The sequence below is a fragment of the Rattus norvegicus genome, chromosome 15 (assembly GCF_021556685.1).
Source record: "Rattus norvegicus strain SHRSP/BbbUtx chromosome 15, alternate assembly SHRSP_T2T, whole genome shotgun sequence".
Classification (NCBI taxonomy): domain Eukaryota; kingdom Metazoa; phylum Chordata; class Mammalia; order Rodentia; family Muridae; genus Rattus; species Rattus norvegicus.
This window is the reverse complement of record NC_141548.1, coordinates 10,701,250-10,805,000: the sequence shown is the minus strand read 5'-3', so window position 1 is coordinate 10,805,000 and position 103,751 is coordinate 10,701,250. Positions and strand designations below refer to the sequence as shown.

The 103,751-nt window shown below is 45.7% G+C and overlaps 4 protein-coding genes across 8 annotated transcripts; 2 read left to right on the top strand and 2 right to left on the bottom strand.

The window, feature by feature from the left end:
- Positions 1-3,038: 3,038 nt before the first annotated feature.
- Positions 3,039-6,312, bottom strand: Rpl15 (ribosomal protein L15). Its single transcript, NM_139114.3, is given in 4 exon segments — positions 3,039-4,583; positions 5,215-5,351; positions 5,593-5,774; positions 6,244-6,312. Coding segments are annotated over 3 exon segments (615 nt in total). The 5' UTR covers positions 5,765-5,774; positions 6,244-6,312; the 3' UTR covers positions 3,039-4,277.
- A 124-nt stretch (positions 6,313-6,436) lies between these two features.
- Nkiras1 (NFKB inhibitor interacting Ras-like 1) lies at positions 6,437-16,625 on the top strand. 3 transcript variants are annotated; one of them, NM_001400975.1, is given in 5 exon segments: positions 6,437-6,609; positions 9,990-10,025; positions 11,340-11,450; positions 12,835-13,076; positions 13,995-16,625. In NM_001400975.1, coding segments are annotated over 3 exon segments (579 nt in total). In that variant the 5' UTR covers positions 6,437-6,609; positions 9,990-10,025; positions 11,340-11,356; the 3' UTR covers positions 14,238-16,625.
- Positions 16,626-16,747: 122 nt separating this feature from the next.
- On the bottom strand, positions 16,748-69,006 carry Ube2e1 (ubiquitin-conjugating enzyme E2E 1). Of its 3 annotated transcripts, none has more exon segments than NM_001399579.1 (6): positions 16,748-17,515; positions 18,402-18,549; positions 19,193-19,325; positions 63,908-63,958; positions 68,100-68,284; positions 68,823-69,006. In NM_001399579.1, coding segments are annotated over 5 exon segments (582 nt in total). In that variant the 5' UTR covers positions 68,252-68,284; positions 68,823-69,006; the 3' UTR covers positions 16,748-17,417.
- LOC134482080 (uncharacterized protein DDB_G0290685-like) lies at positions 40,067-41,867 on the top strand. The gene is given in 2 exon segments (XM_087586736.1): positions 40,067-41,680; positions 41,683-41,867. Coding segments are annotated over 2 exon segments (1,668 nt in total). The 5' UTR covers positions 40,067-40,197.
- Positions 69,007-103,751: the final 34,745 nt, after the last annotated feature.

The window sequence follows — 103,751 nt, the reverse complement described above, 5'->3', positions numbered from 1 at the left end:
GCAGTGGGGATATAGAGAGCTGAGTTGAGCACCTCCTGTAGCCAGGCAGGATTTCCAGTGGAGGGAGAGGGACGCTAATCCACCCACAAAATCTTGGACACAGAATGTGTTCTGCCCACAAGATATGCAGGGATAAAGATAAGAGCAAAGATGGAGGGACTGGCCAACCAATGTCTGGCCCAACTTGAGACCCATCCCATGGGAGAGTCAACTCCCGACACTATTAATGATAGTCTTCTATGTTTGCCCACAGGAACCTAGCATAACTATCATCTGGGAGGCTTCATTCAGAAACTTACAGAAACAGATGCAGGGACCGACATTCAAACATTAGGCAGAATTCAGGGAGTCTGGTGGAAGAGAGGGGAGAAAGACTGAGGAAACTTGAGGCATCAACGATACCACAAGAAGACCTACAGAGTCAACCTGGGTTCATGGAGGCTCACGGAGACTGAACCACCAACCAAAGAGCATGCTTGGACTGGACCTAGGCCCCTTACACATATGTAGTAGATGTGCATCTTGGTCGTCATGTAGATCCCCTAATAGGAATAGATGTCTCTGACTCAGATTCTGTTGTCTGTCTCTGGACCCCTTTCCCATTGCTAGGCTGCCTTGTCTAGTCTCAGTGTGAGAGGATTTGTTTAGTTCTGAAGCAACTTGATGTGCCAGGGAGGGTTGGTACTTGAGTGTGTGTGTGGGGTTCCTCTCCTCTATGTTGAAAGGGAGGGAAGTCGGGGAAGGAGAGTGAAAGGGTGGGACTGGGAAGAGGGGAGCTTCAGTCATGATATAGAATTTTATTTTTACAAGAATGGAAGTCTTGGGCCAGCAGGTGGCTCAGCGGGTAAAGGGTTCAGCTGGCCACCAAGGTTGACCACTTGACTTTGGTCCCCAGAACCCATGTGGTGGAGAGCACCACAAGTTTTCTTCCGAGCTTCTTGCAACCCATGTAAACATTATTTAAAAAAAAAAACAAAACATAAAAGAATGCTTTTGTTGAAGGAGGAAAACCACTCTAAAGGTTTTATTTTTCTCAGGAAGATAGGCAAACTCTGAATCATCATCATCATGATTAAAACTAAGTCTTGGAATACTGTTCCTTGTAGGCCCACCACATCCCTTTTTTGCTTTATAAATTGAGTTGAAACTGTCCCTGCTGACCCGGAAGTGCCCCCCCCCCCCCGTAAATGCTCAACACGTGCAAAGGGATGAACTCAGCACAAATTAAAGTTTGAGATGGAACTTAAATCGTTAAGACATTTGCAGTAAAAACAAAACAGCCAAGGGAGTAACAATGCACTGACATCACTCAAGTAACCAGGCCATTCTTTTAATTCACAGCTGCATAAACTGCCATTGGCCTTCACCATTAGAGCATCAGGGTTCGATCTGCTTCACATTCGGCTTCAGCTTGTTGGGGACGGTGTTCGAGGGGGAGGAAAATCAGTCTAGTTTTCAGTGTGAGAAAATAACACACATACATATGTAGCTGTTTCTACATACAGATGACGAAAGGTTCCCCACACAGTATTATTAGTACTTACTAGTATTAGGTGTGTGTGTTAAGATGTTTGCAACTTTTTCTTGTCTAACAGGATGTCGTTATGTAGCCCAGCCTGGCCTGGAACTTGGGACCCTCCTGCTTCAGCCTCCTGATTTGCTAGGATTACAGGGCTGTACCACTGGATCAGAAGCATTTCAGGGTGTTTGACAGCTCCTACTCATTGGACTTTAGGAGCAAAACATCCATCCAGAGTGACAGACAAAAATATCTGCAAATATTGCCAAATGTCCGAGTGGCATATGCCAACTACTGGATTGTACACACACACACCAGGAATTTTTGAAGGAAGCAGGGTTTCCTACTAACCCTCTATTTGCAGTGTACTTCTATGCAGAAATTGCTCATGTCAGAGCTTACTGCTAGAAAGTCTTCTAACTGGCCAGCCTTCCCAACACTGGACTTCTTCTAAAAATAAGCAAAAAATTTAGTATGTATAATACCTTACCATTTGAATACGAACAATACATTTTATTATCTCCTGAGTCAGTGTGATGACGGTATATGCATGTAATCCCACCACTCACAGGAGATCCTCAACTGCTGCTAATTTGAGACCAGCAAAGGTTTGAGGGACCTACAGGAAGGCGGTGTCAACAGCAAAGTGATTCTTAAAGGTGGTAGTTTGCCCAGCACACACAGGATTCCATCCCTAGGATCATGTATGCTTGGTAAGGTAGCACTTTACTAAGCAAAAACACTTCAGTTTTTATACTCAGAAGGTGGAATGAATGTCAATTTAAGGTCTGTTGCTATCTCAAAAATCTAAAACAAGAATCCAAGAAATTGATTACCCCAACTGCCTTCAGGACAATAATCTGGGAGGCACATTCCTTTCTGCGAGTTGTTAAGAGCACTGACTGCTCTTCCAGAGGTCCTGAGTTCAAATCCCAGCAACCATATGGTGGCTTATAACCATCTGTAATGGGATCAGATGACCTCTTTTGGTATGTCTTAAGAGAGCGACAGTGTACTCACATAAAATAAATCTTAAACCAAAGATCCTTCTTCCTGTCAGTGTTGATGGATGCCTGCTATGATCCCTGAACCTACAAGGTGAAGGAAGAAGTTAAAATGACAGGCTCAGCTATATGAAACTGAAATAAACCCAGAAATTATTAGCAGTGGTCACAGAACATTTAATAGATTCCAGCTATCCGGGAAAACATCTACAAGGGTTGAGGAACGGGGGCCAGCAGGCACAGATCATTTGCTATTAACTTTCCAGAACAAAAAGGCCAGGATCAATTTAACAAGACCCCTCTAAGCTGCTGTGTAGACTGATCTGAAAGGTGGCAAGGACAAAAAGACAAGCTTGTGTAACCACTGACCGGCTTTAGCAGAAAATCTTTCCAGTGCCAGTCCCAAGCAGTTTAATTCTTAGGATTCTATTATATATTCTCTCAAATTATGTTTGCCATTTCTACCATCAGCTATCTTTTACAAGTTCTTCATTTAACATAAAAGATAACATAGGTCCACTTGTTTAACAGACATTTATTATTCTAGTTGAACAACCTCTACACACAGTGACTTGTTTTGCTGAGAATTTTAGGTCTCAAGTATTTTCTGGAAATCAAATCTTCCTTTAAAAATCTCCAAGGAAAAATCAGTTTAATAAAAGCATCACTTAGACTTGGATACCAAGCTAGCTGCTGTCCAAAAGAGCAAACCCAGATGTAATAGGGACGATTTCTGCTTTTTCCACTCAAATCACTTTGGGAAACTACAAGGCATGGCACAAACAGAAATAAAACATAGTGGCATGTGTGGCCTTTATGAGTGTAGAATGTCCAGGCAATGCCAGGAGACAGCAACCTGAGCATCTACCCACGGGCAGACTGTAAACAATGAAATCAAACTACCAATGGACGTTCCTTACCCAAGACGAATTGATTGGAAGCCCCCAATTTTTGGTTTTGCTCTATTATGGACGGGAATAGAGACATTTTCTCTATACTGTAGGCAGTCCTGGAATTGGAGATCCACCTGCCTCTTCACACACCAGCTGCTACTAAAGCTTAATGTTTGTAAGCCTGACACCACTTACTGTGTTTGCTTGGTTGACAGGAACTTGCAACCACATGGTTACTAGCTTATAAATCCTAATGGAAATAATCTGCCCTTCCCTATCCACTGTTCAATCTTCACTAGCTTCAAAATCCACACATGTCAAACCTATGCTCTAGATCCAACAGAAGTGAAACCTCTTCCAACAAATTTACCCAGTGTTCTGAAAATGGAACACGGATTCAATTCTCAAAATGTGAGCTATAGTTGATCTCTCTTCTATGAATAGTCACAAAACAGGTTTGAAGCCCTCTCTTCCTACATATTTCTAAGCAAAATCCAACTCCCTGTCTGTACTCATCCAGCTTCCAAGCAGCCAGCCACTTCAGTGAACAGAGACCCCACTGTAAAGCTGTAGGTTCTCTCTCATGCATCTAGGCTAGTTTCAGGACTTTAAGTCTTACACACAGGATACCACTTGGCACAAACACTACACACTTAATCCCCTAAGCAAAAATTGCAAACAGAGTACATCAGAAACAAGACGCGCCGCCACTCGCCGTTTCCTACTACTGCACTTTAGCTCCCATCCCCCACAGAGCACTCACGACCCGCAGGCTAGTTCTAACAGACAAATAACACCTGTGAGCAGAGAGGACTGTCCTAAGTTGTTTATTGGATATGAATTTTACAAATATTACGTCAATTAGCGGTAACGGTGGAGCTGAAGAGTGTTGCGCCTTCTCCAGGCTGCACGGCGAGACCCACCAATGGTGTGGTGGAACTTGTGGCCCTTTCCAAGGCCACGGCTCTTGCGGCCAGCAGATGTCAGCCCACGCATCTCCCTGTGCTTGTGGACTGGTTTGGTAATCCATTGGGTGTCGGGATTTCTTCTGATAGCTTTATGGAATGGATCAATGAGGATAACCTCAAAAAATTTATATGTGGAATCTTCACCAACCCAGTAGGAATTCAGGACTCTCAAAGCTCCACAATGGCGCCCAGCTCTCTCCTAAAATGGGGGGAAGGTAAGATACCAGTCAGTTTCTGATGCTACGTGTAGCAGTAAATTAGACCAAAAAAAAAATCAACAACAACAACAACAACAACAAAATCCTTCCCACTCTGGGCTGTCAGCTGAGACTAAAGCAGGCCAGGTCCCCACAGACCTTAAGAATTAAAGACTAGTGGGCACGTAGACAGAAGTACACCATTCCTTCTTATTCTCCCTAACCCCAGGCACGAAACTGAGTGCTGTCCCAATCCCCTTCAGTAATGGGGATCAAGCCCACAACCCTATACATAATTTAATGAACGAAAAAATGTAAAAAGTTCTAGCTCGCGGAGTCTCCTATAACAGAACAGAGCTTAGCAACCTAAGAGTAACCACCACAGAACATTAGCAATGTAAATAAGTAGATAAAACAGGAGAATGGCTCAGAATTCTGCTCCCCCAAAACAAGACCCGTCCAGTACATATTTAAGCACTAGAACGGTAGTAAAGAGTTGATAGTGATTACTCTTTGCCAAGATTTAACTACAAAACCCCTCCAGCCCCACCTCATACCCAGTGTCCCCCCATTTCTTCTTGCCCACCATCCCTAATGGGTTGTCAAAGACAACTGCTGCTTCGAAGCGCTTACCTCAGCAACAGACTGAAGGCTTCGGGCAAACTTCAGCTGGTTAACACCGTGGTGGACAGGCTTGCCGTAGGTTGCACCCTTAGGAACTGGGCGCTTGCGACCACCGCGGCGGACACGGATCCTGTAAATGACATAACCTACACAAACAAAAAAAGCCCAGCCACCAATGTTAGACTCAATCAAGACTTCCCAATGCTTCCCCTTAGTTACAAAGGTAGGTAGACTGTGCACACTAAAGTGTGTCTAACCCTTATCACATTTGGCATGGCTAAATTAACCAGGTCTTTTTGGGTGTGTGTGGGGGAGGTTCCAAACTGATGCTCACAGGCTTTTCCGGGATAGTGTCGTATCGATCACCCACAATGTGATCTCACCCACCTTGCTTAGCCTTGTATCCCAGCCTTCGCGCCTTATCAGGCCGGGTGGGGCGGGGAGCCCTGTGCAGCGCAGAGAGCTGGCGGTACTGCCAGCAGCGGACCCTTAGAAGGAAGCGCATCACGTCGGACTGCTTCTTCCTCCACAGCTCCTGGATGTATTTGTATGCACCCATCTTGGCTCACCTTTGAAAGGAAGAAGCAAATCGAAAGAGTGATCGTCGTGACAGTGACTAGGGCCGGTCCATGCGTCCTGACGCCCCACCGTCCACCGGGAATGAGGAGGCTTCTGTACTAGCAGCAGGGCGCAGGGCCGGCTAGGCGGGACTGACTGCCCCAGGCTCCGGGAAGCCGCCAGGATTGTAACCGCCACCGCGAGTAAGACCGGGAGAGCTTCGTCCCACCCGGGCGGCCTGAGCAGCGGCAGCTTCCACCCCACGCCTCCTTCAGTCCCGGGCCCAGCTCGGATCTTGCCGCCATGGCGTCTCTCAAGCCTCCCGGATGGCTGCGTATCCGCGCCCCCTCCACCCCGTATCCTGACTAGACGCTCGTGCGAGGCAGAAGCTCCAAGGCCGCAGGGTCGCCGAGGCCGGATGGCTGAAGAACAGCGCGATTCGCGACGGATAGAAATGCAAACACCACACAGCCTGCCTACCTGATGGCTGCCACTAGAGGAAAGGAAGAAGCCTTTCTCCCACAATCCCTTTTGTGGCTCCTCCCCCACCCCGGCGACCCTTCTTCCGGTGGGGCGGGGTAGCCGCACCGTGCCTCTTGGGACATGTAGTCCGGACATCCAACCTGATGGGCGGAGTCAGGCAGAAACAGCCCGCCGCTTCCGGATGCTCTCCGCTAGCTCTCAGCAGCGCTCCTGAGCCGCTGAGGCTGCGGAAAGTGAGAGGCGGTGAGCTCGCGTGTGCCATCGGCGCGGGGCCGGAGGAAGCAGATCGGGGACGGGCTCCAGAGGGGCGTCTTCGGACCGCGCTGACCCGCGTGCCACTATCTCACTACCCTGCTGTGTCAGGTTGGTGTCTCCGCCGGCGCCTCGCTCTGTGGTTCGGGAGCACCTTGACCTCAGGACCGCTGTGGCGTGGGTGTATGCGAAGTGGCTGCACGCGTGAACCTCATGCGTGCACCTCACTCGTGTCCTTGAGACCCGCTGGGGACTCGTGCGAGCCAGGCTAGTGGGTGGACTGTGGCGCCCGTCCCCCTCCTGCTTTTCCTGCGGTGGATGGGAACCCCGAGGTGCTAATGTCAGAGTCCGGGGGCGTTATTTTATAGACGTTTTTAAGAATAGCAACTTGTTCATTTGCCAAGACCTGTTCCAGGGGTAAATGCTCAGATTTCTGGCATTCTGCATTGCGTTCTTTGTTGGGAAATAATGGTGTTTTGGAGTTTTTTCAGCTCCAGGGTTTTCTTTTTTCAGTCATGCGGTTTTAATAAAGTATGCTTTTTTTGTGGCCAAGGTTTGGGGATCATATTTACTTACCATTTACATCAATCTGTGGCACTGCTCATCTTTTAGAATAAATGGCAGCTTCAGCATTTTAAGAGTTCTCACCTGTCCTACTTAAAAATTCATATATGTCGCTTAATATGTGCGGAGCTCAGTCTCAGCTGTTGGTGATGCAGCACAAACAACGCACAAGGCTTATGTATTGCGTTTGATGCCAAGTGTAAAGGACACACACACACACTGAGGGAGTGGAGGGGTATTGACAGTTGTCCCAGCGTCCTGTCCTGTCGGAGGGAGGATGTAGCCAGTGGGGCGTGGGGACGGGGGGGGGGGGGGGGCGGGGCGGGGGGCGGGAGGGAGACCTGGACCAGATGGGGGCGGGACTTGCAAGTTAGGATGGAGTGTAGGATATGATTTCTCTTTTAGGACAGTTTAGAAAAAAATTGTAAGATTTATTTTTAGTTTGTGTGTTTATGTGTTTACTTGGATGTATGGATATACACCGCCTGTATACCTGGGGCCCACTGAGGTAGGTGGACATGGTTGAAAACTTCCATGTATGAGCTGGGAACTGAACGGGGTGGGGGTGGGGCGGTGTTGGGCAAGAGCAGCAAGTATTCTAACTGCTGAGCCCAGGATACGTTTTCTTCAGAAGGTAACGCAGAAGAATAAACTACAGGTCTGAGTGTAGTTCAGTGGCAGAACATGTGTGTCTTAGGGTTTCAATGATGTGAAGAGACATCATGACCAGAGCAACTTTTTTTTTTTTTCCGGAGCTGGGGACCGAACCCAGGGCCTTGCGCTTCCTAGGCAAGCGCTCTACCACTGAGCTAAATCCCCAACCCCCCAGGGCAACTTTTTATAAAGGAAAACATTTCATTTGGGGTTGGCTTACAATTTTATCATCAGAGCAGGAAGCATGGCAGTGTCAGGCAGACGTGGTGCTGGAGAAGGAGCTGAGAGCTCTACATCTTGATCTGTGAGCAGCAGAGAGAGATGTGTGGCATAGGAGATCTCAGAGCCCACCCCCACCCCACTGTGACACATTTCCGGAATCCAACAAGGCCATACCTCCTAATAGTACCACTCTCTTTGGGTAAAGGATTGAAACACATGAGTCAGTGGGGGCCAACCACGACGTACTTAGCATTTAGGAATCAGAAACCAAGTTGGGATAGGATAGCTGAGACTAAGGGTTAAGTGACAAGACAGAAGAATACAAGGACTGAAGGGACTCTGGTCAGCTTGAATGTGGCAATGGAAGAATGGCTTACTTGTCTCCCTCATTCCCTCTGCCTTTCTAAGAACCATTAGATCACCCTCCTAAAGCTAGCCACCAAGGTCTATTCTCTTCTGTGGCCACTTCCTCCTCCTGAGGCTGACTACCAAGGCCTAGCTATCAAAGTATGGAAGTCAAAAGCCCACTTTGGCTCACCTGATTAAGATCAAACACCTCATTTTAATGCTGGCTTACCCTTGTACCTTGAGAACCACCGTTTGCCAAAGAGGTCTGCTGTCTCCTCTCTATCCAGAGGCAGTCCTTTGCCCCTCAGGACAAATACCCAGCCTCCCTCTCCTTTGTTCCCTCCTCTCTCATCCAGCCTCTGTCTCATTCCCTACCCTCTGTCCCCCTGGGGCAAATGAAGCTCCTTTGTGTGAAAGCATTGTTTTAGGGGTCCTGAGCAATACTTTTTATTTCAAGGACCAACAGACAAAAAAAGAGGAAAAAAAACCAAACAAAACAAAACAAAACCAAACCCAGCAAGCAGTGTTCTGGAATGAAATCCAAGGAGCTAGGAAACCACTGAATGATTCTGAGAATGAAAGTTAGATTTTAAAAACTTAGATGGTTTGAGGCTAAAAGGAAAGAGAAAAGTGGAATAGAGATCAATGAGCTTATGTTAGTTTCCCCAACAGCAATTACATATTTTTAAATGGGCATTGATGTTTTGCCTTCATGCATGTCTGACTGAGAGTGCCCAATCCCCTGGAACCCAAGCTACAGGTATTGTGTGTCCTCCGAAAGAGCAGCTGGTGCTCTAACTGCTGAGCCATCTTTCCAGCCCTAGCAACGACGTTAAAATTTATTTTTCAGAGATAAAGTTTTCTTTCTCTTTCATTTTTGCTACGTAGCTTTAACTGTCCGGGAAACATCATGTGTAGACCAGGCTAGCCTCAAACCTGCAGAGACTTTCTGAGTTTTTTCAAGTGACGTTATGTTCACCCCACCTGGCCTCCATTACAGGCTCAAATAAAACACTTATCATTTTATAGTTTGTAGATCAGAAGCATCACTAGGTTAAAAATCATGGGGGCTGGGGATTTAGCTCAGTGGTAGAGTGCTTACCTAGGAAGCGCAAGGCCCTGGGTTCGGTCCCCAGCTCCGAAAAGAAGAACCAAAAAAAAAAAAAAAAAAAAAATCATGGTGGTAGGAAGAAGGCTCCCCCATGTTTTAGTCTCAGTCCCTCTCCTCTAAAACTTGTCTCATACATGTCCGTGTGCCTCATACATGTCCGTGTGCTCAGATCCCCGCCCCGTGTTGAACTCTGTGTCTCCAGGTGAACTCAGCCACACATCCTGTGATGACATTACCAGTTATCAGCTTGTCTATATCAACTACAGCCCAGAAATGGAGGACACAGCTATGATCCAGATTTTAAGACTGGAAGACACAGGCTTTTGATCTGGATCTTGGGGCATAGTGGCCATGAAAAGCTTAGGCTAAAGCAAGGTGTATACACCTTTAATTCCAAGAGACTGAGGCAAGCAGATCTCTGAGTTCAAGTCCAGCCTGGGATAGAGCAAGTTCCAAACAAAGAACAGTTTAGGTTCAGGCGTGGTGGTGGCCCTTTAACCTGGGCCATACATACCTTCTGTTGGAGACCTACATAGGGACATTGGAAGAAGGAAGACTCACTCCTCTTCACCTGCCTGCACTTGCTTACCAGCTCATCTGTTGGAGTCCAGCTCATGCAGAAGACCAGGTGAAACACCCCCCCTCGTGGAACTAAGTAACTACCGGATTCTTGCCCACTGTTGGGTTAGTTGGACTGCAGACTGTAAGTCATTCCTGTAATTTCCTTTAACACATAGAGACCGTCCGTAAGTTCTGACTCTAGAGAACACTGACTAATATACATGCAAAACTCCTTTGAAAGTGAGTTCTCAAAGACGTCTCCAGGGTTACGATGAGAGTATCTTTGAAAGACCATTTCTATGAGTGTAGAGGTGGGGAACTGGAGAGGTGGACCATTGGTTTAGAGCACTGGCTACTCTTCCAGAGGACCCTGCTTCTAGTACCCATATAGCAGTTCACAACTCTCTGTAACTCCAGTTCCAGGGGCACCAGTGTAGGTGCTGGGAATCGAACTCAGGTCCTCTGCAAGAGCAGCCAGTGCTCTTAACCATGGTGCTGTTTCTATGTTTTTGTGTCTCAAGTGCTGGAATTAAAGGTTGTGCTATCAGGCCTGTTTCCATTTTCATATGTGTGTGTGTGTGTGTGTGTGTGTGTGTGTGTGTGTGTGTGTGTGCGCGCGTGCACGCCCTTGTATATATTAGCATTTGCCTGTATATCTGTGTAAGGGTGTTGGTAACCCTGGAACAGACAGTTGTCACCCACCATGTGGGTGCTAGGAATTGAACCTGGGTCCTCTATCAGTGTTCTTAACCCCTGAACCATCTCTCCAGACCCACCATTTGACACTCTTCCATACAGGCTTTTTTTTTTTGTATCAGCCCTAGGTGTCCTTTGTAGACCAGGCTGGCCTCAAATTTACAGAGATCTTTCTGCCTCTGCTCCCCTGAGTGCTGGATTAAAGGCATTTTAATGTTTTTGTTGTCTTTAATGAACCATTTTTCTTTTTACCTTAGCTGTTGATATCTTGTCTTCTGGAAAAACAAAAGCCTTGAGGAAAATTTTTGTTACCTTATTCATGGTAATCCTCCTGTCTCAGCACTTTGCTATTCTAGAGTGCTGGGATGTAGGTGGGAGCAAGCCATGCTTAGAGATGAACAAGTCTCTAACCCACTGTGCACAGAGCTGAGGCAGATCCTTCTCTGCATCTCAAGTACTGTGGTTACACACACGTCGAGGCATTTGGGTGTTTTACAGTCCATCCAGATATCTCTGTGGCAATATATAAGAAAGCTGACAGTGACCTCTCTAAGGGAGCAAATAGCTTGGGGGAGCTGACTGTGGTCTGACAACCTTATTCTGTATCTGGAGTTCCCTCTGTATTACTGGTTCAACTTAAACTTTGGGAAAGGACTTACTTTAAAGCCACGCCTTCTCCCCACAGTGCTGTCCCAGGAGAAGATGGGAAAAGGTTGCAAGGTTGTCGTTTGTGGGCTGTTGTCCGTTGGGAAAACTGCAATTTTGGAGCAACTCCTTTATGGGAATCACACTATTGGTAAGATTATCTTTCCTAGTTTCTAGAGTCTGACACTGGTGGGAGATGCTTGTTGCTGGTGCTAATCGGTGTAAAGAGTAAGGAGAAGGAAGTTGGGTTCTGTTGACATTCAGCAGTGCTCATTCAGCAGTCCTCGCTACATGTCCTATAGTAGGTCAGAAATAAAGGGTAAGTAAACGTGTCATACAAAAATGGGGTCCTGTGCACCTGTGTCAAACCAGGGTCTAGGAATCGTAGGATCTCTGCGTAGGCTTAAAAATGAGGAAATGGCTGTTTGCTACAGTATGACCTAGTTTGTACATTGGGATCATCTCATTCCCTTATTCCTTCAATGAGTAAGCTATCCCATCTTCTCAGTATCACACTGCATGTGATGGTGCTTTGCTGAGGCCAGAGGAAGACGATGGCCTTTCTGCCTTTAATGAGGTCATGATTTTCATAAAGAAGATAGACAGGTTAAGATGAACTGGAGTTACAGAGATTAGTAAATACAGATCTTCAGAGCATTTCTTTCTGGCAGGTACACATTTTATCTTTTATTAATCATTTTGGTGACCTTTCTTTCTGTAGACTAAGCTGACCTGGAACTCAGAGATCATTTGCCTCTGCCTCCCCGACGCCCCCCACCCCCGAGTGCTGGAAATAAAGGCGTTTACCACCTCCACCGCTGACACCACCTGGCTAAGAAATAATTTTTTAAAATTAAAAAAAAATATTGCATGCTTGGGTAGGGAGGGGCTGTGTGTAAAGATTAAAGGGTAGGGGCTGGAGAGATGGCTCAGCGGTTAAGAGCACTGGCTGCTCTTCCAGAGGTCCTGAGTTCAATTCCCAGCAACCGCATGGTGGATTGCAACCATCTGTAATGGGCTCTGATGCCTTCTTCTAGTGTGTCTGAAGACAGCGACAGTAAGTTCAGACTTTCTTAGAAAGAAAGAAAGAAAAAGAAAGAAAGAAAGAAAGAAAGAAAGGAAGGAAGGAAAGAAAGTTAGTTAAAGGGTGACCATTTGGAACTAGTTCTCACCTACCTTTCAGCAGGCCCCAGGAATTGAACTCAAAATACACCAATCTTGAGAGCCATCTTGATGGTCCACAAAACATTTTTAGAAGAACAAGATACTTTTGGATGAATAACTACTTTGCATTTTGAAGAAATCAGTAGACGTGTGGTCATTGCACGGGGTGCAGGGGAAACCTTGTAAGGCAGCCTCGGATGCACAGGGAGCTGGTGAATACCTGACAGTAGTTCCCTTTTTGAGATTCCGTCTCACTCTGTAGCCAAGGCCTGCCTGGAGTTTATAGGATTCTGCCTGCCTCTGCCTCTGAGTGCCGGGATTAAAGATGCGGGCCGCCGGGCCAAGCTGAGCCTGGCTCCTTTCTCCTGCAGGCATGGAAGACTGTGAAACGCTGGAAGACGTGTACATGGCATCTGTGGAGACAGACCGTGGGGTGAAGGAGCAGCTGCACTTGTACGACACCCGAGGCCTGCAGGAAGGCGTGGAGCTGCCTAAGCACTATTTCTCATTTGCCGACGGCTTCGTTCTCGTGTACAGCGTGAATAACCTCGAGTCCTTCCAGAGAGTGGAGCTTCTGAAGAAAGAGATCGATAAGTTCAAAGACAAAAAGGAGGTCAGTGGCTGTTTAGATCCCGGGTGTGGAGTCTGACGCAGTTGGATGGTAATGTGCGTCCCGTGTGGTTTACACATTTAAAGCTGTTCAGTTATTACTGGCAGTGTCTGCAAACACCGTGCACGACTGGATGACGCAGAGCGCTCGCTTCCTGCCTCTTGTTCGGCCTTACTCTCTACGCGGTGTGCTTTCCTAGCTCCCTCGGTTTTACTCTCTACACCATGTGCTTTCCTAGCTCCCTCGCTCGCTCGGGTACTGCAGAGTTCAGTAGTGTGGGGATCGTCTGTCTCCAACTTCAAAAAAAAAAAACACACAGAAGCTTATTCAGTCAGCACCAGCTCTTCTCTGTTTGCCATTTTCCTTCTGCTTGGAATTCCTTAACCTCAGATCTTCTCTACACATCAGCTCAGAGCCAAACAGCACCCCGGTTAATAGTCTGCTAGATGGTCTTAGTTCAGATTCTTATATTTCTTTCATTCATTCATTCATTCATTCATTCATTCATTCACTCATTTTTGAGACAGAATTTTTCTATCTGTGTAGACCAGGCTGGCCTCAAACTCAGAGATCAGCCTGCCTCTCCCTCCTAAGTACTGGGATTAAAGGTGTACACCACCATGCCTGGCTGATTGGCCATCTTGTTAAATGTTAAAGACTTATGTACTAGGGTGTCAGACTTGCTAGGTAAGTTCTCTACTTCCCCAACTTATTTTTGGACAAGGTTCAGCTAACTTGCCTAGACTGGCCTTGAACTTACAACTCTCCTGCCTTAACTCCAGAGCAGGTGAGGTTACTGCTTTCGTTGCCTCAGTATCATTTAAGTAAAGCAGTTTGCAAAATGGAAGAGCAGTAATTACGCAGTTTGTCTGTGAACCGTTATCCGTGGTTACCATCGTGGTCTTTTATCATTTTCTCCAGGTGGCAATCGTTGTGTTAGGAAACAAACTGGACCTTTCTGAGCAGAGGCAAGTGGACGCTGACGCAGCACAACAGTGGGCCAGAAGTGAGAAGGTGAAGCTCTGGGAGGTGACGGTGACGGACCGCAGGACGCTGATTGAGCCCTTCACACTACTGGCCAGCAAGCTTTCCCAGCCCCAGAGCAAATCTAGCTTCCCTCTGCCAGGGAGGAAAAACAAAGGGAACTCCAATTCCGAAAACTGAGTCAAGCCTTGAAATGTCTCTAGCATGACACAGGGTTCCGATTTAATGTGGCTCTTCACAAACCTCCTCTGGGCCTTAGGGAACCCCTAAGTGGTAACTTAATGCACTTTAATGCAAGCTACTGGTTTGCTGCTGTTGGACATTATTTTGTCTTTATTTGAAACCTGCTCTTAAAATCGAGTTTTGTTATTCTGCACCTGTCAGTAATAATAAACGTTAGAGTATGCAGTGTACCATGGGAAGGAACCCTTCCAGCTTGTCAGGGACTCTCATACTCATTGTAGTTTTATGCACATGCCTTGGCGTGACCATAAGTCATTACTGTGTGTGTGGAGTTGGCTTTCTCCTTCCATCTACGCATGAATTTCAGGGCTGTAACTCAGGTGGCCTGGCTCGCCTGGCAAAGCACCTTCTCCACTGAGTCATCTTAACAGGCCCAGAATTCCGTTTTAAAAACGTTGACTACTCAGGGCTGGGGAGATTGCTCAGTAGCTAAGATTGAAGCTCTCACAGAAGAGCCAGGTCCAGTTTATAGCACCTACATGGTGGCTCATAACCACCTATAAGAGAGTCCAAAGGATTCAGTGTCTTCCCTTGGTTTCTTCAGACATTGCATGCAGTTAGTGCTCATGTACAGATGCAGGGAAAACCATACACACGTAGAATGATAGCTAAACTTTTTTAAAGGTTAATTATCTAATATCTCAGATTATAAAGCTTGGCAGTGGCTTTCTTTGTGCAGCTAAATTGTGCCAATGACGACAATCTGGACCTCTGAGTTAAACTCTCATTTCACGGAGGCTTTGCTGACAGACCACATGTGGTTTTGCGTCGCTCGCTCTGTTAAGTATAATCGATCGTAGGTTAGCATGAGTAGCTTCTGTATTCAGAGCCCTGTCTTTATAAGCTAGGCCTGTGCTGACGATAAAGTGAAATACTAGAGGGTCTTCAGAAAACGGTTAGGCTGAAGAATGAGGAAGCATCCCTTTCTTCTAATAACCTCATCGTATACAATAAAATGTCAGAAATACAGAGTTACCACTAGTTTTACATATTAATCTGAGTTTGTAATTTAGTTTATGGAAAATCTTACCAAGATCCGAGCAGTTTTGGTCACTGTATTGAACAAGATTGCCAGACCTATGCAAAGAACTAGGAAATGAACTGCCTGGTGGTTCCAACTGTAAATCAACTTTAGCCATTTACCTGAAAAGCAAAGTGTGAAACAAGGTGTAGTAAACACAGGAAGGCAAGTAAAGTATGGACTCTTCAGTGCAATGCTTTCAACTGTGGCTGGCTCAGTCCAGTGAGTTCAAGCCAAGGACCGCCGTGTATAATGTAAACCATTAGCACTATTGCCACTTGCTTTTCTGTTGGTGGCACTGCAGTCTGAACCCAAGGGTTCACACACATGCATCATTAACCGTTTTACTTTGTGAGAAAGGGTCTTAATAAACAACCCAAGCTTTGAAGTTGGAATCCTTGTGCCCTGAATACTGGGGTTATAGCCACCAGGCTTGTCCCTCATCCCCCTAAAGACAAGGTTACTGTATAACCCTGGCTGGTTGGAATTATGTAGACTAGGCTAGCCTTGACCTCCAAGTCCTGCTCAGCTGGGATTAGAAGTGTGTACCACCATGCTGTCTTGGCCAATTCTTTAAAAAAAAAACAACAAAAACCAAAAACTTTTCCGGTTATCCCTCAGGTTAAGTCAGTCCTCTAGCCTGCCCTTCCAAGTACTTACTTTCAGCTTTTTTTCTGAGGTATTTTATTTCAATCCCTGCCTGGAGTTTCCGTTTTTCCTTTTGACTACATTTAGATCTTGTGCTTTAATATACATGGAATTACTTATGTTTCTAAAATTGTAGAGTGAACATGTCCTGGGTCAATTTTTTCCCTCCCTCGGCCCCTTTGAGACAGGGTCTCATGTAGCCTAGGCTAGTCTGAAGCCCGGCGTGTAGCTGAGGATGACCTTGAGCTCTAATCCCTGGCCTCCATCCGCCCTGGGAAGAAGGCCTGTGTATACTACTGTTCTCAGCTTTCACCTGCATGAGTCTGGAGGCTTCCCATGGGCTTGTTTCTCATGTGTCTGCTGCCACTTCCTCTGCAGATCAGAAAATGCTTTGAGAAAAAGGCATTGCAGTGCATCTTTGAAGCTCACCTGGCTTACACAGTTTATTGTTTTTAAGATATCTCCAGGGGGCTGAAGCGATGGCTCAGTGGTTTAAGAGCATGGACTGCTCTTCCAGAGGTCCTGAGTTCAATTCCCAGCAGCCACATGGTGGTTCACATCCATCTGTAATGGGATCTGATGCCCTCTTTTGGTGCGTCTGAAGACAGCTACAGTGTACTTATATGTAATAAATAAAGAATTCTTTAAAAAAAAAAAGACATCTCCAAAATGTGCTGTGTGTAAATATTAGTTCTGGTTTACGTAAATAATAAGCATTCTCTAACCTGCTTCAGAAGCAAAGATTGCAGAGAGGAAATGAACACAGCAGGGTCAGTAGTTGTTCTTAATATGGTTTATTAGCACAGTAACAAATGCAGACATAAGAAGTCTAAATCAACCAATCGACTGAGCAGTTCCTACTCCGCACTTACACTTAACAGCTTAAGGTATTTCACTACAGCTTTCCACAAAGCCTGATCTAACTCTTGAAGTAATTTGCATATAAAATAAAATACATTAACTAGTGGTTTCCTACATGGTGTCTTGTAGTCAGCTGTCCATTTTACATATACGAGGTAACAAACTCATCTTTGCAAACTTGTTAAATACCATTGTTTCCTTCTAAGAAGGAAAAACAAATTCCAACTTTTTTAAAAAAGAAAATAGGACTTTACATAAATGGCCGTGTGTGACCTATACAAATTGAAACTGGTTTTGAAAGTACAGTAGACTACAATCAATGGAACACAAGTGTCTACACATGCATTCTTTCCTGTTGTACTAAAAGTCAGCTAATCTTGCAAAGTGACAGCTCTAAAAGTCGCTATTACCACTGTGTCTACTGTAGCAAGATACCTTAAGTTACAACAAAATCCTGGGAAGTAAGACTGAATAATATCTGTTATAGAAATACCCTACTCTTTACCAACTCCCACCCCCACCCTTTCAAAATCATAAGCAGCTCTCTTCTGTGACAGACAATCATGTAAGAACTGTGAAAACCCAGTTTATGTAGCGTATCTCTTGGTCCACTGTCTGGCCATTCTGTCGTGCTCTGCTCTGTTGGTCATATACTGAGTGGCAATGCTTCCCACCAAAGGGTCGGCTGGGAGAGAAACACGGAGATTACTTTGGAGAAAGGAAATCAGACACTGGATACAAACACACAGCAGTCATCACCATGCACATGTCTGAAATGCGGTCAGAGGTGTTTTCTTATCTTTAAAAACAGTTTTTAAACAGGTTTATTCCATGTGTATGGATACTCTGTCTGCAGGTTATGGATGTGGGCCCCTGGGTGCTGGGAGCTGAACCTGCATCCTCTGCAAGAACAATTGTTCTAACAGCTGGGCCATTGTTCCAGCTCCTCCTCTAATCTTAATTAGAACGTTGGAAGGAGTGGCCTGGCTTTATTTTCTTATGCTACTTCTCTCCCAACAAGTGACACTCTGTTCTTCATGTGTATGACCAAACTCTTGAGTCTGGGATAGTCAAGGTTCCAGGACCAACTCTTTTCAACCAATCAGAGCTGTGGGATGTTGGGAAGTCTCTGTGGCTGGTTTAACTGGCAATATCTACTGTCTATATACCTAGAAAAGGCAAAACCCAAACCTCCAACTTCTCTGAAAATGCAATGCCTAATTAAATTTGTATGTTTAAGCAGAAAAGTCATTTAAAAATCCTTTTTCTTTCTTAAAACGACTAATTCCAATAAGATTACAATTCTGAAATCACCAAGCATTTGGCAGAAAAATACCTCTTTCTAAAGTGAGCACTGGCTGTGGGTCAGGGCTCAGCGAACCCCATCAGAACTGCAGCTGAGCTGCGCCCAGCCTTAGTGATGAGCCCAGAGTAGTAAAGTGGCTGCGTTTCCCACCAGTGCGCTAAACTCTTGATCACAATGTCCTTTGAGAACCTGGGTCTTAGCTTGTGTTGAAAACAAGTACTTTGTCATTTACTAAGAAATACAGTGCAGGTGACTACAGTCTTACCAGGATTGCAGTCTGTAAGGAGTGAGCAGATAGAGAGGAGGACTTTCGAGATGGTTAGTGCTGGGCTCCAGTTGTCTTTCAATATGTCCAAGCAGATAACTCCTTGGCTATTAATATTACAGTGATAAATTCTTGTACGAAACGTAACCTAAAAGTAAGGCAGTTGTTAAGCAGCATCAGGTAGGGGCATTAGGACACTTCAGGCTAACCCCTCCATCTCACTCTACAGCAGTGACCACTGCTCGAGGCGAACAGTCCACACTTCCTCCCTTCTCCATCAGGCCATCCTGGTGCCGTGTACCCCACACTAGCTGCAAACTTTTGATCCTCCCCTCTGCTTCTGCTTCCAGACTGTAGGATGACATATGTGTGACTAGTAGCATCTGGCTTAGTTTTAATGTTTAGACATCAATAGGTCTAAGTTGTTGGTTGTCTGCTGGCCTCTTGTGTTAGCTGGAAGGAACACACTGCTCCGGAGTCATTAAGTCTAAGAAGCTATAAACAGCAATCTTAAGTACTTACCCCGGAAATGCCTATGACCAATCACCAGTCATCACACTCACTTACACTAGCAAACACTGCACAGCAGGAAGCTAAGCTCTTCCGACCTACACAGCAGATCTAGACTGCACCGCAGTCCACACAGCTCTTCCAACATGGAGGGACTGGGTAAGGAGGCGTCAGTGGCCAGCAGCACACACGTGGAAGAAATCTGGCTTTTGTGAGTACATTGAAAACTTTAATCTTTCTCAAGGACAGTTAAATGTGAGAAGACACAGGAGACTCCTTACCTTTGGAGGCTTGAAGGGATACTCTGGTGTAAAAGTGATGTCGAGGAAGAAGACTCCACCTTCATACACAGACCCTGGAGGCCCCAGAATGGTTGATCTCCACTCATAGATGTTGTCACCTTTGGGACCAGCACTGTGAAATAACACACGAGCAGATAGATAAAGACATGGTGATGCTGGACCAGAAAAGGAAAAAACCCCTTCCCCTCATCCTTTGAGTTTAATGTCTGGTTCTCTTCATAAGGAGATTTTGGTATAAAGACATTGTCCACCAGTCAAGTAAGCCATGACAGAACACCAGGTCCACTCTAAACACACTAGCTACAGCTGGACACACTTTCCTCAACTCTCAGACGTAGTACGGGAAACAACAATAAAGATCCGTGTCTCGGAAGCTAAGCTGCTGGCTACTCTGCTCTGAAGAAACTCAGGACAAGTCTCACTCAGTAACCGGCTCCTGCCAGCGCTTCTCACCAGGCCCCATGCTAACCACCTCCCCCGTCTTCTCGCCATTGCTCAGCTATCTTGGCTATGGCTCCTTTGGTCCACACCTCCGGTTTCCCTCTTGGTCAGCTCGCCCCACCTCCCTTCTTTTCTTCCTCCCCATCCAGTCTGCTAGTTAGGTTCAGTCTGGACTTCCCAGATGTCTCTGCCTGTTCTCACCTCTTATCTACAATAAGACCTCCTCCTCAACCATACCTAGGAGTGATCATGTCCTCATTTTTGACTCAGTGACAAGTTTTCTCATGGCTACATCATTTCTTAGAACCTTTTAAGTAACCAGAATCTTTTCCTTAATTAAAGTGCTTAGCAAAGTTTGGACCCTGGTGATGCTGATAAATTCTACACAAAGACGTACAGCATTGATTTCCAGCCTCCTCGTGTACACATGTGGACACAGACACACACACTCAAAACTGCTTTAGCTATAGATCACGTTACCTCCTCCACTTCTGGCCCCCTGAGACAGAGTAGCTCGGACTGTCTTGAAAGTCACAGTCCTCATTCAGCTCCCATGAATGCTGGGTCATGGGTCATTCCAAGTTGGTGACTATACTTCTTACCTTATAAAAACTGAGTGAGAGGGGAATGTCAAGTCCGTAATCCGTTCTCACTCAGTGTTAGACATGGACTCTTACTAGCCATTAACCAAACCCGTTCTTGTTAAACATACTTGGTTGTACCTTCATTTGGCTACATCATCCTTCTAAAACATGGCATTGGCTTCCACTGCTCTGTATTCAAGCACCTTAGCAACAGAGTGAAAAAGCTTACCCTCCGATTCTGAGACCTAGAGAGTATAATGCTTTCTTTATAATCACAAGGTGTAGTACAGGGAAAGATTAAAAGATGATTTACTTCTATTTATGTAGTGAGAGAGTGAGTAAGTGAGTGAGAGTGTGTGTGTGTGCACTCATGCATGCCCCCCGCCCCCCAGCACACACTGCCTGATCTTAGAAGTTAGAAGAGGGCATGAGATCCCCTGGAGCTGGAGTGACATGTGGTTGCGAGTAGCTTGACACAGATGCTGGAAACTGACTGAATCCTCTGCAGGAGAATCGGGTGCTCTTAAGTGCTGAGCTATCTCTCCAGCCTCCAACAATATCTTAACCAGCCCTATCCTAGGAATAGACTCTGACTCCTCTGGAAAAAGATGTTACCTTTACTGCTTCATTTACTAAGAACAGAATGGGTTCTCAATTATCAAAGGTTAGCTTGTTTGTGTCCCCTGCTTAACCTACAGTAGGATGGTGACTAGAAGGGAGATTGGGCCCTTGGGGACAGTTACGTCAAGAAGTCATATATGAGCTTAGTGTCTTAAAACAGACCTCACCACCAGAATGTTAGCTTCTTACCTGCCCCCTGAGGATAGTGAAACAAGACATCTGTCTGGAAATTAAGAAATGTTCCTCACTACACTAATACTGTTAGCACTTAGGTCTTGGATGCCTCATCCCAAACTGATAGAGGAAAGCTAAGCCCTTTAAAATGCAGTCAACACCATTCCAAACTGCCATCTAGAACTATTCTTTGTCAGGCTGGCAAGACTGAAGAGTCAATGTGGTGGACAGAACCCACTTTCCATGCACATGCGGACCAAGCTGTCCTTGAACTTGGAGACCCATCTATCTCTACCTCCAGAGCGCTGGGACTGAAGTCAGGAGCCACCGCACCCAACATTACACTTAAAAAAAATCAAGAACACAATTATCTGTTTAAGAAAAACACTGAGCTCCTAGGGTTGAAAAAAGGACTGTGAAAGTAGACAGGTAGACATCAGCAGGAAGTGAGAGTAGAGAAAAGGGCCCTGATATCCATGTTTCAAAACAGAGCCCAAGCAATTTCTGACATTCGTGATCTGATTGCTACTCCATAAAAGTGAAGACTCAGTCCCCCAAGAGCAAGACTGCGAAGACTGCCAGGGCCAGAGGCCAGCCTCAGACCTTCCCCAGCTCTGAGGTCACTTCTGGATTGTTACAGCTGGGATGGAGGGCACTCTAGTGCCTGGCAGGTAGAGGTCAGGGATGCACTAACCACCCTGAAGTGCACTTGACAAAGCACAACGCATAGTAAACCAGCCGCAGATCCCAGCAGTCCTGAGGCTGGGAAGCCCTGCCTTGGATTCTTGAATAATGTTGGTCAGGGAGTAGAGACAATTGTGAGCACAGCTCAAGTCAAGCTTAGAAAGGATAAATGGTTTTAGCTGACTACAAAACAGCTACCGCTTTACCCCTCAAGTGTGCTGTAGAAAAAGAAATGCATATGGCAGGATTCCTGCCATCAGTGTGGTCCCTAAGCAAGTAACATCCCACAGCTTGGTTAGAAATGCACACACTAGACTCTATCCTAGAGCCTATCCACTTACTTTTTAACTAGATCCCTGTATGATTCTTGAACACACTCAAGTTTAAAGGTCAGCTATAGAGGACAATAACTGGCGATAAGAATTGTCTGTTTTCTAGTGTTTTACTTTTAATCATCATTTTATTGTAGCTTTCTCCGCCCTCACCTATAACGCTGCAGGAAGACCAATCCTGGCAGTACTTGGTTCTGTTAGATGGCAAAATCCAGTTCACAATTGTCTACTCCCTGACCAACATTATTCAAGAATCCCTGTCCTTCACACCCCCCCCCCCCCTTGAGATAGTTCCCTGGCTGTCCTAGACCTTGCTAGAACAGGGTCACTTCAAACTCACATAGCTCTACCTGTCAGCAGACAGATACGGTAAGAAATGAATTTTGGAGCTTGGTGTAGTGGTGCAGCCTTTAGTCCCCCCAGCAGGACTAAATTCATTTCTTGTCTTGTCTTCTTTTGCTAGGGAACTCGGAGACCATGATCAGCTCTGCTGGCAGCAGAGGGCAGACCCTTTCCTCCAACACTGCCCTCTCCATAAGACCTACCCACTCAGCATACCTAGGACTTCCGTGATGTGGGGGCCCACATCCATAACTTGAGTATGTGAGAAGCTGAGGCAGAAAGCCAAACTACAGTTAAGTTTAACAGTCTGATGTAGAAACTAGGGGGAGAGACGTTTTCGTGAGCATCTGTGTAAAAGTCTATACAAGAAGAGGAGATGGAGACGCTGGGATGCAGTGAGGTCACCGACTCTGGGAAACCTGGGCAGGTTCTAGAAGACGTGGCTCCCACACACATGTCACTGGCGTCAGGGATCTAGACATCTTTACTGGAACAGGGTGGAACCCCAGGAGTTTTATCTTCCTTGATAAAGGGAAGGAGACTGGCTTAAGCACCCAGTCAAGAATGGCATCCCATTCTCATTACACCAACACGCTAGAGTGTCCATAGGAAGTAAAAATCTCAAATGGGCCCAAATTCCGGGTCTCCCGCATTTCATGGTAGCTCAGCAAGAACTCAACATCAGCCACGCCTCAGCCTTCTCTAAGGAATCCAAGCAAACCTTCATTATTATTCTTATGTGTATAGGTGCTGTCCCTGCATGCACTCAGTGCCTGCAGAGATCAGAAGAGGGCATCCGATCCCTGAGAACTGGAGTTAAAACAGTGGTGAGCTGTAATGTGGGTACCGGGAACTGAACCTAGGTCCTCTGGAAGAGCAGCCCCGGCTCAGCACTCAGGCTCATCCAAGAAATTACAAACACATCTATGTATAACAGACTGACTTTGGACTTCGTCCTGCCTCCACCTTCTAAGTGCACAAGGAATTTTTAATGTAACATTTTATAAAGCAGAAGGGACTTGTCACCTACAGATCTGTAGAATCTTGAGATTTTGCAATATATTACAAGGTAGAAAGAAAACCATTCTATCTGGGCTCTCACACAGGTACGACACCAGCCAGTTATCTGGCTACACATCTGTCTTATGTTGTCTCTGGAGAATGAGAATTTCTTCACATACACACATACTAGTGTTTAACAATACTTAATCTAAGGTCAGAAGCTGCACCACTGTTTAGGATTATAGGGCAGTGTTCAAATCAGGGGGGACAATGACATCCCTTTTCTAGTCTTATCTGATCAGTCCTTCAACTGCACTTTATTACATATACTGTGTAATGCATAGTAATGACAACCTAATGCATCTGGACATTTACACTCAATACTGGAATAAAGTGTGTGCGTGTGTGTGTGTGACTGTGACTGTGTGTGTGACTCTGTGTGTGTGTGACTGTGTGTGTGTGACTGTGTGTGTGTGACTGTGACTGTGACTCTGTGTGTGTGTGACTGTGACTGTGTGTGTGACTGTGTGTGTGACTGTGTGTGTGTGTGACTGTGTGTGTGACTGTGTGTGTGACTGTGACTGTGTGTATGACTCTGTGTGTGTGTGACTGTGTGTGTGTGACTGTGTGACTGTGACTGTGTGTGTGTGTGTGACTGTGACTGTGTGTGTGACTCTGTGTGTGACTCTGTGTGTGTGTGACTGTGTGTGTGACTGTGACTGTGTGTGTGTGTGACTGTGTGTGTGTGACTGTGTGTGTGTGTGTGACTCTGTGTGGGTGACTGTGTGTGTGTGACTGTGACTGTGTGTGTGACTGTGACTGTGTGTGTGACTCTGTGTGTGTGTGACTGTGTGTGACTCTGTGTGTGTGACTGTGTGTGTGTGTGACTGTGTGTGTGTGACTCTGTGTGTGTGTGACTGTGTGTGTGTGACTGTGACTGTGTGACTGTGACTGTGTGTGTGTGTGACTGTGACTGTGTGTGTGACTCTGTGTGTGTGACTGTGTGTGTGACTGTGACTGTGTGTGTGTGTGACTGTGTGTGTGTGACTGTGTGTGTGTGTGACTGTGTGTGTGACTGTGTGTGTGTGTGACTGTGACTGTGTGTGTGACTGTGACTGTGTGTGTGACTCTGTGTGTGTGTGTGACTGTGTGTGTGTGTGTGACTGTGTGTGTGTGACTCTGTGTGTGTGTGACTGTGTGTGTGACTGTGACTCTGTGTGTGTGTGTGACTGTGACTGTGTGTGTGACTCTGTGTGTGTGACTCTGTGTGTATGACTGTGTGTGTGTGTGACTGTGTGTGTGTGTGACTCTGTGTGTGTGTGACTGTGTGTGTGTGACTGTGACTGTGTGTGTGACTGTGACTGTGTGACTGTGACTGTGTGACTGTGTGTGTGTGACTGTGACTGTGTGTGTGTGACTGTGTGTGTGTGACTGTGTGTGTGACTGTGTGTGTGTGACTGTGTGTGACTGTGTGTGTGTGTGACTCTGTGTGTGTGTGACTGTGTGTGTGTGACTGTGACTGTGTGTGTGACTGTGTGTGTGTGACTCTGTGTGTGTGTGACTCTGTGTGTGACTGTGACTGTGTGTGTGACTCTGTGTGTGTGTGACTGTGTGTGTGTGACTGTGACTGTGTGTGACTCTGTGTGTGTGTGTGACTGTGTGTGTGTTTGACTGTGTGTGTGTGTGTGACTGTGTGTGTGTGTGACTGTGTGTGTGTGTGTGTGTTTGTGGTCAGCGGACAACCTTCAGGAGTTGCTTATCTCCTTCCAACAAGTGGATTTCAGGAATAGAGCTCAGGTTGTCAGCTTGGCAACAAGAACCATTACCTGGTAAGTCACCTCACTGGTCTCATCAGATTTTAAAAAGAAAACGGAAAAGCAATATGCTTTTATTTCTGGTCTAGCAGCACAGTGGTGTTCTGTACCATTAGAACTGTAAGACCATCTTCTTAATGAAGCTATTAGGATAATAGTTCATCTAAAGTACTGTGGATTAAGTGGGAGGCAGCGGTGGAGCGTGGGTCCTGTTTTGAGAGGTCTTTATTATGTAGTACAGGATTGTCTGGGTCCTCCTGCTTCAGCCTCCCGGGGTGTTAGAGTCGCTGGTGTGTGGCCCCACGCCCAGTCTTAGTCAGACATTTTCAGTGTACACGTGTCTGGGTGTCTTCCTCTATTGTGTCCACCTTTAGTGGCAGACTGGCTGCCCAGCAAGGCCTGGGATCCGTCTGTCTCTGCTACCCAACACAGGGATTAAAGGAACACATGGGCGAGTGGGGACTTGAACTTAGGCCCCTCTGCTTTTACAGCAAGAGCTCTTACTAACTCTTCCAACTTTCTGACCACAGAACAAATGGATGTGTAGTCAGTGCTGAACCCTGAAGGCAATACCACCACCTAGAGAGATTCCAAAGACTTCTAAAATTCTCACAAAGGAGCCTACCAATGCACAGTTCTAAGGGGTTCACAACTGAGGGATTCACAACTGCTGTGACGCCCTTTCCCACTGCCTCTGCAGCCTCCATGCTGCCGCTGCCGCCACTCTCAGGGTGCACGTGGGGGCTGAGGCCAGGGCTGGAAATGTTGGAACCTTGTTTCAGTAATGTTTTGGTCACTTACTGTTGACATGAAACTGGTTTTTATTGTTTGGTAAGGTTTTTATTATTATTAGTAGTAACAATTTTAAGTATTTTTGTAGCCCCCTGTTGCTCTAAAAATGTCATTTATATGAAATTTTCTGCTTATGGCGGGGGGTGGGGTGGGATGGGGGTGTCTTGAGAACACTTGCAAACTTTACAACCAACCAAGCCTGGAACTTTCTTGCCTCTCCTCCAACCCACACAGCATCCTCCTGGAGGCACGAAGCTCCTCCGTGGAATACCTACCCTCAGTCCTGGCTCATGAGGATTCCTCTGGACAACAGACGTTCTTCCAGAGAAAGCTAGCTTTTGTGGCCAGGGAGAGAAAGGCCAAGTGGGGCCCCTACCAACCCTTTCTAGAAACCCATAAGCTCAAGGTTTCTCACGGTGCCAAGTGCCACTCTCACAGTGGCTGCAGCTGTGCTGGGGAGGGCTAAGCAGATGAAACCCCAGCTGTGCTCTATCATGTGAGACATTAAAGCAACTCACAGATATGGAAATAGCGCTGCTCCTCTAAGGTTTTTAATTTTGGAAAATAGCTATTTTCATTTAGAATGCTGTTTATATTGTTAGCTTAAAATTAGATTTTTAATGTTTGTTTTAATTTAGAATAGACCAAAGCTCCATAAATATTAGCCATATAATCCCATTACTAGGTCTAATGGGATGGTCTAAAGGTATAATGGGATTTTTGTTTTAGTGGTGCTGGAGACTGAGCCCTGGGACTTGGCACTGATGCTGCACAGCCCAGCTTCTAAGAATGCTATTTGGCTTGCGGCATGATGTTGTTCTATAGCTCAGGCTGGCCTGGGACTCCAGCACAGTTCTGTGCAATCAAGTCTAGCTCTTGTCGGCCTGTAACCAAAACACTGGAGGACCCACTAAGTGATCATTTTAAAAATTAGTAAAATGAGTGGCATCAAACATGATAGTGACAACCTATAATTCCAGCCCTCAAAATATAGGCAGGCATGATGATCTATCTCAAATTTAGGCCAGTCTGAGCTATACAGTGAGTCTGATCTCAAAACCCAAAGACTAAGGACAAAGCTCAGAGGTAGAGCACTCTACCATGCATTTCCAAGGTGCTGAGTTCAGACCCCAGCAGATGATGGCACACAGGTTTAATCCCAGCTCCGTGGAGGCAGAGGCAATCAGATCTCCATGAGTCTGAGCCCAATCTGTTCTGCATAGCAAGTTCCAGGCCAGCTAGGTAATACACAGTGAGACTTAAAAGATACTAGAACCTCAAAGAAATGCAATTGGGCAGTTTCACAGCTGGGGGTGTGGGAGAAGCCACTCTCATTTAACCCAAGACAGAGATTGTAATCAGCCTGCGCAACAGCCGTCACTGTCCTAGACTGCTCTTTCAAAGGGACCCTCTTAACAACTGCATTCATTGAAAACTCTCCAACTGCTTTTTAATATAGCTAGTGAAACTTAAATATAAGTCTGTAAAGTATGATTTTCCAGCCAAATTGAGTCCTTTTGTTTCTTTCCCTAAAAAGAAAAACACAGGCTGGAGAGATAGCTCTAAGAGCACTTGTTGCTCGTGCAAAGGACCCAGGCTGTAAGTCCAGCATCGGGGGATTCCATGCACACATACACATGCAGGCAAATACCCACACACTAAATACAAATAATGAATACACCATAGGGGAAATTATGCCCTCTGCTACATGGGCAGTGCCCTTTTTATGTGCCTTGGACACTGGCCACTTCCTACAGAAGGCTGGCCATACTGAGGCTGCCTCATTGGAGAGGTCACCCAGAGAACGGGAACCGCCTAGAGAGCACACGTGTGCCAGCTGCAGCTATCTTCTTCCTATCCCAGAGATGGAGGAGAAAAAGCATCAAGAATTTAGCCAGCCCCTAACTGTTATCAGAGCCCATGTGAACCAGCCCTGTTTTAGCCAGAATCCAAGTCTAAGGAAAGTTACAATAATCAGTGGCTGCTCAGCTGGACACTTCTTCGACCAAAATGATGTTAAAGCTGAAGGAAGGACAGCGAACACCAAGTGTAGGAATGTGGTGGAGGGAACGTGTGGTGGTAAACAGTTGTCAGCTAACACCTGGGAGCTGGGAACTCAACTGCAGCCAAGTCTGTGGGCTTTCCCCAAGGATACACTGTAACTTGTAAACTGAAATAAACTGTTTTTTCCCAAGTTGGCCAGGGGTTTTATCACAGCAACAGAAACCAAACTAAAAAAGTCAGAAAGATATTTGCAACACACAACATTAACAACTTAACTATTAAAACTCAATAACAGGGTTGGGGATTTGGCTCAGTGGTAGAGCGCTTGCCTAGCAAGGCCCTGGGTTCGGTCCTCAGCTCCGAAAAAAAAAAAATAGAAAAAAAAACTCAATAATAATAGAAAACATGCACAGGCATTGATTGGTCGAGGTGGGAGACCTACATAGCTAATGAACTCTCAACCTTAACTAGTTATAGAGAGGTGCGCATTAACAACATAGCAACCTTAACTAGTTATAGAGAGACACACATTAACAACATAGTAACCTTTTCTGTATGAGAAAGGCAATGTTTTTTAGTAGAGGAGTAAAGAAAGACAAGCATTTTACTGACCATCTATCTAAAGCAAATTATGGCTAGGAGACAACCACATAGTAGTGTGTATGTATAAAATGTGGCTTGTAGATGAGGTAAGCTAAGTAAACAGGAAGAATACACATAAACATGTATTAAGAAAACAAAAACAAACAAGGTTCCATAGCAGTACACAAACAGCCTCATCTTTAGAAGCAACACAATGCAGCCGAACTTTCAATAGAGGCTATACTTGGGCGGTAAGAAGGACGTTTACCCAGCCATGAGTTATTAACTTAGAGAGCAATGGCCCTGCATTCCTTCTAGAACATATTTTCACAGTGAAAATTTAAACATGAGGGAAGAGATGGGATCCAATCATCTACTAAAAGAGTGGTGGAAGTAAGGCAAACACCTCAGGCTCCTCCAGACACATGTGCTCTGGCTGAAGAGCAGTGCTAGGCCTGCATGTCAGAGCGGTGCTCGCCACCACCTCAACTGCTCCACCTTGTTCCACAGAGGGCAGCTTGGCTCTGAGGTAAGACACTCATTCCTCTTCTCAGACCCAAGTAGGTTTTCAGTAGTGACTCATTCACTTATCATAAATGCCTATTCCAGACAGATTTCATACTTGGGGGGATTTACAGATCAATCCGTGTGTGTGTGTGTGTGTGTGTGTGTGTGTGTGTGTGTGTTTCACTTGGGAACCCAGAACAGTGGGGTGGGGAGCAAGCCACCACCGCGGTTGATCTGAGTAGGATCAACTGGATATTATTACAGTGTGACATCATGAGCAAGACTCTAAAGTAATCCATAGGATGTGTAGGGCTTGTGGGACCATGTTACCAGTCGGACATAAGAACTGGTAAGACTGAATGAGCTCAAACCCCGGGACCTCAGAGTTGAGAACGGCAGGTGAGGAGCCGCTCTGCACACTCCAGTGAGTGGACCCTGGCAGTCACATAAAGTAACTCCTGGACTTACTCCCCATGCTAATGAGGTATCTAGATAGCCTTAAGCCTGCAGCCAATGAACTTCCTTTTGGGTATTCTTTCTCCTAAAAGGCATTTAATCCCTGGTTCACCCTGAATAAAGTGTGCATTTACATCCACCATCAAATAAATCAGCAGGAACAAACAAGGATCATCTCAGAGAGCTGTTTCATTAAGGATCCCCTGGAGGAAAGCTTTCTCCCCTCCAGTCCCTCTGGTACTCTTGGGTCCTTGCTTCCCCTCTCGGCCTATCTCGGCCCAGCACATAGATGTCCCTAATGGAATGTTAGACCTCAGACTCCAGTTTCTGACTTCCCCTCCTGGTGGTATGGCATGATACCTGGGTACCCAGGGCGAAGACCAGGGACCACTATGGACTCCTCATATCTGACTTTTCCCCAACAGAGAGGCAGGGCACAGTATGACAAGCATTCTTATAACTGTTCTTGTTTTCATTTTAAATGCTTTTAAAAATTACATTTACTTCTCTGTGTATATGTGTAAATCAAAGGACATCTTGTACATGTTGGCTCTCTTCCTCTACTATGTGGGTCCTAGGAATTGAACTCCAGTCAGTAAGTATGGCTGCAAACACCTCTACCCAGTGGGCCCTAAAACCTGACCAAGGTTAAAATGGTTCAAAAGTTTCCTGTTCCTCAGGGGTCACACTAAACAGAAGACAAAACGGCCATTTTAAAAACAAGGAAAAGTGAAAGTCTCCATTCACATGCTATTTGTCTGTTTCCTCCTATTCTGCTGCCAAGGAGTGATGTCTAACTCAAATGCTACAACAAGGCAAATCAAAGGCAAGCTTGCTCCAAATCAGTTTAACACATCAGCAGCAGCACCCATCATCTCCAAACAACAGCAATAGCAAGGACCTAAAGTCTGAGGGGTCACCAATAAATTACTAATCTAAAACAAAGGCAGAACAGTGTCCTAATACTTTTAGAAAAATAATTTTCAAGAACATATTTTGTTAACATTGAATTCTTTTGACCTTTACAAAACTCTTCACATCAGGAAATGTACCATATTAAAAACGAGGACATCCACGTATGGATGTTTCTGGACTATAGGAAGACCCTCTGCTCTCCCAGAGGCCATGCCTGCCGCCAGAACTCCAGATAAGCATCTAGTCCAATTGTCATCAGCAAAGCTTCATTCAGCAACTGATGGGAGAGGATGCAGAGACCACAGCCAAACACTAGGTGGAGCTCTGGAGGAGGGGGAAGGAGGACTGCGGGGATCAGAACAGCTAAGCAGGGCTCATAGGGGCTCAGAGGCTGAAGCAGGAAGAGCTGGGTCCTCCGCATACATGCTATGGTTAGATAGCTTGGTCTTCTTGTGGGATTCCAACCACAGTGGAGTGGGAGTGTCTCAGACTCTTCTGTCTGCTCTTGAAACCCTTTTCTCCTACTGGTTTGCCCTCTTCACTCCAAATATGAGGGTTTGTGCCTAGTCTGATTGTAACTTGTTACAGGAATTTTGTTTAGTTCCCTGGGATTCCCATTCTTTTCTGAAGAGAAGCAAAGGAGCAATGGATCTGAAGGAGATGGGAAATGGTGTGGAAGCACTGGGAGGGGTGGAGGTAGGAGAGGCTGAAGTCAAGGTGCAATGTACGAGAGAAGAATAAACTTAAGGTATAAGCGCACGGTGTGTGTGCACCTTCCCCTCCACACACACGGCCGGGGTATACACAGCACAACAGTGAGTGGCAGCATGAGCGGGGAACTGGGTTCCCCCTCTAGCACCTCCCATGTGTGTGTTATGGGTTGAATTATGACTCTCGGAGAGTTTGTGGTTGAAGTCCTAAATCCAAGTACCTTATCCTGTAACTTTATTTGGAAATAGTATCATTGCAGATATAAGTGATTAGAATGAAATCTTTCTGGATCAGGCAGTCCTCAATCCATAGAATGATATTCTTATAAAAGGGAACTTTAGATTATAGACACACATGGGCACACACATGGGCACACACATGCATACACACACACACACACACACACATACACACACACGGGGCACAGGTGGGGGCAGCTGAGACTGTCGCATGAAGAAAAAGGCAGAGATGTGCATGCCACAAGGTCTCTAAAGGTTAGATATTACTTATGTAGAATTAAATCAGAACACAAGTGTTGGACATACAGGATGTGAGTCCTGGTCCAGGTCTAGAGTTTGAGAATATATTTGGGCACTGGGGAGAGTACTGGGGGTTATCAGTCACCCCTACTGGGAGAGGCCCGCCCAAGATATGCAGGGCCTTGCTAAGCAGAAAGGATGTATGCTGTGCACAGCGGGCTTTCCTATCTTGTCATTGGCTTTAAAACCCTGGATTCTCCATCATTTTCCCTAGCCTTGTTTTTGTTTTCCTGGGCATTGCTCAGACATTAATTCTAAATTCATTATTTGTATTTATAGTGAAACCTGGGCTCCTTTTGTTAGTTCCTCATCAGAAATGGACACGGCCTGCGGCCAAAGGGCACAAGACATGGAAGACAAGCTGTGTCTGAAGACTGGACATGGTGTGGGTGGCACAGGGTCAGATGGACACAGCAGGCTTGGCTGCTGCACAAGATATATCCTGCTTCAAGCCTAGAGGTTAGTGGTAGTGTAGACAGGGCTGACCAACAGACCTGGAATAGACCTAGCGACTGATGAGGGTGTGTGGAGGGGAGGATGATAACTCACCAGGCTTCACGATGCCGTGAGATGGATGAGTCAGGGGTGTGACTCACGGAGCTGGGTGGAGTGGTTGGAACAGAGTGGAGGAGTCGAGGTTCGCTTGCTAGGGATGGGAGCAAGCAAGGACTCTCAGAGGGGTAACTGGGGCTAGTGACACAGGAAGGAGGACTGGTGTTACTAGGGCAGGAGGCCGAGGAGCAAAGGAGCTGCTGGTGTGTATTAGATTTTCTCCCTGCAGAAAGATGTCCTGTGGAAAAGGAGAAGGCATGGATGGTAATATACATCACTGGTGTGCGTGTGTGCGTGCGTGCGTGCGTGCATCTTACTGGCCCCTGAAATCAACTACTGGTTCTGCTCCCCAGTTCTTTAAAGTTATGTTTCTGCGCAGTGAGGCAGTCATTTTGGGCTTAGCAGTCCTAGCTTCCTGCCTACAGTAATAGTCTCTCCCACACCCAGCAAGATTGCTTATCACCGGATGCCTTCCCCACTCTGCTTAAGCAATTTCATACTAGGATCTGCCACAGGATATTTAGTGATCTACTAGACAGTGTCACAAAAATTTCTTAAGTAAGAATTAATTGAGAGCTGGCGAGATACCTCGGTTGGTGAAGCGCTTGTCATGCAAGCATGAGAACTGGAGTTCAGACCCCTAGAACCCATGCAAGGCCAGGCCCTGTAAGCCCAGCATGAGACGTAGAGACAGGAATCCTAAAGGAAGCTAGGCAGCTACACTAGCTTAACTGGAGAGCTCTGGGCTCAAGAAAAAGAAATTCTGTCTTGATATACAAAGTGGAGACTGATCTGGGAAAAGAGACAGACAGACAGACACACACACACACACACACACGTACCTACATACATACACACACACAGACAGACAAGACAGGTATAGACACAGCAATTTAATTTCTTTTATTTGCAGAAATGCAATAGTTGAAAATAAACTTGTTGCACAGAGACCTTTGTGTGGAGAAGAGGAGCTTCTACAATAAAGAGGCAGTCTGAAAGTGGAGAATCCCACCTTCACAGAAATCAGAAGCATTTGAAGACTGAACTAACAGTTCCAGTCCCATCTCCAAGCTCAAAGGAAGATACGATGCCTACTTTCCCCAGCACAGAGTCAGGTGGTCTCAGATGCAATCTAAGTAAGGCCACTCCCCTCTGTTCCATTCCAGCATGTGGCTGGGTCCTGAGAAGTCGGACAGCCACTGGAATGACCTATACTGAACCATGAGATGGTCCTTGCCTAAGGATACAATATGACAAACTGTTGTAGCAGCCCCTGGGAAGATAACGCCCGCACCGTTTTGTTCCCTCCTACTCTACTCGAGATGAATCCACAAACACAGAACTATTTACTGCACAGAAATGTCATCTTGCATCTGTCTTGGCTTCAATGGCCTGTAGAGATAGAGGAGGATGAGACTAAGTGACTGTGGAAGTGCCCTGTAAAAGCCAGGGCTGGGCTTGCATCTCGATGCTTCTTGCCAACAACTCTCTGGCTTCAGTGACCCATCTGCACACAGCTATCTCTTGAGCAGAGCATTAACACAAAGGCAGGCACTACAGCGCCTCCTGGAGGTCCTAATGTGACACTGCCGTGGGACATTTTACAGGTGCCCAGGTTAACATTTACTTCTTAAAATGACAACCATTTAATATCTAACACTAAAAGATTACAAAGCAAGGTCCTGACTAACAACAGCAACAACAACAAGTCTTATTCTATGACTTTCCCATTTTATTTTTGAGACAAAGTCTTACTGTGTATACATGGCTGGCCTGGAACCTGCTACTTATATTTAACTCATAAGAGATCCACTGGTCTGTCTCCTGAGTGCTGGGAGCAAAACCATGTCACCACGCCTGGCACCAATTTTACATGAAGCATGCTTTCAGAGAACCAATGGCTTAGGTAGCTAAGTATTCCATCTAAGTTCATGGAACAGGTCCAAAAGCAAAGAAAAAAATAATACAAGTTTGACAGAAAGGAGGCAGTTACTCACAGCCCAAGGTGATACATAGTGCAGTTAAGGGACCCAAGTGCACGCCTAAACAAACCAAAATTAAAGCATAAAGGGATATGAAAACGAAGCACGTGAGGAATGGCTTTTCTTCCTTAAAGGAACAGATAAAATAGAAGACGGTCTAGTGAATATATTTACTGACTCCTATTCTCCCTATCTCCAGCAGCACTGCAGTAAGGGCGTTAAAAAGGGATACATACTGGGCAGGAGGACAACAGCAACAGGCTTGGAAATTAGAACGCAGAAATGAAAGCAGAAGAAATGGCAAACGGGTGACAAGAAACAAGCTCGGCTACTGTGCATCAGCCAGCGCAGCCTCCCTAGGGAGTGCTGCCTCTGGAGGCTGCTGTGAGAGCTGCGGGAGAATGTTGGTTCAAGGGAGAACTGGCTTCAAGAGCTAAGGGGAAGTGACAAGAGCCTCTTTGACAGGTGGAGTTCAACAGCGGACATCACACCAGAGACCAGGTTGTGCTTAACTTACACAAGGCTTAGAGTCGCCTGCTAACCCTGCTACCATACAAACTCCCCACAGAAGCCAGAGAATTACAAAGTGGCTACTCAAAGCTTGCAGCCTCCCTTGCAAGGAGCCAGATTTGGCCAGAGACTGTTTAAAGCCTAGAAAGGACTGTAAAGAGGACCCGTGACAGCCAACTCTGGACTGCAGGCTTAAGAGACTCTGAGCAGGAGACAACCAAACCAGCCCAAGTTACTAAATGTGCACATTGTCTTGAATGGCTACATTGTCAGTAAGCTGTTAGGCAGCAACGGAACTTTGCTTGGCTGGCTGTATTTTCTAGAGATAGGGGAAAAAACAACAGGAGGGACTCAACACCAGGGTCACTAATATGGATGAGGGCAGAGGTGCTGTGCTGGACAATAAGCCCCCCAGGTTCCTTCCTCTACTCAACTTCCAGATGGCAGTCTAGCTCTCTCTCTCCCCAGGCAGTTTCTTAGGAAGTATGAGCAGACTAGATGATGCTCTCAATACATCTGCATTAGACAACCAAGGAATACAGTGCCCCTCTAAAATATAATTCAATGACCAAAACTAGAGGGCAGCCAGCAACAGAAACCAAAATTGTAGAGAAAGGGAAATTTCAAGACAAAAGTATTTTTTTCCTTCTGGTAATTAAAAGCAAAAGCACAGATTTCAAAAACTCCAGGGAAAGTCACCTGAGATCTAAAGCATTAAAGTACAAAAAGAAAGTTCAAGAAAAAAAAAAACACAGGAAAAATGCTCCATAAAGGATAAACAGAGGGAGGCATGGAGGTCAGAGTGATAAGAAAAACCCTTAAATTGGATGTGGTGGTGCATTCCTGTAATTGCAGGCAAAGTTCTGGAAGTTGAAAGTCTGAGTTATAAAGTGAGAAGACAGAGGAGCTGATCTCAAACAAAACACTCCCCACAGATAACAACGCACCAGGGAGACAGCTCAGAGAAGGAAGTGCTTCCCATGTGTGCAGACTGGGCTTCAGATGGCCTGCATTCGTGAAGCCAGACGTGACAGAGAACACTAACAGTCCCAGCAATGTGGGGCTGAGGCAGGTGACTCTCCAGGACATGCTGCTGCCGACCACTAACATCCCAAGATTCAGGCTCAGCCATCTCAGACAGTACGGGGTGGAGAGTGACTGTGGGAGCCACCTGACATGGCATCAGGCCCTTGAACACACACCTGACAGCTTCATGCAGATTAGTCTGTGGCTTATAAAGGAAACCTAATTTTAAGGAACAGAACGATTACTTCAAGAGAGCTTATTTGTACATTGGTTAGGTTGTTCTTTAAAGAGCCAGGGCTCACAAATCTCACACGGTCATGGGCCATCGTTGGACGGCCACTAAACCGCAGTTTCTCTCCTGCATACTTCTCCCAATACAGTTAACTAAGTGCATCGTCCACATCTGCCACTCTGATGTTCTGTCAGTCGGTGTTCATGCTGACAATGACCACTTGAGGGCTACCAGGCAAGACACTGCTGAAGTGATAAAATTAGAGCACTCAAGACTCTCTTGGCAAGACATCTGTCAGGAGCAGCAGCAGCTGCAGCGCTAGTCCCTAACCCCAGAAACCTGAACAGGGAACAGAATGTTCATCTCCAGCCAACCAGGGCTGCCACCATGAGCACAAGCCTCTGTCCTTGAGCTCCACCACAATGATAGCAGCTAAAACCAGCCTTCGCTCTAAGGCAAGCCAGTATCCACAGACATAGCTTGCAGGTGAGTTCGGTGGTCTTTCCACACAAGACGCAAGTATAAAGTACAATCCCATGTGCTTACAATAGTGCAGCAAGCTTACAGGCAACAGATTATCCACTTAGACTTTATGATCTGGTGAGTTCTATGCTAGACAAAAGAGAAGTTTGACTGTTGGGTAGACAGATGAAGCCAAACCATGCAAGGCCTTTAAAGAGCCAGGAAGATCTTAGATAAGAAAAGCCACAGCAGGTTCTTTAAAATACCACTCTGTAAAGAATTTTACCCCCAATTTGCATCTAAGAACCAGAGGGAGCCTTCAGGTAAGTTACCCTAACACACCCACGGCCACTTAGCTATTAACTGGTAAAGGCTGGACCCAACCCTCTACATTGCTAACTGTCTCTATACACGACCACCTCTATTGCTAGAGGTAGAAGCTTCATCTGAGCTAGCATTTGGAGTGAGGACCCTGGTAATCATTTAACACCTATGGCATAATTCAAACCTCAAAAAGTGTTGAGACGCTAGCTAGAGCCTGCTCACAGACAAGCAGTAAACAGTAAAAGGCTCTAGTAACCAGGAGTGCAAAGGCAAGGTTATGCTTCACCATGCCCATGGGGTTCATTAACTGAATGTGAGGGTACAGTAAAGGGTTTCCAAACACACAATGACTGGACCCTAACTCAAATTCAAACACAATGTATCCAAGGGATTTCAGGCATTGCCAGCCATCACTGAAGTCTTTGTCTGGAGCACACAATGTGTGCACTTTGCACTGTGCATGGAGACAGGCACACAACTGCCTCGCACAACTTAGCTGGGGCTAAAGACTACCGTATGGCATGAGCTACAGTTTCTTGTACACACTAAAGTTCTATGCTGTAGGAGAAACAATACTTTTAATTAGGAAAAAGACTTAATTTTTATCCATCATTCCTTAGCATATTAAGTATCAAATTAGTACATCTCTGAATTGTACTGTGGTAAAATTTTTGAGTTTTTAAAAATACTTATTAATTCTTCGAGAATTTCATATAGTGTATTTTCACCTCCATTGCTCTAAGATCCACTCAAGATCCTCCCTGTGCCTCAACTTTCTGTGTTCGCCTTTTTGCAATGTTTGATTTTAAAAGCTGTTGAGTTACTAACCTGAGTTTCATAAAAATAAAATAAATAAATAAAAGATAAAAATAAAACTGCTTAATGAATGCTAGTCTGGGATCAGGAAGGAGTCTCTGACAGTTTGGTCTTAAATACACTTCTGCCACTTTGTATTGCATATTTATAAGGGGAGATTTAAAGATGATCATAAAACTGAAGTATCTGTCTATGCTCTATGTCCTGCAGGACTGAATTCTCAGTGAAGATAATTTAATTCTTCATCTTTTTATGAACCGGTGCACCCATCTCATTAGTATTTAGGCTTGCTTTGTCTTTAGGAAGTGGTAAAATTATATGTAGCATATATATATATATACATATATATATGTGTGTGTGTATGCTTTAATTTATCATTTATTCCCAGTAAATATTTAATTTTATACCTACTACACACACACACACACACACACACACACACACACACACACACACACACCATGGTTCTCTTTATAAGAATAGAGAAAGGGGTTGTATGAGTGAGAAATGTTAAGAGTCCTGCTTTAGAGGATTGGTCAAAGGGAAGTGGTGTGGTTGTGAGCTCAAGTGAGGGGGATTTAGACCTTGGCCAGACGTAGACATTTGATATGGAACAACTCCTTATACATGCAGGCACAAGCTGCACTGGGAAAGCTCCTTTGTAGAGGAAAAGAAGAGAGAAGGAAAGGCCTAGTGGCAGCAGCTTTTTAATCAGCTAGTCAATTGATTAGAGTAAGAGAGGGGCCTTTAGTGACAGAACTCTAAAGACAGAGGCAGACAGACTCTTCGGAGTTCCAGGCCAGTCTGGGCTAGAGGAAGACCGTGGCCCTAAAATGTAAGTAAATATATAAAAAGAAACAAGAGAAGGAAGGGGTGAGAGGAGCAGATGTCCTGCCACAGAGCAAACCTGAGGCTGTCCCTGGCTGCATAAGACCATGTCCAAAAACAAAGCCAAGTCAAACAACAAAAAGGTAAAGCAGTCTACTTTCCACAAATTTTAACTGATATGATGTGCATGTATGTGTGTGTGCATGTGTGTATGTGTGCATGTGTGTATATATGTGTGCATGTGTGTATATATGTGTGTATGTATGTATGTATGCATGTATGTATTGTGTACTGGTATTTGGACACCCCCTGCCTACCTAGACATGTATATACAATCTATCCATTCACCCATTGTGTGCTCATGTTCTGTCTGTGCACAACCTGCATGCCCAGTGCCTGTGGAGGCCAGAGGAAGGCATCAGATCCTTGGTGAATTACCAAATGATTTAAGTGAAGTCCAGTATTTATGAAAGCAGATCATTTCTGACAAGATTTTCAAGTGTAATTTCTGTCATTTCGGAGATAGTTTTTGAGATAAAAATGAGAACTGTTTTTTTACTTAAGTTTCACAGATCAATTATTTCAAGTGCACACTGAGATATGTGTGGACACACATGTGAATGTTACAGAAGGCTGTGAGCTGCCTGAAGTGGGTGCTGGAAACTGAACTCGGGGCCTTCTAAGTGGTGAGCCGTCCCTCCAGAAGAGACTTGTCATCCTAACCAATGCTAAACTAGTGACTGAATGGTCGTCTATACTTGATGGAATTCTTAATAGCCCATCATTGAACAGACAGAAGGAGAAGCAGACCAGTGAAAGAACTTGGCAGGAAGAGCGTATGGCATGTTCCTGTCACCTGCCCCTGGGGACAGGGAAGCGTGTCCTACCCCAAGCACACTATCTGCTGTGTGCCAACAGAAGAAGCTCTCATAATTCTGTAGATGTGAGCGCTCTCATTTGTGAAATGAGCGATAGGCCCTTCATTGTTAGAACTTCCAAGGAAAACTGGTGCCTTTTGGAAAAAGAACTAGTTTGCTTTTCATTGAAATGCTATGTAAGTTTATACAGAACACTTAGAAGTTTTTTGTTTTTATTTTTTCATGTAATCTCCATTCCTTCCCTAGACTGGGGCTCCAACATGGCCAAGCCCTAATGTTTCCTGCTCTGTGTTCCTAACACATCACACCATGTGTGGATGCATCTCACGGAAGGCTTGTGAATGAACGAGAACAAATTCATACAGCACTCTGACTGCTTATTGACCTAATTCCAGAGGTACACGGGTAATTTCTTTACTGGTTATTACCAATTTACTTACAAAGTCTAAATGTAAAAATCTATTCACAAGCCACCTAACGATGTTACAACTTCTTTCCTTTCCAACCTGCACCCAATGGGTCTTAGTCCACAAGCTCTACTGAAAAAAAAAAGTCAGCCACTTGTGTAGGAAGACGGGGAAGGGCAGGGAGAGTTCACAGGAGGGAATGGAAGGAGCAAGGGAAAAGAACAGGGAAGGAAGATAGGACAGCCTTCTTAAAAAGGCTAAATCTCTTCCTAACATCTTACCTGCTCTACAACTAGACAGCAGAATCAGCAGCTCAAGGGTTATTAGAAACAGCCAGGGGGACGCGAGTACATATCGTGCTGCAATTAGTTCATTGAAAACTCAGTCGCTCGAGGAGCAGTCAGGCAGAGACTCCTCTCGGCTTTTTTTCCCTCCTGCCTAAGGATCTCCTACGGAGAGCTGCAACAATGCCCAAAAGAAAGGCTGCAGGTGATGCGAGCTAGGAGCCAAAGGGAAGATGGGCTCGACGGTCTGCTGTGCCTGTGCCCTTTACACAGGAGTTGAAACCTAAAAGAGCATCAACTTCAAGGAAAACGAAGACCACAAATGTCGTGGAAGAAAACAAAGATGCAGGTGCCACAACAATTCCTGAAACCAAGCCAGAAGTTGTTAAAGGAGAATGCAACATGGAAAATGCTGAAAATGGAGAAGCCAAAATTATTGAGGCACCCATTTCTAAAATGGAAACTGAGGAAGTAAAAGAACAGATAAATGAAGACACTGAAGGAGACGGAGGAGAAAAGAAAGAAGCAGTGGTAACAGAAGGCAAAAATGATGAGCTGGAAGCAAACATTCAAGATGTGGAGAACGATGAAGATGGAAATGAGCACAAAGATACAGGTGAGGAGGGAGAAGATGGGAAAAGGGAAGGAGGCCTAAAAGAGAAACCAGATGTAGCTGAAATCGAAGACGCAAAGGAGGCCAAAAATGATGAAGAGAAGGAAGACAAGGAAAAAGAAGATAACAAAGGAGGTGATGGGAAGAAGGAAGAAGAGAAAGATGACGAGGGGGAAGCTGAAACAGAGGAAGAAGTCAAAGAACAACAGAAAGAGGAAACTGAGGGGGATGATGGGAAATGCAAAGTAGAAGAAAACAAGGAAGGTGGAAAGGAAGGTCAGCATGAGGAAGAAGGGAAGGAAGATCTGCATGAGGAAGACGGAAAGGAAGATCTGCATGAGGAAGACAGAAAGGAAGATCTGCATGAGGAAGAAGGGAAGGAAGATCTGCATGAGGAAGAAGGGAAGGAAGATCTGCATGAGGAAGAAGGAAAGGAAGATCTGCATGAGGAAGACAGAAAGGAAGATCTGCATGAGGAAGACGGAAAGGAAGATCTGCATGAGGAAGAAGGGAAGGAAGATCTGCATGAGGAAGACGGGAAGGAAGATCTGCATGAGGAAGAAGGGAAGGAAGATCTGCATGAGGAAGAAGGGAAGGAAGATCTGCATGAGGAAGACGGAAAGGAAGATCTGCATGAGGAAGAAGGGAAGGAAGATCTGCATGAGGAAGAAGGAAAGGAAGATCTGCATGAGGAAGAAGGAAAGGAAGATCTGCATGAGGAAGAAGGGAAGGAAGATCTGCATGAGGAAGAAGGGAAGGAAGATCTGCATGAGGAAGAAGGAAAGGAAGATCTGCATGAGGAAGAAGGGAAGGAAGATCTGCATGAGGAAGAAGGAAAGGAAGATCTGCATGAGGAAGAAGGAAAGGAAGATCTGCATGAGGAAGAAGGAAAGGAAGATCTGCATGAGGAAGAAGGAAAGGAAGATCTGCATGAGGAAGAAGGGAAGGAAGATCTGCATGAGGAAGAAGGGAAGGAAGATCTGCATGAGGAAGAAGGGAAGGAAGATCTGCATGAGGAAGACGGAAAAAAGAAGGCTGAGGGAAACGAGGATAGAAAGAGGAAGAGCAAGAGGCTGCTGCAGAAGGGAATGATGAAAACCAGGTGGAGGAGGAGGAAGAAGCTGACAACAAAGGCTTCAAACAAGATGGAGAGAAAGGGGAGCCTGCGAGCACTGTCTACATCTGCCCTCTTCCTGTTGCAATGTTAATAGAGATAAATATTTTATCAGATATTTTATAAACAGTGCTTTTCTTTAGCATCATTCAATCTCAGACCATCATCATACCAGTTATTAGTTGCAAAATACCTAACATGACACCTTTATACATTTTGTGATTATAGTAGTGCAAAATAGGAAATGTACTTGCAACTTTGTGAATGTCATTGTGTGTACGTTATGTATTAAATCTTTGAGTTTCAACTTTATTCTTTATTTTATTATTTTTTTTATTTTTTTTTTTTGGTTCTTTTTTTCGGAGCTGGGGACCGAACCCAGGGCCTTGCGCTTCCTAGGTAAGCGCTCTACCACTGAGCTAAATCCCCAGCCCCTCAACTTTATTCTTATACGTGGTAATTTTGCAGAGTAAGAGAATTCCAAAAGAAAGAGTTTGCCACAACTTTGCTGTAGTTCTCTAGGTTGCTTTTATAAAGAAGGTCAACTATTTTCAGGTAATGCCAAAACTTAGGATTGCCATTACCAAATATAACTGTATTAGTAGCTTGGAAAGAATATACAATTTTAATTTCATTTTTGAAGAAATTTGAATGAACACTACACGTTGAGAAAAAACCAGTAAAGGATAAAACAAACTTTAAAAAATTAAAAAGTACAAAAAACACAAGTTTCTAAAATGAAATGTTTTTTAAATAACTTAGACTACTACAGTGTCAGGTGCCACTAGTCCGGGTCCTAAGAACACTTTACTTACTCACTCTGTATGTGTATGCCTGACTGAGGTGCCAACTTGCAGGAGCTGACTCTCACTCCACCACTTGGCTTCTGGAACTGAACTCAGGAAACAGGGTTCATAGCAAGCTCACTTCCCACTGAGCCTTCTCTGGCCTGCGTCTTGGCTCCTAACCCTAGCTTCTGAGTTTTGTTTTCGAGCAGGTGGGTGAGCTCCCCTAGACATGACTGTAGCGGGTGGGATCCTCAACCTGTTTTTTGTTTTTTTTTTAAAGATCTATTTATTTATTTTATGTATGTGAGTACACCGTAGCTGTCTTCAGACACACCAGAAGACGGCATTGGATTCCATGACAGATGGTTGTGAGCCACCATGTGGTTGCTGGGAATTGAACTCAGGACCTCTGGAAGAGCAGTCAGTGCTCTTAACCGCTGAGCCATCTCTCCAGCCCCCTCAATCTGTTTTTATTAATGCATTCTATATGACAAAACTGCACGTCAGGCTGAGGCCCTGACACGAACTGTGTATGCCAACCTACTTCAAGTAAGGAAGCAACTTTGCTCCTGTGTGAAACCTAAAATAAGATGTCAACATTCTTCTCTATATTCTTTTCCTCAGTTATAAAGGAGCTGAACCATTAATTTTTTAATTTATTTTTCCATTTCAGGGAATATCACCAAGCCCTAAAACAAATGCAGTGTTAAACTCACTTTAATTTTAAAAATAATTTTGGGATTATTATTATAATTATACCTTATAATTTTGGGATGTATATCTCATTCTTAGAGCTCTCAGGAGATGGAAGCCACACAACTGTTTACTCCAGAACCATTCCATCCCAAGCTGCATTCTCTGGTCCAGTGGCCCTCATCCTTCTTCCCAATGCTGCAGCCCTTTAATACAGTTCCTCATGTCATGGTGACCCCAACACTATTTTGTTGCTACCTCATAACTGCAAATTTGCTACTGATATGAATCATAATGTAAATATCTGCTATGCACGATATCTGCTATGCAACCTCCAAAGGGGTCATGACCACAGGATGAGAAATGCTGGACTAGCTGCTAGCTGGGTTTTACGTGTTAGCAAAGACACACTGGCTAGCAGCTAAACAGTTGTGCACACTATAGCAGACACAGTTAAAGAACAACTTCCAAGTAACTTTTTATAAAAATACTATTGTAATAAAAAAAAACGAGAATTGTAAGAAAATATTATCCACTTTGTGATACAGAGTTCCCTAGCATTAAAGGGAGCAGGACACTTTTGCTGTTCTCGTTTCTGTGGAAGGTTGCCGCAAGCTCTGGTTACAGTTCAGCACAGCTGGAGAGCAGGGGGCTGCAGGCTAGGAGACAGGCCACAGGCTCTGAGTCATGCTCTAGAAAACCGACCTGTGTGGTGCTACACTGTGCCCTCTGCAGGAAGGCTGACAGCCCACAGTGAAGCATCCACTCTGGTCCAGACCCACAGGGCTGGAGCTCATGCTCATGACTGGAGTTAATATGCTAAGGCGAAAGCCAAAACCACGGACAATCCTATGGGAATGGAAATAAGCACCTCCAACAGAAAGACATTCCAAACGGTTTTAATAGTGAACCAAGTGTTAGCCTGTGAAAAACTCAACTTTTCTGATGTGAAACTTTTGGCATCTTATATCAACCTCAGTTATATCTAAATACAGAACAAAATTTGTGAAAACCTAAGAAAGTATTCTCCCTTTAGCTTTTCCAACACAGCCCATGTTGAAAAACCTTTCTTTCTCCATCTGCACTAAGATTTACAGAGTTTAAGGATGGCTGAAGAGAGAGAGCTTCAGGACACCCTGGGACTTCCTCAACTGGCAATTACTTGTGCCTTCCAACCTGACTGGAAGATTTTGTAAAAATGGGGGAACACAAAAATAAAAAAATCAGATTAAAGTTATTACCAAAGAACTTATCAAACACGTTCATTCGGCAAAGGTTCACAGTGCACACCCCATTTAGGTTAGGAAAATGTAACATACAACTTAAACTTACACAATACAAAGTATCTCACTGTACCACTGCAAAGAGATAAAGAAATTCAGGACAATAAAAGCTAAGGAAAAAAGACCCTGGACACTGGGCACTGAGAAAGGTGCGCATGTAACGTCAGTGAAACAATGTAACCACTGTACACAGGCACACTGACTCCCACAGCGTTTGCAAGTCTCTGCTGTGACACGACAGGGGTCGGGCAGGAGATAGAGACTACTGGCACCATAACATGCAATGGCTGAGACCCTTTATCACCCTGTGGTCGCATCAGGGGATATTGGAAGTCTTCTGAATAGCATCCTGAGAGGCTGCTTTCTTAGAAGGCAAGCATAGAGCTTCATAGATGAGAATTAAAGGGCGGGAAGCAGGGTTTTCATGCTCTTTGTTGGCTAGAAATGCTTTCGTGCTCACAGACCTCTCTACAGTAGCAAACCACTATGCCACGCTCCCCCCCCCCCCCCCCCACACACACGACCAGAGGCACCCTTTCCTCTCCCTTCTCTGCCCACATTCTAGCTAGATCTCTTTTCTTTCTCAGTTCTGGTTCCTTGCCTCTCGTGAGTTCACGTCAGATCAGTCAAAAGCCTATGGAACAGAACAGAAAGTCTTTCCGGCTATTAGCTCTGCCCAGCACCATGAGACCACTACCACCACCACCACCACCACCATCACCACTACCACCACCACCTCCTCCTCCACAACCACCACCCCCACCACCATCACCACCATCACACCACAACCATCACCTCCACCACCACCACCATCACCACCATCACACCACAACCATCACCTCCACCACCACCACCACCACCACCATCACACCACAGCCATCACCTCCATCACCACCACCACCATCACCACCCCCTCCACCACCACCACCATCACACCACAGCCATCACCTCCACCACCACCACCACCATCACACCACAGCCATCACCTCCACCACCACCACCACCATCACACCACAGCCATCATCTCCACCACCTCCACCACCACCTCCTCCACCACCACCACCACCACCACCTCCCTAACTTTATCTGAACCCAGTTGTTGAAGACCTGTGAGGTGCTAGCCTGGGACAGGAGCAAAACTAGCAGTTACTACACCAGATGCCTAAGGGTTAGATAAAAGAGAATTTCAATAAAGCTCACACCCTTCCTCTATGGTCACCCAGACCTAAATACAGCACTGGTCCCAGGCTGAGAGCATCCACACTTTCATTCTCCACACGGGCACAGACAAACTCAATCCCAGTTTATAATTTTAGTCAAACAAAGTGTTGAGTTTTCCAATTGTGATCATTTTTCTCACTTACCTACCAAGCAACTGCTTCAACCAGTATCTGCAAACAGCCAAATGAGCAAGCTGTCTTCATATGCAATCTGATCTACACACTACTACTGTAAATTTTCTTAAAAATTAAGACTATAAGCCAATACACAATATATGTCTATAATCCTTGTACTTGGGGGTAGAGACACAAGGATCACAAGTTCAAGGACAGCCTAGGCTACGATAGTGAGGTAGACTGTCTCAAAAACTAACAAACTGAACAACAAACAAAAGTCCATAGATTTAAAACGTCCCAGATGGTGTGTGTGGTAGCACACGCCTTTAACCCCATCACCTAGAGGGCAGAAGCAGGCAGACTTCTGAGTCTGAGCTCAGCCTGGTCTACAGAGTGAGTCCAGGACAGCTAGACCTACATGGTGAGACCAGGATACACCTATCAGTAACTCTAGTTTATCTGACTCTCTTCTGGCTTCTTCAGGAACCAGACACATACATGATGTACACATGTATATACTCTAGCAAAATGCTCATACTGAAATAAAACTAAATAAATCTTTTAAAGAGCTTCTAAACAAATTGTATCTAAATAAAAGACTAAAACTGAAGAGCCAAGCTTTGATTACTTTCAACTGGAACAGTAAGACAAATAACAGTTACAATTTTTTACATAATCATTCCACTTTTCTTTGATATCCTCAGGTATGAGGTATAGTAAAAACTTAAAAATAAAAGAAACCAGAGTGGCACACTTTTAATACAAGCGCTCAGGACAATAAAGTCAGGCAGACCTGTGAGAGCCAGCAGACCTGTGAGAGCTAGAGGTTACCTTGGTCCATAGTGCGTTCCCGGCCACCCAGGGTTTCACAGCTGGGCCTGTCTTAAAAACAACAATAAAGACCAAGCTGGGACAGGGTGGACCTGGGAGAAGTGAGGGTTACAGTAGGAAGTGACTATCACCAAAATACACCGTACGAAATTCTCAAATACTGAAAACAGTATATCTACACTTTTAAAATTTCTTGTTGGTTCTTTGTATGAATATTTTGCGTGCATGTATATATGTGCACTGTGTTTGCCTGGTGCTTAAGGAAAACAGGAAAGGCACCAGATCTCCCGGATCTGCAATTACAGATGGTTGTGAGCCAACAGCGTAGGGAGTTTACCCCAGTGCTCTACAACTGCAGCATCGCCCCTAATCACTGAGCCACCACTTCAACCCAAACGTTCTTTTGTAAAGACATAAAACACTCAGATTCTGACCTGAAGGATGACTTATTGGTTAAAAGCACTTGCCACCAAGTCACATGACCTCCTAAAATAAATTGTTTTAAATTAAGGAAGTTTTTTTAAAAGCCAATTTAAAAAAAGCCCACAAACAAATCAATCACGAAACTTAGTCTAGCTCGGTATACTAATAAGCCTTTAATCCCAGCACTTGGGAGACAGAGGCAGGAAGACATCTGATGCAGCCTTCCCTACATAGCAAGTTCCGGGTGAGGCAGGCCCACATAGTTTAACTCTAGCACTCAGGAGATATAGTCCGACAAAACTGTGAGTTCAAAGCCAGCAAGGACTATATAGTGAGACCCTGTGTAAAAGTGAAACCACTGTGACACCTAAACAGAAGGATCAGAAGGATATGGCCACGCTGATAAAAACCCTCGAGTAGATCTTAAACTTTACATACAGTTCAATGTATGAGTAAAACTGGACACAGCAACTCCAAGTGAGGTTTACAACTGAGAACCACAGACCAAGAACACAATGCAAAAGCACGGTGGTAAGGCACGAATGTCTGACGGGTAGAGACCAAATCCACAAGCATTCCTACTTGGGAGCCCAGGGACTTGAGTTAGCCACTTAACCCTTAAAAGCATCCCTTCTACCAAGTGACAACCACACTGGCGTACTTCTTAAGGTTCAATGTTATCGTCAGCTAAGTTCTATTCTATTTTTGTTGTGGTTGGTGGTGGTGTTTGTCTGTTTTGAAACAGGATCTCTCTACACACCCCTAGCTGTCCTGGAACAGAGGCTCCATCTGTCTGTCCCAGTGCTGCCACTGAGGCATGTACCAGTTCGTCCAGCTACTAGTTTTGTTCTATGTTTAAATCTCCACAACACATATGAAGCTAAAGTTAACTTTTAAGTCTCTGAATTGTCTTGAATATCAAAAATCAGCCTTCTGATGCTCTCTCTCTGCATTCTGTACAACTTCCAGGAATATGTACACACGAATCACTTCCTATTCCCTTCACTGTCAAGTGCAAGTTCACGATCCTACGTGCTTTGTTTGTGCTACTACTGGGGTTGTTTCTGTTCACATTTGACTTTTACCTCCTTAGAAATCTTAACTGACAAACAATCTTTCTTGGTTTTTTGTTTGTCTGTTTTAAGATTTATTATATATACAATAGTCTTCCTGCATGTATGTTTGCATGCCAGAAGAGGGCACCAGATCTCATTGTAGATGGCTATGAGCCACCATGTGGTTTCTGGGAATTGAACTCAGAACCTATGGAAGAACAGCCACTGCTCATAACTGCTGAGCCATCTCTCCAGCCTGGCAAACAAGCTTTGTATACTAGGTAAATGAAAAAAAAAAATCCACCATGGTTTTGAGAGAGAGAGAGAGAGAGAGAGAGAGAGAGAGAGAGAGAGAGAGAGAGAGAGAGAGAGAGAAACTGGTCCCTACCTGGCAAAGTGTGACACATCTGTAATCCTAATTGGGAGGTGAGGCAGGAGGATCAGTTAAAGGCTGTTCTTGTACCCAGAATCAAGGCTAGCAGAGCTACATGAGACCCTGTTACAAAACAAAGCATCATCAACAACAAAAACAGAACAGGATTTCTATCTGTGCATGCATGGTTGTGAGTGAGTGTGTGTGTGAGTGTGTGTGTGAGTGTGAGTGTGAGTGTGAGAGTGTGTGTGAGTGTGAGTGAGTGTGTGAGTGTGAGTGTGTGAGTGAGTGTGAGAGTGTGTGTGAGTGTGTGTGTGAGTGTGTGTGTGTGTGTGTGTTGTGAGCCACCGGTGTGAGTGCTCACATGCATCTCCTACCAGTGCAGCACTAGTAGTAAGAAGCACTGCAGTCACATCTCATGCTGTCGTCTGCTACGCCCATAACTGAACGGTTAGTTCCTGAGATCTCAAGTACACACACAGGAATGACTGGATCACCACTCCACCTCCATCTCTTCTCACACAGATAGCAACTTCCTGTAGATTTGAGACTTTGTACCTAGGCATGGAGCTCACTTGATTTTGTGACTGTATGCAGTATAAGTGAGGCTGGGCTTGATCCCCACTACACACACATATACTCGAGCGCACACACACACACACAGACACACACAGATACACACACACTCATACACACAGATACACACACAGATACACACACAGATACACAGACACACACAGATACACACACTCACAAAGATACACACTCATACAGATACACACACTCACACACAGATACAGAGATACACACACAGATACACACGCACACAGATACACAGACACACACACACAGACACACGCGCACACAGACACAGACAGACACACACACACACATACACACACACACAAGAACTGTGGCTTCCCACTGTGCAGCTCACATTAGTAGGCATTCTGGGACGCTGTCTCCTGGTTTCCATGGTCCCTAGACTCCCTGGTCCCAACCGGCCATGCCCATTCTGCCAGTCTCAGCCACATCTACTCTGAAGAAGTACAAGGACAACTGCGGGATTTTTTTTTCCACTGCTAGACGCCAGTTGCCTCTAGAGACAGGGACAGCCAGGACCCCAGGCAAGCAGGACACAGGCACGGGCTCTGTGACTCAGTACCTCACATGCCTTACAAGGAAGCAGGACACAGGCACGGGCTCTGTGACTACCTCACATGCCCTACAAGGTGTTTACTTCCATCCAGCCCTTCCTTATGCTAAGGAACCGAGCAACAGTGAATTTCTTGTCACAGGTAGGGACACAAAGTTTTGGTAGAATATATTCAATTATTGTTGAAGTTTCTAGATACCACAAGACCAAATCTGTTACATGAAAAAATGTCAATAAAGCTATTAATGAAAACACTTAAGCATGGTGGTGCACGCCTTTAATTCTAGCACTTGGGAAGCAGAGCTCTGAGTTTGAAGCCAGCAGGGTCAATGTAGTGAATTCCAGGACAGCTTGAACTACAAAGTAAAAGCCTGACTCAAAAAAAGCAAAGAGGTGGCGGGCGGGGGGGGGGGGGGCTAGAGAGATGGCTGGGAAGTTAAGATCACTGCTGCTCTTCCACAGGATCTAAGTTCAAATCCTGGCACCCATATGGCAGTTTATACCATCTATTATGGCCCCACAGGATGCCTTTTTCTGGTATGCAGACAAGGCATACATGTACATAAAATAAATGAATGAATAAATACTTAAAAAAAAACTTACAGACTATCTCTACGATCTGTTACCTGGGGGACTGGTTTTGCTTTTTAATTCTTTATTTCTTATATGTATGTAGTACGTCCGTGTTTGTGGGCCCACTGAGATGCTGGAGTTGCAGGTGGCTGTCTGCCACCCTACTTTTCTTCAGTTTGTTTTGCTTCAAGGCAGGTCTATTGTATAGCTCTGCCAGGCCTGGAGGATGACCCTATGGCCTCACCCTCCTGAGTGGACCATAACTCATAATCTGCTCTTATAAAATGGGATTTGGAGCACGACCTGAAGTCAAGAACAAGAACAAACATGGCAAAGGTGAAAAGACAACTTCTACAATTTCCTCTTTTTCTCTACCTCTTCTCTTCCTTCACCTCTGAATAAAGTCAGGCATGGCGGCACATATCTTTAATACCAGCACTGAGGAGACAGAGGCAGACAGACTTTGTGAGTTAGAGGCCAGCACAGTCTACACAGCAAGTATGGTGTGTTGATCTGAATAGGTATGTCCCCCACACTCATGTGTTTAAATGCCTGGCTCATAAGGGGTGGCACTGTGTTGGAGGAAGAGTGTCACTGTGGGGTGGGCTTGAGGTCTCCCATGCTCAAGCTATGCCCAGTGAGGCTGTCCTTGAATCAAGATGTAGAACTCAGCTTCGTCTCCAGCATCATATCAGCCTGCATGCTGCCATGTTCCTGCTGTGACAATCATGGAGCTGTAAGCCGGTCCCAGCTAAACGTTTTCCTTTGTAAGAGTTACCACGGTCATAGTGTTTCTTCACAGCAATAAAACTCTGACTTATGGCTACCCTGATTTTTTTGAGGCTACTAAAATAACTGTAAACAAAGCCCAAAATGTAATAATAATAAAAGAAGTCAAAATCTCAAATAAATAAACAAATAAATAGCAAGTAATCAAGTAGTGTCTTTCTTCAGATGTAGGCCAATGGTACTGAGGACTATTGGGCACTCCTCTATGTAGGCTCCACCCATGGGCTTCCTCATGAAACTAAGAGAACAGCATGCCACTGCCACCCATCTCTCCACCAGGCTACTACCCTCACCACTCTAGCCACCCTGGCCATCCCTACACTTACCGCTCTCCCACTTGGCTGCCATTTGGCCTAAAATGCCCTCCTCAAGGTTGGGTTTTTACCATCTCTCCCTCAGTGGCACTAGCCACTGCCCTAACTGGCCAGCTCCTACGGCAGTTAACCTGATGTTGCTCTGTACGATACAGAAGGTGCTTCCCATAGAAACAGGCAACAGTAAATTAAGGATAAACTCTTTTATTGGAGACATAGGTCTCTCTTACGGCATTATGAATGAATGCTCCCCATCACGGGAACACCACCTTTCCAGGGTTAACTTGAGAATATGTGGCATAACAGAAATCACTCAGTGAATATGAGAATGAGTGGGAATATACTTCAAGGAGTCACTGTCCTCAGCTGGGTCATGTAAGGAAGGGACCCAGGGAAGCACGTAACAGAGCGGCAGCAGGACTGCAACAATTTATACTGCTACACCGGGTCCCAGAGAAACAGACTAATTACACGTGAGACAGTAGGAAGGAGACCACTGCCCACTCCAGTCGAGTCACTGATAATCATGTGAGACCTCAAAACAATTTCAAAAGCAGTGACAACTTAACTGGAATGACCAGCATCTGCTGTTTAACAGACAACCCTCATATGCAATGGCAAGTGTTTGGTATGCTACGTATGTTAAAGATTCATTTAAAAAACCAGAACCCTGCTTAACGTGGTCTACTCTAACTGAGGTCTAAACAACGCCCTCAATGGTTAGGCCCGTGAGAGTTAATATATATGGTCTCGTACATGGAAGTTTTTGTTATGGTGGGATTCGCATATCCCAGGCTAAACTTTCAACGTGCCAAGGATGACCCTGATTCAGACCCTCCTGTCTCCACCTCTGGGGTGTAGGATTACAGGCATGTACCACTTATCAACTTTACTTGGTTTTGGGGACCAAACTTGGGCTTTGTGCACACTAGGCAAGCACTCTAGTCACTCAACTATTATCTGGCTGCAGGATTTTGTAGTGCTTGTGGGAATTGAACTTAGGACCTCACGCATGCTAGATAAGCACTCTACCACAGAGCTATAATCATAGACAGGTACATCAAGTTTTATCTGCTTCATGAAAATTCAAATGTAACAAAGTATTTTCTGGCTAAGTGAACATGTTCATAAGAAATTTCTGAGAAAATCCAAACAGCTAGCCACAATTTTCTTAAAAGAATAGAAAGGAAGGGAGCAGACTAGGATGAGAGAAACACAGAAATTAAGCCTGAGTTGACCAAGATTCCAAGCACGAAGGAAAATGTTACTAGACAGACGGAGAATAAAGTCAGCACACTGCAGTAAGCATGTGCCATGCTCAGTCCTAGGTCCCTCAGAGGCCTGAAGGGCGCTGGGAAGACTCACAGCTGCAAGAGGGCTCAGAGGGCCTGTCATAGAAGCACACCCTTTGGAAAGCGATGGCAGTTAGACCACGACCAGCCACTACGTACAGAAAGGATTTAGTAGTGGCTCTGGGAATTAAAACAAGACAGCACGGTCACTGCTGGGTCACTGGGAGGCACCCGGATAAAGTCAGCAGGTACTTTCCGTGTGTTAACCTCCACAGCAGGCTGGAGAGGCGGCTCACAACCATCTGTAAAGAGATCCGATGCCCTCTTCTGGTGTGTCTGAAGACCGCTACAGTGTACTCATATATAATAAATAAATAAATCTTAAAAAAAAAAGTCTCCGCAGCAAAGAACACTTCTCCGTAACTCCTTGCTGATGCACAGCTCACAGAGAAATGAGAGGAGAGCCGACATCCCCACCTGAACACCCTGGGCTGAAGGTCAGAACATCTTGACTTTTCCTCCAAAGACACGTTTTAACTTGCAGGTGCTATGCTACAGAGTACACTTCCACATTTATAAACTGGTAAGAGTAAAATAAAGGAGAATCTATTTTATTGGGGACACAAATCCAAGGTTACAGTTGGAACAAGAACTGTATCCTCACTGGCACTTAGGGGGCCATCACCATCCTGCGGCACCTACCCTGCATGAACACCCCAAGGTCCCACACCAGTCCCTCTAGGGATGAAACGATGTGGCCAAGGATATTCTCTAAGAGGGCTCTGCGGCCGGGACAAAGGGCAACGCCGCAGAAGCGAAGCTGCGGTCCACTGCCAGGCGCCGTGTACACCTTACTATAAGCAGGAAGCTACAGTTATTTTGGGATATTTACTTAGGTTAGAGGAACATTATCACTCATGTTTTAGAAAGCCTCTTGGGTGCATGTAATAAAACAAATGTTTTCTTTGAGGGTCTTTTATGTAAACCAATTGAATGATCTTCTATGAGGATAAATGTGCTCTAGCAAACTCTGCCAAGAAATAAATTTTTATAACACCAATTCCAGTAAATTATGTTTTAAGAGTGAAGTGTGTTTCCAGAGAAGGCAAGGTCGTGGTGGTGGGAGAAATCTAACTCACTCTGCAGTGAGATCCCTCTGCAGACAAGACACCTGTGGTCCACCTTTCCACCCGCTTGCCTCAGGCAGCCTAAGGCTCCCAGGACCACAAATCCTGTTTCCAAACATTTCCCCAAATTAATGAAATTAGGCAAGACCAAGAGAACATGCATAGTCTAAAGTCAGTATGGCTGACTCAAGGGAGAGAGGATGTTTGCCAGGTGTATTTTGGGGTCCTGGGAGCCAGGCGTGGGGGTCACACCTTTAATCCCACTGCTTAGGAAGCAGAGACAGACGACTACCTTCAAGTTCCAGGCTAGCCTGGACTACACAGCAAGCTCAAGGCCAGCCAGGGGACCCTCTTTCAAGAATAAAATAAGTAAATCTAGGGGTTGGAAGGATGGTATGTACTTGAGCTTCAGGGGTTCAACGCTTCCTTCTGGACATTCTGGGTGAGCACACGTGTGGCAGATAACGCATTCGTTCTTATTCTCTCTCACCCCCACATAAGCAAAAATAATCTTAAAAAAAAAAAAGAATTCTAGGAATTAAGTAATTTTGCCTATAGAGGGCAAAAGAAATAATGAATCACTTTTCTGGATAAACACAATGAAATCTTTTAGCTGAGAACAGAAACATCTTTTTTAACTGAAAAACCATCCCCTTTTCTGTATTATGTAACGTGGATCTGTACAATGTGGTCAGCACCACACCTGGGGTTGTGCTGTGCAGTGAGGACTTGCTGGCTGACTTCCCTGTGCCTGGCAGGCATCATGCTAGGCTTAATGGCCACTCTAGTCTGAGAACAGCCAGCCACCACTTCCTGACATTCCCTCTCCACTCATTACACTAGGGAAGTGTGGACAGCTAAGTGTGAGCAAGATGTTCAAGTCCCACACAGAGCTCCTCGGCCATCCCCCTCTCTCTGAGTGAGTCACAGGCCTCCCCATCCATCAGATTCAACAGTGAGGTCTACCAAACATCCTCAAAATATTCCTGAGTCCCAACCCCTATACCTAACTTCTATTTGACACCTTAGTTCGGATGCCTGGTGGGAAACAACCTCACACCCACTTTGTCTGAATAGTCATTTCCAGTCTGACTTCCCAGCACACGGAGCCTGGCTCTAGGCCAGGTTTTACTGCCCTTCAGCCCACGGTTGAGGTAAGTGTCACTTGTAGCTCAACATCAAGAAGGGCTCCCCCAACTCTTTACTGGATCTGAGCCTCCTCTTCTGTCTCCTCACAGGACCTTCTCACAGCACTTTGGCCTGGCAAATACACTTTGCTGGAGTGTATTTAGAAGTCTGAAAGCGCACACACACACACACAGACACACACAGACACACACAGACACACACACACACACACAGACCCACACACACACACACACAGACCCACACACACACACACACACACACACACACACACACCCAATGGTCCTTTATTACTGTACTCCACAAGTTCTTTCCTACCAGCCATCACATCACGAGGTGTACAAATCCCTTTATTGCTGTCTGTATTGCCCACTATGCTGGCTAGATTTATGTCAACCTGATACAAGAGTCATCTGGGAAGTGGAAACCCAATTAAGAAACTGCTCCTGGCGAGCCTGTGGAGCGTTTTCTTGATTAATGATTGATGTGTGAGAATCCAGCTCACCGTGGATGGTGCATCCCTGAATAGGGGTTCTAAGTCGTGTAAGGAAGCAGTTTGAGCAAATCATGAGAAGCCAGCCAGATGGATCGCAGCAGCCCTCCACGGTCTGTTTCAGTTCCTAACCTGACTTCCCTCAAGTTGCATGGTCTTTATCACAGCAATAAACACCTTAACAAAAGACATCTACTAAAGTCCACGGTCCACAGCTCTGGCTTAGCCCTGCAGAGCAATGGCAGTACTCAACACAGTTTACGGCTGCCACACTGAGCAATTTTCTTCTTTCTGCTAATAAGATTATCCCAAACTGTTTTTTCTAGGTTTTGTTTTTGTTTTTGTTTTGATTGTTTTGAGACAGAGTCTCATTCTGTAGCACAGGCTATGCCCAAACTCAAGGCAATCCTCCTGCTTCAGACAAGGGCTGATATTAGAGGTGTGATATATCATATCAAGTTCAAGTCTTTTTCTGTAAGATTTACTGGGGTATACCCCATACAAGCTTTCCATCTATCATTTAAACAGACACAAATGCCTAAAGTCCTGACAGTATCAGTCGTCATCATACCAATGCCAAGAGCCCTACTGAGACCACACCACTGATTAATATTACAGGAAACAGTACTGACACGGTCCAGGCTGGGGAAGTCTGATGTGACACTAGTGGTCAAGCTGCTTCTGGACACTATGCAAGAGCTGGATGACATCAGCACTTCTCTTCTCATCTGTCATGTTACTAACTTGTCAAGTTCACACACTCTGACAGGCAGAGGACCCTGCCCCAGGCAGCACCATGGCTCCCAAAGGCTCCCCCATGCGATATGGGTTCTGGAAAGCTACTCACAGTCACGTGAGCATATTAAAGGGAAGACTGGTTTGAATATAGCAGCTCCAGCATTCATTAGCCTCCCAAGCACAGATCTGATGAGCTCCTAGCCTCCAAGGAGGAGGAGGTGCCCGGGGTGAGAAGGACAAGCTGCACCAGGTACCAGGCTCGCCCTGTGTCTCACTCAAGGCAGGGCTGAGTGAGCGGATGTGTGAGAACGGTTTCCTATGTAAGCCCTATTGCACTCTACTGGTGACAGGAGGGCATCAGACGTCTCAGGAGGGTCAGTTCCAGCTCTTCTAACAGACACCTGCTTGGAACACCTTTAGGGTACTGGACCCCAGTTATTTAGCATCCCTACACCACTGCTCCCTTGTAGACAACCTTATAAAATGAAAGTGTACACAATGTTATTTTTTTAATTATACTACCGGTCCAGTCTGGAGAACAGACCACATCTTTTTTTTATTTAAATCACACTGATGTCCTGCCCCTCTGTGACACTGGAGGGCCCAAACTGCCAACAATGCCTGGGGCTGTGGACAGCTGTGAGACAGTTTCCCCAACTCTTGTTTGCATTCTTTGTTAAAGAATGTAAGAAGATGTTCTGTGACCCATCGGGTTGACACTAGTCACTTCGAGTTTATGAGTTCAATTCGCAGTGAGGATCGACTGTTTCTCAGGCACCATAGGGATGCGGAGACAGAGCAGTCCCAGCTCTCAAGGAGCGTACGGTGTCACGGGAAGGGCAGGCGGGAGGCAGATGCTACTGCTCTGCCTTTGCCAATAGCTCGACTCCGCGTTCTGCTTCCTTCTCCTGTTTAAAACTGTTCCATCTCCTTCTTGTCCCTCCACCCTTCTCTGTTTGCTTCCCCTTTTGGTCTATTACAAAAAACAAACAAACAAACAAACCGAAAACCACACTGAAAAGCTGTTTAAGTTTCTTCCTGTCTCCCAGAGCCATGGCAGCCCTTCCTGCTTCTTGGCTTCCTCTTTTTCCAGATCTTCTTTCTTTACCTGTCCTCCATTACAGATATTCCTCAGAACACGGTTCTATCTGGAACTTGCTATGTAGCCCACAATTGCTTCGAATGCATGCTCCTCCTGCCTCAGTCTTCCCTGCGCTGTTACTGTGGTTTGTGACCAGCTTTTAGAACACAATTGCTAGCCCTCTTCGTCCCAGAGAATCTCATACACTTCATCATCAAAAACTTTCCAAACTCATGTGGAAAGTCACCTTCAGCCTTCGCACCTTTGACTCAAGCATACTTCACCACTTAATGAAAGCAGCTTTCATTCACACTCTATGATAGTTAAACAAAGAAACCATGTGTCCTGGTCAGCTCTGACTGTGAGGCTGACAACCTACAATCATCTGGGACTCTCAAGAGAGAAATCACTAGGACTGATATGTCTGTAGGGAATTATCTTGTTGATTGTTATAAGGAAGGCCTAGCCCACTGCAGGTGGCAACATTCCCTAGCCAGGCCTGTCCTGGGCTGTCTAAGGAAGCTGACTAAACATTGCCTGCACACGCCAGCAAGCAGAACTCTATGGCTTCTTCTGCTGTGTTTCCTTGGTCAGAGGTGATGCAGTATGGACCAGCTGGCAGACAGACCTGCTCTGATGTGTCTAAGTGACAGATAGAATAAAAGGCTTTCTACCCTAAGTTCGTTTTGGTCATGGTATTTATCTCATCACTAATGAAATTAAGAACTATACAAATGTAGGGGTTGGGGATTTAGCTCAGTGGTAGAGCGCTTGCCTAGCAAGCGCAAGGCCCAGGGTTCGGTCCCCAGCTCTGGAAAAAACAAAAACAAAAACAAAAAAAAAAATCGCAAACAAAAGAACTATACAAATGTAAAGTTTCCATAGACAGTTAAAGTGTACTACACTAGTCTCCCGATGTCTTTCTTTTACAGCTCTGAAATCTTTCAATTGAAAAGTTGGGGGAAACCTACAGGGTCAGAAACAAAAACGTAAGTTATTGCCTTTGCCTCTTGGAGAATTTATAGTCTACTTAATTTGCCTAATCTAACCTAAAAGCAGGCAGAGCCGAGAGTTCAATAATTGATCAAATAAGCTCAGATATAAAATCAAACTACAATCATGGTCTACTCTGTGGCAGCAACATGCTCGACACTATATATGATCCACAGAACAACGTTGGGGACAGAACTTGCCTCTCTAAGCCATTTTTCTTGTCCTAGCTTCTGTGCTACTCAAACCCAAAACCCCTGTTTCCCTTCAGCAGGCAAGTTTCCTGGTTCTTCTGGTTCAAGCCTGCTGCTGCCTGTTTCCCAAGACCTCTGGCCTCGCACTATAGCACCAACTAAGTCTACTGCTTCCTACTCAGCCTCATGCCATCCTTGTCTTTGTCAAATTGTTTCATCAACATTTCATTTCCCACTCAAAAGTTTCCAAGATTCTCTAATGTCTTCTCTAAAGTGAAATGCAAGCCCGTGGCTTGACAGAGGAGCTCACATTTTACTCTCCTTACACCCTCCCACTTGTTCTGCACTCTGAAGCCAAAGGCTCACCCACCATGTGACAGCTCTCCCTGCCTGCCCTCCACCACGTTTGCTGGCAGCTTCCTCCAGTGAGTCTACATCTCACTCTTCAATCCAATCCTCTTGAAATCTTCCCAGATGAGTAAGTGCTCCAGCCTCGGGCTGTGCAGTGAGGGCAAAGCCATTTCTCTCTTCTGCCCTCACACCAAGGCACTAGTGGCTACTACGTCAATACCTCAGCACCGTTCACAGATGATGAACCACCTCATGTACAACAAGCAATAAGGCTGTGACGGAGACAATGGGCGCCTTTACCTAAAACCACTTTCACCTCTTGAGCTACAAGGATTTTTTTTAAAAAACATTTAACAATATTGTTTTACTGTGTTTTAAAATACTTTTTTAAAGATTTATCTATGTGTATGTTTCTGTGTGAGTGTGGCTACCTGTGAAGACCACAAGAAAGCATCGGATCCCTCAGAGATGGAATTGTGGGTAGTTGTGAATCCTCTCACACACCCCAGCCCCCTAAAGAGCAGCCCTCTCAGGGAATCACTTCTGTCCTACTGTGGTTTTACACACACAACTGACTATATACAATTTAGCATTTTAACATTCTAAGTGTACAATTCAGTGACACTATTACATCTGCAACACTGTACAACTACTGACACTATCCTGCTCCAATACGTTCACTATTCAATACAGAAACTTTAATGATTCATAACTCCTTACCAGGAGGCAAAGCAGGAGGATGATGAATTCAGAGCTAGCCTAGTTACACAGCAAGAACCTGTCTCAAAGCAAGGGAGTGCTAGCAAGAAGCGGTAACCTCAGCATTTGCAGGTGGAAGCAGGAAGACGAAGAGCTCAGTCATCCTCACGAAACAGCAAGTTCAAGGTCAGCCTGAGCTACATGAAGACAAAGTTGGGCTTCCACACACTGAGAGGTAGACAAGATAAGCAATGGGCCCTCTTAGCCAAGAGGATAAGGCTGAGAACTATGAGACAGATGTACTGCTTGTTTTTCTGGGCTTTTTTTGGTTGTTTTTTGGTTTTACAAGACAGGGTCTCTCTCTGTATCCCTTGCTGTCCTCGAACTCTGTTTTGTTTTGTTAATTATGTTGTTTCACCTCAAAATTCTTTAAGAGGAAAAAATTTATCTGTATGTAATATAACTCTGGATGGGGAAGGTACTGACTCAATGTTACATAGTCAAATAAATAAAAAAAGTAAAATAAAAACACTTGTCAAATAAAATAACATTATATAGAGAAAAGTTCATTTTTGCTACCCTTTGTCTGTGCTTAAAAGGCTTAGTGACTTCTCAAAAATACTTTATCTGTAATGACAGCAACCAAAATTTTGAATTTTAGGTTCCCATTAGCACTAGAGCCTTGCTTATAATATAGACATTCCTATCAAAACTAAAGGACTTAGGCAAAATAGCCACTTATGATGAGTAAACTTACTCCAAAACCATTCATGTTTAGTCATCCAGCTAGCAATCAATTTAGCAAAGTATGGGCTATGGGCTACAAATGACAGCTACACAATGAGCCTCGTGGCTCAGAGACCACGGCTTCTAGAGGGCATGGTTTTTCTGAAATGGAGCGAGCTGTGGAACTGCTACAGGAGTCACAATTTCCTCCTTCAACAAGAGCCAATGATAGATAAACAGCATAACCAAATGCACGGTGAACTCCAGAAACAGTTAATTCCTTATGTATGCACACTCACACACTCACGCACACACACGGGGGGGTGAGGGGGGGAAAGAAGGAGAAAGATTCATACATACCACTAAACAGTTTGAAAGTAAGAATTTAATTTACATTGCAATATAAATCAATTTATATTTTTCAAAGTCTCCCGGGGCCAGTGATGGCTCAGTAGCTAAGAGTCTTGTTGATAGGTAAGGGGACCCAAATTCCATTTCCAGAATCCACTATGGGAGCTCAGAAGCACCTGTATGTAACTCCAGAGGTCAATGCCTTCTTTTGACTTCCATGAGCATTAACACAAACCCATGCTCAGAAACACGTGTGTATAGAATTTATATATAAAAATCTACTCAATACAATTATTACCTTTTCTTGTGCAACATATTTAGCAACTGGAACTCACACAAGGTTTGGGGATCAGCGACTTGGGGTGCAAACTGTTTTGTGGAGTGCAGACGCTAGCAAGAACAAGCAGCACGCCTCTGGCCTCTGGTGCAGAGAGCGCTCCTGCACAGTAGGTCGCTGCCCACTGGGAGGATACTGTACGCCACTGCTGTGCTTTAACAAAGTCATGTGTCTAAACTTAAATCCACACACTCACACTGACCGAACGAAGTCCTGGAAAGGGTAAAACTACCTCAAATTCAGAAGTGAAAACCAATTTTCCAGCTTATTCAATAACTTATAGTTTCACTGTGAAACACTGAGTACTAATGCTGAGGGTACACAAGAAAAAAATATTTAATGAATCACTTAATTCACACGTCTTAATTGTATCACTTAATTCACACATCTTAATTGTATCACTTAATTCACACGTCTTAATTGGAAGCCGACTTCAAAAAGCATCCAAGCATCTATTCTGTCTCCAACAAGAAAGGTCATCAAAATATTAAACAGTTACGTCTTATAGAGGGGCAGGGAGGATGGCTCAACAGGTAGGCACTTGCCCCCAAGTCTGGTAGCCTGAGTTGGGTCCCTAAGACCCACACGGTAGGACTTCTACAAGTTGTCCTCTGACATTCTTATATACACTGTGGCTCATGTGCGTCCTCACACATACACAACATGAATAAATGCTATTTTAAACACTGGTTTTCACTTCTATACAGGCAGCAGCACAAAATATAAAGCCAAACTCAGACAAGAGCTAAGGACTGAAACCACAGCATAACACAGGGCGGTAACACCAGAAAGGCAGTCAAAAGCAGAAACTCAAATTCATTATCACTTAAAACGGTGGTTCTCAACCTGTGGGTCCTGACCTCCTATCACAGGGGTCGCATAGCAATATCCTGCCTATCAGATATTCACATTAAGATTCATAACAGTAGCAAAGCTAGTTACAAAGTAGCAGCAGAAACAATTTTATATGGTCCGGGGTTCCCACAATAGAAGGAGCTGTATAAAGGGTCACAGCATTAGGAAGGTTGAGAATTAGACTTACAATCCAGTGGGGGAAATCTCCAGAAATTAAAGCAGATGCTATTTGTAAAGGGCAGCTTAAAATAGACACCTGTGGAAAAGAAGAGTGATTTCTTGGAAATCACTCTTCCCAAATGTCTGAGTGGCAAGGTCTGCCATGCCACAGTGATGCAGTGTACGGCACCCCCAGGTGATGCTCAGGACTTCAGTTTGAAGGCGTGATTCTTTACAAAGACAAAAAGTCCTTCATGCTTCAGAAACGCAAACCTCTCACAGACAAACCCGCTACAACATGGACTCAAGCGTACTTATCCTGCTTCTGAAAGAAGACTATCTCGTGAAATTCTTCAAATTGTTTACGGTTTTAAATCTGATAGCACTTACTCACGAGAAAGCCACTCTGTGTCTGAATGACCGATACTCGCTGGAAGCTACAGGTTCTAATGTGAGCAGCCAGAGCTGTTGAGGCTCAGCGGAGCCACACACAGGGGAGCTGATACCAACAGCAGCGGCAGCTACGGCACGGACCTACCGTAGGGAATGTCTGATCCACACAAACAACCCAGGGAAGCCTGGGCTTGCGTCTTTTAATATTTCTCTAATTCTCAACCACTGAAAAATGACCAGTCACAGAAGAAACCATGAGAACAATGAGAGACTCAGTTAAAGAGCATGGTCTAACTAACTTTCCATGTAGCTCAGCTGGTAGAGTACATGCATGAGGCCCTGAGATTAGCCTGGCATAAAGCCAACATGACACCCCACACCTGTACTGCCCATGCTAGGGGCAAGGTAATGACAGGAGAATGAAACACTCAAGGCTACCCTCAGCTAGACATTGTTTGAGGCCAGCCTGAAACGCTGTCTAGAGAAGAAAAAAAAAGTACCTAAAACTGAAAATAACTTTCTTACAAATCAGGACAGAATTCCAAAATGTACCACAAATCTGGTCAATATTATGAACAAATTCTTACAAAACAGAAGCACTAGGGCAGAGCAGAAGGCTCGAGAGGAAGACGCTTTCAGCTCCAGCCTGGCAGCCCGAGTTTATCCCTAACATCTACATAAAGGTAGGAACAGCGACTGACCAACCCCACGAAGTTGTCCTTTAATCTCCACATGCAGCCACGCACAGAAAAGTAAGTCAATAGCAACACGAAATTTTGCTCTTAATCCACCAGTCATGGTTTTAAAACATGAGTGCTAAAAGCAAAATATTTCATTTAGCACCCACCCTAAATGTCTGCGCCTACTTGCTGTGTATATCCACTAATACTTGCCAGTCACTTCTACCTATGAACTTAAAGCACCAATGAAACCTCGCCTTCATTCAAGGCTGATCCTGGCTCAAAGATTTTTTTTAGACCTCCATGATTCAAGTATCAGTTTAGACAAATCATCATGACTTCTTGCCACCTTGACTCAAAAATGCAAAACTGGTGATTTTAAATAAAGCCAATTGAAAGCTGGCTTCAAACTGTTTTCACACTAGACGAAGCAACATCAACAAAAACATCACCTTTTAAGAGTTTAAATTAAAAGTTTAAAGCAAAATCATTCTACTAAGGTCACAAGCTACTTCCGGAATTGCTTTGCAAACTCAAAACAGAATCGCATATGAGAGTAGGTCTTAGGGCCAGCTTGTTCTCACCGTAAGCTCCAGCATCTTAGAGCTGTGGTAAGGTAATTCCGGCAAAGTAATAAGAACACAAAATGCCCCAAAACTGCACGTGTGAAGGCCGACCTCGCCTATAGCTACACTAAAGCAGGCAAGCTCCTTTACCTAACCTCAAGTTTTGTTCCCTATACACAAGTGCCCATTCCATGGAAAGCCATCAGGTCTCTCAGAAGACCTCAGCCTGCTGCATGCCATACCCACTGACACACACACATTTCATCTGATGTTAGCACCACGCCATGCACAGGCCATAGAAGAAAAGCAAAGCTCACTAATACAAAGCACAAGATAGAAGAATTTTAAGGCAATCCATAGGCAGCTTACTTACCTGCAGTTTGGCGGCGGGTCTAAAGTGATGTCTGCCAGCTCCTTCTGGATCCTGGGAGATCAGGAAACAAGGTTAGTCAGAAGCCCTTCCAGAATCAGGTCAGTAGCCCACCTTACCTCCACTGCGGAAGGAGAGGATACGCAGAGGTCCCAGGCTGGGGAGACTTCCCTGTGCAGGGGAGCAGCTTGCAGGCTCTCCCACCCTTGACAGCATAGGGCTTCCAATACTGCCAAGCACACAAAAACAGTTGCCTCCCGCGTAAACAGTTTGAGTCTCCCCTGGGATTCCCAGACCTGGGACCCAGCAGTGGTTGTCCAGGTCTGGTCTCCCTGCCCGAACCTGGACCTCTTGCTCCCTAAACAGTGACTCCACACAGCAGCCCCACCCCCAGGCCAGGCCCATCGTTCTGAGTCTCCCAGCAGACCACTACTCCGTCAGGTACCCTCCACCCCCCCCGCCCCCCACCCCACCCCCCGGTCAGGCCAGGACCCTGCACACCAGCGCCCCCTGCAGGCCGGGACCTGCCACATCAGCGCCCTCAGCAGGTCAGTGCTGCTCAGACCCAGACCCTGCCCGCACCGGGACACAGTGGCCTGCCGGCAAAGCCAATATGGCCGCTCGGGGCCCTAGTGACCGCCACCGTCAAGGGTCGAGCGGCCCAGGAAGTGCTGGGTGGAGCCGAGGACCGCAGGACCCCCAGCGGCCCCGCACAGGTGCACGGCCGCCTGCACCCTCCGGGAGCACTGGCCCGTGCCCAGCCCCGGACTTCCCGGCCGCCCGGGCCGAGGACAAGCTTGCTCGGGCAGCCCCAGCCCTGCAGGCCCGCATTGGTCTCTCCGCACCTCCTCACCTCACAAAGAGCCCATCCCCCACCCTTAGGCCGAAGCCACTGACAGTTCACACCGGGCCCTGGCCTTTGTCTTCTCTTCTGCTAACTCAGGCGCTGAGGGCACCAGTTAAAACGACAAACTTTGGGGCCTTAAGCTACTTCTCCTAAAGGGAGACTATGTATGACTTCTCATCCTAACGGGCAACTTAAAAATCCACCAAGGCAAAAAAGAGGACAACAAGCAAACTCGGCGATCTGAATGACAATGGGTGTTTTTCCCTTTCCAGTGGTTTTCAGAGGGTAAGAAGTCTGCTATGAAGCTCTGACATTTTTAGCTGGTACTTCTTCCGCGTTAAAAGGAAAACAAATTGAGTGGTGCCTGGGGAAGTTCTTCAAAGTTTCCTATTGAAGAGACTTCCTGTCCCTCCAAATGTGGTCCCGTTTAGAACATCCAGTCTCTACTGACATTATTAGTGTCCTGCTAAATTCTACCACTTCCAGTAAGAATCCTGGTCCCTTTAGGCTTGCATCTGGTGTTTCATTCCCAAATGGATGTTAGTTTGGAGGACTAGCTTCCAGATTCCTGTACGTGTTGGAACTAACCATTTTCAGATCTGAAAGCAAATGTGTCCCCCTGAGCTGTAAAAGGAACAAATTGCTCCTTTAATGCTTAGAAGGTGAAGCTTTTAAGGCTGGTGATAGCTCACAGCTAAAGATGCCTGGATCCTACCTGATGACCCCAGTTCAATCCCTGGAATCTACAGCGGAGAAAAGAGAACTGTCTTCAGCAATTCGGCCTCTGATCTCCACAGTGTACCCTGACATGCCTGACATACATACATGAATACACACAAAATAAAGCTATAAGCTTTTTTAAACTCCAATACCACCGAGTTTTACTCACTGAGCCTCAAACGTCACCATCTGCAGCATGTCCAGACACGAAGCCAAGGTCTGCAGTGACTCAAAGGCCTGTTCAAAATGTGGGTCTAGCTCTGTGTACTTCCTGCTGGAGACCATGCTCCATAGTGAATGAATCCCCTTATTCTGCCCACATAGGTTTCCTTTTCCACCATCTCCTGGTACACATGACCTTTCCAACTTCATTAGGAAGTTCCAAACCAACACATTTCAACCCACCGTCCTAACTTCTCCCTTTCATCCTGTCCTAGACACCCTTTCCACTTTTTGTCTTTCGATGTTGACCTAGCTCTCCTTCAACGCACACAGCCACTGCTGGAACAAGTTCTCTAGGCGTCTAAACCTGCTGCATTCAGCACACTGGCTTGCAGGTAAAGCCGTCACTTGCTGATCCCCAGCTGCCCTTCCTACTTGCCATGTCTCTTTACCAGCTGCTCCCAACTTGTCCCTCGTAGGCCAGGCTGACAAGGAATGGCAGTGGCCGTCCATCTAGTCCCAACGGTTTTCTAAGGGTAGGAACTTCTCCAGTCAACATTCAGTGTCCTCTTTGACAGGAGAAGAAGGTCCAGCTAAAGGCAGCAGGGCTCAGTGCATTATACTTGGCCTCTTCCTACCCTCCAGAGACCTTGAGAAAGGAAGACTGATCCTACCTGGCATAGCCCTGGGATTACAGGCCTGTGCTACCATTCCTGGTGGTGCTTCATGCCTGTTCGGCCAACACCCTCCCATCTGAGCTACCACAGTTTTACACTTTTTGCTTGGTATTTTGCTCATGAGACAGAGTGTCGTGGAACTCTCCCTATAGAACAGGCTGACTGAACTCACAGGACATCTACCTGCCTGTTTCCAAGGGCCGAGCTAATCAAAGGCCTGTACCACTACACCCAGAACTAAGTTTCTAGCCTTCTAAGCATACAAGACAAGCTATATCTATGGAGAAATCTATTTATTTGTGCTATACTGATAAAATGCAAACTACTTTCTATACCTGTCCATTTTCTTCCTAACACAGTCACAAACGCACCGATTTCTAGCTTAATGCAAAAGCCCCACTGACATCACAGCTCATGTCCTGCACTAGGGCAGGACAGGCCAAAGTGAAACAGAGAGCCTAAGAAGACAGAGAGTGACCAAGAAAGGCCATCCAGAGCAAGATGGATGGACTCTAGGCTCAGGGAGATTCTCGGAGGTCATCAAAGACCCTGGAGGGTCTGAGATATAACCAAAAACCAGAGAAACCCAGAGCAGTTTTATCAAAGCATCAACACTGCTCTCGAGACCTGAACACTAACCATTTAAAATGACTGAAGTCACCATATATCAGTCCGGTTAGGTCACTAAGACAGCACACCAAGTTTCTGAATTTCAGGTCAGGGAAAAGGACAGATGAGACTGTCAATCTCTGAGTGCCAGGCTCACTACTCAGCAGAGAGATCCAACGCCATCTAGACCTTCCACTTCATTTAAATTCTTTAGAGAATGCCCTTCCCCACCAGCCCACAGTTTCTGTTCCTTACTATGGCCAACTATCTCAACAAAAAGAGAAGGAGTTATGAAAGGACGTCAGGGAGTTCCCAGGTACCTGCTAGAGACTATTTTAAGGATCACAGGGATCAGAGAATGTGACTTAAGGTCGACAGAGGTAAAGTATATCTACCTGCCTTTTTACACAAAAGACTATCGCTGGCTGAGGTAAGTGACTCACTTCTGTAACCCCAGCAATCAAGAGGCTGAGACAGAAGTTGTGCTGAGTTCAAGGCCAGTTTGGGCCACAAGAGACCCTGTCTAATAAACAAGTCTTCCTGAAAAGTATCAAACTGAAGTTCTTAAACAGAAAAGGAAAAAAAAAATCTCCCCAAAATACCTGAAATAAAATAAGTTTACAGTCACTCAGTGATTCTTTCACTACCTCAACTCTCCAAACAGGCAGAGGCTCTTCAAATGCCGCCATAAAACATCACGTAAATTTCTTTAACCACTAATGGGAGTTAGTTATTCCTTAAGTAATGTATGGGGGGGGGGGGGGGGGAAAACCCAGTTCAGAAAACACAACCCCTGCAACAGGTGAAGAGGAAGAAAGATGGTCAGAACTCGTCTTGACAGAATTGCCCAGGAAGGTATGCTTAATAATGAAGTATGATGACAGCCTCTAGGAAGTCGTGATTACTAGAACGAGGACTCTGAAATCACATTGCGAGAGTCACTCATAAAAGTAATGAGGATTCTTGAAACTCCCAACAAGAAACGGACGAGGCCAACCACAACTCCTGCTTGTGGACATGGGCTTTAACAAAACCAGAAGCAGCGAGCAGGAGAGAAAACAGGTGGGACTCCCGTGCCCCATTTTCCTGCCTGAGAACGTCGTCGTTGAAGCCTCCCTCCCTGACATGCAGCACGAGGCGACCGGGAAGCTAGATGTCTGTGGAGAAAGGAGTGGGATACCTCTTGGCACTGGTGGAGAGGAGCTTCGAGTTTTTGCTCATGCTGACTTTACTCTCCTTCTTCTTGGGGGTGCTGCCTTCTTTCTCGGTCTGCTGGTTGGAGGACGAAGATGAGGAAGAGCTGGTGCTGGCCCTCGAATCGTCATCCGACATAGCGAACCCCCCACCCCACCCCGCGAACGGCCCCTGCAGGGGGAGGAAACAAAACAGAAACACAGACCATGCAGGCGCTGCAAAGAGGGAACTCCGCTGTCAGGAGGGCGCGGGCCGGGCCGCCCCCGCCGCCCTGCAGAGGCTCCGGGCCCACCGCCGCACCGGCCGAAGAGACGCGGGGGCCGCGATCGCGCGGGGGGTGGCCTGAGGAGGGCCAGGAGCCGTCGCCGCCGTCCCTGAGGCCTCCCGGCGTCCGCTCGAGTTTGGTGAGGTCGGGACGAGCCGAGCAGCCAGAGTGGGTGAGGAAGCCGAGCGTGGGCCGCGTGGGCCGCGGGGACACGGCGCCCGGCCAGGCCCGGCCACGCGGGGCTGCGCTCGCAGGCCGGCGCGCACAATGCGCCCCGGGCGGGCGGGTCCCCGCGGGGACCGGGCCCCGCTGACAGTTCGCGCGGCCCCCGCCGCCCCGGCCCGCCGCCCCATCCCCGCCGCCCGGCCCTGCTGCCTGTGGCCCGGCGGTGCCGTCCGCCCCCGGCCCCGCGGCCCGCTCGCCCGCCCCGGGGGCCCCCCGCACCTCTCTTTGTGTCTGGCTGCTCCGTGCCGCCGCCGCGGCTGCTGCTGCGGCTGCGGCTGGGCCTGGCCACTCGTGTCTCGCTCTCGCTGGGAGAGAAGCGGAAGTGCAGCAACAGCAACTATTAACCAGGCAATGGCTTCCCCGGCCGCACACGCTCCGCGCCACTCCTCCTCTCCGCCCCGCCCCGCGCCCCTCCCCCGCCGCACCTGGGGGCCGCGGCCCCAGAGCCCCGAGCGACCCCGGCGTGGCCTGGGGACCGGGCGCCGGGCGGAGCCGAGGCAGCCGGGCGGGATTGGGAGACGACTGGGCCCGGTGGAAACCGGGTGACCAGGGGAAGTTCTTCCCAGGAGGGCTTTAGGAAAGGGCTGGGGGGTGAGATGGCCGGAGAAGGGAAAAGGTGGTACTCTCCTGGCGAGGACTTTGACTCCTCCCCAAAAGTGATCCGTTTGTAAAGAAAGGGGGGGAAAATCCCCTAACAGGGTTTTCCTTTGGGCTGACACTTGTTCCTCCCTCTGGCAATTGCGTGCTTGGAGCAGAGGTCACGCCTGTGAGAAAAAACCCAGACGGGTTTCTGTTCAGGACACACCAGGCGTGTGCAATTTTACACTAGATACCCCCCTCCCCCCTGCCCTTCACTTCTTATAGAGAAGAATGTGGACTTTTTTTTTTTAATGTATGCGATTGGAGTTCGTGACAGATAACCACGACCCGGCATGGGATTGTAATATCACTGGAAATAAACCATGAGCCGATGATTTTTGACAGGATTTGGAATTCTTAGATTAGATATAATGTCTGAGTCTTAGAAATTGGAAAAAAAAAAGTTCTAGAAAGCACCCTACTTTCTCTTTACTCCAATATGATGCTATTCAAATAATATTTTTAGAATAGTTACACAGTAATGTCACTAAATTGTTCCTTGTGTGGCACTGTACCGAAGTTTATTTTTAAAAACATCCCACCATTAAATTAGGAGTTCGTTTCTTACCTGTTTGTCGTTTACCCTAAAGGGAACAGACCCCTGCCATCCAAGTACAAGGTCCACACACACAAGATCTTGTGTCCTGGGCAGACAACTGCACTCAGATTTCCATGGTCCACTTTAAATGACCTCATTCAAATTGCCTCCCATGGCAACCCTGGCTTCAGTTACCACACAGGATATAAAGAAAGCTCACCGACAGTAGCCAGGAGAGCAGGCATTCTCACTACCCAGCTAAACCCCTTCTAGCTGTCCATCTGAAACTCCAGCTGTGTTAAGATTCATAACGTAATTACACACTTTATTCCACTCAAATCTTCAAGGAAACCTGCATCTAGTAAGAGTTGTCTTCAAATCGTGTGTAAGATTAGTGATAAGACCTCTCCTAGGCCACCATTTGAACCTCCTTCAACAGAAAGAACCCTTCCTCTACTACCCAAAGCAAATGATTTGCCCCGTTTGGGACAGAGTTTCTCTGTGTAGCTCTTGCTGTCCTGGAATTCCAGACCAGGCTGGCCTGGAACTCACAGAGATCCACCTGCCTCTGCTTCTCAAGTGCTGGGACTAAAGGTGTTCACCACCACTGCCAGGCAAACATAAATTTAGAAGAAATCTCCACAAGTGTTTTGTTTTGTATGTGCTGGAAGAGCTTATCAATGATAATACCAGCAGGTCATGGTGACTCAGGTATGGGAGGCATAGGCAAGCAGACCTCTGTTGAGACCAGCCTGATGTGTATAGCATTCTGGGCCATCCAGCGATACATATTGAGACCCTGTGTCCCCCCCCCCCCAAATATTACTAAAAAGTCAGTAATGAATAAATAAAAATAGCTATGTATTCAAAAATATTCTGATGTAAAGACTGCTATTTTAAAACTTTTTAAATGTTTAAGATTTTATATGTATGTAGACCAGGCTGGCCCTGAGCTCACAGTTTTCCTCCTCTTCCTCCTGAGCACTGAGATTAAAGGCACGTAACACACCTCCCAGCTTCCAGCTCTCTACTTTTTTCTTTTGGCAGTTTTGGGAATTGAACCCAGGTCTTTAGCATGTGTCAGATAAGTTCTCTACACTCCTACCTAGACTGACTCGTGTTCACAGTTCCAAGGCCTAAGAATCTAAACTGATCTCCTAGGAAGAAAGAGCATCAGTTTCCTCATGTATAAAGGGCAAGAATGCCCACATTGTCAAATGCTTATCTATGATAACATGCTCTATTAGTCATTGCACAAAGTAAACGAATCATTCAAACCTGGGAGCCTAGGTTGGATTTTCTAGGTTTTTTTTTTTTTTTTTTTTTTTTTTTTTTTTTTTTTTTGGAACATGGGATCTTTAAGACCTGAAATTGATTATGAGTATTTTATTAGAAAAATGCTTGTCAGGAGTTCAAAGCCTTCCTCAGTTATGTGGTAAGTTTGAGGCTATGCCACATGAGTCTAGGCCTGCCTCAAAATAAATAGACAAATTCGAAAGAAAGAAAGAAACCTTTCAAGAGGAAGACAGAGTTGAGGAATGAGGATTTCCATGTCTGGAGGGGCATAGACTGCTTTCCAGTTTACATTCATGGTTCAGTTGAAGAAAGGAAGGTGGAGAAAGCCCACGGATCTTCTTCAAGGTCATGCGGTACAAGCTCGATGCCTTGATGTCCACACACGGCCTTGTCAGTTCTGGCAGTGCTGGTATAGAAGAAGGCCCTCGGTTATAGTAAAGAAAATATATTGAATATGAAAAGCAAGCTCGGATAATATTTTAAAATGCACTAACTGTGGGTGGGTGTGACAGAATGTGCCCAAAATCCCGGCTTCTGGGGGAGGGGGGGAAGCCGGAAGATGAAGAAAGAGTTCAAGAGTGGGAGGGGCAGGAGGAGTTCTAAACCAGTCTCTGCTACAGAGCAAGGTCAAGGCCAACCTGGACTACTTGAGACTGTTTCAAAAAAGAAAGGAAAACTGATTATTAACAAAACCAACCAAGTGAGCTGAGGAAGTCACAGAATCTGTAACATTTACTTATTATTAAAATACACTAATGTCCTCTATTCAAGTTCTCCATCCTGAAGATAACCATCACTACTTATTCTATATTTATGGATGTTTTGCCATGTTTTTTTTTCTTAAAAGAATAAGCAATAACTTACCTACTTCCCCCAATTCCCAATTTCCCCAGAGGGAGCTGTTTTCCTGTAGTGGGCTCTGGGAGTGCAAGCAAATGCCTCAAACCCATTAAGTGCTATGATTGGATTGCTCAATTTACAGTAAAAAAAAAAAAAAAAAAAAACACAAAGGAAATTAAGGAATTGGGATGTGACGTCCCACAGGCGTAGTGAGCCTGGCTCCACATTTTACCAAGTTCAGGTTCAAAGCCATGCTGAGCCAAATAGGAAGACCTTGTCTAGAAAACACACACACACACACACACACACACACACACACACACACACACACAGAGAGAGAGAGAGAGAGAGAGAGAGAGAGAGAGAGAGAGAGAGAGAGAGGAGTTCAAAAACAAGCAAGGAAATGGACATTTGCTGATATAGCTGGGAATGGTGTCACTCAAAAGGCTGAGACAGAAGGATTAGTATTATAAATTCAAGGCCATCCAGTGAGTTACAGTTCAACTTGGGCTATAACATGAAACCTTGTCTTAAAACCAAAAAGAAAAATAGCAAGAAATTGGATAGACAGATGGGTGATAGGTAGATAATTCATGTTTTCCCTTTCTTTTTGACTGCTTGTGGTTTAGGCTTGTTTCATTCTTTGCTTTCTGTTTGAGACTAGGTCTCCCTGTGGAACCCAGGCTGGCCTGTACCTTGTGGTCCTCTTGTCTCAGTCTCTCAAGGACTGGGATTATAGGAGTTTATCACCACATCAGTCTCTCTTAACATAGTTTTTAAAACTTTCTTGAGTCCAATAGAAAAGATTTCCTTCTGTCAACCAAACAAACAAACCATCCTGTTTGGAATTTTATAAGGGTTTCTTCAAAAAGGACTCACCTCAGGTTTCTGTCCACCAGCTTCCCTGTATAATCTCTGATGGCTGAACAGTCTGGGGGCCTTTTTGTCTGATTTCATATTTTGTTCTTTAAAAAAATATTTGTTACCTATTATATCTGAGAGTTCATGTGTGTGGCCTCTCTTTCTTCCCTGTAGCTCCCAGGGACTGAACTTAGGTCATCTGGCTTGCTGGGCAAGAACATTTACCTGCTGAGCTGTTACTGCCCCCCCCCCCGCCCCCAAGAGAAGGAATGGACACAAAACAAAGCCTGTTTTCAATTTGGATGGTTTTCTCATAGAAAGGGAGAGGTAGAGGAGGAGGGAGGGGGAGGGAGGGGGAACTGACAGTTTCGAGCTCCTGCACCCACTTCTCTGATGCCACCACAAGAAGCTAGGACATATGTTATTTTTTTTTTTCTACCACATGGAGGCATTGGACAATCATGAGATTCTTAGAACTCAGTAAGGCTTGATAAGAGTCGTGATCTCTCAGGCAAGGGCAAAAGGCATATTTACTGTCTGAAGGTGAGCAGAAGCTATCTTCTCAACATAAAATTCAGCACCTTCTGTTTGGAGGCCCTCTCTAAAGTAAGTAGTCTTCGTTCATACATGTGAATGTGTGTGTTCATGTATTCTTGTGTGTGTGTGTGTGTGTGTGTGTGTGTGTGTGTGTGTGTGTGTGTGTATGAGAGAGGGAGGGAGGGAGAGAGAGAAAGAGACAGAGAGAGAGAGAGAGAGAGAGAGAGAGAGAGAGAGAGAGAGAGAGACTCTCTATGTAGCCCTGGGTAGCCTGGACCTTGTTATGTAGCCCATAACAATTAAATTCACAAGATCCACCTGCCTCTGCCTCCTAAGGGCTCCCTAAAAGGCATACTTGGTTAAATTAGGCTTCTTCATCAAGGTAGATTATATCAGAATATAATTGGTTAGAGCAGTTCAGTTTGTGAGTCTCTGATATCTCCGCCCCCCCCCGCCCCCAATCTAGCTCTTTTTCAGTTTACTGAAAATTGGGAAAATGAAATAGTATTAGAGAAGACTAATTTCGTTCAGGAGTCTCAGACAGCATCATGTGAAATTTCAGGGTAGCTTAGCTGCAGAGTGAGACTCTGTTCCCCTTCTCCCAGAGTTTTACAATGTTTCTTAAAATCATTCCCACCTCTTTATTTATTGCGTATGTATGTGGTGGAGAGCACATATGCATGCATATAAAGGTCAGAAGACAACTTTGAAGAGTTGGATCTCTCCTTTCACTATGTGGGTAGTGGGGGTTTCAAACCACTGTGGTGGCAGCACCTTGACTCTCTGAGCCCTCTGTGCTGTCTCTAAAGTGTGACAAATCTGTCAGCAGAGTTTCGGATCCACTTCTGAATCCAACATTTCTTTTTTTAAGATTGCTTTTATTTTTACTCACGTGTGTGTTTATGTGTGGTTATGTGTACTTAAAGGCAGGTGCCCACAGAGGCCAGAAACAATGGTCAAACTTACTGGATCTGTCGATGTGGGCTGTCGTGGGTCACCCCAAAGGCGTTCTCAGAACTCCTCCGCGGAAGTAGCAAGTGTTCCTGACACTCATTTTGCTGTTGTTGCAGTTAACTGTCCTCTTCAGAAGCAGTTAATGGCAGACATACCAGCGCTTTGTCCTTGCCATTTGGAGACAGGACTTCACGTCAACTAGGCTAGCCTCAGCGCAACTGGAAGTGACCTTGAAGTTCTGGTCCTTTTGCCTTTAACACTTCAGGGTGCTAGGACCACAGGCACTGGCTATCGCACCTGACTGAAACTTTCTCTCTTATAAAATGAAAAAGCCAGTGGTGCATGCCTGTGATTACAGTTTGTAGGAGCGAAGGCAGGAGGATCATAGGTCCAATATTGGCTACAAATTCAAGGACAGTTTGGGCTAAAAAGCCAGCCCTTATTGTGAAAAAAACAAACATTTTACACTATATATATTTACATTGCAAAATTATTGTAAAATAATTTTTAAAAACAAACAGAGGGGGGTTGGGGATTTAGCTCAGTGGTAGAGCGCTTGCCTAGCAAGCGCAAGGCCCTGGGTTCGGTCCCCAGCTCCGAAAAAAAGAAAAGAAAAAACAAAAAAACAAACAAACAGAGGGGCTGGTGGAGAAGATGGCTCAGAGGGCAAAGGTGCCCACTGCCAAACCTGATGACCTAAGAAGTTCAATCCTTAGGACCCACATCATGGAAGGAGGGAGCCTATTTCTTCACATCGTTCTCTAATTAAGTAATGTACAGAGCCAGCTATGACACCGTACAATCCGAGCCATTAGGAGGTTGAGGCAGTTGAATCAGGACTTCAGATTTTCCTTTACTACACAGGCAGCTTGAGGCCAGCCTACATGGGCTGCAGGAGACTGTCGCAACAGACAGAGAAAGGAAGGAGCCTTTACCTGTCAAACATTGTCCCTGGGATGAAAGACAATGAAAAGTTAAGATTCTAGACTTCAAGAACTTAGACAAACAAGGGCACTCACTGACATGTGACCCAGAACTAGGGCCGGTGCTGGATGGGAGACACAGACAGAATTAGGTCAATTAAAAACATTAGGGTATGAAGTTAGATTAGATAAAAGTGCTGTATCAATATTTAATTTCCTGAAGTAGATAATTTACTGAGGATTTCTGTTTTGTTTTTAGGAAAATGCACACTAAAATCTTAAAGGGGAAAGAGGCATGATGGCATCGACCTCCCCAAATGTTTAAGATGTGTGTGTGTGTGTGTGTGTGCGCGCGCGCGCGCGCGCGCACAAGAGTGCATGAATGTGCCTATGCTCACACAGATGCAGAGATGTGTGTCCGAATATTACAAATTAGTAAATATAGGTAAAGGGTATATGAATCTTTGTAAAATTCATTCGCCCTCTCCCTTTTCCTTATTTGATCCTCTAAACTGAATAAACCAGGTATGCCAGGGTAACACCTGCCTATAATCCAACATGCAGGAGACAGAAGTATCAGGACTTTAAGGTCATCCGTGGCTACATACGAAGTCTGAGGCCAGTCTAGCATACACAAGATCTTGCCTATAAACAAACAAACAAACAAATAACAAAGAAAACTTTAAAGTCACGATAGAAGAAGCCAAAGAAGACACCAGATGATGGAGAGACTTCTCAATGCACATGCATCGGTCGTATTGATGTGAGAATAGTTATTATATCAAAAATAATCTATAGGCTCAGTGAGATTTTTCCCATTGAAATTCTGAAGCACTTCTTCCTAGAAATTGAAAAGGAAAATCTTAAAGTTCATATGGAGGCATGAAAGGCCTCAGATATCTAAAACAACCCTGGACAATAGAAACCCTTGCTGGAGGACATTGTCAACTCCCCTGTCAGGTTGTCCTGCTGAGTCATCGTGGTAAGGGCAGGCAGCACGGTGTTGGCACAAAGGCTGAAACGCCGAATAAGACCCACACACCCCAAAGATGCCAGAAATACCCATTGGGGAAAAAAAGACAGCATTGTCAACAAACGGTGCTGGGTAAACTGCTATCTCCCTGTAGAAGAATGGAAATGAATTCTTCTCTCTGTCAGAACTAAAAAGAATTCCAAATGGGTCGAGAGCCTCACTAGAACCTTACAGAGGGAGGCACGGGAAGTACAATCCACTCTACAGGCACAGGGGAAGACACCCTGAATAGGAGCTTGGTCACGTGGAAATAAGACCCAAATCAAAAGGTACCATCTATGAAATTAAAGGGCTTTTGCATTGCAAAGAAAACTTAAAAAAAAAATCAGGAACATGTACCTATTATTTTCTTGTAGGATATTTTAAGAAATAGGCAATACAGGAATGGGGCATCTTTTGATTTCTGTGGTTTCGCATTTCTCATTTCCAACACCTGAATTCTCTAAAACCATTTTCATTTAAACCATTAATCAATGGTATAGTAGTACCATCCCCAAAGATTCCCAAAAAAACCCTTAATTGAGTGAAGAGGCGGCCTACAGAATGGGAACGAGTCTTTGTCAGCTACACATTTGATAGAGGATTAGTGTCTAGAATATACAAAGAGCTTTAAAAAAACAGAAAGAAAACAAACAGCCCAACTGGGGTAAAAAAAAAAAAAAAACGGACTATAGAATTGAACAAAGTGTTCTTGAGGAAATGTGAAACACGGAGACATCTTAAAGAGTATTCTATATCCTTAGCCATCAAAGTAGTCCAAGTTAAAACTACACTGAGCGGGATTGGGGATTTAGCTCAGTGGTAGAGCGGTTGCCTAGAAAGCGCAAGGCCCTGGGTTCTGTTTTCAGCTCCGGAAAAAAAAAGAAAGAAAAAAACAAAAAAAAAAAAAAACCAAACAAACAAAAAAGAAACTACACTGAGCTTTCATCTTTCCCTACGAAATGACCAATAGTTAAGGCAAGAAACGACCCCAAATGCTGCTGAGGGTGGAGGAACCTTATTCTGTGTCTATAGTGGTGTGGCCCCTGCAGAAGCAGACTTACCACGTGACTCAGCCTCACCTCTCCTGGGTATCCATGTAAAGGCGTGCATCTACTGCAGGGACCCTCTTCACCCGTACTCATTACCGCCGTGTTCACCACAGCCAGGCAATGGAATCGCTCTAGATGTCCGTCAGCCGATGAGCGGTAATTCATCTGTGAAACATTACATCACAAAATCTGTAGATAATTTATGGAAGTGGGAGGAGCTACGCTGAGTGAGGTAACACAGACCTAGACGACAGATGCTCCGTGTTCTCTCTCATGTGTACATACTAGTTTTGAGTCTTTAGAGTTATTTTATGTGTTTGGTTTGGGGTCCCCATGGAGGGTAAGAGTGCTGGGAAGGGAGTAATAAAGCTCTTAGGGGAAGAAGGACAGAAACGCAAGAACGGTATGAAAGGGGAAGGGAATAGGAGGAGAGAGGTTAGAGGAAAGGGCCATGTGAAGACCTCCTCTATTATAAGTTCACTAAAAAATATAATTTAAAATATGTTTGAATGGCAATGCCCTATAGAGGGGATAATTTCTTCAGAAGCCATAGTTGAGAGAACAAAATCCTGACAGCAAGTAACGGGGAGTTGTACGGGGAGTTTTCAGACAACTCCCTGACAGGAAAGCTACTTCCATTGCTGCTGGTTGCCACCAGAACTGGATGGCGAGGCCTTGCTGAACACACCATTTATCTTGGTCACAGGAAAATCAAGCTGGTACAGATCAGAAGCCTCCCTGAGAGCCAGTTTTCCCAGTGCCAGAGGGTGTACCACGAGTTGCTGGCAGGGGGAAGGCATGGGTGGTACCCAGCTAGGAGCCCTGTGAGGTACAATAACTACCATCCTGGAAAGATGTGCTCGGCGTGTATGGTGGGTGACCAACTGCACTCCACTAGACGTGAAGCCTGCTCAACAGGAAGAAACAGGCCCGGTACTGTAAACCTCGCCAAGTGTTCAAGTCTGGGAGGATCGTAGGCCTCAAGAGAATCCACTGCTATTAGTTTGCTAAATGGACATAGTGCCAAACGTTCTTTTCTATGTGTACGTTTGTCTCGTATCCATAGAGAGTGAACCTTTAAGAGTTAATTAGAGATGCTTCGGTTTTGCAGAGACAGTAATTAATTCAAAAATTTACAACTGGCTAAAGCCAGAAAGTAAAAGTCCGTGGAGGGCCCAGGATCTAAATAGCATTTCTACCTAATCCTCTACCCAAAAGACTCAGGAAACTTCATGGAAGAGAAAGCAGAGAGTAAGAGTCAAGAAGTTGGAGTGGATCGCCGTGAAACGGTGCCTTCTGGACACACAGAGCCAGTGTGCTCATGAACTCCCTGAACCTGCACAAAGCCCTCCCAAGAGTGCCTTCGACACTTCAGCATGGAAACTCGTGAGCCCGCTCTACATCCTGACAGAACCTTGATCTCTTTGGGTGGCTGAGGGAAAGGGTATCGCTTTGTTCGGTTGCATAACCGAGGCTAAGTGCTTGAGCTCCAGTAAGTAAGCTCTCAGTCACGGTTTAAGTAGCAGGCCTCTGTAAACTCGGTCGTCATACTCACACACAACATGAAAGTGGTAAGGGGAACTGTTAGGAAAAAGAGGGTTCTGTGGGAAGAGGAGTGGAAATTAGAAAGGGTCACAGGGTGAAACTCATTGTGTGTGTGTGTGTGTATAAATATGTCGGAATAATTTTAATTTAAAAAGGAAAGAAAACAATTGATAGAAAAGTCCAGGAAGGACCAGGAGGAAGCCACTGAGGAACTTTGGCTCAGGAGTCCAAAAGCTCTATATTATTTTAATTGATCACTATTTGACTCAGAAGTTCTGGAAATCGGGTTCCAAGATGGCAGAGAACTTACCTGCTTAGGGGCTGGTTTGGAACTCAGTAGGTATGTAATAACAGTGGAACGAGAGCCACATATGAGGATGGGCACCTGTGATCTTAGCTGTAGGGAAGGTAAAGCAGGAGGATCATCATGAGTTCAAGACCAGCCTGGACGACATAGTAGTCTCAAGCCCAGCCTGGCCTCTAGAGTGACCCTATCTAAAACAGTAACTGATCCGTCAACAAATGTAGACAGAGAACGAAAGCCTTGTCTCGGTGGTACTGTGTCTCCATTTCCCCATCTCTGATTCACACAGAAATGGCTTCACTGGGGGTTGGGGATTTAGCTCAGTGGTAGAGCGCTTGCCTAGGAAGCGCAAGGCCCTGGGTTCGGTCCCTAGCTCCGGGGGAAAAAAAGAACCAAAAAAAAAAAAAAGAAATGGCTTCACTGTCAGACAGTTGACAAGGTTCCTGGAGTGCTTGCCGTTGTTCCCTGGGGAAAGAGGGCAGGCAGGGGTGACTCCAGGTATTCCCAGCATGAAAAGAAGTCCCAGCCTCGATGTCAGAAGTTTTGAATTCTGAACCGGAAGCATCTAAACATCCCTGATGCACCGCATTCTTCAGACAGACCGGAGTCTGGCGTGTGGAAAGAAGTCATGTCTTCTCTTAGGGGAACCAGAGGGGACTACAGGGACATGGGGAATCCAGACCTCTATACCTTGAATGGGAAGCATTGGTCAGAGATTGCATAAGCAGCAAGTGATCTCTATGTGGCCAGGAAGACAGAGCTAACATCCCCTAGCCTGGGTACTCCGCATAGGGTCATCACACAAATGCATGTGCACTTAGTCATACACATGTACAAGACTATACATGTATGTACATACACGCCCTCGTTCACACACATGCCAATATACACACACACACACACACACACACATACATACATACATGAACATGAGTGACTAGACCCAAACACTATTAGAAACCACCTTACGTCTCAGAGAAGTAGGGATGGTTATTGCCTGACCTGGCTGAGGAGACAGACCCTGGAGTTCCCTTTCTTATCCTTGGCTTTAGCTCATCTTGAGAAGGACTCTTTCACCTCTGTGGAATAGAAACCGTGGGTGTGGACCCCTGGCTTTTGTGGCTAGCTTCCCACAGGTGCTGAGAATGGAAGGTTTCCTCATAACCTTCCCCACTCTGCTTGCTCCACCATCTTGCAGAGGTAGGCAGCTCAGGGAGGCTAAGAGAACACAGGGCCCGAGTCTCCACAGCTCTCTGGCTCTCCCTGGCTGCCCATGCTCGGGTCAGTATTTCAGTCACTAAACTTGTCCTCACTGCAGCACCACACCCCATTTCTGAAGGTGTTTTGTTAAATGAGAAGCATCTGTGAAAGGCTTGGTTGAACACCCGCCATAGAGCAAGAACCTGATGAATAGTCACCCTCTCCACCAGAGTCTACCGTGTATTGCACCCTAACACTTTCTAAAATTGACCTTGGACTTCCTTTGCCTGTTCCAGAATTAAATTAGAAGCTTATGTGCAGCCAAATCTCTCCCAGAGAGCAGAAGCCAACAGGTGGCTCAGGAGACACCTGGGCTTGTAGAAGCCAACAGGTGGTTCGGAGACACCTGGGCTTTCGAGAAGCAGCCCTCTTGTCCTGCTGTGCAGGGGGGCTTTGGAATGGCCTGGTCACGACTGCTTCTGTGAACGCCTTTGGCAAACTGCTAGGAGACTGATCTTTTCAGAGCACCTGCATCTACTACCTGGAATTCATTCTTCTTACCTCGAGAGGTAAAGGTAGCCCAGCCTACCAGAAGTCTTAAATCAAAAGATCTGGGGGTAAAGTTAGTTGTGGGACAGAAGGGATTTTCAAAGAAATTAAAATAAAGGAACATCTCTCTGAGGAGAGTTAAGTACAACATAGGCAAGCAAGGGGAGTACAGTGAAGCCAGTCGTGTTCCTGGACATGCTGCTTCTGCACGGAGATCTGCGTGTTGGATTCTGGGGAACAGCAGAGTACGACGGTCAGCACTTGTTGGAAAGATCTGGTTTCTGTAACATCTACGAGACAGTCATGTTCACTCTTCTCCATTTATTAATTCAGTATGTGTGTGCACACACACATGCTCCTGTGTGTTTGGATGAGAGAGAGAGAGAGAGAGAGAGAGAGAGAGAGAGAGAGAGAGAGAGAATCAGAGGACAACTCTCTCTCTTCCTCCCTCTCTCAACATTTTATTTAATTTTATCTATATGAATAATTTGCCTATATTTTTAAGTGTACATGCCTGAAGAAGTCAGAAGAAGGTGCCAGATTTCCTGTGGCCCAGACTGGCCTTGGTCACCCTCTTTGCCTCAACCTCCCAAGTCCTGGCCATGCACCATTTCATACACTCAAGGACACTGGGCATATATATAAGTTTCATATACGTGTAATTTTAACTCATGCTAGGGCAACACTCTACCTCTGAAGAACAGCCCCAGCAATAATGCTCAAGTTCTTACTCTTTTTTTTTTGTTTTGTTTTGTTTCGTTTTTTTTTGTAATTAGCAGTACTTTTTTTTAAATTCTGAGTTTTTATTTATCTGTGTGTGTGTGTGTGTGTGTGTGTGTGTGTGTGTGCTCAGACACGCAGATGTGTGTGTTAGTGTCCTCTAAAGGAAAAGAATTGATAGAATAAATATACACATAATTATACACATTAAGAGTATTTATTAGCCTAGCTTATGATATGCTCTGGGCAGTGTAGTAATGGCTGTCTCCCACCGGAAAAGCCAAGACTCGTGCAGTTGTTCAGTCCATGAGGCTGGCTGTCTCAGCAGTCCCAGTCTCGAACTGGAGGCCTGGAGGACACCGGGAGAGTGGCTGTTCTTCAGTCTGACTTGGGAACCCAAGGAAGTTGATTCTGATATCAGTGAAGGACAGCCTCAGTGACAGTATAGATGTCCTTGCCAGTTAGAGGACAAGTGGACCAAAAGCAAAGCTTCCTTCTTCTGTGTCCGTTTGTGTGGGCTCCCACAGAAGGTGTGGCCCATTCGGTGTGGGTCTTCCAGCTTCAGATGATCTCAGAAACCCCCCCCCAGAAGTGCCCATCTGCTTGCGTGGTAGGTGATCCTGCATGGAGTCAAGCTGACAACCAAAGGTTGCCACCACAGACATGTGTGGCACTGGTCATCTGTATACCTTCAGTTGGGATCGGAGAATTGAACTCAGGTTGTCAGGGTTGGGTGGCAAGTGCCTTACCTACTGAGCCATCTCGCCGGCAGTCCTCGCTGGCAGTCCAGCTCTTATTTTAACGTAGAAAAGAGATTTAGAGCTGAGCTTTAGATCTGTTGGGATTGTCTTCTTTAGATTCTACATTTTTACTGATTTGAGACGCTTAGAGCCACTGCTTTGCTTTGAAAAACAGATCTTCCCCTATGCAAAGGAAAGATTTCTATTCATTAACCGGTCGTCCAGGCTGCCTCAGCTCCGGCTTGTGCCTTGGCACCACGTGGCACCGTGAGGGAACTGGTCAGAGGGATCCTTTCTACACTGAGATTTACGTTTCAGCACTGGGAGTTTACTTAGCTCTAGTCATATCCAAGCTTAAAATAAACCCTTACCGTGTCGGGGTGGCCTATAGGGGCGTATATTCGAGATGTTATTTTTGGAAACTGTTAGAGAATGAAATGAAAACTTGTGATTTCCTGTGAACTTGGCTTGGAAGTGAAATAAAGATTTTATGAAGTTGGAGGTGAATGAATTTACTCTGCTCAGCTATTCTTGCTTGCAGGTTACCGTAGGCCTTGGAGTAAGGACTTCAGGCTTTACAGACTTCCCCCACCTTCCCACTCCCTCCCCCAGCAGTTTCCTGTTTGTGGATCAGTCTTAACCAAACCATCAACTGGCCTTTAAATAAACACACAAAGAAGTAAATGTCAGGTCTAGGTGGCTCATGCCTGGAATCCCAGCATTTGTGTGGTGGAGGCAGGATCATTACTGAGAGTTTTAGGTCAGCCTTATCTGCAAATGGTGTTTCCGGACATTCATGGACACAGAGGAGAACCTTGTCTACACAAGAAGGAGGGAGGAGAAAGAGGGAGAAAGGAAGGGAGGGAGAGAGTGAGAAAAGGAGGGAAGAAGGAAGGAAGGAGAAGGGGAGAGGGAGGGACAGTGAAAGGGAGGGAGGAAGGAAAGGAAGAAAAAAGGGAAGGAAAGAGGAAGGGTAGGCAGGCATGATGCCACACACCTACAATCCCAGAGCTGAGAGGCTGAGACAAGATTGTCAGATTACGCAGAAAGTGCCCAAGCTATGTGCCAAGACCCTAACTTCAAAATAAAACAAAACAAAACAAAACTTAGTAACACACAAAAACCTCCCTTTCCCCCTTTCTGAGACAGCATTTCTCTGCATAGTCTGGCTATGCTTGAACTTGCTCTGTAGCCCAGTGCACTGCCGTAATCCTGATCCTTGGGAAGCTGAAGCAGAAGCATCACAAGTTCAAGTCCAGCCTAGGCTGCTAGGCCCTCTAGCCACCAACAAATGAATATGTACATAGCACGTCCGGTTGTAGCGTGTTTTCACTATAACATGTATTGTTATGAGCTTCAGAGTTCAGGGCAGTGGCTTGTGTCTCTATACTGGGAATTTACAAACAGCAGAACGGACGCCATCACAGCCTACAGATCTAAACACTATACCGGTCCACATTAGACAGCTTAGGTTTCCTCTTTCAGAAAAATGACTGAAAAGCTTCTCTCTGTGGGTTTGAGGGTATCCTCCTCCATTCAACAAAGGACGTCTGTGTCTCTCTTCATGAAATGACACAGAAAAAAAAAAACCTTTTTTTTTCCTCTTTTTTTGAGACAGGGTTTCTTTGTGAAGCTGTCCTGGAACTTATTTTGTATACTAGGCTGGTCTCAAAATCAGATCTCTGTCTGCCTCTGCCTCCCGAGTGCTGGGATTAAAGGCTTGAGTTGCCAGACACCTGACACAAAGTGATTCAATTGTGTAAGGTGCAGAAGGCACAGCTAGTCACTAGCAAACATTTGGACTGGGGCAATGCCACTAAAAGACAGTGTGCTAGCCCATACCCAAAACCTCTCTCACAGATACCATGCTCTGAGAAAAATGCCTGTGTACTTTCCATAAGAAAAAAAAAATCCCAAATACTCTTTTAGGAGTTACGAAGAGTGGGGCAAGCATAGCATAGGCTGTCTTCAGCACCAGGGTTCAAGAGCAGATGCTATTTTGATGTTCTTCCTTAATTCTCAAATGTCACTGTCATCTAAAAGTAAACTTCATAGCTGGGTGGTGGCAGTGCATGCCTTTAATCTCAGCCCTCAGGAGGCAGAGGCAGGTGGATCTCTGTGAGTTAGACAGAGGTCAACAAGGTATACAGAGCAAGTTTCAGGACAGCCAGAGCTATACAGAGAAACCCTGTCTTGAAAACACACACACATACAGACACACACACACACACACACACACACACACACACACACACACACACACACTGAGGAAGAGGAAGAGAGAAAAAGCTCCAGCAGCTGGTGAAGTGGCCCTGGGATCAGGAGGAACATCCAGAGGACCTGAGTTTGGTTTGCAGCACTCACACTTCATAGTTCATAGCTGCCTGTAACTCCAGGGCATCTGACAGCCTCTACTGGCCTCAAACAACACCCGTACCCAGGAACACATACGCATAATTTAAAAATTTAAACATCTCTTTAAAAATTAATTACAGACATCATGACAATTTATTCTTAAATTTCTTAGTGTGATTCTTCAACAAACAAACAAACAAAAAACAAAAAACCCACACACTCTTCTCACGTCTGACCAAACTACCACTATTTCCTTTGTCTTTCTTCATATCCTGCCCCGACTCAATTGCACGCTGCTTGTGGAGGTGCAGACGAGCATCCTCAGACCCGCAGGACAGGCACTCGGCTTCTGTCTGTGCCGCCTCATTCCCATGTCATCTCACCTGGAACAGATTAAAGCTGTTCCGCCTCTGCCGGCTTCCTCCCATCTCTCTTCCGATTGTAGCACTGACCTATTGAAAAGATGTGGGCCGTTCACATTGCAGAAGGCTCTGGGTCTGCTGCACTGCTCTGCTTGAAGTAAGCCCTCTGTCCCTTCCATGCCCTATAAATTTAAGGTTTCATAAGAAAAAAAAATCATGATTCAATCGTAGTTACATTTTGTGGCAAGACAATCAAGTTAAGGGTGACAGGACGTATCTCTTTTTGTATCACATCAGGGAATAATGACTCCTTGTCTTTTCAAAGGCATGAGAAACAGAAATAGCTACCTCTTCACACCAGTGAAAAAAAAATAAAGAACGAAAGAACGGAAGAAAAGAAAGAAAGAAAGAAAGAAAGAGAGAGAAAGAAAGAAAGAGAGAGAGAAAGAAAGAGAGAGAGAGAGAGAGAGAAAGAAAGAAAGAAAGAAAGAAAGAAAGAAAGAAAGAAAGAAAGTTAGTTCTGTGGTCAGGGATTAGCTTAGTGGTAGAACACTCTCCTAGCATGGGCAAACGGGTCTGGTCCCCTGTACTGTGAAGTAAACCTTGGGCTCTAAAGCCAGAACCATGAGCTACAGAATCTCCCTTAGCCTGTTTTCTTGTTAGAGACAAAGCAACGCCAAGCCTAGGACAGGTTGCAGTCCTAAGGACTACAGGAGAAAACAATAGCACTATCGAAAGCTGTCCCTTACTAAACAGTTCACTCTGCCAAGCCCTCCACAAGAGCTTCCCACTCACCATCCACCTAAGACTCACAACACCCACTCCTGCATGGTACTGGTATACCGTGTAGAGAGGGGGACTGGAACAGAGGGACTCAACAGTCTGGCCAAGGTGAAAAAGTTTGTAAGAGGTGCAGGGAGTGTACACAGCCAACCAGCCAGACTGCAGAGCCCAGATAACAAGCAAGCAATTATAAGTGACAGAGAAACAAGAAGCACTGGGTACGAGAGGCTCAGTGGGGAGAAGCCTCCCAACCTGAGCTACAACCCTGGAGTCCATGGCAGGAGAGAACTGACTCTCAAAAGTTGTCTTCTGACTTCCAAACATGTCACAGTGGAGACACACACACACACACACACACACACACACACACACACTTTCAAAAATGACCGTTGACAATACAGTGGTCTGAGTAAAAATGGTCCCCTAGGCTCGTCTATTTGAATGCTTAGCCGTCGGTAGTGACACTACTTGAGAAGGATTAGAAATGTGTCCTGGCCAGAAGAGTTGTGGCCTTGTTGGAGGAAGTGTGTCACTTTGGGTGGGCTTTGAGGTTTCAAAAACTCAAGCTAGAGTCAGTCTCTCTCTCTCTCTCTCTCTCTCTCTCTCTCTCTCTCTCTCTCTCTCCCTCCCCCCCAGCTGCTTGTGGTTCCACATGTAGAACTCTCAACCACACCTCTAACACCATGCCTGCCTCCTTCCTTTCGTGCTCCCTGCCCTGATGATACCAATGTGAACCTGTGAAACTCTAAGGCAGCCCCGATAAAGAGCTGCCATGTTGAGGTGTCCCTTCTCGGTGATAGAACAGTGACAAGGATGGACCCCAAAGGCAGCTGCTCTGCTGTGTGTTTTGCTTCTCTGTCTTTTTAGACTCTCACTGGTACCATTCCCTTGCCAATCTAATGGCTGTAGAGTGAATAGTTATTTCCGGTGTGGTGCAGAATACACACGTAAGAGATAGCAATTAGACTAAGTCCTTACCTTGGCGGTACTAACAACCAGATAAAGGGAAACCCATCGGTGAGAGGAAAGAGCTTTGTGGAGGGGCGAGGCAGATGTGCATCTGGCACACAAGCAAACATCCGTGTTCCTCACAGCGCCTCTGCCTTCGTCCTGCTTTATTTGGCATGTGCTTTACTTCCTGAGTGCTTTTACACATTCGTTTTTTCATAGCTTCGCTTGATCCTAAAACAACATTAACAGGCTTGTCGTTTCTGGATGCACCTGTTCCAAAGTGCTTATCTTAAATACACACACACACAAACACACACACACACACACACACACATATTTTATACATTGTTTATATAAAGAGATTAAAAAAAAACCAACCCATCAACAAAACAAAAACTCAAAAACAACAACTGCTAAGAGAGGGTGAGGATAAGAGTAGTCAGAATATGCCATGTGTAATCAGAGATGTGTCGTCTTCTCTTTTAGGTTTTGAGTTAGGAAGGAAGTTGGCGGATCACTTCTAAGCAGCTCATCAGGCAGCGCTCCTTCAAAGGCTGTGGTTAAGGCACCTAAAACGCCGGGATCATCCCCGGTACCCAATGTCCAAGCTCCAAGAAGAGCATCTGCCTACACCCATGTCAAAACGCACTTGGCAGATAGCATCTGAACCCTGGAAACTCTCATACTACACACACAGGTGGCTTCCTTAAAAGTCCTTCCATAGACAGGGATGTGGGTAGAGTGTTTGCCTCGAGCCCTGGCTACCCCCTCGAGATTCCATAAAAACTGGGTATGGTGGTCTTCATTGGCAGTCCCAGCACTTGGAAGGTAGAAGGCAGAGGCAGGAAGATAAGCAGTTAGAGGTTATCCTCAGGGTACACAGTAAGTTTGTGGCTAGCTTGGGTTATCTTGTCTCAACAAACAGACATGGGTGCGATGGAGCGAGCACACTTGTAGTTCAGGAGGCGGAAGAGATCTGCTCACGAGTTCAAGGCCAGGTTGAGATACATAAAGGCAGTTCCTTTCTGCATTTGCAGTCTTGCTTCAAGTATCCGAAATCCATAATGATTAACTTGCCGGCAGTTTTAACCCTACAAATTACACACACACACACACACACACACACACACACACACACACAAACACACACTTTTTAAAAAAAATTAATTTATTTTTACGTGTGTAACTGCTTGACTTGAATGCCTGGGAACCATTCCTGATGCCCTTGGAGGTAAGAAGTTAGCACCTCTCCCGGAACTGGAGTTACAGACCATTGCGAGCTGCCCGTAGGTGCTTGGACCTGAATCTGGGTAAGCAGTAAGAGCAGTCTGTGCTTTTAGCCTCGGAGTTCTCCGGCCCCCTTTATGTTTTTTTGTTTGTTTTTAAGACAGGGCCATGTATCCCAGGCTGATCTTGAACCCACCGTGAAGTTTACGATGATTTTAAACTCTGGCTTCTTCCTCTTCCAAGTCCCTAAAGTTAGTTGTGCTGAGCTGAAGGGACTTATGAGCTTTCTCAAGAACGGTAGCAGTGGAAGAGGATTCAGAAATCTCTGCTGTTCTCACAGGAACAAAACAAAGTCCAGTCAGAGAATCTAGGCTGCTTTAGAAGCCTGGGGAGCAATGCCCAAAGCCCAGAAAAGCCAGCAACCCAGTCACAACTTCTGAAAAGACCACATGCCCCAGAATACGTTTCTCTCCCTCTCTTCCTCCCTCCCAGGGAGACCACAGCAGGTGTTCCGCTTCAGGGTTGGGGGATGGGGCTGGGGGACCTGGAGGAGCGCAAGAAGAGGCGAAGACCGGCAGTCAGCCTGCCTGCTTCCCTGGCACGAGTGGCCTGTGGGTTTGCAGGGAAATAAATGCCTGCTGCAGTGGGGGGCTGGATCAAGAGCGTGTGGAGGGAGGTGTTAGGAGGGAGAGGTCTCCGGATCCACAGGAGATGGGAGAAGGGCAAAGGGGGAGGGAAGTTCTGTTGCAGAACTGGGGCTGGAGCTGAGGGATTAAGTTTGGAGGAACAGAGAGAGGCGTGAAGATCTGCCATGAATCCGAATGGCCCCTGAGCCGCCGGTCTCAGCAGCACCGTTCGGAAGGGCCCACCTTCTTTCTCCACACACTCAGCAGCAGGGGCGAGCACAAAGTGCAGACGATTGTCTTCAGAGGAATTAATTTTGGCCCACGTACTTCCTCCGCGCTGAGTGCAGGTTAGCTCATTAATATTTTCGTAGGAGCTCAAGTCCCTCCAACAGTCTAGCTCAAAGAGATGGCAAGGCCTTTGCTTTACTTGGCCCCTCCTCTGTCCCCTTTTATAAACACATCACCCTTCACTGTCTGTCACCAGCCTCACCCTTTCAGCATCTGAGAAACTAATGAAACATGGTGTGAGCACATTTGTGCTTGCCTATCTTCGTACCAATTTTTGAAACTTAATTAAATTGTCTTGGCGGCTTAAGAATATACATTTTAATTATCAGTCCTTTTAACCGAGGAGTCTTACTTTTTTGAAAGAGTACAGAATTTCTCCAGCAAAGAAAGATCCAGTATTTTCCCAGGCCTCCTAGCAAACAGAGGCCCCTTGGGCAATATTTACATCTCCATGTGGTTGAGTCAAGGCTGTTCTTTGGGAAGCCGAAATAAGAAGGGCATTGATGGCTTTCAGTAAGACTGGGGGGGTGGAGAACGAAGATGGGGTAGCTTGGGACATCACTTGCTCTCAGAATGAACCATGCACTGGACTCTGTGGATGTCTCTCCTCTTCCTCCTCCTCTCCTCTCCCTCCTCCTCCTCCTCTCCCTCCTCCTCCTCTTCCTCCTTTTCTTCTGCCTCCTCCTCCTCTCCCTCCTCCTCCTCTTCTCCTTCCTCCTCTCCTCTCCCTCCTCCTTCTCCTCTCCCTACTCCTCTTCCTCCTTTTTTTCTGCCTCCTCGACTCTTCTTCCTCCTCCTCCTCCTCTTTCTTGGGCTTGTCTTCCTAACCACTTAGGCAGTAGATAATAGCATCTGCCTTCCAGACGACTGAAGAAACCTGAGCAGGGGAAAGCACGTTAAGTCTCTGCCCGTCCTCTGGAGTCGGGACTCTCTCAGATTCATACCTTACTGCTCTTGTGCAATCCAGGGACAGTGGCGCCAGGGAGCTTGCTTGCTAGAAGCCTCCCTCCAGGCTTGTTGTCAACTTTCTGTGGAAGTTTGCGTTTTAACAGCGTGGATCTTCCGTTGAGGCTCTTTCCCTCTTGGTACATGGCTGCCTGCGTACCTGTTCACGTCCTGCCTCCTGGGAATCTGTTTTTTCCCTTTTAAGGCTCATTCATTCATCTACAAAATGAGGATGGGCCCAGGATTGCCGAACGTTTATACCCTTGCCTGTCATCTAGCTGAGGAGGCAGGGGCAGGAGAATGGTGATTTTAGGCCTACAGAACAACACTCAGCAGATGAGGAGAGTTCAGGGAGCTGAAATGTGCTAGGTGACTGGAACCTCGTGGCCTTTTCCTATGTGTTTACATAAGACCTTAACATTTTCCAACAATCACGTCTGCACAAATGATAGCAATAAGTAGACACAGGACTTCAAATAATAAAAACATAAAAATCCCACCAATCGACCACCGTGGGACAAACTCTGAAATATTTATTACTTCCTTTTCAGATTTGTTCCACATATGTGCTTGTACACACACACACACACACACACACACACACACACACACACACACTCTGCAGGAATAGTGTAGTGTCTTTATTTTTGTTTCTGTTGCCTAGCTCTCAGTGTGTAGCTGGCACACAGTAGGCGTCTAATAAGTGTACTGGCTGAGTAAATGCACCGATGAAGGAAGGAATGGAACGAGGCAGGGACGATGGCAGCTGCCTCATGATGTGAGCTAAGCGTCCTCTCCCAGCCCTGCTCCTTGTCTGAGATACTTTTATATGGCTTCATTTGAATTTGTTTGTTTGCTTATTTATTCCAGACATGGTTCCATCTGGCCCAGGCAGGTCTCAAGCTGCATATATAGACCAGGAAGGTCTTCAGTTTCGTTCCCGTCTCTGTTTCCTGAGTGCTTAGAGTACAGACGTGTGCTAGCATGACTACTTAATGTAGTGCCGGAGTTGGAACGTAGGATTTATGCCCGCTAGGTGAGGTGAGCACGACGTCAACTGAGTTACATCTCCAGCTGAAGGAACCTGTTTTCAAAAGCAGGTGCCCCGGGGAAGATGCCTGTTGCACGAGGCTGACCCTGAGGCCTTTGTCCTGTAGGCAAGCACATTTACTACGATTCTAAGTAAACCTGCTTTCTGAACCAAGCTTTTGTCTTTTTTGACACGTGCTCCTCAAGGCTGCTTTCGAAGGAGCAAGAAGGCACTGCACAGCCAAGCGGCAGGAGTGCAGGGCAGAGGACTGTGGCATCCTGGTGGTGGAGCGTCTGGGACGATGCTCTGCCCTCCAGTGGGGAGAAAAGCATCTGTCCAAGAGCAGAGCCCTTATCTTGGAGACTTTTCTCTCAGGAAGGCTAGGGAGGTGCAGAGGCTTGCCTGGGGCCATCTCTTTGGAGGACTCTTCTTACCCTTCAGTTAACAGCCAAGCAGGATGTAGGACAGGGTCCAGTTTGCACAGCAGTTCATACTGCTTCCACCTGTGGCCTCTGCCAGTCCTGCCTGGACAGATCACAGATCAGCTCTGGCCACTTACTACTCAGAAACGTCTACCCCTTTCGCAGTTCTGAGCAAAGCCACGGGGACACCCTTATGCCTGTCATCTGTCCCTTCTGTTCTTGCTCTCCCCTTCAAGTCTCCATGAAGCCCCTCACAGCCCCAGTCACTTCTCTTTCACAGGCCATTGTCTCTGTTTGCTGGCCCCTCTACTTCGAACCAGTTCATTCCACTTGCAGCCTCTGCTCTCATCTATCCTCCATGCTCCCTTCGCCTCCCTGGAAGCTCATCTAGCATAGTCGATACCCACAAAGACCCTGTCCTCACTTTGCACCGTAGCCTAAGTCTGCCTTTTCTTCCCTCCCAGCATCTCTCGCCACAGTGATAAAATGTATCCATCTCCCTCTCCACTGGACTAAAGGTGCCACAGGGATAGGATACTCCTGCACCTTGTTCACTGAGCACCTTCGACGTTGCCCAGACTTCAGCTCCATTACCATTCTCAAAGTAGTAATCTCACCCCGCTTTACTATTTTTATTACAGTTTTGCTGTTGTCGTTATTGTTGTTTTTAAAATTTCAAACAAGAATCTGAAGTTCGAACGACTGGTCAGTTGTGAATAGGTTCGGAAGCACATTGAAACGTGGATGGTTTTTTATTTGCTCCACAAACAGGTCCATACAGCTGCTGGGATCTTTCTCTGCTTTAGAGTCTGGGATTCCTGGAGTATTTTAAGAAGGACACGGTGTATGTGGGGGTCACAGGGGCGATCGCCTGGTTGTTTAGGGTTTAAACATAGATTTCCCCACAGGTAAATATGGAGTTCAGCATACTCAGAGATTTGGGAAGTGTCTTTAGCTTGTGTGTGTGTGTGTGTGTGTGTGTGAGAGAGAGAGAGAGAGAGAGAGAGAGAGAGAGAGAGAGAGAGAGAGAGAGAGAGAGAGAGAGAGAGAGGATTTCATTATGTAACGAATTCTGACTGCTCTGGAACTCATAGAGATCTCCTTACCAGTGCTGGGGTTAAGAGTGTATCATTTGATGAGAGCTCTTTGCTGGTAGAGGGCTCCTTGGAGACTTCTGTCACTAAGGCATTCTTTCTTTCGAAAAGTTCTCAAGTCCAAAAGGGGAATCTCCTTACAGAGGAGGAGAGACGGGAGGTTTAGTTTAAAAATTCCTCCTCCTCCTCTTCTCTTTCCTCTTCTTCCTTCTCCTTCTCCTTGGTTTGTTTTGGCTTGGGATCAATCAAGAGCCTCTAGCACTCCAGGCAAGTACTCCACCACAGAGCCTTACATCTCAAGCCCTTACATTTTTTTTCCTTGTATTTATTTAGAGATGGATTTCACTATGTAGCATTGTCTGGCCTGGGACTTACTGTGTAGACTATGCTTGCCTCACTCGGACTCAAAGACCTGCTTGCCTTTTTCACACTACTCACGTTGTGATTAAAGGTCTGTACCATCACACTTGGAAAGCTTCTCTTTGTGTGTGTGTGTGTGTGTGTGTGTGTGTGTATGTGTGTGTGTGTGTGTGCCATAGCCTGTATATGGAGGTCGAGTGTGGAAAGCACACTCCTTTACCCAATGTGTTGTTGTTCAGCATCTAACTCAGGTCACCCAGCTTGGCAGCTACAGCTAGTATAGTCTGAAAGATTTTTTTTTCCTCCTGTTCTACACTATTGGCTTCCTGACTGTTTGAGGTAACTTAAAATATGCAATTTAAGCCTTTCCCCTGCTTCTTGTATTAACTGAGATGAGTTTCCTCAAGGATCAGGCCACGGTGGTGAGGAACAGAAGAAAAGCTGTGCACATCGCCAGGTATCCCTGGGTGTGGGGCTGCCTGGCTCTTAATGGCGGAAGCATGCGGGCACTGCCCAGGAGCAGTGTCACCAGCATTCTCCCATTTCTGTTTTATTACTAGGTTCTTACAATTTTCCCAAGGAGCAAATCCCAGAGTCAAACTGTGTGCTGCAGAGTCTCTTCGTGCCCCACTTAACAGTTTTCTCGTGGGCCGCAGAAGGAAAGGCCTTCTCTCCTGACTGACGCCTCTTTTCTTTGGGATTTTCCCATGCTTCTGCTGTGAGGTTTTTTAGCTTTTTTGATTTTAAGACAAGGCTTACGGAGTCCTAGCTCGCTTGGAACTCAGACCCACCTGCTTCTGCCTCTAAGGCTCAGATTAAGTATTTTATCTTGGCCTTCCTCTCCCTTGTTCTTCCTTGCTCTCCCTGCTTCTTCCTCTCGCTTCCCCACCTTCTCTTTCACCTGTCTCTTTCTCTTCCCGGTCCTGCTTTCTCTTTTTCCTTTTTTCATTTTTTCTTTCTTTTTTTTTTAAAGATTTATTTATTATTTTATGTATATGAGTACACTGTAGCTGTCTTCAGACACACCAGAAGAGGGCATCAGATCTCTTTACAGATGGTCATGAGCCACTGTGTGGTTGCTGGGAATTGAACTCAGGACCTCTGGAAGAGCAGTCGGGTGCTCTTATCCGCTGAGCCATCTCGCCAGCCCCCTTTTTCTTTTTTTTAAAAGATTTATTTATTTATTTTATGTATATGAGTACACTATATCCGTCTTCAGACACACCACAAGAGGGCATCGGATCCCATTACAAGATGGTTGTGAGCCACCATGTGGTTGCTGGAAATTGAACTCAGGACCTCTGGAAGAGCAGTCAGTGCTCTTAACCACTGAGCCATCCCTCCAGCCTCCTAGAACAGTGATTCTTAACCTTCCCGGTGCTGTTGTGGTGACTCCCAGCCAGAGAATTATTTTCATTGCTATTTCAAAACTGTAGTTTTGCTGTTATGAGCCGTGATGTAAACATCTGATGTGCGGTCCCCGTAGAAGGGTCGGTCATTCAATGGTGGGTCCTTAGCCTCCACAGCGTGGAATTCTCCTCACTGGTGTCCTTCCTGAGGTGTGACCCTAGTGCCCAGTGCTGTGACAGGCTCCTGTGACTGACACTTCAGAGGGATTGGAGTGAAAGGGAGACGGAGCAGCTTAGTCAGCTGAAAGCCCTAGAGTGCTGAAATTTAAGAATTAAACACTTCAAGCTAAGCGAGACTAGGGGTGTGTTCAGAAGCATGGTCATGCGAAAGCATGACTCCGGTGAAGTTTTTAAGTTAAAAGTAAAAGTCCAGCTTCAGGCTGGAGAGATGGCTCATCGGTTAAGAGCACCCAACTGCTCTTCCAGAGGTCATGAGTTCAATTCCCAGCAACCACATGGTGGCTCACAACCATCTGTAAAGAGATCCGATGCCCTCTTCTGGTGTATCTGGAGACAGCTACAGTGTACTTATATATAATAAATAAATAAATCTTTAAAAAAAAAAAAGTCCAGCTTCAGGGATAAAATTGAATTATGTAGTAGTCATAGTTTCTGGTACATTCCCCAAACAGCAGTCCTGCTCAAGCCCTTGTCTAGGCTATGGCACTCCCTGCCTAACCCTGGTCTCAGGTCCCCAGAACTGTAACCTATGATTTTTCCAGCACTCACAAAGTGTTCCCTGGGAACTGGCTTTTCAAGATCCTAATGGCTGGCCCCTGCTGAGGAAAAAATGGAATCAAAGGTGCTACTTTAGTAGTCTCCTTAGAAAGGATAAATGACTTTTTAAAAAAAAAAGATTTATTTTATTTATATGAGTACACTGTAGCTGTTTTCAGACACAGCAGAAAGAAGAGGGCATCTGAGCCCCATTACAGATGGTTGTGAGCCACCATGTGGTTGCTGGGGATTGAACTCGGGACCTCTGGAAGAGCAGTCAGTGCCGTCTCTCCAACCCCGGATAAATGACTCTTAAGTACGACCTTGACATTGGGTGAAGCAACATAAAAATATCCCTACTAGTCAGTATCTCGGTGTTTTGAGCGAGAGCTTTTCTCCCTCCCGATGGTGACGTTTTTCCAGAGATGGTTCTTTCTGTCACGTGATAACAGAGGCTGGTGCTTACACCATTCAAGGTGCAGATTCTAATTCCAACGGCATGGGAACAGAGTGACTGTTTCTGCATGAATCCCTCCTCCCAGAAAGGAATCACATGCTTGTCTTGGGAAATTTGCCATCTCACACTCGGTCCCAGAGGGACAAAGGATAATGATTCCATGTCTCCTGGCTGTTGGTGCTCTGTGCTCCCCAAGCTCAGGTTTTCTTTTGAAGAGAAAGCTGCCTCATTCTTTTAAAGGACATCACAAGACTCTGGGTGACACGAATCAACTCTGGCATCCACTACAAAGACATTTATGTGTCTTTCCAGGGCTTGGAGCCAGGCCTCCAGACTGTACAAACTTTCTGCCCATCTGCTACATGGAGGACAGAGCTCCAGCTTGAGGTAGGCCTCGAGCTGAGAAGACAGTTCAGAAATGAAGATGGCCACTACTGCTGTCCCAAGCCCCCGTAGCTGTTAGGTAAGAGCTCAGGGCTGCTTATGACCCATGCTGGTCATTTGTGGTCAGTACAGCAAGAGGAGAAAGACCGGCACGGTCAGCTTGTGTTGACAGACAAAGGGACAGTGTGCTTCCTTTGCTGGGTAGTCAGGAGGGAGGAGGTGACCTGTGCTGAGCAGTAGTGTCTCTGTCCTAGCACCTGAGAAAGGCGTCTCCTTCTCCACTCCCACTTAGAGACTCTGTCAACCCAAAGTTCAGGATCCTTACAGAAGCTACCAAGCCAGCGAGGCGATTTATCCTAGTCTCGAGACTGGTTGTGGTGGGAGACTCCTTAGTTTAACCTCTGCGTTTGCTTCCTTCGTGACCTCGCTGTAAGCTGCAAACCTTTCCGAAGCTTGCATCCCCGAGAGACGCTTTCCCCTACCGTGAGATGTCGGTGGTCAGTGCCTGGGAGGTAAAGGGATGAGTGGAGGAGGGAAGTAAGGCCTGGTGAAGCCAGCTCCAGAGCTGGCCGCTGCAGCTTGAACTCGCAGGGAGCACAGGACAGCTAGCTCGGCCCGCGAAGCAGGAAGCAGGCAGCCGAGCACACATGCTCGCTCACACCTCACAGGAATGTCTAGTCCGTCGTGTTCGCAGGCAGGGTGGACACAGAACAGATGCAGGGGCTGGCCACTGGGAACCAGGCCGAGCGTGCTCAGGTGGAAAGGGAGAAGGGCAGGGCAGTGTGAGCCTTGGCAACAGCTTCAGCTCCTTGTGCCATTCAAGCTGTTTCTTGTTTTTATTGTTTGTTAGAGACAAGTCCTTGCTTTGTAGCTCAGGTTAGCCTCACATCCATGTTCTTCCGAGCTCTGACGTACTGCATTACAGGCGTGTGATGTCATAACTTGCATGCACACACACACACACACACACACACACACACACACACACACACACCCCACCACCATATACACATAGTATTTGTTTCTTTAAAAAAAATAGAATTCATCTTAGCTTTTCTCTCCTAGGAAGAATATGGCTTAGGAGGCCCTTAGTATCCCTTCTCCAACATCAGCCCTCCTTAAATGTCGCCCTTTATTTCTGGAAACTTCTACACAGTCTTGGGTCTCGCATTTTGCTCACTGGCTCATTTATTTCCTATAGCATTTTGTATTTTCACAATAGCCTGTGTCCTGTTTTTTGTTTGTCCAAAACATATTAAAGACCTTAATTCTTTTCTATTTTATTTTATTTTTATTTATTTTTTATATTTATTTATTTATCATATATAAGTACACTGTAGCTGTCTTCAGACACACCAGAATAGGGCATCTGATCTCATTACAGATGGTTGTGAGCCACCATGTGGTTGCTGGGATTTGAACTCAGGGCCTCTGGAAGAGCAGTCGGGGCTCTTAACCACTGAGCCAGCTCTCCAGTCCCTCTATTTTATTTTTAAGATGTATTTTTAAACCAGGTGTGGTGGCGCACACCTTTGATCCGGGACTTGGGAGGCAGAGGCAGGTGGATCTCTGTGAGTTCGAGGCCACCTTCATCTATGAAATGAGTTCCAGGACAACCAGGACTGTTACACAGAGAAATCATGTCTCAAACAAACCAAAAGAGACATGTGTGTATGTGCTTGTGTGAATGTGTGGCACATGTGTAGGTATCTTCAGAGGCCAGAAGAGGATGTCAAATCCCCTGGAACTGGAGTTATAGGTAGTTGTGAATCCCCTGTCATAGGTGGGAACAAACACAAGTCCTCTGCTAGCACACTCGTCTGCAAAGCCCCTTCCCCAAGCCCCTGGCTTCTTTTCTTTTACAGGGCCACAGTCTGTCTTCCCTATGGCTGTGTGATCAATGGTGCTGTGGTGGTGTGGTTTGAAGGTTCCCTTCCAAATTCAGATTGAAATAGAATTTCATTGCAGTGGTGTGGAGAGGTTAAGTCTTTTAAAATTAATGAATCTATTAATCTCACTAGGTCAAAGTCAAGTCTCTTAGAGGTTACTAGTCTCTTTGGTACCACTCTTGTGAAGACATTAATGATGTGTTATGGAACTGGGTTAGTTACAAAATGCAGGGCTCCATCCCTCCCTGTCCTTTGCTTTTGTTCTTTTATCTCATTTTCTATTCTTTATTTTTTTATTTCTGTGTGTGTGGGTATGTGCATGCAAGTCCAGAGCCTACTGAGGCCACAAGAGGACACTGGATCCCTTGGAGCTGGAGTTACAAGTGTCTGCGAACTGCATGACATGGATGCTGGGAATTGAACCTGGGTCCTCTGGAAGACCAATTGGCACTGGGAATTGAACCTGGGCAGCCAGTGCTCTTAACTGCTGAGTCCTCTCTTCAGCCCTTTTCTTTTCTTCTTCTTACTTATTTATTTAGAGATCAGATCTCATTCTGGAGCTGTCTGTGAAGCTCAGGCCAGCCTTGAATACGTAGGTTTCCCTTTGCCTCAGTCTCTACTGTACTGGAATTACAGGTGTTGCCCACTGTATCTGGCTTGCTTTCTTGTCATGTGATCCCTTTTTGTGATGCTGTGGCAAAACAAGGAAGTCCTCAGCCCTCAGTAGACACCACCTCTCAGTTTTAACTCCCTGACTCACAGAGCTCACTATCTGTTCATTGTGATGATGATGATAGTGATGGTGATGGTGATGATGGTGGTGGTGGTGATGATGGTGATGATGGTGGTGGTGGTGATGATGATGATGATGTTCAGGGTCAGATCTTTTGCTGTTGTGACAGGAAATGGACTAAGATATATGGTGAGTGTATGTTACCTAAGTAACTAACACAGGACATTGACTGCTTTAAACCTGTAACACAGCTGACAGATCCAGAATGCAACCAAGCCTGAGAGAAGATGACTGACAGCAAACAAACGTTAGTTTGAAGGGCCATCCATGTTCTTAGTGCCTGTGGCCTACCCTTTCTGGGTGGTTTTCTGTTTCTGTCAGGCACATGGTGTTGTTGGCACAGGTCTGAAATACAGCTAGTCAGTGCTCATACTCTGGGCTGCTGTGAGACTGTTAGAAATCAGGCCTACGATCTGTTGGATGCTTTAAAAAAAGTTACAGATACTAGGACGGGAGAGATGGATCAGCAGTTAAGAGAACTGACTCTTCTTACCGAGGACCCAGGTTCAGTTCCCACATGGCAGCTCACGGCTACCTGCAACTCCAGTGCTAGGAGATCTGATACCCCTTTCTGGTCTCTAATGGCACCAAGTTTGAATTTGGTACACATGCATACATGGAGACAAAACACTATTACACATAAGATGAAAATAAAAATAAAAATTTAAAAATAGTTTCACCAAAGCAGTTTTATTTTCCTTCAAGTTTTATATTCTTGAAGATCAAACATAGGGCATTGCTCATGTGAAGCAAATACTCTACCACTGCCTTATTTAAATAATTATTATTGAGGTCCCATTAAGTGGCCCTGCCTAGCCTTGAACTCACAGAGATCAACCTGCCTCGGGTTGCTGGGATTAGCGGTGCTCACCATACTCAGGTCCAAAGGGATCTCCGCCCCCCAGATTCTGGCCCCCAGCCCCCTCTATCAAAGGAGCCATTTTTCCATCACTGTCTGTGGTGCCTATTAAGGCCAAATCACACAGTGGCCACCAGGATCTCAGCTCTTGCCCACCCTCTCACGCTAACGTTTTCTAGCTGGGGCGGGGTCAGGCTTCCCTTTTGTTCCAGTGCGCTCCTACTCTTTCGGATATACGCTCTCTGGGCTCTTGTCCTTTGGCCCCATCTCTCACAGGTCCCTCTCTCTTGCCCCTCACTCTGGTCTCTTTTGCACACACTCTCTCTTCCTCTCTCACCAGCTCCCCTTCTTCCCCAGTCCATCTACTACTTTATCTCCCGCTCTGGACTCCGGTAGAAGACTCCTTCCACGGGCCCCCGAGCCAGGCTTCCGATTCAACTTTCCCAGTTGTTCCTGCGGATTCTGTTACCGGTCACACTTACTCCGCATTCCCGAGTCTGCCTCTTCAGTCCCTTCTTCCCTCTACCTGCTAGGCTTCTCCAATGCGGTTCTGGACATCTCTTGGTCTCTCTCTGGCTCCTGGAGCTTGCTATGCCCTCTTGGGAACTCTTCACATGGAAAGGCTTCGTGTCTTCCTCCACCTGTTCTCCTCATCTGGTGGGTAACTGTCACGGTCGAACTGCCTGCTTTGTCTCTGGCTGGCGGGAGCCTACTCCTAATATAAAAATCACACCCGTGTGCGGGTAAACACCTCTCACCCTACAGAGCCCCCATTACTTGGAAATGGATGCCTCTCCTCTGTGATTTGGGACATTTTCCTCTGACAAGTCTTAGTATGCTAGGAGTTGGCCCAGACTGAAATTCTTGTCACTAGGCCATGTACCGTTTTGTTCTCTCCCACTCTTTCCTCTCCCTCTCCTCACCTCTTACTAAGAGCTGCTCATGCTGTCTCTGTCCCTGTAGTTGGCTGACTGGAGCTTGAAGTCGCAGAGCTTCCTCATGCCCTCCGGGGCCTCTAGGACGTTGGAATTCTCCATCTGGGTGATATCCTGCTTTGTGACCCTTTCCCTCTTTTTCTAAGCTGTTTTCCTCCTCCGACTCAGATTTTTATCAAAGGCTTGCAGTCTTACTGCAAACCCTTGGCCTCAGTATAGCTCAATGGCCAAAATGACAACACTCGATTTTCAAATTCTCGTGTTGTAACGACTTCTGCTATTGTATAAGCAAATGAGCCCCAGAGTTTCTTATCTCTAAGCTTTTCCTACTTTCCGATTCAAAAATCTTTTATCTCTATGCTTTCTTGGTTCTCTGCGTTCAAAACAAAACAAGGGGACTGGAGAGATGGCTCAGAGGTCGAGAGCACTGACTGCTCTTCCAGAGGTCCTGAGTTCAATTCCCAGTAACCACACCTATGGTAGCTCACACCCATCTCTGATGGGATCCGACGCCCTCTTCTGGTGTGTCTGAAGACAGCTACGGTGTACTCATATACATAAAATAAATAAATCTCTTTTTAAAAGCCCCCAAAACCCAAAACGTCTTAAGGCTATTGTGTACATGCTTTATCTTAGGATCCGTAAGTTCACTGGGTATGGTTAAAAACCTCTAGAAATCGATAACAAAAGTTAGCTTAAAATTTATTACAATAGTCTGATAGTTTAAAAATAATCTATACATAGTTGATCTTGATTTTTTACAACATGCTTGCATGTAACTTGGATTCAGTTCTTGTTCAGGAAAATAGCTGTTTTTAAATAGCAAGCGCGTGGCTTGCCTCCGTCTTGGCTGATGTCCTCATCCTATGGAAGCAACCATGTGGTGGAAGCCATCGTTTTTAGAGTTAAGAGAGTACATGCCCTGTGACGTCACCACCATCTTGGTTAAGGTGGCCACGTGGTGTAAACCAAGGCAGTAACATCAGAGGGTTTGTAGGCTCCTCTGCTTGTCACTGAACCCCTTTAGACTGAGGAGACAAGATCAGCTCTCCAAGATATGGTGACTTAGCATCAACTTTTACATGATGATTTTGCCCCGAGAGCAAGAAGTTTAATAAGCTATGTTTGATAAATGAGGTTTATAAAAGTCCTAATGTTATAAAGGTCTACTCAGGTTAACAAAACCTGACTTAGATATATATGTCTAACCATCTATGTCCTTGTTGACTGTGCTCAACGCCAGACTTCTGGAAAATTTTAGATAAGAAACAATATTGTGTTTGCCGAATAAGGTATATTTGACTAATAAGGTTTACAAATTCCTAAAGTCTATTTAGGCTAACAGAAACTGACTTGAAGATAACACATCTAGCCTCTTTGCCTTTGCTAAGCTTGTTTAACTTTAGCTATTTAGGTAAACTGAGTCATACAAGAAACTGTGATATTCTATAACAGTGTGTTATAAAAGGACCAGAAAGGTAAAGTTCCCAGCCTCTCAGTGGATTGTATTTATGGTTTAAAGTTTTATTTTGGTGTTGAAGAGTCTTCAATTGAATCTTTAATTCAAAAATTTTAGGGGTTGGGGATTTAGCTCAGTGGTAGAGCGCTTGCCTAGGAAGTGTAAGGCCCTGGGTTCGGTCCCCAGCTCCGAAAAAAAGAAAAGAAAAAAAAATCTTAAGGGTTAAACTTAGCAAGGATAAAGCTGTAAAATCTTACAAAAGACAGGAACTTGTAAACTGTTAAAGATAACTAGAACATGTAACTCAATGGTCAGTTGGCTTAAGGATGATCAAATTCTCTAATGCGCTCAGAACTGTGTGTGTTGTCATGATACGAGCGAGTGTGTAAATGCTGCAAGGTTACGCCTGAAGCAAGTGGCCGAAATCAAGTGAAGTTTGTTTAAAATCAGGAGTTCCTAATACATGATCCCGGCAGACTCCTCGGAGAGCTGCAGAATATCGCATTTACAGTTAAATGAAAAACCTTTCCGCGATAGACAAAAACTAAAATATTAAATAAAAATAAATTTAATGATGATGATAATGATGATGATGATGGTGGTGGTGATGGTGATGATGATGGTGGTGATGGTGGTGATGATGGTGGTGGTGATGATGATGGTGGTGATGGTGGTGATGATGGTGGTGGTGATGGTGATGATGATGATGATAGTGGTGATGGTGGTGATGATGGTGGTGGTGATGATGGTGGTGATGATGGTGGTGATGATGGTGGTGATGATGGTGGTGATGATGGTGGTGATGATGATGATGATAAAGCAGCTCCTAGTGGCAGCCCTAACATCTCCTCCTGAGAAGATGACAGGGCACAGACAAGTCTTCCTCGATTGTGGTAACACTAAAGAACTGTCCCGTGAGTCATCTGCCACCAGGCCCTGCGCAAACTGCAAACGCCTCTGAACTGACTGTACTACTCTGCCTTGCCAAAGAAGGCCAGTTTTCCCTAATTCCTCCTCCACAGAAAAGTCTCTCAGACTTTCTGGGTCTGGCACTGGAGGCCTCTATTGCCATGTGTAGCAGTAAAAGACTTAATGCTGCCCTTGTCCCCAACAAGGCCACGAGGTCACCTGGAGGAGCATAGGAGAGCCGTGAGGTCGTGGGTAAGTCATTTGGGTTATACTTCCTGCTCTAATTCTCAGATCTCCGATGTTGTGGATGCCCACGGATAGCCCCGCAGATTTAACAAAAGCAAGCAATCAACTCTTTGCCCAAGGCTGCAGCTGCCCACTGCCGGTGCATTTTAAATGTAAAAATCAGGCCTGGATTCCTTTCTGGAGCTACTAGGTCTCCCGTGGAGAAAGGTAGATTTCATGCTGAAAGAGATAAAAACCCCCGCAAAACAGGTTTCAATATGAAAAAACAAACTAGAGATACCACGTGGCTATTACTAAAATTTTACCTTTTACTATAAAGAACTGGCTTTGTAATGACTGCTCTCAGTAATCAACCACCCATGTCTTATTGTAAATGACTGGGTGGAAAAGGAAAAAGGTTAAAGTTTGTGTAGGTTACAAAGGTCTGGGAAAAGAATCTAAGGGGTCCGAATGCAAGCTATGAAGGTCTGAACACTAGAAGCTGAAGTAAGTTGTGAGGGTCTAAGAAAGCGATTTATGGCTCATAAGCATAAAGGTCTGAGGAAGTAACTTAAGGTGTGTAAAAAATGAGAAATGTGTCAGACCTTTCCCTCTCTCTGCTACTGTTATACAAAGATTTCACAAGCCCAGAGTTTTAATGAAAATCAATAAGGTTGGGGGCTGGAGAGATGGCTCAGAGATTAAGAGCACTGTCTGCTCATCCAGAGGTCATGAGTTCAACTCCCAGCAACCACATGGTGGCTCACAACCATCTGTAATGAGATCTGATGCTCTCTTCTGGCCTGCATGTGTACATGCAGGTAGAACGCTGTATACATAATAAATAAATCTTTAAAAAAATCGATAAGGTTCTGATAAGCTATTGATCTAGACCTGGTAAAGCACTGACCGCTATTATCATAGTCACAGCTCGAAGCTGTAAATTTCCTTTCATTGTT

What these genes read in the sequence shown, in the direction of transcription:
- Ube2e1 (XM_087584770.1), bottom strand. An exon ending in CTCTCCACCAGTGCCAAGAG is followed by an intron (nt 63,959 to 68,099) that starts GTATCCCACTCC and finishes CTGATCTCCCAG; the next exon opens with GATCCAGAAGGAGCTGGCAG. An exon ending in GACCCGCCGCCAAACTGCAG is followed by an intron (nt 19,326 to 63,907) that starts GTAAGTAAGCTG and finishes GTTATTTCACAG; the next exon opens with TGCTGGTCCCAAAGGTGACA.